At 41.1% G+C, this 122,874-nt stretch overlaps 7 protein-coding genes across 8 annotated transcripts; 3 read left to right on the top strand and 4 right to left on the bottom strand.

The window, feature by feature from the left end:
- Positions 1-4,781: 4,781 nt before the first annotated feature.
- On the bottom strand, positions 4,782-14,025 carry LOC108114674. The gene is made up of 4 exons (XM_017225756.2): positions 13,887-14,025; positions 6,337-7,002; positions 5,627-6,275; positions 4,782-5,204 (listed from the first exon to the last, which is right to left on the bottom strand). Exons 1-4 carry the CDS (start codon positions 13,926-13,928, stop codon positions 4,978-4,980), a joined length of 1,584 nt encoding a protein of 527 aa, XP_017081245.1. The 5' UTR covers positions 13,929-14,025; the 3' UTR covers positions 4,782-4,977.
- A 735-nt stretch (positions 14,026-14,760) lies between these two features.
- Positions 14,761-19,757, bottom strand: LOC108114626 (small RNA degrading nuclease 5). The gene is made up of 4 exons (XM_017225693.2): positions 19,528-19,757; positions 19,237-19,467; positions 16,370-17,183; positions 14,761-16,308 (listed from the first exon to the last, which is right to left on the bottom strand). Exons 2-4 carry the CDS (start codon positions 19,287-19,289, stop codon positions 15,016-15,018), a joined length of 2,160 nt encoding a protein of 719 aa, XP_017081182.2. The 5' UTR covers positions 19,290-19,467; positions 19,528-19,757; the 3' UTR covers positions 14,761-15,015.
- On the top strand, positions 17,446-19,121 carry LOC108114627 (innexin inx4). The gene is made up of 3 exons (XM_017225694.2): positions 17,446-17,838; positions 17,893-18,191; positions 18,261-19,121. Exons 1-3 carry the CDS (start codon positions 17,562-17,564, stop codon positions 18,786-18,788), a joined length of 1,104 nt encoding a protein of 367 aa, XP_017081183.1. The 5' UTR covers positions 17,446-17,561; the 3' UTR covers positions 18,789-19,121.
- Positions 19,758-20,093: 336 nt separating the features above from the next.
- On the top strand, positions 20,094-29,643 carry LOC108114229 (serine protease nudel). Its single transcript, XM_017225095.2, has 15 exons — positions 20,094-20,405; positions 20,964-21,107; positions 21,166-22,992; positions 23,047-24,119; positions 24,179-24,670; positions 24,730-25,063; positions 25,121-26,372; positions 26,437-26,606; positions 26,668-26,781; positions 26,844-27,828; positions 27,887-28,356; positions 28,414-28,705; positions 28,761-28,868; positions 28,933-29,076; positions 29,138-29,643. The coding sequence occupies exons 1-15, from the start codon at positions 20,387-20,389 to the stop codon at positions 29,553-29,555; spliced, it is 7,842 nt and encodes a 2,613-aa protein (XP_017080584.2). The 5' UTR covers positions 20,094-20,386; the 3' UTR covers positions 29,556-29,643.
- Positions 29,644-31,572: 1,929 nt separating this feature from the next.
- Positions 31,573-81,575, bottom strand: LOC108114231 (calcium uniporter protein, mitochondrial). Of its 2 annotated transcripts, XM_017225101.2 has the most exons (8): positions 80,350-81,575; positions 69,097-69,214; positions 36,908-37,147; positions 32,907-33,138; positions 32,742-32,847; positions 32,580-32,681; positions 32,318-32,521; positions 31,573-32,253 (listed from the first exon to the last, which is right to left on the bottom strand). In XM_017225101.2, exons 1-8 carry the CDS (start codon positions 80,464-80,466, stop codon positions 32,017-32,019), a joined length of 1,356 nt encoding a protein of 451 aa, XP_017080590.2. In that variant the 5' UTR covers positions 80,467-81,575; the 3' UTR covers positions 31,573-32,016. The 2 variants fall into 2 exon arrangements, with proteins under 2 accessions (XP_017080590.2, XP_017080591.2); XM_017225102.2 differs by lacking the exon at positions 36,908-37,147 and having other exon boundaries at positions 80,350-81,573.
- On the top strand, positions 58,166-68,090 carry LOC108114230 (protein javelin). Its single transcript, XM_041818341.1, is given in 8 exon segments — positions 58,166-58,251; positions 59,017-59,528; positions 59,730-60,069; positions 60,637-60,665; positions 60,668-60,692; positions 62,404-66,025; positions 66,418-66,664; positions 66,961-68,090. Coding segments are annotated over 8 exon segments (5,847 nt in total). The 3' UTR covers positions 67,947-68,090.
- A 1,754-nt stretch (positions 81,576-83,329) lies between the features above and the next one.
- LOC108114488 (bifunctional heparan sulfate N-deacetylase/N-sulfotransferase) lies at positions 83,330-110,067 on the bottom strand. The gene is made up of 5 exons (XM_017225507.2): positions 109,171-110,067; positions 98,390-98,599; positions 86,328-88,212; positions 85,030-85,382; positions 83,330-83,892 (listed from the first exon to the last, which is right to left on the bottom strand). The coding sequence occupies exons 1-5, from the start codon at positions 109,785-109,787 to the stop codon at positions 83,790-83,792; spliced, it is 3,168 nt and encodes a 1,055-aa protein (XP_017080996.1). The 5' UTR covers positions 109,788-110,067; the 3' UTR covers positions 83,330-83,789.
- Positions 110,068-122,874: the final 12,807 nt, after the last annotated feature.

The following is a 122,874-nucleotide window of genomic DNA, read 5'->3' as shown; positions in this document are numbered from 1 at the left end:
TTATAAATTTGAGTACTCAATAAGCTGGTTGTGTATAACAGCTTGCCTTTTTGTCCAATTTATAGACTTTATCCTATGGTAGAAGATAAATAAATTTATTTCTAAATCAAATTTCCCTTTCTTCCATATCATCCACTGCCATCTCTCTAGCCCTAACTGCCGTTCCATATTGTCGACTTATCGTGGCGTACGATTTCATCATAATCTGTAATTAGTTTATAATGCGCACAGGAAGTGCTAGAAAGGAAGCGGCGAACGGGACAGTGCCAACAGCTCCTGACTTAACCTTTCAGTTAAACGGCAAACTGCGATTAGGGGCCAAGTCGATAAACATAAACGTTAATGGTAAAATTTTTTAATTAAGAAAATCAATGAATATTTTTTCTTCCACTTCCACTTCCACTTCCACTGCCTCTTCCAGTTTTATTTTCTCTTTGCCTTGACTGCATTATGGGTATTTTGCTGTTTAGCTTCCATTGCCATTTCCTTCACTTTGGATGGCACAATTTTAACATTTATGACTTGCGATTTTCATGACTCTCGAGGATAATGGAAGGCCCGGAGGAAAAAAACCCGTCTTTGGAGAGAGATTTCCTCTTCTGTTTTTTTTCTGTATATATTTAATAAGCTTGAAAACAAACTTGGCTATCTGGCAATTATTTAATGCAAACGTCTATAAATTTTAATTGTCCTTTTTTCTATTGTTGTTGTTGTTGTTGCTATTACGCCCTGGCTATTTAATTATGAATCACAATTTATGCGGCTGCCTAAGTCAACAGAGTTAAAGCGTTTAATTAAATCGCAAAAACAGGACAGCTTAAAGCCGCAACAAAATCAAAGCCGCAAGTACAAAGATAAATAAGTGGCATTGTCGGTTTCATTTCCGGCTGCAACATTTGCATTCAAATCGCCGTGTGGCTGTGTGGGTACCTTCCGTCTGTGTCTGTGTCGGTGTTAGTGTCGGTGTCGGTGTGTAAGCGGTGTATAAGTAGACTTCCAACTGGTTTTATATTTAGGCGTTTGCCTTTGCCTTTGCCTTAAAAGCAGAGAAGGAAAGCAATAAAAAGCAGCACGCCGCGACTGTGAATTTAAGGCAAAAAGTGGGGGGGGTTAGATGGCCTTGCTGGGTGGCACTCTCCCACTTAACAGCAGCTGTCGCTTCCGTAACGCCCACCACCCCATTTGTATTGGCTGCCGCGAGTTGGCCTCGACTGTCTTTCAGCTTCTCACTTCATCAGTTACGCCAAAAAAAAGACTCTACAATAAATTTCGCTGATTGCTTCCGTTCTTTCTTATTTTTTATTCTTCTTTTTTTTTCGGCTGCCCCTTCGCATCTACGCTGGCTCATTTTTTATGCCGCTTGATAAAGTAATATCCGTTTTAGGTTCATTCGGTTGTAGGTACTGCGAACTAGACCTTACAGCACTTTGGCGGACTTTACAATACCCTCAGGGCATCAAGAAAGTGGTAGAAAGTCAGTTTAGAGGATTTTTGCGGTGGGGTTCCCTTTGGACTTGATGGTAATGTTAGGGCATATTGAAATTTTTAATAGTATTGAGTTGCTAACAATATTCGAATGTTATAAATCTAATCTAATCAGCTTGAAACTCATTAAAAACTTTAAGAGTAACCCCGAAAACCAGCCATTGCCACAAAGTCAGGCTGAATAATTAAGGGGTATTAACTACAAGGTATACAAAAAATGTCAGTTGCTGCAAGTAATGTTCCAACTTTGGGCTATAATTTGGTGGTCCTGCTTCATGCACCATGCCCCTCACCCTAACAAACTGCAGCAGTTTTGTGGGTCTAACACAGATTTGTGGCCTTGGCTGTTGGGAGAGAGTTCGGTGGCCCATGGGGGGGCGTATGCGTCATATCAGCACACGCATACGCCGTGTAGGTCAATGTTGTTAGACCAAAGCGAGAGTGAGTGTGTGTGTGTGTGAATCTAACCATGTGTGCGCGTGTACTGGTGTAGGTGTAATTGAAACTTCCGCTTTGGTCAGTTAGCGCAATTTAGCAAGCTGCAAAAAAGTTAGGCACGGCTGAAGTAACAGGCAAAGTGCAAAGTCCATTGCAGCTACTTGGCTTTCATTTCAATTTAAACTTTGGCAACCCAAAGCCAGCAAATACACATACACACACATGTGGATATGCACACACACTCTCACATTGCACACAGGACACAGGCAGTCATGGAGAGTGAAAATTATTTAAAATGATTTATTTCACAACAATTTTCATTAGGTGGCCAACTGCAATGCAGGTTGGCCCCTTACTTTTTTGGCCCCCTGCTCTGGACTAATTCACTTTTGCTGATTTCTGTGAAAAAATATGCGAAAAATGCCTTGAGAGTTTTGGTTGAATGTGAATCTACATGGCCACCCCCCCTGCACTCATGTTTCATATATGCGAAATAATTATATGTGCGGTCAGCAGAGTCGCTGCCAAAAGGCCGCCGCCGACTGGCTGCGGGCAGTGCAGCATTTTTTCCTGGCAGTTTCTATACAACAAAAAAAAATGAATAAGAAAAAATATAGAAAATTTGTGGCTCTGCTACATGTTCCATGTTCTTCCTCGTGCATAACTTTTGCGGAGATTTCCCCTTAGATGAGGGACACGCCCCGCCCCCTCACCCATTTAACAGCCCCCAGGGCCACTGTCATCGTCTGTGTGTGCAAAATTAGTGGCAACCAAGCAAAGATGCAAGTGGAGGTGGGTCGAAAGAAAAAAAAAAAAAAGAAAAACGCCAAAGGAAAATGGGACTGGCTAAAGGTTAACAAGCGTCAGACAGGGCAGCAACAAACCCTGGGAATTACCCAGCAGCATCAGCAACAGCAACGGCACCAACAAAAAGAACTTATAATTTTTTGGCCACTATACACACACACACACACACGCATACACAGAAGCCATAAAAATGGCTGAAAAAGAGTCTGGCCAAAAGAGGGAATGTTAATGAAAAGCAAGCGTGAAATAAAATCATAAATTTTCCAAGCTGGGGGAGTGAAAAATGCAAGTTTTCCACAGCGGGTTTTGTTTTGTTATTATATGGCATTTGTATGCACATGCGGACGACGAGTTGGAGGAATACTTAGAGCTAGAGCAGGGAATTGGACTCGGGTGAGTGCATTTGCGGTAAGCCCCCGAATGCATACAATGATAATGTTATACTTGGGGAAAGTGCCAGTATGTAACCAGTAGTGTGTGCGGTTTGGCAAGGATTTTCCGCCAGTGAAGTCCTGTCCAGAGTCTAGACTTGGTCAGCTAAGCCAGCGATGTTGTCATAGTAGCTAGGGCGGGGAGAATGGAGAATGCTGATGAAGTTGATGAGGGTTAGAATGAGCAAAAGTGAAAGATGGCCATGACTTGGATGGGATGAGATGTGTGTATTTAGGGAAAGTTGAATTAATAACACACAGTCCTGAAGGGTAAGAGCTGGATGTGTGTTTCCTTTATGTTAAGTCCTGTAATAGATTTGTATTTTCCCCGTTTCCATTTGTCAGTCAAAGAACTTCAAACCATAGAAAATGAAATTTATAACCGGCGTTGTAATATCTGTCAACGTCTAGCAAGGTTTCATGTGGTTTTAAGCTTTGCTAGAGTACTAACCTATTTTGACTCAAACCATTCAGAAAGCTTTTTACACGCATTCGTCACTACGGTAAATTTCCAATGTAAATAAGTTTTATCAAACCTGCAAGCCTGTAAAATATATTTAAATTTATTCCCACCATTAAAAATTGTCATTGAAATATTTTAGAAAATTGTGTACATCTTTATTATTTTTTAACTACTTTTTTGTTGAATGTATTTCTTGTTTTGTGGTTGATGCTATGCTTCATTGATATTTCGCACTGGAATTTTGTTATTTTCAGCCTAGAAAACGCATGGCAACATAGGCGAAAACGATTCGAGGCGTCTTTGTTCTAAACATTAACTAATAAAATGCATAAATCTGTTAACAATTTGTGTGTTCCATCTGCGTGTGTGTGTGTGTGTGCTTACATAAGTAATTCGCTATGATTAATGCTTATCTGATTGTTATTGTTATTTATGCGATTTAGCTATAGCACTTCGTTATAGGAGTTAAAGCCAAGAACCGAGTAACGGCAACATAGTTCTGATTTCAACGCACTTTCTCTCTATATAATATATAGTATCTACTATATCTGTGTATCGTATGAATGCTCGTGAGTGTATATATAAATTCCATTTGTCGACATTTGCACAACAGTTAAAAGTATATTAAACAATTAATAATAATAATAATAATAATAGTAATGAATTTTAGCTATGGCCGGGCCCAAATACGATTTGCACTATAATTTTTGTGTGTTTATTAACTTTGATGTACTTTGTGTGTGTGTGTGTGTATGTGTGTGAGATATCCCTAGCAGTATGCAGTAATTTCCTAAGTACTGTAATTAGTTTTTAGTTTTGTTTACTTTCTTCGGTTTTATTCTGTAATATTATGTTTGTATTTTGAGTCCAGCTACAAAACGTCGCATAAAGTTGTATAAAAGTTTTGGTATTTCCATTGTTTCCATTTGACTAGCGAGTAAATACAAAAACCCAATCGATTCGCAGGCGACAGTTCAACCTACACACATCGTATATATATACATATATATATATATCGGCGTGTATATATATATATAAATAACACTATATAGTATTGTTAGAAACGGCTGCTATAAAATCACTGCCACTGTAATGGCCATTACTTGTCCCCCATAAGACTAACGTAATCGTCGTTAACTCTATGTATAAGTAATTCATAAGCGCTAATATTCGTTTAATGCAACAAGTCTATGTGGGATCGTCATCTCATCCTCCGTCGTCTCTATGGAGATTCCTGCCACCTCCATTATTGCCGCCTTCGGATCGTTCTCCCTCATCCTCGTCCTCTTCCTCATCATCATCCTCCTCGTCTTCGTCGTCGTCCTCCTCCTCCTCCCCATCTGACTGCTCGGATCAGTCGAATATGCAGACAAAGACGCGCAGACAATTCATTCCCACCTTCTCCCAGCATCCCTCCTCCGTGGGTCGTCCTTCGTGCGCCAGTCGCATCTTCTTGGGATAGTTTTTGGGACTGCTCCTGTCGCTCAGGTGCACGGGCATTCGCGCGTACTCCGCGCGAGGCTGGCGGAACTTCTCCATTAGCTCCGCCTGCTGATCGGTGAGGTTCTTTAGCTTTTTGCCTGGAATTGAACAAATATTTATACTTAAAGCTCACAGCTAAGAGAAAGACTCTCAATCTTTGGTTGAGTGATTCATAAAGTTTGAATGTAAATGATTTCTGAAAAAAAACCTTAAAGCTTATCGCAAGTCTAACTTTTTACAACATTATGAATAAGTAATAAGAAAACAAATGACAGTAGTAAATATATTATGACTCATATTAAAGATTGAATAATCTTATTAAATCGTTAATTGTTAATTGTTACTAGAATGAAAACAAATCATATCTGTTTCTACTCTCATATAAGAATAAAGATAAGATCATAGATCGTAAACGCAATTCTCTCACGCTGTCGTGATAAACTACATCTGCTTGTACAGTTCACTGAACTCCCATAGATAGGACCAAAATACTTATCAAATAAAGATAAAGTTTACTCACCCTCGAGGGCATCGCTGATGAGTGATATCTCAGTGGGTGGCAGTAGCTCCAGGCGTTCGCAGCAGCGTCGGAATTCGCTGGCGGTCATTCGCAAATAACGAGGTGTGAGGCATAGAGGTCCCAAGACAGTACGCCGGTTCTCCGGCGTGGCATCAATATGTTTACGGGCACACTCCGCCAGACTCCACGTGGCCAGGCATTCGAACAGCGTTACCTCCGATCTCAGCTGCAAGGTGTCTCTCTTCACCAAGGTCTCCAGCTCCTCAAAACGCAGATCACTGATCTCAGCCATAGAAAGCTGCAGTTCTGCATGCATATCGATCAGCTGGAGTGTGTTGTGCAGCAGAGCCACGCCATAGTCTTCGGTGGTAAAGGGATTCGGATTTGGAATGAGGTTGACCTGGGCTCCATCGCCATCGGCTCCGTTTTCGGTAGATTGGGATGCCTTGGCAGCCGCCAACTGCTTGGCCGCCGCCTTCGCCTTGGTTGCCTTCTTTCTGGCCAGCTGCTGACCCGTCTCCTGGGTGGTGATCACTGTCTGGTGCTGGTTGGTCAGGGCAATGCCCTGGTAGAACCATAGCGCCTTGAAGATGTCCAAAGCGGTGGCACACGAGATTCTGAGATCAAGTTCGCGAATACAGTAGATGATCTGGAAATTATGATTATTAATTAATCTTTGGTTTATTATATATTAATATATATATACTCACCAGATCTGGAACGTTGAAGCGATCGGATAGCTCGAGTATCTTGAGAAGGTGCTTGTGATCGCGATAGGGGATGAAGTGCTTCTCCATGTAGCGAACGATCAGCTCGAAGTCGTTCTTGTCCACATTGAGTATCTGGAAGTGGTTATCGCTCTTACGTCCACTATTTGGACCGGCATGTATAAGCTTGGCCAGCTCCACGCTCCGTTCGAGCACCGATTTCCGTTCGCAACGGATCATGTAACGATCATCACCGTTGACCACGATGAAGTCTATGTAGGGATTCACTATGATTGGAACGCCTGTGTAGATGTTGGTTTGACCACGGGAATAGGCTGGTGGTATCATGTGGGCAGGTGGGGCACTGGGCGCCGGAGCACTCTGTATGGCATCCACGTGGTGGCCATCTGGGCCAAGTCCGAACGGTAGCACCATTCTGTTTGGCTCCCTATCGTCGTTGTTGTTTTTGGGATCTGTGATATCTTTCTCCTTCTCCCGACGCCGCAGTGCCTTGTGAACAAGGGCTCCCACTAGCGGGAACTTGGTGATACGCTTTTCCTTGACCAGATGCTCCTCCAAACGGCTTTCGATTCGTCTCTGGCGGTATTTGTTGCCGGGACGAGGCTCTAAGCTGTCCCTGTCGTTAAAGGCAGTGATTTTGTTGGAGAACTGAAAGTATTTAAAAAGAGTTTTGAGTTTAGCATATTTTTGAAATCTAAGAACTTCAAAAAGAATGAATCCAAAAATTCAATACAAACAGAATCCCAAATTTGGGATAGCTACTAGTTAATCCTACCTTCTAAATCAAATGTTTTAACTTGTTTCTTACTATTTGCTAGTTTATTACTAATTAAGACATCAGATTTAGGTACTAAGTACTACCCAACGCTTTCATTTCAAGTACCGAAGCTTAATGTGCCTTAAAATCAAAAAGAGCTTGAGGTATAGGGTGGAACTTCTAGTCTATCACTAGTTTTCCGAGGGAAATACATTTTTTATCTGCTCCAAATAGGTGGATACAATTTACGACCCTTGCGAATGGCCAGTTAGTCATGCTGGACGGTCTCCGATTTCGCCACGGTGGGAAATCTGTAGTATTGGTGTTTTAATGGTCGTTGTAAGTACTTTCCCACCTGACTGATTGATTCATTGGCCCGCTTATCAGTCAATTGGCACACTTCAAAGCATAAATCGTTTTGGTGTCTAAACAGCCTTTAATCGCTGATTTTTGTACTTGACAATAAATTAGGCTCACTATCTGAAAGTAAATGCCGACTAATTAGCCAACCAGCGGAGGCCCAAACCCTTTTTTTTGGCGACTTTTTCAGTTAGCCATATGTTCTAATCGTTTGATTGCCTCGAACTCGGCTGCAATCCATCATACTATGGCCATAAATCATGTCCCATATCGAAAACGGTTGCACTGCTACCAAATCGACAGCCAAATTTCGCGCGTGATGTTATAATTCCCCCCGAAAAATACCAACCAATGATAGGAGTAGTTACTTAGTACAAAACGTGGTGATTAAGTTATAAGTACGCGTAAGTACAGGCAGCACAGTACAGTACTTAATCAAAATTGACAAATACCTAATGGTTACTTAGGCGAATTGAAATCCGTTTATTTCATTTACTTAAGCCTTTAAAGTCAGTATATTCAAATTTGAATGGTAGTTAAGGGGGTGGAAGAAATATGTCTTTTGGGCATGAATACTAAATTAGCTTTAAAGTGTTTGTAAAGGTTTTCGGGTATTAACTTTAAATCGATTCCTTAGACTTTAAGTATTGAATATGAAATCGAAGGTATGGAACTTCATTTATATTGCCTTTTGAAGTTCATAGAAAACTTTCACGTTTATGTAGTTGTATAATGTTCCTCTAGATTAGGTCACATGAACCTTAAATAAGGAAGCAGTTAGGAGCTTGGGAGCGATAAGATTGTTACGACGATATGCCGCTGTTATGGCCAATATATAGTAGATAACATAGTTTTTCAAAGCTTTAAAGGAGGCTTTCCAGGAGTAAAAACAATAAGCATGAAATTTTAGATTAACTTTTCACATCCCTTTAGGAAGAAAGCTATTCCTGGAAATATAGTACATATTTTCCATTAGATATTATAAAAATCTTTAAGAAGCCTACCGCTTGCTTGAAAATGATATCACATAAGATTAAATAAACATTCCATTCCTTAAGTCTGTTTGCTATATTATTTCTAATTTCTTTCATTCACGAACTCCACAAAGAAATTCATTTTCTTCAAAGGTAAACACTCGTATCTAAGCGTATTTCAAGGAAAGACATTCTGAACTGAAATCTTTGTTCATTTGGAAAGTTTGATTTATAGTTCCTGTTCTTGTTATTGCCTTAAGTACAATGCAAACAAAATTAATTGTGGCACAAAAAGATTGCGGGCAAATTTGCGGAGCAGAGCTAAAATAGCATAAAAAAAACAGAGTTCGAGGGGAAATATTAATAAAAACAAAAAAAATGAAATTATATGGCGATATTTGAACAGTTGTAAGGAAGAGGGAATCGGTCTTGAAGTGTTGACGACCGACCGAGCTACAAGTATAGTTCCCTGCTTTCTAGACTTGATATTTAAATGTTTACCCAAGGAACCGCAGAGGGGGGCGGGGAACTGTGTCGACTTGTGATAGTCTGATAGTGCAATAAATAAATTATCGTATGCAAATAAATTTATGGCTGTCATGAGGCGTTTATCATCTGCAGAGCAGTCACAGCGAAAGATGGCTTTTATGTACAGCACAGGCTTCGAATTAGCACTTGGGCTTCGTAAGTTGAATGTCTTTTGTTTATCAGCCCTGCTCTATATATGATATTGTTAAGAGGGTGTAGGTGGCGGTAGGGTAGGGTAGGGTGTCTTCAAATCAAATTTGAGACCCAGACCTTGTTCGTTCTTCGTTCTTGAACTTTACAACACACATGTCATTCGATTTCACTATCGCAAATAATCATTTATATCGTGCACTTCTTACATTTTATTATTACTTTTTTTTTTGGCTTTTGCTTATCAACAGACGACCCGTTCCATCAATCAATCGAAAGCGATTTACTTTGGCTTGCCACTGTCTGCGCGATATGTCGGCAAAATGTCTGTCCAGGAACCTTTTGATTTATACTTTTTGGCTATCAAATGTTGTAATAATTTCTAATATTGTAAATCACACACACTAATTGACTGGGCCAGTTTTTCGGGGCAGTGAGTTCCGTATTTTTGCTCGATTTCGAACCGAACGCCTCGAGTTTGAAATAGCGACTGCTATTCAATCCCATTGGCAAACTGCGACGTCGACCGAGGGGCAGCGATGTAGGCAGAAAACACTGGGGTTGTTCGGCAAAATGCGTCATGATGATCGTCGAGCAGTAAGAAATGCAACAATTCGTGGCTACAACATAAGAAATGCGTCGTCTTTAAATGTTCAAGAAAGGTATGAATTTACTTTTGAAGCAACAACGCAGGTTTTAGTTTGAATGATTTTTATGTTTTTATCAATTTATTAAAAAGTTTTGATCAGGAGGAGAATTTTGATAAGGCTAAGAGAAAGTAAATTATGTTTAATCATAAGATGGTCACAGTCTTTTATTACTACGTGTAAGCATGTAAAACATTCTTGAAGTATTATTCCGATTACCAATATCAAATTTCCAAAAACAACTTTAAAAACCTCATTCTTTGTGTCTCTCAAATATGAGTAAACATTTTTTCTTAAAAGATATAAGCTTGTTTGTTTAATAAAATGTCACAAAAAAAAAACCAAGCTGATTGTTCCACAAAAAATTAGAATTCTGAATATGAATCAGCATTAAATATATATTTAAGCTGCCCCATAAAAGTTAAGCCTGCCCGCATTTCCACACTACTTTGAAGTTGCAAAAACCCGAGGGAAACTGCCCAAATGCAGGTCGAGCGGAAATGAGCTCAAGCTCTTCGCTGGACAGCCTCAGGAATCATTCATAACTCGAATTATCAACTCAATTCGGTGGACAAAATATCAAGCAAATAAATCAATTTGTGTGCCCAAAGAGGCAAACATCAGAGTTAAAGGGAGCACCAACAGCCGGAGAAGAAGATTTCACTGTTGGATGAACCAATTAGCACGGCGATTGTGAGTGGGTGGAGAGTTCGATTTATTTTGAGTGGGTGGGGAGTGGTTGTGGGAGGCGTAGGTGGTGTGGGAGTGTCATATTTGACAACTGTAATTGTCGCAGGCGCTTTGTGTACGCACGAAATTCGCCTTATTGATAAGCAATGCAAATAGCACACTGAGAATAAAAAGTACATGCCCACATCCGAGCGAGGGCGTAATAATAGCAACAAAGAGCAGTTCTCCAAGGGCTGGGAGAAAAGCAGAATAGTTATTATCAGCGGCCAAGGCCAGGACAAAGCTGCAAAGCTGCTCGAGTTTGTTGTGTGTGCACAAGTACTTATGCAGCCAGCGAGGGCTGCCACAGAAGTTGGGGAAGCCAGCTGAACAGGCACAGCACAGCGATTAGATAAAAACGCTTGTTATGGTATTTATAACTATTTTTATCGAATTTGTATTTAAGAACCTTAAGAACTTTATGAGACTTACTGCTTGTAGATAATTTATTACCAGTGCAGTTAATAGTTTAACAACTTGAAAAACTAGGTCCAACTACTTTTCAACCTCCCCCCGCATAGTCACAGGCCACTTTAATGTTTACATATGTATTCTGTATGTGTGGCTGCTGGAGCAGCAAAGACTGCTAATGAGTCCCCATGTAAAGCGGAAGCTCCAGATGAGAAAAAACAGTTAACACTCGAAGTTCGCCTCACGAACGGCCTTGACATTGCTGTTGCTTGGGCGGCTATGACACAACAGGGCCCACTGTACACGCATTTCCCCAAGATCAACATAATAATCGGATCGCTAAAAACCCGTTTATGATCGCCGACCCGAATCAAATATTTGCATTCATAAGGGGGAAATTTAATTAGCAGCATCAACAAAGTGGAGCAGAATCGATATTTACCCCAAAAAGCAGGCGGGTGGGAAAAGTGTTTAATTAGTTGAATTCGAACATAATTACTCACATTGTTGGCTGCCGGTAAACAGCACGGAATATGCGTTGTTCAAAACAAATAATCGAACAAATGAAACTGCAAATAAACAACGAAATGGATTCCATGGGAAAGAAATAGCAGCCATGGAGTGGAAATCGAACTTAACCCATCTTATTCTAATTCCATTCGCTTCCTGATCCGCTGCCAACTCTAAATTCCACCTGCAATCGCCGCAATGTTCAAAAATAAAACACTTGCCACATTCTTCGGCGGACCAGGAAAAGTTCACAGCCAGTGCGATGGCTTCTCTATTTATATGCTCCTAATGAGGTGGTTCATTAAAATTAGCCCATAAACAGAGAGCCAAAGTGTAAGTACTGCAAGATTATGAAACAATCAAAGAAGCGGAATCGAAATATATATGTAAGAAAGTACTGAGGAGTAAATATCACGCGATCAACTTCACATTATAGGTTTAATATCAGATACCTTAGGCCTTATCACAAACCTTATCTATTCCTAGAAATAATCAAGTTACCATTTATTGTAACGATTTATCTACAAGACATGAGCAATCTTAGACTGTAACAAATCCGATTTGGATCTTGAACTTCCCACTTGAAGCCCCTAAGCTGCAAGTCCAGATGCGTAATTCAATTTGCCACGGGCCTGTGGCACTTTGGCACCTCCAATCCGTGACTCCGACTGACTCATAAATAGTAGGGTCTTTGTTCTGTGGGTGGACGATGTGGTAGAGCGCTCTATACTATAAGTTAAAGAGGCTATAGACACCGCTAGACAGGACAGCATTTCGCAACGGCAAATGACATCATTTGATTTGATTGCTGGCACACCGAATACCGTGAGACAACACACAAATACAAAGGAATGTTATTTTGTGTTGGTGCGGGAAAACTGCATTACTCATCCATCCCCTGCGAAGATCCAGCAACGAAATATATGACTCGGCCAGTCAAAATGACGGCCCAAATTGTTTTCTGGCCTTTTGGCAATATGCCAAGCAAATCAATACATTTCGAAGAATAAATATTCAATGAAGGGGAAGGTGGCGAGCATCCTCCTAACAATTACCAACACATGAAATTCATTCAATAAATTCTTTAGCTCAAACTGTGTACATTCTGCATCTGATTAAGAACAAATATATTTTTTATAAAACGGGGACTCACAGCTAAAAAAGTTTTCTCTCACTTATAGAAGATACAAAATATTTACAAAATATAATTAAAACTAGGCACGTAGGTAACATAACACGTAGAATAAAAGTTGAATTCAAATTCTCTGAGCTGCCATAGGAAATCAAATTTTTGTGAACTCAAAACTGGGTTTTCCCCACTAGGCAGGAGAACCTGATGTGAACAAAAGCGACGCCTCCCGAAATGCAAACAAAACATGAAAAAGGAAAAAAGCGAAAAAGGCGAAAAACTCACCCTCGACACGCAGGAAAATCGCTGGAGGTGGGGGCTGGCAGAGGAAAAACCCTACGCAACATGTTCCATGTTCGGCGGGGAAAACAGAAAAGGGCGGGGTGGTGGGTGTTCTGAAGCTGAATGAAAGTGGAGCAGTAGCGAAGGGCAGAACGGCAAACAGTTGGAAACAAATTTGCAATTGCTGACAAAAAAGAAAGAGGAGACCTTTGCTAAATTCATGGGGTTTGGCATAGGCCAATAGCCAATATCAAGAACGCGATTCTGGGATTCGGAAAAGGTAGTGGGCGGTGATTGGGGTCGCTGGGGCAACCAGTTGGTGCCAAGGGCGAAGCTGGGAAATGGACGTGAGTGCTCGTAACAATTGACAATGCGGCGTATGCGCGATGGATGCCCAGCTGATGATACAATGAAACACTGACACAGTGAACGACTTTCCCACTCAACCACACACACACACACACACATATTTACACCCGCACATATACAGTCGGAAAAACTTTCCTTTGAACAGGCTTTCATTTGCCAGTGTCTGTGTATTTTATGGATACACAATTTATGTTGGCCAATTGCTCGCCTCTGTTTTGTATACATCATTTCTTGTCTTTTGATTAATTACACATCATGGTGCCCATAGACTTACCCTAGTTTATAAAATTTTGTAGAATGACCAACTCTTGAGTTTAGAAATTTATTTGCCAATCCTCAGTTGTTGTAAACTTCCGCCCCGCAGGTTGCAAACAAAAACTTGAATGCAATTTCTGTTTACGCCAATTTGTTTATGCCAATTTGAGGCCGCTTTTCAGCCATGAATATACAGATATTTTGGCTATATAGCACCGATTCGCGTATATCTTTCCGATCCGAACCGATCCGATCCGAGAGTTTTGCGCGCCTCGTGCCAAACGGAATTGGGAAAGGCAGCCAACAACACGACAACGTCTCCGCTCGAGAGCCGAAAAGCGTATATACAACAAATTTTGTACGAAGAGCGCCAAGCCAAAAATATGAAAAGGAACAAAAAAAAAAACAAACGAGACAGCAGGAAAACATACCAAATTTCCCGGGCTGGCGTTGCCACCGTATCGATGATCCATCTCCAAAATATGGGTTCCATATAATAGTAAAGGTTCTTTCCAGAGTTTTCCAATTTCCACTATCACTTGTGTGATTTCAGTTGGAATCCGAAATATATGACCTAAATAAAATATAATATTTTGAAGTATTTCCCAGTTGATGGCTAAGCACCAGCCGTCTGGCAACTTTCTAGGGGGAAATTCTCAGTAGCTTTTCCTCAGCCGGACATGCGCATAATGCCTGGGAGCTCGACCCACAGGTCGTATGAGCATTTGTAAAGACACAATATTTTCGAGAGTGTGATAAGACAGATACGGGACTTTCCCTTTCCGAAGTAAGAGAGAGAGAGAGGAATAGGAAAAGCCAGGGAGAGCGAGAGTGCGTGGGATTTTAGGGAGGCCCATTTTCTGGTTCGGGCCCTAGACAACGGAGCACTATATTGAGGGAGGTAGGAAATTTATAGCCGTTATCAACACTCTCGCCTGGCCAGCCCGAACAACCAGCAACAACAAATATCGGGCAATGCAAACTAAACGAAACTAGGTCAAATCCCAACCAGCCCGTTTGGAATGCTCCGACCGGAAAATGTATTGGCCGAATTGGAGAATTTGTTATAATTCCTTTCAGGCACGAAAAGTATTTAAGGTTCTATAAGCGATGCTTAGGTTTGACCATTTCAGGTGTTCGAAAATGATACATAGATTGATTGATTTGTATGAAATTAAGACTGAATTAATTTATAAACCTTATTTTAAGTCAAAGGCCGTCCTACTGATTGCCAAAATGTATAGATACAAAACGTATAAATTTGCAATAAGCATAGGAAATATCCATAGAAATCCAAACCAAATCTTTTGTGAAAAAATAAATGTACATTTTATTTGTTTTTGAAGACTTTTTTCGATTTGAAAATTTTCCATTGATACATCTTTGTATGTAGTGCATTTTCGAGGTGTGAGGTGAAACAAATGTTGGTCATGTCTTGGGGATGATACGGCAAATTTGATTCTGCTTTAAGTTTCCGACTGGCCCCCCTTGGGTTTATTACCTAGGGGCACATGGATATAGATTAAGGTGAATAACAGGAGATGTATTCTCATTTGTTTTCTAACTTCCGATAGGCACACTAATCTGTTCAGTTCCGTTAAGCCGCTTAATGGCTATCTTGGCCACACCATTAGTGCACTCCGAGGATCCGCCCATTAGCACTAGGAAAAGGCCATTGTGTGCCACCGAATTCCACAGGCGATCGATGGTTTTGTCCAGTTTGGCAACACTCCGTTCTGCACTCTCCAACACAAAGTCCTGCTCTGCAACTTGAAGATTCGCAATTGTCAGGGCATTTTCCAAGGCAATTTCATTGACCTTGCGAACGGCTTCTTTTGAGGAGGAGACCTCGTGCACCCGCACTGCCAAGCTGTGATCCTTGGGAGCTGCCTCTCCTGCCTTTTCTATGATATCCTTAAGATGGGGCTGCAGATCGCCAACCGTGACGATGGCCGTTCGCTTGTCCCTTTTGGCTGCATGGGCAAATAGGTTATTGCTGATATTGTCACCGCTGGAGGCGTTTGCCAACTCCTGCAATCGTTTTTGCTGCGTAAGAATCTCATCACCAAATTCGATGCTGTTAGCCAGCTTCATCTTGACAAGTTTTAGCGTAGCTCGCGAATCCTCTATGGAATCGTGACCTTCGTCATTTTCCTGGATAATTTCTTTCAGGAAGGTCATGGCCAGGTGCTTCAGTTTGCTCTTGCGCCGTCGCACTCCGGAAATGTTAAAGCAAACGCTGGTGTCAATCACATAGGGATGCATCATTTGCATGGCGTTAAGATCGGAGTTCAAGGACTGCCCCACTAGAATAGCATCCGGCGGCAGCAGTTCCGAAACCTCATCCTGCACATCCTTCAGTGTCTTGGTCACCTTTTTCATGATTTCTTCAGTGATGCCAGAGTACTGGGTTAGATAATCGGTGATCCGGTTTCTAGGCATCACCAGCGTTTCGTACACTGTCTGGTACCTTTCGTTGACTATCGAAATTCGGGTCAATTCGTTAACACCGGCTTCTGTTTGACACATTTCACAATCCACGCCGTACATAGGACTACGATTGGTCACCGGAGCATACGAGTCCTTGGTGAACCTGAACTTCTGGAAGCGACTGTGCAGCTCGCCTTGCAAAGGAATGGGATAGCCTTCATCGACCATTTGCAGGGCAGATAACAGGAGCTTGGTGCGGGGGAACTTATCATCCTTATGCAGGTCATCTGGCACTGTCGCTTTCCTTTCTATAGGGAAGATCGTCTTTACGAACAATGTGGGATCTTTGTTCAGCTCCACAGCTGACTCTAATGATCCGTGTTCGTCAATCAGCTTGCGAGCCTGCACATTTGTCAAAGGAATCTGTAAAATCCAAGGCTATATTAAAATTTACATATTACATTACAACTATCAAGAACCTTACCTTAGCTATCTCGTCTATGATCTGACCCTCGTTACGAGGCGGAAGAAGCATCTCCAGCTTGGTGTTGAATATTTTGTTGGTGGCCTCGAACTGGCTTTCATTAGACAGGTAATGGTATAGGGATAGGCCCTCTAGTATGACCACAACACTGTGCGACAAGTTAAGCCACTTCTCCACACTGCACCAACGATCCGGTCGGCAGGGACTTTTCTGGCCAATGAGGGCAGACATCAGCAGGTTTTGGATGTCGGTAAGGAAAAGGGGTGTGCGAGCATTTTGAGGCGTGGCGAGGGAGGCGCGTTGGCCCATCTCACGTAGTCTCAGAGCAGGAACATCCTCGATCTGGCGCTTGCGGCGCCTCAATTCCGCCGACAGCTGTTTATACTGCTGCTCGGAAAGGGAGCATATTTCCTGAGGCAGGCTATCACCACCAGCTTCGTGGTTGCGACTTTTTTTGGCCACCGGCTCATCTGTGTCGGTGTGTTCTATGGCAGACGTCTGAGGTTCTTCTACAGATTCCGCTTCTTGCTCGGGATTACTGCGGATTGTTAGGCGATTTCGGGCTTTCCGCTTGCTGCCCACTGTTATAAAACCATCATCCTCGTCCTTTGCCTTAGCCTTCGCTGGCGACTGTTCTTCAATCTCGGCCTCCATCGCATCCCGCTTTTTGGCCAACTCTGCCTCGTGCAATCGATCGCGATCGTTCAACTCCATCAGATTTGCCAACGCAGCCAGCTTCTTCTTTTTCTTCTCGTTGCGCTCGTGCTGTTTCGCTGACAGCTGTTCCTTCATCCTGGTGCGCTTACCGTTTAAGCTGCAGGCGAGAAATATTAGGATTTTGGTAAGTAATCTAAATTACTTTTCTTCCCGAATTGTCAACACGAAGATTTAACATGTGCACATAGAAAGTGTGACCGCGCAACAGTAATCAAACAATACCTATATCTCTATGCAAGCGAAATTTTGCTGGTTGCTATGAATCGTCTTTGGTACTGTAGAAATAAGCTACCAGCTACACATTTCATTTGGATGGCGCTTTAGCTACCATCGCATGCCAGTAAGAAAGGGATAGCCATAGTGTACACCAACCGTTAGGTTGCCGCGTGTTTTTGGAAAACTTGGAATTACCAAATTTTGCAAATTCAGAACGAAAATAAATATTTAAAAACTAAGTGATTATAAATAAGACAAAATGTACGCAGCAGTTAAACCGCTTTCCAAGTATCTGCAGTTCAAGTCGGTGCACATCTACGATGCCATTTTCACGCTTCACTCGAAAGTTACGGTGGCCTTGCTGTTGGCCTGCACTTTTTTGCTTTCCTCGAAACAATATTTCGGGGATCCTATACAGTGTTTAGGGAGCAAAGATATGGACTATGTGCACTCCTTTTGCTGGATTTATGGGGCCTTTGTTCATGTGAATGCAAGTACGGCGCCTTTGAAGAACGGCGCATCACAGTGCCAGCCAGGTAAGCTTTGGAGTCCTTTTAAAGGAAATCCTTTCTAAGGATTCATCATTTCAGATGCCAAGGGATCTACTTCCATGGATGAACGCCGCTATATCATTTACTATCAATGGGTAGTTCTGGTTTTGCTACTAGAGTCTTTCGTATTCTATATGCCAGCCTTTCTCTGGAAGATTTGGGAGGGCGGTCGCCTGAAGCACCTGTGTGACGACTTCCACAAGATAGCTGTTTGCAAGGACAAAAGCAGGACTCATCTTCGCGTGTTGGTCAACTATTTCTCCAGTGACTACAAGGAGACCCACTTTCGCTACTTTGCTAGCTACGTCTTCTGCGAGATTCTAAATTTGAGCATTAGTGTAAGTTAACCAACTATGACTACATTTCCTTCCTATTTTACTAACTATACTACCTCCTTAACCTCACAGATTCTGAACTTCCTCCTCTTGGACCTGTTTTTTGGCGGCTTCTGGGCTCGCTATCGGGATGCTTTGGTAGCTCTTTTTGAAAAGGATTTCTATGAGTGGAACCGCATCGCCATGCAGGTATTCCCAAAGTGCGCCAAGTGTGAAGTAAGCAGAGGCGGTCCTAGTGGTTCGCCCACCATAAGCGACCACCTTTGTCTGCTGCCTCTAAATGTATTGAACGAGAAGATCTTTGCCTTCCTCTGGGTGTGGTTTATTTTGGTGGCTGTCCTCGTATCCCTGAAGTTTGTGTACCGCCTTACCACTGTTTTTTACCCCGGAATGCGATTGCACCTGCTGCGGGCCAGAGCTCGTTTCATGCCCAAGTCGGACTTGCAGTTGGCCCTGCGAAACTGCAGCTTTGGAGATTGGTTCGTGCTAATGCGCGTGGGCAACAACATCAGCCCTGAGCTATTCCGCAAGCTGCTAGAAGAACTGTACGAAGTAAAGTCGATGGGCAAGAAAAATCCGCCAGGAGCGGATGAAATCTAAAAGCTCAACTTTGACACTTGCCTTAATCTGAACTTACTGATGTAAGTTTTCTTTTTTCTTTTCTAAATCATAACTCTGGTAAAAGACTAGGATGACACGACAAGTGTTACACATTTTTTGATTTTCATTTTCATATTACTCCTAATCGATATGTACATATTATCGAACACATTGTTAACTAAACGTGAAGCTAAGCGAAATATAGCAATCTCAGTTGATTACTACGTACTCATGTATATATCATTTCTCATAAACTCTAATGGAATTTTATGTTTTGCGAATATATATATTACTTTCATGTTATAACATTAAAGATTAACGGCTTAACAATAATCTATAATTTACATGAAGTCTAATAATTCTAGTTTTTGATTAAACTCTATGGTTGCTAACATTTTAAGGATATAAGGTATTAAGATAACCTAAGAGATGCGATTATAAGTCATACCTTTGCGATCTAGCAATGCTGCGCAGGGCAAGTCTCGTTCGGGTCCACATCATATTGGTTATCTTGTGTTGAAGGACAGTAAATATAGGACCGCCTTGCACATACCGTAGTAAGATCGGTGGCTTAGCAAACTGGTCAATCCTTTACTGTCCGTTATTTCCTCTAATGGAGGGTTAGATCGACAGGGCAAAAACGTTCTTTGCTTGCGCATCAATTTTTATTGACTGAGTTCTTTGAAAAGACATGGTTAGACTCTCGATTCCTGCTTTTTTTCTCACCGCAGCTACTTACATTATGTCTTATAGTAAAATTTTGATAAAAGATTTTTTCACAATTTTCTAATGATTATGCATGTGTTTTTTTTTGTTTTAATACCGTTTATGATTTTTTTTTAGAATAATTTTTTCGGTGATTGACGTTAATGGTCAAATCCTTTTTTTGTGGAACCTTAAAGTCTCGAAGAAAAATATTTTTATTTTGAGTGCGTTGTACGAAATTTGTATAAAACTGATTTGGAAACATCTGAGTGACAATTAAGAACTAACACTGGGCCTGCTTAGCTCTGACATTACATTTTTCAAGTAGGCTGTATGGGTGGGTGGATGGTTCGTTGCTCTGCCAAGAATTCTCCTTCAACTTGCACTTTTCGACGGTCATTTCAGCTGACCTCCGCAGTTGCCGGGCCATTTTTCATTAACCAAAAAACCTTAAAGTATGAAACGTAGCAGAAAAGTGCAGCAGTGGCTAGTGGAAGTGGGTCGTTTGCCCGCTGATCCACTTTCCAGAAGCCCTTATAAGCGGCGCATTCAATCACCGTCGGCTTCAGTTGCCGTTTGCCGGGCGGATCGCGCGGAAGTTCATCGTTATCGTCGTCGTCGTCGTAGTCGTGGTTATTACCGTTCTGGATTATCTTGGATATCAAATTCGGCTATTACAAGTGCTTTTTGTCGATTTTTGTTTTGGTGAATCGCTGTAACCCGAGTCTCCTTGTTGGCCAGCCAATTTAACAAAGTGCTAAACATATAAATAAAACCCCAAGAACGGGAGAACCTATTCTTCAAAGAGTGTAAAAGTTAATGTGTTAGCTCATTTAAAAAATGTTGAGTGCTTAAGTTATAAATCCAGAAAGAAAAGTTCATTTTTGTGCATAATGAATTACAACATGGATGGTATGTGTTCGGCAATCAAATATAGGAAAATATTAACCTTTAATAATGTTATGAAACTATCATTTTTTGTTTTTGTGAAGTTGAAATTTATTAATATAATAGATAAGCAACGTGAATATATGAACTGTAATAAATAAAAATTTAAATAATTAAATGTTAAAGGATAAAAAACAAAATAATAGTATTAATTAATTAAAAAAGTAATTTTCAACTTCATTTCCGTACTCGTTGGCATACATCATTATTTTTTTGTCTACTCAAATGTAATTTTCACCCACGTATCTTAACAATTTAAGCAAGAAAGTGAATTCCATAAAATGGTTGAAAGTTCCAATTTATTTTGGACTGTGATCAGCACTTTTATAAAAATTATTGCGAAACTGCTGAGGAGGCCAGAAAGTGCTGACCAAAATAAAAAAATATTATAAAAGTATGTAAACTAAAAACGTACATGAACTGGTATAGGACAAAAATATGTTAACAATGGGTGATGAATAATTAACTTAATAAGCAAAAAGTAATATTTATAAGAGAATAATTTAAACTGGAATTCCTTAGAGCTGGAGGCCACCAGGTTGCTGCGACATCCTCGACGTTGGTGGAGCATTGGCTTCAGCAAACGAATCTTAGCCATATCAGTTCTGGTTATCATAATATTGCTGTTTTCCCTGATATATCATGGCCTTGTAGTGGAGAGAATTGGTAAGTTTAAAAGTTAAGAAATTATTTAATGGATATAAACCTTAATTACTACTTACAGATCGGGTTCAGCAGATTGAAGCATTGAATGCCAGGCACCAAAAGCTATTCAATCAGCCCTTTGAAGAGGATCAGTCTGCTCTGATTATGAGCCCTCAAACTTTGCATTTCAAACTGCTAGATGAAGATACAAATAAGGATTTGGATGATAGTAAGACTTTAAGAAGAAAGCACCTGAAACGAATGTTGGTAAAGTTCCGATTGAACAAGAAGCATCGCACGCGTCGTGGGTTGCCCCGCTTAGATTTGTTGGATCCTGTTCGGATGGAGGCCAACCTTCAGCAAATATATTCCAATCTGAGGAGTAAACGGGCGAGAGAAGCTCTGAGCCAACTGGAACATGAGTTTGTGAGATGCAAGAAGCAAACCCCTCATGATTGCATGTCCGCTTTCTTGCGTATGTACAAAATGGCCAGGGAGGTGACTGAGAAAATGGAGAAGATGAAAGCCATCATGCGGGAGCAGCAGCCGAAATTGGAGTCAATGAGCCTAGAGTCCTATGAAGGGAGAGGAACATTTTCCCCGGCAGATCTTATCCAGGAGACAACTGAAGCGACAACTGCGCCAGCAGAAAGTGCCACTGAAAAGCCACCGAGAACCAAGATCAATCCTTCCAGGATAAGTTGGATTATTGATGGCCATGATCACGATGAGAGCCCAGTTTACACAGATCATGCTCCTAAGAATGATCAAACAAAGGGGTTGGGGAACACCACTGAATTGGTGGAGAATATAGTGACGAAAGTATCGGAAAGCACTACTGTAAGGTTAAGTACCGAGAGCACCACAGAGAAGATCAGTTGGATTCTGGATCACTTCGACCATCCTCAGGAGATTTTGCGCACAACTGAGGGACCAGGGCAGCGAGCCAGTAGAAATGCAACCACCCCATCGGAATCAACTATAAAAATGGATCCTGTGCTGGATACGAAAACCACAAATAGTGAATTCGTCGTAACCACTGAAAGTGGTGTGATTTTAAATATAACTACAGATGCTCCAATCGAAGCTAGCAACACCACCGTTCAGCGAAAACTTTCCTTTGATTGGATTATCGATGGTGAAGATGATGGGGAGCCGGAAGTTAAGATCAACAACACCACGACAACCACTGCAACAGTTGGTACTACCGAACCTGTCATATCCACTACAGATCTGCCAAAAATCACATTCGAATGGATTATTGATGGTAGAGAAGTTGTAGAACCAAAGGGTGATTTAAAGACCACCTTGCCACCGGATACCACAACAGAAGCCGCGGGAACTACAACAGGACAGCGAAAGATGCCGTTTGATTGGATTATCGACGGGGAAGAAGTAGTGGAGCCTCAGGAGAACTTCACAACAACTACCACAATTGCCACAACACTAGCCATTAGCACAACAGAATCTGACGACAGAATAAATAACTTTACTGCTCATCCCACCAAGCCTAAAGCGGTAAAGTTTGACTGGATAATCGATGGCGGGGAACCCAGCGTTGAGGTGAGCACCACCACATCAAGAGAACCCAAATTGACTACTAGGCAGGCAGACAGCAATACGGAATCCCATCCGTTGGACAATCCCAGCAGCATCGAAAACATGCTGGAGAGCTTTGAGCGACATGAAGAGGAGAAGCCTGTCCTCAGGGTGCTAGGTGGGAATGAGTCCCCGTCGGAAAATGTAACAGATGTCTACGAACGTCAGTTTTGGTTGAAGAAGTTTGAAGATCAGGCTAAGCAAAATCAAAACGAGCTGATAGATACTTTTGGAACGGCTTTGGATGCCAAGGCCCTGGACAAAATGGGACCCAAGATCAACCCGCTCAATGGCCACCTCTGGAATGGTGAGAGTAATTTCAGTTTATCGAGTACGTAATTTGTAATGATTTGTTTTCCAGCTGCCGATGCCCAGATCCTTAGCCTGTGTGAACGAGTGGCGCTGAAGATGCGCAATAAGGTTTCCCCAATAGCAGATGGTGAGACCAAGGAGAAGGGAGAAACCTTCACAGCTTCACCTAGTGTCCAGTTCACTAGCCGAGCGCCAGGCGGGTTTCCCGTTTCCGGCGAAACCATGAAAGCCTCGGCCCAGTTTATGTTTAATCCAAACTTTGGTATGCCCAGCATTCCCGTCTGTTTCTACATGACGCCTGCCAACTTCCGCATGCCCATGTGGTCGAATACGCCTACATTTATGGGCATGCAGGGAGCACACTTCGGGGGATCGTCGAATCCAGGTGGAGGAATATTTTTTGTGCCCCAGCAATTTGGACCGAGTGGAAACTTTTTCGGAGGGAGTGGCGGATCCGGGGCCGGTGGTCAGAGTGCCAATATCTTCTCAAAGAATGCCTCCCCACAAAAATCACCAAATGGTCAGCAGCAGCAGGTCTACTGTAGTTACATGCAAAATCAATCTGGTCAAGGATCAGGACAATCACAGACTTCCAGTCAACAACAGCAGGGAGGGCAGACAAGCTTCTCCAACGCCAATTTTAAGATGAGGCATGCCAATCAGTCGGGCTCTGCCCTTCAGCAAGGGCAGATTATCTATGCCAGCTATGTAGGATTGCCACAGCCATCGATCCAGGAGCGTTCCAGGTGCCCTGAGCCTGATCAGTTGTCCTGTTTGGATCAACGAAAGTGCATTCCAGCCTTGAGATGGTGCGACAATGTAGTGGATTGTTCGGATGGCAGTGATGAGTCTGCCTGCACCTGCGCTGATCGCGTGGATGAAGATCGTTTGTGCGATGGCTATGCAGATTGCCCTATGGGTGAGGATGAACTGGGCTGCTTTGGCTGCGAACCTCTGGCTTACTCCTGCTATGAAAATCTGGAGGAGTTTGGCAGACACAATCGCTCAACGATATCCATGTGCTACAATCGTCTGGAGCGATGCGATGGATTTATGAACTGCCTAAACGGACGTGATGAGGAGCAGTGCAGTATGTTGGTCACTAATGTAGCGGATCATATGGTTTGTTGACGGATATACCTTAAAGGGATATTTATAATATTCCTTAAAATCTTTTACAGTCCCATGCTGCTTCTGCTTCTGAGGGCTATCTGTACCACAACTATCGTGGAGATTGGCATCCTGTCTGCAACAATGGTGAAAAGTGGGCAGCTTCAGCATGCGGTGTAGATGGCAAGGGTGTCCGGGATTTACCAGCTTCGTTAAATATCAGCTTCCGGGCCCTGACCTTACCTGGTCCTTTTATTGAGCCCTCTCTGAATTCCGGAATCCACTTTGCTCAGGGCTGTCATGGACGCAATAGTCATGACTCCCTGGTGGATCACGTAGCCTTCGTCAAGTGTCCACCGATGCAGTGTGGTGTGCCTACGAAATCCTTGATAACGGAGCACTCGAAGAAAGTTAAAAGAGCTCTAGAAGAATCTAAGGAAATCGTTGGCGATGGACGGATTGTGGGTGGAAGTTACACGAGTCCCCTCCAGTGGCCATTTGTGGTGGCCATTTATAGGGATGGCAAGTTTCATTGTGGGGGAACCATCTATTCTGACCGTTGGGTGAGTTGAAAGATTCATATGTAAGCTAGTTATATATTACATTTATTATTATCTTATAGATTATCAGCGCTGCTCACTGTGTCATTAACTTTGCAAAGTACTTCTACGAGGTGCGTGCTGGCCTCCTGCGTCGCACCAGTTACTCACCCGCCACACAAATCCAGCCCGTTTCCCATGTAGTGAGCCATCAAGCTTACGAGCGAAGAAGTATGCGAAACGATCTCTCTCTGCTTCGCCTGATTAATCCTCTACAGTTTAATCGCTGGGTGAAACCAATTTGCTTACCCGACAAGGGGAGAACAACGATAGGGGAAGATTGGATCTGGGGACCTGAGGAACACACTTTATGCACGGTGGTTGGATGGGGAGCTATTCGTGAGAAGGGACCAAGCAGTGAGTATTAATGCAATTTAAACAGTGAAACTATTATTACAATATACGTTTCCTCAGGTGATCCCATGCGGCAGGTAGTCGTTCCTATACGCAAACGATGCACTGATCCGGAAGATCAAGCTTCAGAGGACATTTGCGCCGGAGATCCGGACGGAGGTCGCGACGCCTGCCAAGGTGATTCGGGTGGCCCACTTTTCTGTCGCAGCGTCACTCAACCGGAGGAGTTTTATCTTGCCGGAGTCGTTAGTCATGGTAATGGCTGTGCTCGTCCGCAAGAATTTGGTGTCTACACGAGGGTCACTCTCTACTTGGACTGGCTGGAAATGGCAGTTTCTTCGCGTTTGCCGAACCGTCAGCCACTTCAATTCTGTCCCGGATTCATTTGCGTCTGGGGGGGTAAACGATGTATAGCTAAACGCCAGCGTTGCGATCGTAATGTTGATTGTCTTGGTGGCGAGGATGAGGTGGGATGCACCTACAACTTTATACCAGATATGGTAGGTGGTGTTCGGCAGAATATAAGCACCACAACCGAAAGTGACTATCATCCAGTGAAGGAAAAAGAGGACAAGCTGGATAAAATGCGAGAAATTATTCCCATTGAAGATGAAGATCTGAAAGCGGAACAGAACGATGATGAAGACTGGGAGAACACTACTTCCTTTGAGGAAAATGAAAGTACTCTAGGTCAAATGGATTTACTTTTAACTGAAGAAACTGCATCAACAACTTTAAAGGAGACTACAGTTCAAGGCTCTACATGGATTGATTCAACCACAAACCCTTCAACTATAATGACATCCTTAAATGTAGAAACGCCCAAAATCGAAACATCAACACTTGCGTTTACTTCAATGAAAACTGAACCGGAATCAACTTCAACTTTACAAACCACTTTACCAACCACCACAGTTCAAACGACAACCTTTCCCACTTCAACCGAAGATTTAACCAAGCTTACGGATTTAGTTACTCAGTTTATAGAGAGGACTACTGTTGGGACAACCAAGGAGCTAGTGACGACAACTTCCTCTGTAATAACAACAGAAAGTCCCAGAACAGAAACTACGGAGGAAGTAAAGGAAACAACAACGACAGACTTCACAACCACAATTAGCACTAGTCCCAGCTTCACCACCACGCCACTTACTACAATAACAACAACTGTATTCAGCACTAATAAGGCTGAAGAAACCACCACAACGACGTTAGCACCAACTACGACTACTAAATCCCCTAAGCCTACAACGACACATAGTCATTCTCAGAAGGATCACATACAAATTCCCAATAAATTTGTGTGCAAAAAGTGAGTTGACTTGGGAATATAAATTAATTTTATTTTAATGAATGATTTTCTTTGCTTCCTCAAGAATGTCCCAAATTGTAGATGTAATGATGCGTTGTGATCGTAATGTGGATTGTGAAGATGGAACTGATGAACTGGACTGCACATGTAGGGACTATTTAAAGGGATCTTTAAGTGGACTCATTTGTGATGGCAAGGCGGATTGCGAGGACCTCACCGATGAGCAGGACTGCGGTATTGACTGGGACTATAAATTAAGATTTTTTATATTTAATACAATTTATATACTTTCCAGGAGGCTGTCATGCTCACGAGTACCGCTGCCCTCTGTCAAAAACTTGTTTACCTTTAAGCAAACGCTGTGATAACGTGGTGGATTGTAAGTTCAAGGAAGATGAGAGGGATTGCTGTAAGTACTGTAGTACTATTACTATATATTCGTGGAAATAATCCGTCAATTTTTTATTCTAGTTGCCCTGACCAATGGCCATGATATACACTTTGATGTCCATCAACAGCCCAAGTTCAGCAGCGCTGGAATATTCTCTAAAAACGCTCATGGTGTGTGGCGGGTTGTCTGTGCCCATGAGACGGGCTATCATGAACATCAAGCCAATACAGCTGATGCCGTTTGTGCCCTCCTGGGCTTTAAGGGAGCTCACTACTTTAACAGCTCAGAATTCGTGAGCCAACAGGAAATGCAATCTATCACACCGGAATTAAAGGCAGGCAGGACCCGCATGGTGGCTCAACTTCGTTACATGGTCGGTGACAATATCCAGTTGACCGATAACGAGGTCATAATCCCCGAACTAGGTCTACCATCCGCTTCAAGACCAGAGAAGGATCGTCTGTTGCCCCGCAAGTGTGTGGGCATCTACGTGGAATGTAATCTCCTTTCCAATAAAACCACGCCACTAAAGACCTTTAGTGCTGGGCTTGCCGTAAGCGAAAAGCCAATGGAACAGGTTCCAGTTCTTCTGCCCACCATTGAGACGCACAACACTCCAAATGTGCACTTCAAGCCGCAAGTTCCATCAGTTGTAGTAAATAAAAAAGATGAGATCATGGATCGTCTGGACAATCTGATCAAGAGTAAAAAGAATAAAACGATACTGGTGAATGAGCAGCTCCACGAAGCAATCGAGGAGCTACATTGGCCTTGGCTGGCAGATGTCTACTCGAACGGCGATCTCTGGTGCATCGGAGTTCTGATTAGCAAGAATTGGGTTTTGGTCCATGAGAGTTGTCTATTTGGCATTGATTTGGAGACCCACTACGTCAGCGTTTTACTGGGTGGTGGTAAGACAAAACGCTCGGCCCACAAAAGTAATCACGAACAGATCCGGCGAGTTAACTGTTTTGAGGCAGTTCCGAAGTCGGATGTACTGCTGTTGCATCTGGAGGATTCTGTGCGATTAACCCACTATGTGCTACCTACTTTCCTGCCTGAGAGGTGAGTTTTTCATTTCGGAAAATACAGTTCAAGATAATTAAATTTGTTATTGCTGCAGCTCTCATCATAATCAAAACGATGCAAGGGACTGCATCAGTGTGCTTCATGACGATGCCACCGGTCGCATCAAGACTGTGGCTATCACCCGCATGAAAAACGTGACCAACTGCGATTCCTGCTACAAGCTACAGGAAAAACAACCGCCGGCAAATCTGATGCGTATGCTGAACGTCAGTGCCGAGGACATGGCTTCTATTTCGGAAGAGGTGGAGCTCATTAATGGGGTGGCGCCCACAGAGTTGCCGGCAATTACCAAATTTACCAGCTGCAATCAGTTTGGCCTAAAAAATGTCAGCGATTCACATCACAATCCCAGCGATCAGGGTGTGCTGGTCTGTCGGGACACGCACACCGGCTGGTTCCCAACGGCCATGTTTAACTACAACAACACCGATTGCCAAAGTTTTAAACAGCCATTTGGCATTAGAACATTGGAGCTGGCATACAAGTCGCTGCAGGATATAATAGGTGATTCGATTGTAGTCTGAAAGCTCGACCAAAGCTAATTTAAATTCCCCCCAATAGACAAACCCAGCTGCAAAATGTTGCAGCCAGCCCCAGAATGCAGCACCCATCGTTGCCCGCTGGGTAAGTGTCTGCCACAGACTGCGATTTGCAACGACCGATATGATTGTCACGATGGCAGCGATGAAGATGAAACCAAATGCCGCCAACAGAAGCAGCGATGTGCCCCCGGCGAGATGAAGTGTCGGACAAGCTTCAAATGTGTGCCGAAAAGCAAGTTTTGTGACCACGTACCTGACTGCGAGGACATGACGGATGAGCCAACCATCTGCAGTTGTTTTACTTATTTGCAGTAAGTCCAAGGATGTATATGGTTTTTCATCTCATTAAATTTCTGTATTATATAGAGCTACAGATCCATCAAAGATATGTGATGGCAAGCGAAACTGTTGGGACAAAAGCGATGAGAGTTCCGTTCTGTGCAATTGCACTGCGGATCATTTCCAATGCAGTTCGTAAGTTGATTATAAAAACTTTATACTTTTATTCTTACATTTTCTTTTTTCTTATCCTGAACAGCTCCCCTGAAGATTGCATTCCTCGGGATTTTGTTTGCGACAAAGAGAAGGATTGCCCCAATGGCGAAGATGAGCGATATTGTTATGGCATAGAGCATCCTTTGCGCCTGCAGAAAAAGGATTTCTGGGCCAACAGTCAGCACACGTAAGCATATAGATCTAACCTTCAGAAAGCGATTATGTTGATTAACCTTAACTTTCAATAGACAACCAGAGACGGCTCCTCAGTACGGACAGGTCATAGAGCAGACCTATGGCATCTGGCATACGAAATGCTTCCCCAAAAGCCAACCGCCACAAATTGATGAAGTTAGGGATATATGCAAAAAGTTAGGCTACAATCCGTATAGACAGCCCAGCTACCGATTGATTGACGATGAGGAGAGCAAGCCCGTGCACACTTATGAGTTAGCAGATAGACAAGGACGAAGCTTTAGCAATGAGTCGCTGTTGGGAAAGTATCGCGATTCAACCAAGGCATTAATCATTAGCAAGTTCTCACCTCTTCAACTAAACGATCGGTTAACACTGTTCCTCAAGTCTAGTAGACCGATTGCGGAGTTGGTCAGGTGGAATGCCACCGATTCCAGCATGTGCTACAGACTGGAGATCAGATGTGCCTAATAGCTTACGATGTATTACGATGGTACTCTCGTGGTTATCCTTTTGTGCGTTTTAGTAGCAAATAAATGCGAGAGCTGTATGATTTTTATTAATAACTTGTTTTTATTTTAATTTCATATTATTTTTTTTATCAGTTTGCGCTCGCATATGGTTGCATATTATTATTTCATTTGATTTTATTTTCAAGCTTGGGACTTTGGGTAGTTTTGTAATTTTAGTTTAACAAACGAGTTTTCGGTTTTTATAAATGTAAAAAATCGCCTTGGTTGTTACATCAAAATTCAAACAATGTAATTAATTAATGCACTTAATTAGTGTTGGGTTTCCTTTAAATTCGTTAAAAAGACATAGGTAATCGTATATTAAGATTAGTTTTTCATGAAAGAAGGTACTTGAGAATTATAAGTACTTGCACCTCTTGAGAGCAGTTAAGTAACATTTTGGAAATAAGTTAATCTCTCGATCGCTTCGTTGGTAATATAATTTAAGGTATAAATTGTTAGGGTCTTAAAAATCTTTAACGTCCGTTTTTAGGGGAATGTATATAAGAGTAACTATTTAAATGTATTCATAAGTCTTTGGCGCTGATTAGGATTAAGTTTTTGTGAATACTTTTCTAGGAGGTAATTTATGTATAATTCATTAGATAAACGCAAACGTTAGTTGGGACTTGGGTTAGGCAAAATACTTTCAAAGTTATTCGGTTTTGTTTGATTAATGTCAAGACTGGCTTTGTACAATAAATAAATTTCCATTTTATAATTTGAAATTGAATCACAAATGTCATTAAAGTATTATAAGTATGCATAGGTAAATGCTTAGGCTAGAGTTAATCATTCCGACTGGTGATTAGTTAGTTAGTGTGCGATTTATATGAACGTCGTGTGCGTTTTTATACCCAGTACTCATAGACTGCATAGGTACATTTCGTACTGATTTCGGACTCTTCGGATCTTTCGGATACCCACTTTTCGGGTATGCAACTTTTCCTTTAAGCTTATGAACGAGTACTGGGTATCTAATAGTCGGAGCTCTCGACAATAGCTATTCTTGTTATCTGTGTATATAGTGAGCGCATTGAAAAGCGATGCAAGTGTGTAGTTTGTTGGTAGATAGTGGAGTCCACTGATTGGTTTCTAGGATTGGGTTTATAGCACAGGCAAACAGTTCTCAATACAACCATTGATAATTCTAAGTTTAAGAGTTTATATAGGTATTGGTAGAATTCGGAAGAAAGCGTAATAAGGGTAAATTTTTAGGAGCCCAACTGTCAATATCTAAACTAGATTGATTTAAGCTTAAATTTTGTTCGTTTCGATTCGCGCGGGGCAAACAAATGTCGTGTGATTCTTACATATCGTTTACGTTGTCATGAAACACAGCAGTTTATATATTTACATATCTAACATACCTACTAAATTACGCTTAGGATTTTGTTAACTTTACTAACTACGACGTCTCCGTGAAATGGCTTACATTCCGTTTGCTAAAATCTTAATGGAATAGTTGGTGCGTTTTTATTTACAAATTGATTCGTTCTAGTTGTTCTCATAGTGTATGGTATATTAAAGCTTATGAAGAGTTAGTAGATTTCACTGGATGAGTTCAGATTTTCTGGATAGATTGGACCACAGGCATTCAGGAAGCTGAACATCCGTGAACTGCTTATAACTGTCGTTGTAAATATGTGATGGCTAGTAGATGATTTCCGGTTTATTTATGTGATGTCGATTGTTCGTAGGTAAACTTTAAATAAACTTTAACAATTTCATAGGTAAAATCTAGTTTATCATCCATTTTTTGATTCAAAATATTTCTATAGGTGCTGCTGCCTAAAAGCATCCAAGCAGTTCTTTGAACCAAAACTAACAACTGTTCACCCATATTTTTGGCCTAAAAGTATGCTTTACGCTCTACTAATAAATGCTCAAAAAAAGCAAGCAAACCATTATTTCGGGGGAATTTTCTTCAAAGTCTACGTTCTAAAGATAAATAAATTATAAAACTCATAGGGGAATAAATAGTCAATAAATAATTCATATATTTTGCTAAAACTTGCACACAAAATAGTTGCCTTAGGCGTAAAACAAATCTCTCACTTGCAATAAATAACTAAAAATTAAACATAAAATAATGTTATCAGCTTTCAAGACTGCAGGCGTCAGATTAACCTTGTGCGTTTTTGCATATCGTCAAACTTTGGCTTAGGCTAATTAATTGTTAAATAAACAACTAAAACATTTTAGTTAACATAAAGAGAAAAACTAAAGTTGAATTTACACAACATGTGATGCGTCTAGAAAATCCTTTCAAACGTTGACTACAACATTTCGATCACCTGAACTTCTGTAGCTAAAAGGCGGCCTTTTATTTTCGTTATCTAACTTGAGGGATTGGTTGATTTAAAATTAGATTGAGTTTCCATTTTCCCCTGTCACTGGTTTCTAAGAAGTCCTTAAGTTTATTTCCGCTCCGTCTTTTCCTCGATCTGAGTTGGTGGTGTATTTTCCTGGGTTCGCACCAAATGCGATGGCAATTGCATGTTGAGCGGATCGTTAATCCTTCTGAGATTGTATTCCAGCTCCGCCGACTTTCGCTTCAGATCGTTATAGTGCTCTACGTCAAATTGGACCTTCTTGGCGTTTCTATAAAGGGTTAAAGAGTACTCGCGGTTCTTCACGTCCTCCATCATGTACTCCTAAAGGGTTACAGATATATTGTTTAAGAAGGTTTCATTCTAAGGCAATACGCGATAATCTTACCCTCTTAGTAACACAATAGTAGGCATACATTGCCATTGTCGTGCCGTAGGTAACAAAATAGGTAACAGGCTCCATGATATCCCAAGAGTATTCCCACCAAGTAAGACGCGCCAGGATTCCAAATTGCACGGACATTAGGCCCAGACCCATCCAAGTCATAAAGTTGGTACGACGAGCAGCCTTTTTGCTCAGTTCTAGTTTTTTCTAAAGTAATATTTAAATTAAAATTGATTTTATTAAGAATTATCTCTGAAAAACCAACTTCTTCCAGTGGCTCGAGTTCATAGCGCAAGGTTTCCAGTTCTTTGGCTAGTTGGTTGCTCTTCTCCAGCTGATATTCCCCCACGTTGAATGCCTCGTAGAGCTGTGTTTTATAAAGATATTATAGTTCCAGATCAAAGAACTATCTTAAGATATGTCTCACCTGAGCAATAACCTTCCGCACATCACCCACTTTGTCCACAGACTCCACTGTGATCCTCTCTCTTTTAGGTGGATTAACCTCCAATGTGCGATTATTGATTTGTATGCTGGAATTGTATGTGGATTAACTTAATGATTGTTTCAGAGATCTATAAGAGTTACCCACCTGAAGGAGTCATCCAGCAAGCTGTCGATGGTACAGGACGATGCAATACGTACACCATGTCTGTTGATCACCGCAGCTCGATCGATGCCTCGATCCTCAGCCTTGAGCATCGCTAACAGATCACCAACATTGTGGGATATGGGTTTCAGGGCGAACTGGCAGAGTTCATTGCGACTGGGAAGTCGAACAGTCATATGCGGCATACCATTTACATATTCCACATAGATGTCGTCTAAGGAGATAAAAAGAAAATCAATGGAAATTAGTTTGCAAATTAAACTTAAATACACAATTTCAAAAATTTTATAAATTGCCAGATTAAAACTTAGATTTTTGCTTCTACACAAATATTTATAAAAGCAAATGACACATTTTATTATAAAAACATGTAAACTTCTTTTAATGTTTAAAAAAGGAAATAAAAGCAATTTTATTCATGTTACTCATGTATTTATATAATGCCTGATAATTGCTGCAAAAACCTATTGTTTATTTAGAGAAAATTGCCACTGGCTTTAGATAAAAATGTGGTAAATGTTTAGTTTGTTTGATTTAATTGATAATTGATTTAAAAAATGCAATTTTAATTACTCTATGAAACTGAGAGAAACGTTTATTGAGTAAAATTTAAAAACAGAAACCATCTGATAGTACTTTTTATAGATAGAAACCCAAAACAAACTCCCTTCACTTCCCCGAAACAGTTTCTCCAATCGGATGTGTGCCACTCTGTGATGCAGTTTTCCTCGGCTGCAATTAACCAAAAGCCACTCAAGGTTGTTCGCCAGCCTGGCTCAATTCAAATGCAGTTAGGCGTTCGAATTGCTTGCTGAGGCGTGACTCCTTCAATAGTGCCCCACCACTCGGAAAAAGGTGCAACAATGCCAGGTTGCAAGCAGTGTTAAGTCTTTGGAATACATAGATGACATACTGGATTTTGACAAACATTTCAATTAGCGGCATCTAATCGCATTCCAGGTGATGCATTGCATTGCCTTGCCTTGCATCTGATAGACAAAGATGATAGTCATCTTTGAGATCTGCGGTTAACGAAAAGTTTTCACTTTGTCGCATGTGGGATTTATGCAGCCATGAAGTAGCACAAACATATATTTAATCTGTATCGCTGCCACTCATGCAAGCAGCCAACGAATGCAACCACACGCCAGTGCAACCACCAATACAGCAACAACACTAACTTCTAATGAAGATTTTCTTCTCATAAGCTGCACGGAGAGAAATAAGGGTGAATCTCAACTGATCTTATTAATATTAAAGATAGAATATCTTGTTTTACCTCATCATAGACTCTATTTATTAACAAATTTGACTTATAGTTTGCTATAATTTTCTCTCAGTGTATTAGTTTAAATCGCCTTTACCAACTGGGCTTGATGGTGAGTGTTAGCTGGGTCTGTTCAACCCATTAGCAATTGTAGTCGGCGCCAAATGTGGGTAACTAGTGTTGTTATTGTTATTGTTGTTATTGTTGTTACTGTTGCCGTTGCCGTTGCAGCTTGGCTAACCGTCGAAGCTGAAGTCGACGTCGAAGTCGAAAAAGAAGAAGCCGTCGCTCATTGCTCGCTGGCTTCTACGATGATTATTTTCATGGACTTTGATTTTTTGGGATTTTAAACATTTTATGTTTTCTTTTTCTTCTTCTCTGCTAGTTTACGCTGCTCCTCCTCGGTAGGCTTCTTCTTCTTTGGCTTTTATTGATAGTTTAAGATTTTTGTTTTAATTTTCAGTTAACTTTCAGATTTTCGCGCTAGCAGACGTGTGCGTTGTGTTGGCCTCTCTCTTTCTTTCTATATCGACGTTTGAGTGGCGGATAATTTGTGTGTACGTGGCAAACCAGAAAAGCAATCAATACAAACTATAACATAATAATCTCAATTAAGTGAGAATTTGTGAAAATATAACATCAAGTGTTGTGGATTTATTGGACTGTATTTTCGTGTGGACAGCAGTTATTGAAAACGACATACGGTTCGTGTGATATATGAAAAGGACAGATACCATCCGAAAAAGTTTAATTCACAAACTACGACAGCCCCCACAGCAAAATGTAATAAACTTTGTGTGCGGCTGTCACAGATTTTGCTGGCCCACAAAAAAGCAAACAAATGTATAAAACTACCTTTATACTATATATATTCCTATATAGTTGGATGTTCTGAGCAAAACCACCGCAGACAGCAAGCAAACGTGCTAACATTGATAATGCCATGTCAAATGCTCGCCCACGGGCTTCGCTTTGATAGGCCGCAACTTTGCTTCATCAAAACTTAATAGCCAGTTTCCGCATCCCTGCCAAAACAAGGCTAACAAGTGTCAGGCAACTCGCACAAAAAGCCCTGCCATACTATATATGTACATATATAGTGCATGAGTGAGAACACGTGGTTGGCAAACCAAATGAGGCCAGAGTTTAGACCAGAACGTGGCGACCGCTTCCGTTGGCGGAAATGCAAGCGGCAATCAGCCCACAAATTTATAACAGTCCTCTACTTTTAGCGTGTTACTTAATGTTAGAGTGTTGCAAATGCATAGGGGAAAATAAAGGATAATACTTGATCAATCAAGTCAGTGCTGGCAGGATATATCCTTAAGAGCTGCCTTTGGTTAACAGACCTTGATTGGTTCGCTGCATTTCTTTTACAATCCTGAACTTTAAAGTTTAGCCTGTAGATAGATAAAAGTTTCTTTCTCCTTTGCATCTCCAATTAATATCTTAATACGTTTAGCTACGAGTTTTTTAGAGATTTAGCGGCAATAAATTGGGTTACCGATTATAATGAGTTAATTTCCAACATAGAATTTAATGTTCATTTTTCCGTATTTTTTCCACTGTTCAACTCCCCTCTCCTTGCAATTAACTTTTATTTAAATGTTAACCCAACTTTTCCATTTGCTAAAAGAAGAAGAAAATGCAAACAAAGAAAACAGCAGGATGGAGTTTTTTTGGAAAAGCGATTCCCAGCAATTAAACACACAGCACTTAAGTTTCGTTTTCCTGATAAGGCGACTGTGCTTGCCGCCTCTTGGCTTAAATTATATTTTTCTAGTTCACAACGCAATCACGACAAATGTCCTGTGACAAATGTGTTGCATACTTGCCGGCTGCCGTGATTTCCATGTGCGAGGGGGTAAACTTGCCAACTGAATATCTTAGTGTGCGGGTGCGTGTGTCTGTGCATGAACATTGCATGATTACATGGCAAGTCCTGTGCCTTCGTCCTTTCGTCCTTTCCCTACCCAGCCTACCACATCTGCCGCCATCGTGCAATGCCAGCAAAAATTGTCCTTTGTGCATTATTAAAAATTCCGGCAACCGCCTCCGTGTTTGCATATTTTTTGTGATTTAATTTTTTCGTAAATTTTGAACAAGATTCGCGTGCCAGGTTTACTTGCCCCGCCCCATGTTTGTGTGTGTGTGTGCCTCTGCATTTAAATCAAATTAAAAAAAGCCGCACCCCAGACCCAGACCAGGCTGACAACATTAAATAACTGCATGCATAAAATATTCAGCGAGAAGCATACGCTTTAAATTGAACGATAAAAAAAGGAGAAATCAGGCCAAATTAAAAGGACACCAGGAAGCGCAGGACCAAGCGATTAGTGGGTAAGTTGGGGGCGGTATAGTAGCTGGATGGCAATGACAAAGTGAAGACTACAAGGTTTTCCGTGTTTCCAGGCTCTGTTTCCAGTTTTCTTTCTTTTTTTTTGCTGATTACACTAGTTTACACAATTTGGAAAATAATTTTAGATTTTTAGTCACCGTGGCAGTTGGTTAAGCTTTGTATTTACTTTTTATATCCTTAACTTTCCTTGAAGTTTGGATAATTTTTCACATTTAAAACCCTTTTTTGACTTATTCTTGGAAAATCTTATCAATTTTTAGCACAACAAACTGCTGTAGAAACTCGTGATGGCCTTTTACTGGCAAAACGAATGTAAACTAGTGTTTGGGGAATTGAGTTTCTCCCTGTTTTACCTACCATTTTGTTGATCAGTGTTTTCGGGGGCAGAGGTCGTGTCGGAATTATTTACGAGCTCCCCAATGAACACCTTCGACGACAAATTGGAACCTGTTGTTGTTGTTGTTGTTGCTAATGTTGTTGGTCTAGAGTTGGTAGCTGTTGTTAGCCGTTCGACTAGGGCCTGTTTTCGACCCGTTGCACTCAGTCCGAGGGCTCTTAGCCGCGTCCTCAGCTCGGTCAAAGTGAGTCGCGTGATATCTGGCATGATAATGATTGTGTAGGCAAGGGCAGAGGCGTAAAAAGGTGTAGGTGTTGAAATAAAAAAAAAAGGAGATACGGAAAAAAACAGAAATTAAACAGAATTTTCCATCAAAAGAGGGCTTGGCCTAGGTGCAAAATGACAGAAGCTTCCCTTTTGTTTTGTTTTTTATTTATTTTTTTTTACATTTTTGTGATAATGAATCAAAAGGCAAGCAACACAAAAAGGTAGCCCAAGGAGGAGCCTTTGGCTTCACACAAAAAGCGCAGTAAAAATGATGGCACGTGCAGTTAACGCCGCAAAAAATGCACATAAAAAGCGAGTTGAAAATGTGTTTAACAAAATAAAAATAAGGCAGGAAAAAGCTGGGAAATGGCAGTCGTTGTGAATGGGCAAAAATGTTGATGGAGATGGTGGGGACATATTCGGGAAGGTAAAGCACGGAGGGGGAAAAAATATAAAGAAGCCTGTGGCTTGTCACAGCGTTTTCTTTATCGGATCCGGAAATGACACGCCCACACACACAAAGAGGCTGTTGAGTAGGCGTGGCCGTAGACCATCAAACGAAATGCAGGCACATTAAACTTAATGCCATTGTCATTCTTAAAATTAACACAATGAATGGCAGACGAGGCTTCACTTTGATTGCCTCGAAAAAGATGATAAGATGGTTTTCAATGTTCACGACTCCGAGGAGAAATTTATAATTTTTTAACAATATTTTACCCAAAAAAGTAAAGGCATCATCAGAAACTCTTTGTTAAAGATGATTTAAGTTCATGAATCAGAAATCAGTGAACAAAAAACTTAAATTTCTATGAGAAAATGTAATTTTGCTCATCCGTCAAATCATTTTTGTATCAAAAAACTGTAATTTTTCATCACTTTTTATTAGAAACATAAATTGCTTTTCCCACATAATATTTATTACCACTAGAAACTAATCCAATTTCCCCCGCAACTCCTGGTCTTACTTTCGCCTGATAAATGTGGCCACAGTTGAACTTAATTCCCCGCCATTTGAGCGGATAAACGCCCTTCATACTGCTTGCCATTATTTAAATTAAGCAACAGCGAATTTTCCGAAGTGGAAAAACAAAACATGAAATAAAATGGGAAAACTTTGAAAGAAGCAAAATATGCGTAAGCCGAGGGCAAACAGATACAGAAACCCTCATGCCAAACATTCAGCCCAGCCATAAAGCATCGATGCGCCTTTAAGCTCATAAAATATTTATGAAATTGCAGGACAGCAGAAAATCTTTTGAAATTTCTGATTTTATGTGGCCCTTTATGTCGGTGGCTTGTTTATTTATTTCCAATGTCAGCCGTTAAATCCCTGATTTGTGCTTATTTTTAGCAACTATAAATAATTCTCAATTTAAATCGCGTTAAACTCAACGACAATTAAGTTTCCTTTTAGGTAGATCTATATTTTTCAGTTTTCCGAAGCCCCGCCAGGTATTCACTTAATTAATGGAAAAAGGCCGCGGAAAACGCTGAGAGTTTTGCGGAAAACTCAACAAGCTTGGGTTGGTTTTGTGGGTGGTGTTTTGTGTGAACAAAAAAAAAAAGAAAGAGAAAAAAAGAGAGAGTACCGCATAGACCGCAACCTCAACCGCTTTACGGGCATTGTGTTTTTGCATTGTGCTTAGGCCTTTTAATATTTTACTTGCGTTTGCTCTTATTTTTTATTCACCTTGATCCCATTCCGCACTCTGAGCCAAAGGCAGCTGCGGAGTTTGCACAATAATCCCAAACTGCGGGCCAAGACAAACAGCGGGCAACAAAGTGCTGGGATGCAGCAGCAACTTCAATGCAACTTGGCGCCCAGAAGTGGGCAATGCTTTTTGTTTTTCTGCTTTTTGTTTTTAGAGAGAGAGAGAGAGAGATAGAGCGAGAGATACTCGCCGAACTGAAGGACAGAATTGGTAGAAGAGGCATATAGGACATATTTATGGCCATGAACATATATGAGTATATATTATATATAGTCCAAGGCAGTGTTCTTAGAGGCTCCATTAAAAATTGAAATGATCTATAAGTGCAGCGTAGACCCAGCGAGGCCACAGAATATGGCATGTCCTCGTATGGTGGGTAATGTGTTTGTCATGTTTGGGTATAAAATGTAAAGCAACCTTGATGGTGGGTATTTTTGTAGTTAGTATAGGTTATTACTTAAGCAGAAAGTTGTGTTATTTGGCTTATCAAATAAATATTGTTTTTAAATTCAACTAAAATGTTAAATAAGTTTCCAAAGCCTTGTCTTTGGTATGCTTATACCCATCCGCAGGACTTTTCCCATCGATTTTCCTTGCACTTTATAATTTACTGCTTTTTAAAACAATGTACTGTATGAAATCTCCGCTTTGATGCGCCTTCCTTTGACCCAGAACAACACCCAGCCCCTCCTACTCTTCCCTACAAAGAGAACTTTGCTCCTCACCTTGGACTCTGGACGCACAGAGCGGAAATTGTGATTTCCCCACTACACTGATTGTACGGCAGTGTGTACGACAGTATGTAATTCCTAGGGCCGGTGGGAAAACAAGACAAGAACCCCAGAAAACGCTTCGGTGAACTCTTTAAGCACTTCACATGGCGACAACGAGGGGACATTGAGGCCGTCGAGTGGCGACATTTTGAGTGGGGCAAGTGACGTGTGGAGCCTGAAGGATGCTCCACCCCTTTCGCCCACTTAGCCACTCATTAAACAGATAACGCCTCCGCCATATGCCACTTGGGTGTGTGTCTGTGTGTGTTTATTTTTAGACGCCACGAGGAAGTTTAATTAATTGCACAAAACTTTACGCAAATTAAATGTCAAGCAGAAGTTTTATTATCTTTCACTTGCAGGCTGCCCCTGGCCACGACCACGAAATAATCAAATATTAGAGACCCCCCTTGGAGCATACCAATCGTGTCCTCCGTGTCCGGCACATTTTGCACGTCAAAATAGGCTCCGGACAGAGTCACAGCCTCTGCTATGGCGGCACGATGGGCAACGGATATTTTCGAACGTCACAAACGTCGACATCGTCACGCCAGCGGGAAAAGCGGTAAGTGCCAATGTGGTTAGCCAATAATTACACTTCTAAAAAGTTTAATAAAGTGAAGATGTAAGGTATGTAATTTTCAAATCTAAACATTTTCAAGATTGATATACAACAAATCATAATTTAACTCTGATTTACCCTCAAAATATTTACGATTTATGCTAATGTTGACATCAAATTCAATCTTGTCCTGACATTTGACCCTTTGTCCTCAAGACAAATGATGGGAAAAGACAAAACAAGACCCTTTTTTGTTTTCCGAGTGTAACAAGGATGCTGTTCTGGGTCAGGAACCCCGGGGGAGGGGCAGCTAATAAAATATCCACGCAGACGGAGAAGGGTTTCCTGGTAAGCCATAAAAATTGCTGGCATGTGAGTGACCACCGACCCAGTTCCACCCCCCCAAACCCCTCACTTTTCTCTAATCAGCCTCAACTGGACATCGATATTTATGTCCTGCGGTCACAAGGGGGGTGCTGGTGGTGGGAAATACATTTTGTGGATGTGGTGTGACAAATGGCTGGCTAAGACAGAAGGGTTTAAAAGTCAGCCATTTAAGTTTGGCCTGACTTGGCAATTTCATCATAAAGTTTACGGTTTAATGAAGTGAAGATTTGCCCAAGAAAAGCTCAAACCACAAAGGAGATGGATAAATTTCTAGCATCAAAAGTGTTGACTTAACTCGAAATAATGTTACCAACTTTTCAACAGCGTTAAAACAAAGATACTAAAATTAAATCAGAATCGTCTTTAAAGAAGAGAGAACAGTAAAACATAAACTTTCTAGTGTTTTGGCCAAAAGTCGCGGGGAAAAAGATTCATCAAAAGTTTTTGCTAACCCGAAAAAAAGGTCAGGAAAATCATGAGAAAACTTTCTGGCTAACAAAAAAGGTGGTGGGCAAGAAAATGAATTCCAGGAGATTTTTGCAAACATAATTAGTGACCTTTGCTTTGGCGATGACTTTTAAATCGATTTGATTTGCAAACTTAATTGGCGGCACAGCAACAAACAAATAGCTTCTGGATGTCCGAGAGGGAAATGGAAAATTTTACCAATTAATTAAATGGCAGCAAAGCCAAATTGAGGCCGCAAGCGAGGACATGGCGAAAAAGGACGGCAATTAAAATGACCAACTAGGCGCCTACGTTGAGAAGGATAAATGCTGGGAATAGATGGACTGGGCGTGGTCTGACTAAATGCATTCATTCACTGTGAATCCTTTTGGTGGAGGACGTAAGAGCTGCTCCCTGCTGACAGCTGTTGGCGCTCTGCTCGAATTCCAATCGGCCGCCATCGAAGCGGCAAATGCATAAGCCCGAAACCTGACGAGGGTTTCCAGAAAGCAATTAAAAGCGATTTTTATTTTTCTGCTGCTTGAATTTTGTTTCAGTGCATAAGTATCAGCATTCTTGGAGAAGTATTTTCAATTAGTTCGCCGCAGCTGGAATGTTTAATGCTGATGTCTAAACTAGGAAATCAAAGGGAATTAAAACTTTCTGATAGATAATAGCATGTTCAGTGTGTTTGGATTATTATTGAGACATTAAGATTTTCTAGCCACTAGAGTTTCTAGAAGTGCCTCCTGAGAACAGAGCATTTTCAAGAAACCAAAACTTAAAACTCCGCAAAACCAATTTAAAGTCTCTGCTGGCTTAAAGCTCATTCCGTGAGCAAAATTTCGTATGGATTATTGGCAGCTAACGGAAAACATTCACCGACTTTCGAATGAAACCCACCAAAAACCCAACTTCCAACCCACTTGGCCAAAAATTGAATTGTTCCCGCTTGCAGCCGAAAAGTCTTGTTTTCTTCTCCCATATTTTCCAATGAAAATTCCGACGGTGTGTTGTTTTATTTTTCGCCTCCATCGGAAAACGCACACTCCGGACTCTGGCTGGCAGACTTGCCGACAGGCAGTAGCTTCATTTGCATATAGAATGCGTGTTCCGAGGGGCGATAATGTATCGATGGGCTTTTGGCAGCCCAGGATTGGATGATGGATGGTGGGCGTGCTGGGTAAAATGGGCGGAAGTGTCTACATAGAGATGTTAAAGATACAATATAGCGATTCGATGACAATTTCTTTTCTTTTCTTTTTTTTTGGCCACTGGGACAGTGTAAACAAATCGATTTATGTATGAATGGGACATGTTTAGGGTATGGGAGGGACATGGGTTAAGATTAACCGTTGTCAGCCTTCTACTGAACATTTCAAACATTTAGTCACGTATCATTGGAGCTCAACATTTTTATGGAAAATGCTAAAGGAAAAAATGTCTTTGTGTTTGGGCACTGAAAGAAAAGTTTGAAGATTAAAAATTATGTTTAAAATAATTTTTTAGAATTTTTAAAATTGTTTAATATTAAAAATTTAGTAACTTTTTAAAAATATCATCAAAAAATCAACTCAAATTCAATTCAAAAATGTTATTAAGAACTTTTTCTTTCAGTGCCTCTGTGTGACGGATTCTTATTGGAATATTGTCCAAGTATGCATGTGTTGTATGTGTGTTTGTGTTTGTGTTGGTGTCAGCACTACGTGTAAGGCATACTTCTCGTGTATTTTTCGGGCCTGCTAGGTCTTATCTTATGCTGTCAACTCACCTGTAAATAGAAGAGCAAAGAGAAGGAGAAAAGAGATCGTTAGAAAGGTTGTTAAGGCTCAATAAATTCCTAAGCAAAAATGAACAAATTGGATTGACTTTCAATGTGTTAGTGTGTTCCGAAAATCCTATTGCATACTTCCGGGACATCAACTTTTTTTTATGGACGTTCGATGTTCATTAAAAAAGTTTCAAGCATGCAGAAACCCAACCAGAAAAGCGAAACAACAACAAGGACGACGATTCGAAGCTAAAACTTTCACAAAATTTAATTTCAAGGCATAAAAATAGTTGGAAAGAGAGAGAGAGAGAGGAGAGAACGACGTTAGTGTTGTGGAAAAGAGACAGCACAAGGATAGCCCGCATAGCCTCAAACAATTTACCAATTAGAATGTGGAAAAAGTTTGTACGTCTGCCGTCAATGTAAAGTACTAAATAATTGCATTTTTTTTCCCCTGCCATCCGCAACGCCTGCGGTTTATGACGACGACTGTCTGACTGTATAATAAATATTTCACACTAAATTGCACAATGAGAAAGGAGCAGCGAGAGCCAAAGACGCTTAAATGAAGCGAAATGGGCCTAAAGAATACTCGTACGGAATGAATGAGGGCCCGCAAACTGCCGCTGAATGTGTGCAAATGATGGCAGAAGGAAAACGGTGGAAAAACCCTGGGAAATAAAGCAAGAGTTGAGACAATTTCCGCAAAACGAGCTGGGACTGGAGCAGAAGGAAAAACGGAGACGCCCAGAAGCAGGCTACACAAAATTGCCAGCCTACTTGCAACGCGCGCGCGGTGTATGGCTTTGTATACGTATTAGTGCACAGGCAAAAGGCGTAACGAGCGAATATCGCTTTCTCCTGCTTCTCTTTCATCCCCTCCCCCGTGCACCACCGACATTTAGATTGTCAATGTCTGGCGGAGCGTGTAACATTTTCCCAGACTCGTGTCTGCTGTCTGATAAATTCTGCATCCCAGCCCAGCCCAGGCTCCATCATCTGTCCGATTATCTCCTCCAGATTTCGCCTTGCACATGCAATTGATTAATGCCATGCACAAATTGACAAGCGAACAGAAACAGCTACATCCCATCAGGCCCAAACTAATGCAATTTACAGGAGTACCCGAGGCCCTTGAAGGAATGCCAGTAGTGGCTGAATAGGGGGGTTTCTTAGCATTAAACTATAGTCTATCCCGATCTGATATTGCATTTTGCATTTTGCTTTTATATAGTAAGGTTTTCCCGAAAACCTCTTTCTCTTTCCCCCTCACATGTAAACTCGTCAAGATCCGCTCCTGAACCCATTTTACCCATCCATCCGTGGGTACATCCCTCGCCTGACTGCCAGATGAATCAGTAAGCACGCCTTTGTGCACCTTTAGCATATATGCTGACTATATAGACACACTGCTTTCTATTAGTCTGGACTTGTTTGCATTTTCCTGACTTTGAAAATAAATATTTACCATATTTTCATATGCTTGTAGCTGCCGAACAATAGTTGGCTTTGCATAATGCAGCACAGAAAGAAATTATATAACTGAAACTATAAAAATGTAATCAAAACAACTCTTTTGCTTAAAGTGTCAGTCCATAACTTAGCCAAAAATAGTCGGTTATAAAATTTTATACCTCGTTAAGCTTGTTATTCAATTCCCACAAGAACAGCATTCCGACTTTTTCGTGAAGTTAGATGATCTTTTCACGAAAACCTGAAAATTGGGTCTCAAATGTTCTCCTTAAAATGACAGAAATTTGTCCATAACTTAGCCAATATTGGTCCGAATACGGAATCCCATATCTCATTGGGCTCGTCTTTAAATTCCTAATCGTACTGTTTTCATAGTTTAGAAGGTCAAATTTTTGCCATTTTTCCCAAAAAAAGATAATGTTACCCCTATCAAAAATGCGAAAATTCGTTATCTCAAATTTTCTATTCAAAGTGACAGTATTATGTCCATAACTTGGCCAATAATGTTGCGAATACGGAATGTCATACGTCAATAAGCTGGTTTTCAAATTCCTCATCGAACTGTATTCACAATTTAAAATGCCAAATTTTTGCCAATTTTGACAAAAAAAAAGATGATGTTACCCTTATTGAAAACCCGAAAATGGGTTACCTCAGATTTCCCCCCCAAAATGACCGAATTCTGTCCATAACTTAAGCAATAATTGTCCGAATTTGGAATGCCATACCTCGTTGATTTTGTTTTCTAGTTCCTAGTCGAACTGCATTCATAGTTTAAAATGTGAAATTTTTACCATTTTTTGCAAATTTTGATCATGTTTCCCCTTATCGAAAATGTTAGAGTTTATTATTCCCTCAACATGGCCGTATTATGTCCCTAACTTAACCAATAATGGTCCCAATATAGAAAGTGATACCTCTATGAACTCGTAATGTAATTTCCAACCAAATTGCATTCAAATCTGAAAGATTACATTTTTGACCATTTTTGGGAAATTTGGATGTGTAGCCCCTCTCTCTCTCTGCATAATATGTGAAGTTAGGCCCAAAATGAATTTATTCAAAATCATTCGGAAAACTAAGCGGATGGTTTCTTTTGGTTTTCTTGAAAAGCTCAAAAAAGCCTTTCCTTTAGCTGTGCCTTTGGTTTTTGGGTAATTTTATAGTTTACAGACCTTAAAAATCAAGTAAAATATTAATTATTAATATTGCAATAGCCTTCAAGCTTTTTCCCCTAAAAAAAGTCTATACTTTGACTACAAAACCGAAAATCAACCAGTGATTTTTCCAAGTGCTCTCCATACACTTGTCAACCAATATTTGCCCTGACTTTGGAGCAACCATCTGGGGTCCGGAATAGCCTAACAAGATGTCATAGTGTTTCCACAGGCAGAAGGCGAGAATAATTCGGAATAAAAAAGTTCCCAGCATCCGCCCTGAATGAATGTATGCATGCTTGTTTATGCGTCAAAACACCGTAAACAAGTTTGCAATTTTCTCAAAAGAACCGAGAGAGGGGGAGGAAGATGGCTTAAACAGGATGAGGAAACAAAACAAAAACAAGGTACTAAGTTGGCTTTTATGCACTGCGCGCTGTAGTTCGCGTATATGGAAAATGGTAAGGAGAAAAATAGGGGCGGAAGGCATATGTTTTATTTATTGTTTGGCTGCACTTTAGCAGTTCTTTTCAGCGTTTGTTTTGGCCGCTTTATTGCACTTTTTCGCAACTTTGGCAACTTTAAAGGAGCAGCAAAAATATACAAAACTTAGGAAATGCAACTCAACTCTTATTTGGAGTGAAAGCTCTTGGGTGAAAGTCACTAAAAGACAGACAGCGATTACTACTCAAGGGGAAATGGGGAAAATGGGTGGTTTTTAGGTCCCGCCAACTTGTGACAAGGAGTCCATGAATCGCTAAGCATTCAAGATTTCCACGCTAGGGTAATAAAAAATGCGGAAATGATGCCGGAAGAAGGAGAAGATTCCAACATTTGGAACAATTTGGAAAATTCTCATTTCTATTCCGTTGCATTTTCAATATGCACTTTGATGGATTTGCTTTGCTCTGTTTCCTTTTACTGGTCTTGACATTGCTCTCATTTAAGAAGAGTTTACAAAAAAAAAATATAAAGTGAAAATCGATGAGTCGTTGGGGAAAACAAATCAAAGTTGCTATTGAAAATATGCAGCAGGAAACAGTGGAACGGCGGGTGGCTCTGGTTCTGTCTGTCCATCACGTTGCAAGTGCATTAAAGGCTTCTTATTCCTCGAACCACTGCCAACTGCAAATTGGCCCAAAATGCATTGTTGCCATTGCTGTTTCTCTGCGCTGGCAAGACACGCAGTTCGCATTGGCCTGCAACTCGAAACACGTCTTCATATAAAACATTCCGCTGGAGGATTTAATTTGATAGTGCCAGGGGATAGGAGGGGGGGATGGAAACTGAAGGGGGTCTGACATAGCTCAAGTATGAAGCTTCTTTCTGGGTTCAAAGGATCATCTGGGGTGCACAAGTGTAATTCGTATCAATTTATGCAGGACGTGATGTTGCCTCTGATGCTGGATAAATTGGCAGAAACGTTCCTTTTTTTTCAGGGGAAGAGCTAAAGCAAGGCACTATATAGTAGGGTTAGAAAGCAAATGTGGTTAAAAGAACTTGTTATTCCAGTGTGTAATTTATTTTTAGCCAAACTAATTCCATTAAATAGAGCCTTTCCTTAGCCTTTTATTATATTTTAAGAGAGGGAAAGGCGAATTAAGTTTGTTAAATATGAAAAAGCAGTTTTAGGTTTAAAAACAAACACTTTTTCTTTGAATATTTCTCATAACTTTACCTTTTTTCTTATAATTTAACAACAATTAAATAACCAACAGCTATTAAGACTTGCCCAACTGATGTAATTAAGCCCCCTTACAAGCTGCCAAGGCTAAGAGCTGGTTAGTTTGGCCTTAAGCCTTAACGTGATGAAAACTTCTCTGGAAAACCCTAAAGCACACTCCCCCAATATTATATCACACTTTGGCCATTAAAACTACTATTACTCCATCTATGCCAGGCCATTCAGCTTTTAGAACTTTTATTTACCAGTCTGAGTTCCGCTCAAAGGCCATTCAAAATATTTCCGAAAAACCATCTCCCGTCACACTTGACTTATTTCATTACACATACGCCAAAAAAAAAAGAACCAGAAAAATCGTATATTTTTATAAATAAAAATTCTTTTGTGGCTGCCCTGGCAGTGCAGCATTGAAAAGGCTGGAAAAGAGCAAAAATTATTTCATTGGACACGCTGGCTGAGCAGAAAGCGGGATAAGAGGGGGAGTGGTTAGTCAAAACAAAAGGCGACAAAACAGGAAGCTCATTCCAGGCAGAAAATAAAACCCAATCAAAAGTCCGAACCATGCGTGCATGGCAACCAAATCGAGCGCAGGTTGGAAAATGCCAAATGGGAAACAGGGAGGAAAAGTCTGTGGGCGACACATGCGTTCGCTCATAGCGGCCACATGTCACAACATTAAAAAGTCATTTTGAGCTGGCTTTTGGCCAGTGGAAAGAGTTGGCTAGCTAACATAGAGAGAGTAAGAGCGGGATTCGGACTGGATTTTGGGAGCAGTTTCTTCTGCCAGTGTCCACGGCATTTGCATCAATTTGACGGCTGCTCTGCGCTTCACTGCCTCAGTGCCTCATTTACTCACTTGCTCACTTGCTCACTTCCTCACTTCCTCACTCTTTCACTGATTCAATGGCTAAAAGCAACAAACAAAACACTGAGAATAAATATTATTTTTATTTTGAAAAAGTTTAAAGTAACACACATTTTTAAGATTTTTTAACAAGTTAAACATCTAATCAGAAACTTCTAAGAAATTCCGCATTAGAAACACTAACCTAATGCCACTTCCTAACTAAATTTATCTCAGTGCAGCGAATGGTGCAACATTTTGTTGGTGCTGCTTTATGATGACGACGCAACACGGTGGCATCCGCTCGAGTTACTTGATTAAAAGTGAGCAACGCATTTCCGCCGGCTTTGTTGTTGTGCGACCAGCAAAGAGAGCTGCCAGCAGCGAGCAGCGAGCGGTTGGCAGATTCCAAACCCACCGAATTGCGATTTTTTAAGCTAGGTGACGCCGCTCTCCCCGAATGACGAAATCCGAAATACCTGCCACAGTCAAAAGTTCAACAGCAACAGCAACAACGAGTTAGTTAGGAGGGGAAGAGGGTTGAGTACTTGTGGCTCTATGGCTCTATAGTTCACTTGAGTTCATTGCTGGGGCTCGAAAGGCAGAGCCAAAGCCAGAGCCGGGCCCATCAGCCGACCCCTTGCCATTGGGAACTTTTTGTTTTGCATTATTCACGAACATTGCCACATGGTAGCGCCACACACAGTGGGCCCAGAGTGAGGAGAGGAGAGAAAACTTTTCTCGAACATTTTAGGAAAACCAACTTTTGTTAAACAATTATTCTTGCGGTATGTTTTGGGAAATTATTGAGGGGAAAAATTAAATTATGAAAATTAAAGTTCAAGTTCAAGTTCAAGTTAAAGAAGTTAAGGGAAAAAGCTGAAATAAATCATATTAAATGCTAAATCTATAACAGTTTGAACTTTAAGATAAGGAAATGAATTTAAAAGTAAAACAAGTTCTTAATGAATTTACAAAAAATACCTTAACCACTGTACTACAACCTTAACAGCTTATCCCACCGAGTTAAGCAAAACAACAGAAGCCGACCTAGCTCATTTGTCATTCAAAAGGCATCATCTCCAGAGAGAGCTGGCGAAAGGGTTTGGGAGTTTGGGAGAAAGAAAAAGGGGTTTCCACGACCTTTCACCTTCTAAGACCCTCAACCCCACCCCCCACCACATTATCCCCTCGTGCGGATTACAAATTCGTATTTGATGGTGCGGCAATTGCCATTTGCAGAGTCAACATCTCGACTCGATAATGAGTGCACAGTTTGCTACTGGTTTTCGGTTTAATTGGGCGCCAAATTACTTTTCACTTTGCCATTGCGATTAAACGAAAGAAAATTTCATTAACTGTACAAGGCCCACCCCGGCTGGTCATAAAAGCCAGCGACTAAGCGACTGAAACTTTGAAACTTGAGACTTGAAATTGCACCATTGTTGCTGCAGGCGGGGCAGCGTGCCACTGAAAAAGGTTAACAAAATAATAACAAACAAATAAGCTGGATTTTTTTTTTTTATGGACGTCAGCAGAGCCGTGGCTGCGCAGTCGCCACCTTGCCACCACGAAAGGCAGCGGCGCATGCGCTCAATAATTTTCAACATTTCAGTCGACGATGCGATGTAAAAGCGGCAACAACCGAGAGAAAAACAGAGAAAAGTGGCAACAAAATATCGCGCGCGTTTTTTCCTCTGCTATTTATGGCTTTTTGGCCATTTCATGGACAATAAACTCATTTTGCATTAACCACAAAAATCAACAAAGTGTGCAAAGGCGGGCGCCGTCAATAGAAAGCATTCAAGTGGGCCAAAACCTGGGAATATGGCCAATGGCGAACAAGATGAATGTTTGTTTTCGCAGTGAAGATGTGACCCACAAAGGGCCAAAAGCAAAATATTTGTGATAAATGAAAGACAACCTCAATCATTAGCTTTCGTACAAAGCCTCCAGGAATCAATGGCCCATTAATCTTAAAGCATTAATGATTTAAGGAATTCATTTGTCATTTTGGGTAAGATATGGTTAGGGTAAGAGTGGGAAAATTAACAATTAATTGGGGTAAAACTGGGAGATTAAATCAGCTTTATGCTGGGAATTTGTCACTTAACTTAAGTTAAGTAATTGAAGTTGAGCTGGCGTTGAGGTTAAAGATTTAATCAGCAGCTTGAAGTTAAATTAACTTCTTTAAGATGATAACTTCATAACCATTTAAGAAAGGTGTAAGTTAAGTTTATAATGGAGTAAGTTCTGACAACATTTTGTAGACTTTTTTTTTTTTTTTTTTTTTTTTTTTGATATAACAATATTAATATTTATTAAACGTCAATCAGCCAACTTAATGGCTATAATACGTTGAGTACTACATAGAACAAAATAACATAAATACCTAACAGGAAGGAAATTAACAAATTTTTATAACTAGATAACTAGAGATCAATGCTAAATGCTAATGCTAAATTTACTGCTTTAGGACTCGAGAAATTTGGCGTCCTCTTGTCCAGAGATCGGCTGGATGCCTTCGCTTTAAACGTCTTCTTATAGTAGTGTGAGCTAGCGAGGAGGCTAGGTGGTTTGTGTGAGCTGTGAGACGATCGTTATACCGACTCGAGTGCCTGTTTATCTGTTCCCTAATAGAGGGAATGTGGAGGTCATCTTCTAGAGCTTTGTTTCTGACGTACCAAGGCGCATTTGCAATCATGCGTAACGCCCGGTTTTGAACCCTTTGAATTTTCATGACGTTAGAATCCGAAGCCAAGCCCCATAGTTGGATGCAGTACATCATCGAGGGCACCACAATTGATTTGTACAGTAGCACTTTGTTAGCTAGGCTTAGCTTGCTCGTTGGCTTAAGCAACCAGTAGAGTTTCCTAAGCTTGGAACGACAAGTAGCTGCTATTTTCGAAGTATGCTGCCTCCACGTGAGGCGCTTATCTAAAATGAGGCCCAGGTACTGCGCCTGTGATGATTGCGGAATGATGTCGTCGTGAAGTTTGACCTCCGGAAGGGACTGCACTCTCAAGCGAAACAGCAGTGTTGTGATTTCCTTCCATTAATCGCTATGTTCCACCTGTTGGTCCACTTGCCGTATGTGTCCAGAAATTCCTGGGTGATTCTTGATGCCTCGATACGGCAAGAGGAGTTGACTAGGAACGCCGTGTCATCGGCGTAGGTGGCCAGAAGTGTGTTTGGTTCATTCGGACAAGGCAGGTCAGAAGTGAACAGAGTATACAGCACGGGACCCAGGACACTCCCCTGTGGAACCCCAGCACGAGCAGATCTTATGCTTGACCTCACTCCTCTTACTTCAACCATAAAACTTCGACCAAGTAAATATGATTTAAGTAAGAGGAATTGGGCAGTCGGGAGAAGAGATTTCAGCTTATACAGCAGGCCATCATGCCACACGCGATCAAAGGCTTCCTTAACGTCGAGGAAGATAGCAGAGCTGTATTGTTTGTTTTCAAAGGCATTCAGAATATGGTGCACAACTCGATGGACTTGCTCAGGAGTCCCATGTTGCTTCCTAAAACCAAACTGGTGGTCGGGAATGGCGTCCTGTATGGTTCTTACTCCCATAATTCTACTAAGGAATATTCTCTCGAATATTTTAGAGAACGTAGGTAGTAAGCTTATCGGCCTGTATGATCCAACAAGGTTCTCCGGTTTTCCTGGCTTTGGAATCATCGTTATCACGGCACACTTCCATTGGGACGGGAAGTGGTGGATACGTAACATCGAGTTGAAAATGAGAACAAGAAACAGGACTCCCTTTTTAGGGAGAGCCTTAGCAACCCTGCTATCAATGCCATCAAATCCTGGCGCCTTGCTGGAGCGTAGCTTTTGAATATGGAGGCAAACCTCTTTTGGACTTATGTGCTTTATGGGGAGTGCATCCGGAGCAGGAGAGTTGAGAAAGGCCCGAGTGTCAGCGACATCCTCCGAGCTCGCAAGGTTGAATGGCTGAAAGCGTTGCTCTAGTTCTTCGGCAAAAGCTAATGAGATCTCTGAGTCTGATTTGCACCATGTACCGTCTGTTTTCTTAATTGGGATCTTCCTAAGAGGCTGCCTTTTTAATTTCCTTGTAGCTTTCCAGAGATTGAAGCCGTAAGGTTTGCTGGGGTCCGCATTGAGAAGCATTTCCTCAAAGAACTCACGCTTGGTTATACGCAGGAGTTTTTTAAGCTCGTCTTCAGTACGTCGATATGCTCTTTTGTCGACTGGATCTTGGGACCTCATAAATCTACGGCGCAATGATCTTTTCAGCCTTACCAAGTCCATAATCTCAGGTTTTAAAAGTGCCTGAGATGGATTGGAAGGTTTGGAGACTTGCCCGTAGGTTGACGATTCCGCAGCGATATGAATGTTCCGAGCAAAAGTTTCAACTGCATCGTCGATATCTTCAGGGGAGTTGAGCACCATATTGAGATTAACAAGTCTGTTAATTACCGCCTGAAACCGCGGAACACTTGCATTACGAGGAAGAATTTGAGGCCGCCGACTAATTTTTAACGCAGCGACTCTTAATGAAATTATTAGTGGAATGTGATCAGAGCTCAGTTCGAAATATTCTGTAATAGAAAGACTCTCCGGGCGTATCCCTCTGTAGACTGCAAAGTCAATGGCTGTTGGCGAATTCTGGCTGTATGGATAATGTGTGGGTCCTCCAGTTGCAAGGACCTGGAAATTTGATCCTTGAACAAGTTCCGCGAGCGCTCTTCCGCGGGAGGTTGAATTTCGAGACCCCCAGAGTCGATGGTGGGCATTCCAATCACCAGCGATTATGAAGTTTGTTCCCAGATCGTCAAAGAGTTTTTCAAAGTCTTCGGCAGAGCATTGAAAGTTAGGCGGACAATAAATAGACGCAATAGATATTTCACCAAGGACGGTTTTGACTTTAACTGAGACACATTGAATATTTGGACTTTGTAAACTATAAGACTGGTAACATTGAAGGCAGGATTTTATAATTATGGCAGAGCCACCGCGTTTCCGATCGGCAGGATGGTTCGCTTGATGGGTATCGTAACCATGCAAGTTGTAATATGACCTTGAACAAAAGTGTGTTTCACTAACTAGCATAATATCAATATCATGGCTTTTGAACAAAGAGCTCTAGCTCAAGGGCTTTGCTAGTGAGACCGTCAGCGTTCCACACACCAATGTTAAGGCCGATTTGACTCATGGTTGCGTTACATGAACCGGGAGAGATCCAGCGAAGGCTTCAGCTCCTCCTAGAGGGTGTTGTGGTAGCAATTTAGAAACAAGACCCATCATCGACACCATCATTTGGAACATCTTGTCAAACTGAGCTACAAGGACCGACAGTCTTTCGTTCGATTGCAAGAACATTTGCTCTTGACGTTGCCATTGAATATCATTGACTGACTGCTGCGTGGTGCGCCGCTGTTGTTGGAGTAGAGATTGCTGTGGGTGTACTTGTTGCTGCTGTAGTTGGGGCACCGGCCGCTCCTGTCGAGGTGGTGCATTGTGATGAAGAGTCGGACTTTGTTTCCTGTTATTGCTGCCCAGCGGAGGAAACTGTTGTTGGCTCTGAGTGGGTGTGGGATAACTAGTTTGTCCACGGACAGCGTTAGCGTAGGAGCTCGGAAATACAGGATTTGTCCGAGGAATGGAGGTAGGTTGCTGTTGGAGAGTGGTGGTACGCCTTGATGTACTAATTTTCCGCCGACTTGCAATCTGCTGATAGACAATACAACCTTTATAGCTAGCTGTATGGTTGCCGCCACAGTTCACACACTTGACCGGATGAACATCCTTTAAGCACGCCTCCAGGCCGTGCTGTAAGCCACATCTGACGCAGTTGTGGAGTTTTTGGCAGTGATTCTTGGTGTGCCCAAATGCTTGACACCGGTGGCATTGCACGACATCATCCTTCTTATAAGGGAGCTCAACTTGAACCCGTTGCCGACAAAGAGTCTTGACCTCATGAATTTCTTTGTTGTTAGCCGCCGGTTCTAGCTCGACAAAAACCAAGTTGACAAACTGTGTTTTGTCAAATCGGCTCCTAGGTCTGTTGACAAACCGAACCGTGTGTCCAGCTGAGGTAAGGCTTTCCTTAATGTTGTCATCGGGTACAGAATGATGGATACCACGGATAACTACACGGTAGGATCTCTCTTCTTTTAGTTGCCACGAATGGAACGGCACTTTTTTGGCTGTTAAAGATTTAGTAATAGCTCTGTACGCATCAGAGTCTACTGCTAGGATAGATACAGAGTTATTTGGATGGCATTTTAATGAGTACTTGCATGGGTCAACAATTTTGTCTATTGATCTTATGAGACCATTTAGGTTTTCACAATGATTAACCACAATAGGGGGTGGCTTGTGGGAGGCTGGTTGTTCCTGGCATCCAGAAGGATTTTTGCTGTTGTTGTTGTTAGTTGATGAAGAAGAAGAAGTTTTGTTGGCAGCCTGCCTTAATCCGGCAGACGTACTAGGGTTTTCAATAGGTCTGGTCGGTCGATGAGAACCTGCCACCTCAATGTCAGTGTCGATGTCCGATAATTCAGAAAAACGGTTAGCTGGAAGAATGGTTTTAGGGCTATTCGAGTTTCTTTGAACTTTGCTGACTTTATTCGGTGATCTTGATTCGAGGCGACGTTTGTTGTTAGTCGATCTTGGGGTCCACCAGTCTTCGTCGTCGCCGTTAATGGCTGATAATTCCGGTTCACGTTCGTCGAATGATGGTAATGGCTTGGCGCTTGAGGTAGAAGCATATATTCGGCTGAAGTTATTTAACGCTTCTTTCATTGTTTGCTGATGACGTGCTACAGTCTTTCTTATGTTTAGCTCATCCTCGGAGTCTGAAAGGCGAGACATTGTACGATTTTAGGCACTTCCGTGCACTGCTTTACCGACTGGATTGTTAGATGGTCGCTTATCCCAACAGCGACAAGCACTGATCGTAGCCTAGGGGGGCAAGCGCAAGCCCCTCAGCCGGGACGTACTTGGCTCAGACCCGCCGAGGGGTGAATTAAATTTTTATTTTATTAATCTCTTTTTTTTAATTTGTATCGATCGATCGTGATTTTGTTTTCGTTTTCGTCTTCTTATTGTTCCACTTGTTCTGACTAACTGTTCAACTTGTTTTCGCGACGAGCACAACTAACGGGTCGTGGGAGCACTGACAGCGACTTTTTGAAACAATTTACCGGGGGATTTATTTTGCCACAGATGTGGACTTGTCCATTGACTTTTTACCAAGAATTCGTAGAAATTCACAAAAGAATTACGCTTTGCCACAAACGTGGACTTGTCCATAGACTCTACACAATGAAATCCGCAGCAATGCAAAAACGCGTCTGCACTACACGAAAGCATGATCGAGGATTTTGTAGACTAAATAGCCAACTTTGCTCAGCCAATTTAACATAATTACTTGAAGCAAGAAAACCGAAAGATATAATCAGCCCCCCAATTTCTGAATTTATTAAGTTGTTAGTGGAAACTATTAATTCAGGCAGAGTAGAAGTTTGACTGTAGGCTACCCCTAACCACTTTCAGATGATTGAGTGTCCTGCGGCAAATGGCCAAACTTATTTGTCCACTCATTGACAGAGTTGGCAGCGGCAAGTTTTGGCTTAATTTATGTCCCGCAGCCGCATTGAAAAAGCAGCCAGAGCCCGGCAAAGGCTGAAATGCAATTTGCGGGCCACCGCAGTTACAGCAGCAGAAAATTGATTTAGCATTTAGCATTCGCAACTCCTCTTCGCCTGACCTACAGCAGCAGCAATGTTGCGGCAAGTTAGCAATTTTGGAAAATGTCATTCGAAATGTCGCCGCTGGGCTGGCCTACCTGGCTAGCCCCATCATCATTCCGCTTGCAACAGTTTCGACAGGTTTCGTTCGTTACAATCGCAATGGATGAGATGTGATTGAGATCGAGTCTTGAACAATACGCTCTGATTATTTCAGTTCTTTTATTTGATATTAATTCTATTTTTGCACAATTGAAAATCTATTGTCTGGCCGTGTGGGAATGCCGATTGCAAATGATTTAAAGTTTTTATTTTTTTACTTTTTGTTAGTTAGTTTGCTAGTTTATGCTGTGGCGCTTGGCTGGTTTTCATGTAAATCGGCATTCGGCGGTTTGCAGGTTTGCCGGTTTGCTTATTTTTGCACCCAATAGATATCTGTGTTAATTAATTTGGGGCTGTCATGCGAGTTTCTGCCATTTCCATTTTTGCCACGAACATGTTTATTTAACAGCATTTTCTTTTTTTTGCTGTTGTTGGTTTATAATTTAATTAGCTGGCTCTTAATATTTAAGGCCTCAACTTCTTTGTTTCGCTGCCAGTCAGCTGCAATAATGTTTCTCTGAGCTGTGCTAAATAATTTGTACTTTTAATTAGGTTTTTTGTTTTTTTCTCATTATTTATTTACAGCCGTTAGTGGCTGGCTGTTTGTTTTCATTTTAGCCAATAGCGCGTTGAAAATCGCTGGCTAATCGCACGCAAATCGCGTTTGAGTTTTTTTTTCTCATACCTGCCCTTGGCCAGATGTGCCACAAAAGTGAGAAATTTAATTCGGCGCGTGTCACAGTAAAATCGAGTTTGAAACGAAACAAAAAGGCCAACACGTGACTGGAAAATGAATTCGAAATTTTGTATTTTTTTGTTGGATTTTTTTGTATTTTTATTTGTGCCAAAGCAGCAGCGAAACAGAATGTTCTTAAAAGCCCTGCTGTCAGTCATAAAATGGCATTAAAGGCAGTTAAAAAGTTGTTTTATATTCGTCGTCGAACGAACTTATTGCCCGGGGTGATTAAAATCTTAAGGCAAAGCAATTGCAAGGAAATAAAAGTGCAAAAACAACATTCAGCGGGAGTCTAAAGTTAGGGAACAAAAGAAGTAAGAAACAACAACTTTCCTCAGCAACCAAACACGCATCTAAACAGTTTAGAGGCATGCCACACAGTGTTGACATTCGGCTAATTAACTTTTAAGTGAAATACAAACTCAATGTGCCACAAAATACCTGAAACCCTAGTGAAAAAAGAGCAAAAACCCATTAACCTTTTCCTCCTCCTGGACATGTGAGTGTATGTTATTAGAGAGCCCCCTAAAAGTAGGCTAGCCAAAAACAACCTAATGGAGGCCAGCCCAGGCCAATGCAAAGCAGTTGGCAGGACTACTGTGTTCAGCACTTTCTGGCTCTCTATTCTTTATTTTTATGTCAGCTTCTTGGTCCATAAAGTCAGGCGCCGCTTGGCAATGTCAGCAGAAGGAATGGTAGCCGGATTAAGGACAAACGGCAGGAGATCTAAAATGCAGGCGCCAGAATGGCGCGGCCTGAAAACGCCGCACAGTTAAACATTAGTTGGCAACATTTGCAATTGTAATGACTCGCCTCTAAAATGCAACCATCCGTTAAAATGTATTCAACGCTGGCACATCCTTCTCCACCATCAGGACTCAAGAGCAGGAGCAATGAGACAGGTGCAATTAACACGGAAACTATGGCAGGCGGGGTGGGGTCATGGGAGTATGCCTCCCTCTGAACTTTGAGCATTTGAAAGCATTTTGTTGGATGCAAATTAGTCGGAGATTAGAGTAAAAGTTATCCAAGGCTAGGCTAGGCTAGTCATTATAACATTTTTACTTCAGTTTCGAACTTTTCTGAAATAGTAAAAGTAGTAAAATTATTATTGAGTCTGCCAGTGCTTTTATAAAGTTTGCCAACTTTTCAAGGTATTTTTTGGTTTTATAGAATTCTGAAAAATTCCTGAAACGGACATAAAGTAGCATTTAAATTTGAGTTACATAAAAGTTTTGAGGGAAATGGAAATAAGATGTTACTTTAAGATGAAAGTTCATTGATTTTAAGTTTGTTTTCGCTTTCAAAAAGTTTCAGAATTTTCTAGTTTATTACTGGAGAGACTTAAAATCAACTTTGATAACTGCCAAATATAAAAGTTACCCTAAGAAGTACCTCATTCCTCATTCAACTCTTTAGTGACGATAGAAAACAAGATTGAAAAGGTTAGGACAGCCCATCAAACACAAAGTATTTCAATTTTCACGATCCATGACCAGTCAAGTATCTCCCTGAACTGCTCTACCAATAACTCAAATACTACGCAGAATTCCCCATATCGACCAAAGAACGAGAGCAATTTTCACAATCAATCTGCCAATCCGTGGCAGACGTTTTCGTTTTCCATTTACAAATGGCAAATAGCTTTTCTGGCTTTTCCGGCTTTGCAACCGGCGAAACACCAGAGTCGCGCTCCTCACGCTTCATTTGGCAGCTCAGGTGGGTAAAAAAGCTGCTGGCTAAGCAATTTTTCCCCAATCAGTCAAGGATGCACGTTTAGCCAGCCAGCCAGCCAGCCACCCACTCACACACACATCCATCCATCGATTGCGGTGGCGAAAGGCGGTAAGCAAATAGTAAGTCCTTTGGCTTAAACGCTTTGCAGAACAAACTTTCCTGTTCTCGCTGCCTCGTAAAATTTGTTTGACTTTTATAGTCTGCAGAGTCTGTGAGTCGTCTACCTTCGCGTTTGGCTCGAATGAATGATTGCAATGCCAGTCGACACAGCGGGCAAAACTAATGTTTACGACACTGCAGAATCACCATTGGAGCTTCATTTAACCGGCGGACAGGTGGCAATGGCTCATAAAATCGAGGCAATACCTTATGCACTTCATGGCCATCTATTTTCTCCCCAAATGGGAAGGTAATTCATTGCCTTTAACAAGGGGAAATTGGTCTAGAAAGCAGAAAGAAAACTAAATAATGTTGTGATAAAGTAGGAGAACCTTTAGGTTTAGGTTTGTTAGTAAACATCCTAAATTTATAGCACTTATCACGGCCTAAAATCATGTTTACGGTCACAGACTTAATCCTATACTAATTTATAGGCCAAGAAATCAAGCAATTAAACTTGGCTAAAAACATAAATAGCATTACAAAACATATTCATACAGGCATTTCAAATAATTTATGGCTTTTTGAATTTACAACCAACTCTATAACGACCTCGAAATTTACCCCCTTGGCATTATCCTTTTGCAGGGGCAAGGACAGCTATAGTTACCAGCACAACTACGTGGATCGGGTGCGTTTAGAGGACACCACTGGTGGACACCATCACAGCAACCACCTTCAGCAAACCACCCATGATCCGAGGTGTCCACAGCTGAGAGCCGCTGGCTGGAGGCATACCCACAAATCCGTTTCCCATCTCGACTTGGCCACCAGCTGTCATGAAGCAGCTGGCTCTGGCTTAGGTCGCCACTCCCAGCAGCTCCTCCATCATCATCACAACCAAGCGAATCCGCAACAGCAGCAGCAGCAGCAGAACCACCACCATCTGCATCACTCACACCACTCTCATCATCCACACGCCCAGCCCCACTGGACCCAGTGCCGGGTGGGCGTGGCCGGAAGCGGAAACGGGCAGCTGAGAAACGCTCGATCACTGGACTATACCCAGCTCGAAAGGGAGGAGAACGCCTTGGATATTGCCGAGTTCTATTGGCGTTTCGATGCGGAAGCTCCGCTAGACCAAGTCGATAGCTACGCGGGTGAGTGACGGCCTTCGGGTGGATAGGATCCACTCGGCCATGTCGTGTATTGGTATTATTGGACTTGGAATAGAGATCATAGAGATATCTGCTTGATTGTCAGATAAAGATATCAATTTTCTTGCTAATTAACTTGGCAAGCATTAATTACTTATATAAATGTTAATAAATCCTTTCCTTTAACTTTAATCCCCCTTTCAGTACTTCCAATCAACGATAACTTTGAGCCCTCTTCACTGACATCAACGGCTGTTGGCTCCTCAAAGGAGGCGGCGGCAACCACAACCAACACATCCGCAAGCTCTGGCAAGGCAAATGTTGGTGCAACAACCACAGCAGCAACCACAGCCGCTGCAAACGCCTTGCTGGACATTTTGGGCAGCGAATCGTGCAGTTTGAGAAGATCGCGAAGTTTGGCCGTAATACGTGAGGAGACATTTAGCGACCTGCAAATTGGATCGGCAAACAGCAGTCGTCGTCGATCGCAGCTAATACCGCGTGCCCGGCTCGTTAATCGCGGATTTTTCCGTGAATCGCCCAGGTAAGTGAGTCAGAGGCATTGCTTGGCATAAATTCAACTATTTTTTGGGGTATTAAAGAAAAGCTAAGTTTTGAGGCAACACTTTCTAGGCCTTGAGGAAAGTAACAATTGAAAATCGTGTAGGAAAATCCATTATAGGAAAAATTAAGTGATAGATGTTGATGTTAACTTTTCGGGGCTTTTTATTGGGCATTTTTTCGTAATTTTACAAAGTTTACTTTTAATGATTTCAAAACCTTAGAGATCTCACCGCCCAACTTGTTTTCTATAACCATTTTCCAAGGCATTTAACTAAATATTCCATTGATTTTCCAAGTAATATTCCCATTTAAAGTCAAACTGTACAAAACTATACCCTAAAGAGTATTTAAGTAATCGCTTTTCTCCACCCTAAACTCACAACTTTAAGATATGTTTGAGCACAACTGGCGACAGTCTAAAGAGAACTTTGTTTTGCCAACACGCATACGCCGCGTAAACACCGGTCGATTCAAGCTGAATTTGGTCGTGTCAGGCAGCAGGCATCAACCATCAGTCGTTGAGCGAAGCTCGCCGCAAACTCAACAGGTCTCGGCACAATTTCCAGTTTAAACAATTCACAGGCCGCCGGCCAAATTGTTGCGGTCGGTTTGTTGTCGCTGTTTCATTTTCCGTTTGTGCTCGTGTAGTGCTGGTTTCGGTGGTTTCTGTGTGAGAGAGCTTTTTTTTTTGTTTCTGACTTTGACAACCGGTCAGGGTCATTATCCCGAGGTCATTGTTGCATTAAAAGCGCCTGCAAATAACCTGCGCTCGTCGATTAAACCTAAGCCTGATTGGTGACAACTGCAAAATCGAATGTTACATAAGAATCATTTCATTTTTACGAGCACTTAATTTTTAGTGCGGGGTATGTAGTTTATCCCCCTTTTTTCTCTTTCTTTTTTAACTTAATTAAAATTGCAAAAGTTTGTTGTTAGTCAATTGTTTGCCCAGCTGCATGTATGAGTTGCATGAGTTATCCAGGGAAACTGTGACAGTAAGCTGGAAAAAGCTTTTAGCTACGCGCTACTCATTCTGCCATTAACACACACACGTTATCCTTCGCATCCTGACAATGACAGCTGCCGTCGACGTTGCCATGGCACTCGGAATCGCATCCTTCCTGGTCTAGTGCACTCTGTCCCCTCCGCTACTTTTTTTTTTATTTAATTTCCCGCAAATCATCGCTTCAAGTGGCCGGGTAAACTATCAACCTTCTCCCCACTCGATCTCGAGTGCAATGTGCAACTGAAACGGATGCGGACCAAAGTGCCATCTAGCTGAAGTTAGGTGCGGGATAATAGAGGCGGCTTAGACTTGGAGTTCTCTATAAGAGGGTCTTCAGAACGAAGTACTGATAGAAAGGAAAACTTTATGAAATCTACACGGTTAATTTTTGATATTTTAGGAACAATTTAAAAAATATTTAAGTGGTTTTTCTTCTTAAGAACTTTCACAGCAAAGCCATTAGCAGATGTGCAGTTTTTATTCCACACAAAACAAGTTTTTAAGCCTTAAGCCTTGTTCATTGAAAATTTGAATTTAGAAGGGAAAACTATTATTTTTGTGCTAAGCAAACACAGGAAGTTAACATTAAATATTATTGAAATAAAATCAATATTGATTGCAGCTATAGTTTGATTATTTTTGTATTTTTTGTATATTTTTCAACGAGCAATAAAAATTGGTAAACCACAAAAGGCAAATAAACGATGAAATTTGAGTGCTCAGCAAAATTACTTTTACGTCTAAAGAAATATGCAAAAATGTCCATTTAGGTTAGATATTTCTTTGATATTAAATTGAAATTTTCTTTAGTTTAACTTCTGTTTATTAGTTTTCTTTTAAAGAACTCTTCCCTAAGCTCTTTTCTAAACAATATCCAAAAAAGCAAGAGGAAACGTTTTCCACTTTAGTGCAGCAACATTCTCTCCAAGCCCATGCCTTCGTCAACGATTTGACACATTTAATTTCATGTTTGCCCCAACAACTCTATCAATCACCTGTCGTAGTTCTCGTTTTTTGCTGCAGTTGGCTGGCCATTTGAATGACAAACAAGAACCCACTTTTGACTGCCTGACACTCTCAGTTTGGTTTGTTCTGTTTGTTCATCTGATTTGTGCGAATTGATTGATTGAGACATCACATGACTGAAACGTTTGCAATCGAGGCCCTTCAAACGAGGCCAAGTGGGAGATCTAAAGGCTGGAGTCATCATTTCCATTAGATGTAATTTAGTTATGATAGGCCAAAGGCACAAACAATGGCACACTCATTAACGAGCCCATCCTCCCGTTTCGATTCTCCCACCCACAGATTGAACGGCAAACCGAATCAGGCGACCTTGGTGGGTGAGCAGACAGCAGATCAGCTGGCGGATGACACCCACAGCCAGAGAAGCAACTCGGGCACTTGCGATTCGCATCAGCAGCAGCAGCAGCAACAGCAGCAGCAGCTACAACAGCAGCAGCAACAGCAACATCAACAGCAGCAACGGCAATCGCGTGACTTTGATGTCTATTATGATAATCTGAAACGCTTGGACGCCTTGGCTTTGGGTCTGAGTGAGCAACTGCATCCTTGGCACAACGACAAGAGCGACTTGGAGAGCTTGAACTCGGACTACTTCAAGAACTCCCTGCATCAGAACCATCTAGATCAACAGCAACCTTCTTCCCTGGAATTTGAAGCCCTCGAACAAGTCGCTGTTAGTTTACTGAAGGAAAGACCTAGGATCTATCAATCCAGACGACAGCAGCAGCAAAGGAATCATCACCACTCCAACTGCCTACAACGTCACTTGGATACAGGTGGAGAATCCTGTCCAGAACACAGTCAAAGTAGCGTTTTTCCAGAGACCACCACCAGTAATTCGGATGATCAAACAGATAGTCCTTCGCTTTCGGAACAGGAATACGATTTAACCCACATCGAGGAGATCTACCAACAGGGCAATCACGTGGAGGAGAGCTACGAACTGATTAGTCTAACCACCACTACAAGGACACGATTCGAGAGCAGCGAGGAGGGTGAAGAAGAGGAGACCGGTGAGGAGGCTGTGGAAAGTCTGAAAACGCCCACGGAACCACAAACCAGCGACACGGACAGCACTTTAAGGCAAAACAACAACAAAGATCAGTTGGACAAGCTGATAGCCTATGATTCGGTGTATCTCTCCTCGGAAGACAGTTCAGATTGCACTTTGATTGGCGAGAGTTGCGAGTCCTTTGAGCAGCGAACTTTCACTAGTTGTGGCGAAAGTGGCGAGTTGGAAACCCGCAGTTTACTACACATTTCCATAGAGGATACGGTCTACGAGCCACAAGCTAAGCAGCACAAGAAGAGCGTTTATCAGGAAGATCAACCTGCACCCCTGCTAACCTCCACAGCCAAAGTTGAGGCTCAGATCTTCACCCAGGTACTGAAAGTAGAACATACACCCAAACCCAAGATCCTGGCAGTGGTGGAGAAACGTAAACTCAAGCAAGAGGAAGTCAAGCAGCAACCGCCGGAACTGAAACGTCAGGCAACGGATTCCTTTGTGTTAACCCCCAATAAATCCAATCTCACAGAGAATCAATACCATAGCCTGCCGGATGTCAATATAGGAGTGAGTCTGAAGGTTTGCGAGAATATAGACAAGGAGCTGAGATCGTCCTACAACCAGCAGAGGCAGCAGCAACGCAAAGAAGCCAAAAAGGAGCAGCAGGTGACCCGGGCGGAGACCTACGATTCCATTAGACGTTTCGGACGGGCCCATCAGAAGGCCAGGCAAAGGGAGTACCAGGAAAGGGAAAGGGAACGCGAAAGGGAAGCTTCAGTAGCTCAACAGGAAAAGGATAAGGAAAGGGATAAGGAAAAGCCAAAGATAAACAAGGACTTCTCCGCACAGGAGCGGCAAATTGATGTGAAAGAAACGTCAAAGACACGAGAGTTAATCAAGGGAAAAGAGGAAGTTCCAAAGGCTAAAGAAGAGGAGGAGGAGGAAGAGGAACCACTGCCACCGCCGCCGCCACCTTTCGCCGAGGAATCTCAAGCAGAGGATACACCAACGGATGTAGAAGAAGAGGAGGACAATCTATCTGTATCCATTGCCCAACCGGAACAACCCAAAGAGGCGCCCGCCATTGAGGTGGCCAATTTCAGCAGGCTAATCGAGCGTCGTGCCCAGGAAATCCGCGAGCGACAGGAGCAAATTAAGGATACGCCATCCTTTCAAATCATCGTCACCGACGCCCAGAACAATATCATCCAAAAGGAGGCCATCCAAGAGAACAAACATCACGAAACCACACCGCGGACTAACACCAACCCGACGACGAAACCAAATTCAAACTCAAATTCAACTTGTAATCCCATTCAACGCCCTCTTCGCCGCTCGGTGAGCTCTTCGAGTGGCAAACCGCTGGAACATCGCATTCTTAGCACCGGTGCTCCAATTTACAAGGCTCGACCTGTCAAGGTTCTGCCCTCCTCCAGCAGCGATTCAAGCTTTTCCCGGGGCAAAATGTCACGACCCCAGATACTGCATGTTGTCGATGGCAGGGGTGGGTTGGCAGGTGGCACCCTGCGACGTCGGAGCAGTGCTCGGAGCTTAGCCAGCACAATTAGCTCGACAGGAGGCGAGGTGGCTAATGAATATCTGCAGAAAGTAGATGCAGTCAGATGCTATTGGAACAAGCTGGCGGGCAATGAACCAGAAACACTAAAAACAGAACAGCCGCCAAAGGAAACCCAGCCAGGCATTCACTTCCAGTTGGGTGGAGAAACCACAACACAATGTACGGATAAATCCCTCCCGGCTGGCAATGATTTCTGCAGCATGATGCCACATCCATCCATAGAGATTGTGGAGTTGGGTGAGGGTGCTCAAAAGGCCACCATTGTTAAGGCTGCTCCGGAGCAGGATGAGGATCCAGATGAGGATCAGGACCAGTTCGATCATATAAGGTATAAGGTTCTGAAGTCTCAGCAACTGATACGCAACAACTTCCTTTCCACGCGAAACAAAAAGGAGGCTCAGTTCGATGGCCTCATTCAGTACCTGCAGGAATATAGCTTCCAGGAGTTGCTGAGTAATAACAATGTGGTTATAGTGGAGCCTGTGAGGACCAAAATAGAACGACCTTTACAGGTTGGCATTAATAATGTTACCACGACTACAACTATTCCACCACCAAAACCTCCAAGGGTAGTGAATGCCTCTGGCTCCCAGCCACGCAAAACCCGGCAAAGACAAATTGGAGGAGCTGCGGCCAAAAGGCATTTCTTCTACCAACCCGTTAGGGTAAACAGAGAGCTCTACGAAGATGAACTACCAGATCCTGATACAGTACGCAATGTTCGTCGCTTCTTCGAGCAGAATGTCCTGCCCACGCCTGGCCAGGGATTGCTAGTGCAATCCCAGCAAAAGTTTGGTGGTTCTGCCTGTCAACTGAGTCCCAAATCAAGACGAGCCAGGGGCTATCGATACCTAACCATCGATACGAGTTACGGGGGAGCTGGTGAAGAACAGCCCAAGGGTATGGAACTACTGGAGGAGCACAAGGCCAAGCACTGGGACAATGCGAGTTTATCGAGTGGAATTTCCAGTGGTGATTTGAGTTCTCCCTGCGGGGAGTATCAGCATCAGGAATCACCGGTCATGGCCTGCAAAGATGTTCATGTCCAGGACGTTGTTCGACGACACAATAGCAATGCTGCCAATGCCAAAGCTCGTGCAAAATTCGCCAGTCGACGCACCTGGTGTATGGGTTCAGGTTCTGGTGGAGGAACAGGAGCAAATGAGTCCCTTTATCGGCAAATTTATGAAAATAATTTAGGAAATTCCGAGCAGCAGGAGAATGGCGAGCATCTGGAGGAGGAGGACGATGAACAGGATGACCAGTACGAGGATGATGTGGAGCAGGATATGTGTGAGAACTATTACGTCAGCAATGTGAGTACACAGAAAGAAAGCCAAAAGCATTCTTATCACATGAGATTTGAATCCTAGAAAGTTGTACTTAAAATAATGGCTTGATAGTTACAGTTTTTCAATGACTTAAAGTTCTCCAAAAGTAGGCTTAATAACATGGTTAAAACTATATAAAACTAAGGTCTTAAACCCTTAATTATGCTTTCATTAGAAGTAAAAACTTAATTAATTCATAGCTAATGAAGATATTCCATTCCCAACTTCAAGCTTCTATAACTTCTGACTTACGTAAGCCAAATATTTTTTTTGGTAACTGTATAGCCTTTAGGGTGCGGCCCTTTTGCGTGTGGCTTTATGGACCATTAGCCTTTGATGACAGTCCGTTGGCTAATCTTTTCCTTTTTCCTTTGCAGGACGTGCTGGCCAAGATAAGGGAGTGCGGCTCAACTGTCACCTACTACGGAGGACGGGTGCTGGATAAGACCGCAGCCAGCAGCACAGTTCCGCCCACAAAGCCCACTCAGCCGATGACAGGGAGTGGCACCCGCTCCCGAATACGTCAAATAGAGGCCTGCAATGTATGCCTGCCGAGCGAGAGATGCGAACATCGATTGCAAACCAAACAAGCCTTGGAAGAACAACAGCAGGACTCATATCAAGGTGGGCAGAAAGATTCATTCTGGTCCTGAGACCATTCTCATAATTGGGTTATGCAGAGAGAGAAATAATATCCTTAAATGCTAACAATTTGTCTTAATAAACAGTAACTGAGAGATAGTTATAAACTTGATCACTAAATCCTTAAACCACCCACTAAAAACTTAACAAACAACTTTTATTCCCAACATAAACCTCTTCATAACTTCATCCTAGACCGAGATGAGCATAAAATCCTCCTCTGACAAAATGACAGTAAAAAACCGATATGATTCTTCTTTTTCTTTCACTGTGCGCAGGCATCAAATTTAAGCTGGTCAAGTCCAACAGCTGCAGCAGTCGCCTGGAGCTGGCCGGAACTGGAGAAGATGAGGTCAGCGCCGATAGCGAAGTGGTTCGAAAAATGGTTCATCACTTCGAGGCGAATCGAACGACGACGGCCGGCAATGATGTCCAGCTGACCATCAACAGTCAGAGTCAGATAACGTTGTCCAAGGAGAAGGAGTTGGAGATGGAGAGGGAGCTGAAGGAGCGGAAGGATGAGGTCCCGCGACGCCAAGTGACAGTAAATAATCACATCAATGTGCTGGGGGACATGCCCCAGGAGCTCGAGAGGGCTGAAAACTTTAATGGTCACCCGGAGAATGGTTACAACGGCTTTACTATGGACACAACATTCCCCACATACGAAAGTCAGGCCATGAACATACGCCTTGATGTGACTGAGAATAAGAACAGCCAGCAAACTGGTGCTGCCACTGCTGCTGCTGCTGCTGCTGCTGCCAACAAAGTTTGTCGCAATAAAAACGTTGACTTGGCCTACACTCTGGTCAAGACAACGACAAATCCTCCCAAGGGCAAGCCCATCGAAGCTCCGCGTCAGAAAATTGGAATTCGAAAGCAGCAACAGCGCGAAGTGGAGGAAAATTCGAGCGAAACGATTGCCGTGACAAAAACCATCAAACTGACCAAGGTCTCGCCACAAATCATAGTTCCCGTGGATATTCACAGTCAAACCTCGATAGCTGCACCAGCAGCTCCCATTCCCGAGCGTCGTCTGAGCAATGCCAGCAGCAGTAACTCTGTGGTGGACAAGACCGTAGTTCGTCATTATGTGGCCAATGATAAGAGCATCTATGAGCGTCGCAAATACGATGAGATTGAGTTCGAGGAGTTTGAGGTCTACGATCCCAGCAAGGAGCCACCACCTGCACCGGTGGAGGAAACCCCCGAGAAAATCCCCACAGATGCAGAGCTCTATGACAGTCTCGATGATAAAATGTAAACGAAAACTAAATGCTCAAAAAAAAAAGGAAAGGAAAATCAGCAACGATTGAGGTTTCGGGTTAAACTAGCTTTAACCATATTGGTAGCCTTAAATTAGCTTTACAGGTAAAGCCAAAAAGTTTAAACCATAAACCATATCCAAAGTATGATATATATATATATATATATATTATTATTTAAATGTAATTTGCAAAACAAACCTTTGTTCACCTGTACATTATAAATTTATACTTAAATAAATATGCAATTTATTTAACGAGCTCCGACAGCTGTCGTCTAATTATTTATTATGCATTTAATTTACAGAAGCCAATGGGCTGCACGCTCTTTTTCATTACAAAAACAACTGTCTAATGCCTTTCAAAGTGCAGATAAATGAGAGACCACAACAGCCACTAATTGGTCAAACTAATCTTTAATTAATCGATAATTTATAGACTTGAAGCAAAGACTCATCTGGAGGTAATAATGAGATTAGAAAGGGGAGACACATTTCGTTGTTTAATCAATTACAAATCATGATATTCGATTTGGTATTTGCTAATAAAATTTGTCAATTAAGATGTTAGATGTTGGTAATTCCAAAATTCAATTACTTCCTTAGTGTGAAAAACAAAATTTTGTGTGCGAAAAGTTAAAAATATTTTCATGGCTTACCCTTAGAAGTTTTCTTTTTAGTTTTCTTTCTATTCATTAACAGTCTCTTCTTTTTTTTTCTATTTATGATTCTTTTCTTGATTAAATTTTCTTTACCTTATAAGAGTTAAATGCTTTAATTTTGATTTTCTCAAACCTACAAAACTTACACAATCCTTTGGTTTCTATAAATTTTCTAATTCTGGTTATCAAATCAACAGGAACAGCTTCTTGATTCATCGCACTCTCCTTCAAACCTTTCTCTCTACAAGAAGAACTACTCTCCCCGCCAAACTCTTGATTCAATTTTGATTCCTTTTCTTTTTGATTTCCCTTAACTTCTGCTTGCTCTTCCACATGTCGACTTGAGCTGTGACCTGTGATGGAAATGATTGATAAGCTCGCATTTCCACCCACCCCACAATGTTGTCAAATCCAATCAGTTATCCGCATTAAAAGCAAAATATTTACAGAATATCTCCAACGAGATCCCAATCCCCAACCACACTCACCTCCCGTCGTCGGTTTTTTATGCTTGTCCGACTTTTTGCCACCGCTCGCTTCATCATCCTCCGCCGTAGATGCAAAGCTTCTGTGCTGCTGCTGTAGCTCATGGCCTGGCCGTAAGTGCTGGAGGAAAGGGAGGAGAAAATATTTGCAAATTAACATTAATGACTCCATTTCGCAATATTGATTGTGGCTTAAATTGCCCATAGATCTTGCTACTGCTGCTCAGTGGCATGATAATGCATGCGTATAAAGGTAAATTATATGCCCCTATCATCATGAAAAGTAACGATAACATCACAGTGCGTATGGGAGTGATTTCAAGGGAGTGCACCTTAGGGTGGACCTTCTCTAAATTTAAGTATTAGATATAAGAGCTACCTAAAACCGAGAAATTTATGATTTTCGGAAAGAAAAACTTATTTTTCTTTAATATTTCACCCAAAAAAAAGTTGATTTCTGCAGCTTTAAAGTCCACCCTAGCTTACTTTGTACATTCTTCTAAACATATTCAGTGACTCCCACTTCTGTCCACATTTTAGAACTGGCATTCTTTGCATGTTTCGGCTCTACCTAATTAAGTTAAAATGCTCCCTGGTGAAATCACGTGCTCCCCATAACGAAAGACGAAAACGACAACGAACTGGCACTCAAAACAAAAGAAGACGAAAAGCGGAAAAGGAAAGGGAAATGGGAGAAGGGAGAAGGGAAAATGGGATGCGTAAATACAGTTATTGTTAGTGAGTTTGTGTGGCCTTAGCCCACAACCCGGTCTCCGTCTGTCACTTTTCTTTTACAACTTTTTTTCCTTCTACCAGCAACGTTGCGTATGAGTAATCACACACGCAGACAAAAACACACACAGACAAACACTCGAGGGAGGACACAAACGGGCAAAGGAAATCGAAACCGTAACCGTTTACCTTGTCATTTTGACAACAATAACAAGTTGGGACGCTGGAAAGGATTTCAAAGTTGCAAAATTCTCAAGTTTAGAGTTTTAACAGGAAAAGATTTAATATTAAATATAAATATTTAATTTTAATTTTAATTTTACAACAGTATCCAAGTTTATAGCCTATGAATTTGAAATTACTTAATGTTTAAAACTGTAAAACCACTTAAAATGTTAAACTCTCCCAAAGGCACGTTGAAAGTCTGTTGAAAGTGCTTAATAAATTCAACAACAAATCCCATAAATTAAACTTGGCAATAGTGAAAACCATTCCGACATCTCCATTTCCTTTAGTTATTCAAACTCACAGAGCTGAAATATATACAAACCACCCTCGCAGTTTGAACTTGTGCTTGAAAATATAAAATAACATTGCATAATTTTAGGTGCAGCTGTCAAAGTGTGTGGATGTACAGCCGTATATATGCAGCCGTTTTAGACCCGAATGGGGAATTACGGGTTTTCTCATATGGTATGCACGTGTTGTGCGCCGTTTTCAACTTTTACTGATTGGATTTCACGCTTGACTCCAATCAGGCCCTTCAATAATTTAGGCCCTTTCGAATGCGCTTGAAAAAATGTAGGAAAATCAAATGTTTCCCACGAGTAATTGAAATTTAAATGGCAAATAAATTCCCCAAACACGCGCCCACGCAGTCCATATATCAAATTTTGTTAGCTCGCCGCAGAAACTTTTGGTGATTTGTTGCCGCGCATTATTGATGGACTTTGCCTTCAAATGACAATGCTGCAGAACATTTCTGACAGTTGGTCAGAGTTTTCCTTTTCCGTAGACTGCGAGGCAAAGCCGGAGGGTAAAGGCAAAAGTTATGACCCCCGACGAGCTGTTAGCCAGCATCAAATGTTAAAAAGTTGCCCCACAGGCATTGCCAAGGAAGCAAATGAAACATTAGGCGGCACATAAATTTAACAAGCTCCGACAGACAGCCAAAGAAATCCAAGTTTCAGCCGGCAAGTATGCCACATTTTTTTTTGTTTTTGCTGGCAAAAGTTTTTACGATCGTCCAAATAAATTGAAATCGCAGCTCAAGCTTAGTTTGGCTTATTCCCCGAGATGAAAATGAAAACGTAATTTCATAAATTACACCTGCTGTTTTTCTCGGTAGAAGATAAGCTGAAAGTTGTCACCGCAACTTGAGTCAAAGCATTTCCAAGTTAATTTCTGCTTTGGGGCAGCTTTAAAAGTGAGGAATCAGCCGTATGCAAGCTTCAAAACATCCTTGGCCTCTGTCTGCGACATGTTGCAGCAATTGTCCTTTAATGAGCCCGACAATATTATGACCACGTGCGGCGTTCTAGTCTCCGCTCAAGGCAGCTGTTGGGAAAACAAGCCAGCACACAGGACCAGCCAGGATAAAAACACCAAAACGAGGACAAAGAAGGCTCTCAGCATAGAGGAAAATAAGTAGAGGACCTGGGCCCATAACAATAAGCAAAAGGAGAGCTCTCTGTCTCGGGATGCCTCAAATCTTTTTCGTCTGGAAAACAACGAAAATGCCAAACAAAAAAGTCTTCCAACATTAGAGATAAAAATAAAATTACAGTGGTTCGTGTAATTTGCATAACATTTTCATTTCTCTCGTTCATTTGGGGGCTCCTCTCTTCAAATTGCTTTTCATATTTTAAAGCAAGAAAGCCAGCCTAAAGACAGACTTTAAGTTGATTGAAATTAAAATTTAAAACCTCGATGATTACAAGAAAGTAAAACAAAAAACTAAAAAGAAAATCACAAAAGTTTAGTACATAAAATAAATCATGACATTAACATATTTCTTGCCCCTCTTTTGAGTGATTTAAATTGTTTTTTATGTATTTTATTATTGCCCCATTTTCTAGACAACAAAAACTTTGAGAAACTTCCCAGCGAATTTCTAAATTAATTGAAATTAAATTTTAAGGACCCCTTGCAAAGAATTCAGCATGGAAAGTTGCCGTTCCAGGAAGTCATGCATGCCAGAAAGTTGTGGGACAGGCGAAACCCTAGGCAAGCCCACTCGTCTTACAGCCCTTTGTTCTTGGCCAACAAAGTCGCGTGTCAAGTGGTGCATTCCTGGGCTGCTAGCCAAGAATAACACGCCGTCGTCGAGCATATTGTTCCTTACGCGTTTGATTGTCTCTGAATGAGCTCGTTAAGACCGGGCCAAATGGAATAATGAATACCCATCAAGGCAATTTGTCCGTTCCACCGTTGAAATGCAAGTTGAAGTTCTTCGCACAGATATATGTATTTATTTAATAGCTCGTAAAACGAAGAAGTCTCTTGCTAAGCAATTTATTATTTAGAAATTGAGGCTGCTGCTGGCAATGAATCATAAAAGTAAAACGAGTGAGCAAATCACCAAGGAAATGAGATTAGTGGAACGACGACATCGAAGACAGGATAAGGCTTAAGGAGCAATCCCCCGGTAACATTTCCACAACATTTCAAGCCAAGTCAATAAATTTCTATAAATATATTAAAAGGAAAAACCAAAAGAGAGAAAGCTAATAAATTAGACACATGTTCACAGCAGGCAGTCAGAATTTCTTGTAGATTTTCTTCTTGGTTTCTTCATTGGCAAAGAGTGAATAGATTTTGCCAGAAACGATTTTCTGCAAGTAAATATTTAGCTGAGAAAAAAAACAGAGATAAACAAGTCGAGAAGCACCAACACAAGGGCAGACTATCAAAAATCATCAGATACAGAGAGAGAAAAATTAAAGAGACACGCCATTAGGCCAGACGGACTAAAATTAGTATGAGCGCCACATACACAAAGTGATAAATATACACACAGACATCCTATAGATACGAAGATACACACCGTCGAAATGGAAATAGATATTTTTTTTATTTCTCGAGAAAAGAGTGCAAAACGCTGCCAGAAATTTGTCGCTGCCCTCATAATTCATAGATAGCCAGGAAAATGTGGTTAAAAGCAGACATATTTTCTAACTCTCTAACAATCTAATATGACTTGAATGTGGCAGTAAAAACACAAAGGAAATGTAACTGACAAAAGGAAAGTTTTTCCCCCCAAAAAAATATCTTAACTGCCTGCTTGCTTAGGCCATTTCATCCTGAAGTTTACTCGCCTCTTCTCCCTTAAGACTTGGCCAAAAGTGAGTTTTATATGCCCATTTGTAAGCGTTTTACTTCAGTTTAAATGCATGCTGTGGGATCTGCCCAGGGCTGTCTGGTAAAATTCATTTTAATTGCGTATACGTAATATTACGAGTGGCCTTTGGGTTTGTTTGTTTATTCAGCCAATTTGGTTAATGGAAATTCGCCAGAAGAACAAACTAAATGAATTGCATTTTCGTTCATTGATACAATTAAAAGGTGTATTAGGTAAACGCTGTAACCAGAAGAAGGGAAATGCATGTCAGTCACAGGCTGGTTTTAATTAATAATGCCAAGGCTAATACGAAATTCGAGTTAATTAAGCTTTAATTGTAATTGGAAAAGGTAATAAGGGTTGAGTGGAAAAGGAAAAATCCCACAAGGATTACACAGTCACAGACATTTACACCCTCTGCGTGTGTTACCTTTATTCAGCTTATTCAACCTCTCTTCCCCTCCTGGCCAAGCGAATTTCAATTACACATATTCCATATTCATAGAGTCTGTGGCCTGGCCTCGGGTGATGGACTGCCATCAGTAAATAATGCAAAAAAGTACATACATGCTCGAAAGTGGTAAAAAGCTGCAACAAATTGAGCTAGTAAAAGCTCAATCCAGTCAATACAAAGCTCAACGAAACAGGAAACCATAAACTTGTGGGTTCTAGCACATAACCGTAACCAGGAATCAGGAGTCAGAAGCCCAAGGAGTCTGGGGCAGAAACATAAAAACCAACTCAGTAATTGCATTACTCACTCAAAATAATGACCCATTAACCCGCAGGCCATTGCTCGAGAAACAGAAGCCGCGCTCGCCTTTAATTAGTTACTACAATATCTTAGTTAACCACACGTAGGACTTCACTGGCATTGCGGGCTGTCAAACAAAATTGCACAAAGCAAACGTGTTCGTCTGACGCAAAAAATAATATTTTCTTGCAGGGAAATTTTCCGTTCTCCCTTCTGAGAAGGAAAATTCCACTCCAAAAGTTGTTCCTTCAAAGGAAACCAAAAACGGGTGTGAGAGTATCATGGCCATGTGCTTGAGCTATGGCCTTGCAGGCGGTTAATTTTCATTTTAATTTTAATACAATTAACACTCACAAAAGGCGATAAAAATAGGTCTCAGTGAAAGAAAGGCCAGGCGAGAAGCGGGCCACGCCCCAATGCTTATCAGCAAGGACCCGAGGCCACATCCCATTCTAATTAGTAGGCGACAAAAAAGCGCCAACAAAAACCCGAACCGCATGTTGAGTGCTCCATTTAGTGAAAACCGCATGAGAACAACATTATGCAGTCCCCTTTTTTATGGCTAAAATAAACTAGAATGGCGACAACAAAAAACAAGAATTTTACAAGGACTAAGCTGTGTTTTTTAATGGACAGCCAATGAGATATTTTGTGATGGAAAATGTGTATTAAAAAAATAATTTATTCAACTTTTTACCATTAATGAAATGTTAAACATAGTAGAAATGACTTTGCAAGCCTTTTTAATTTTAATAATAAAATACATAATTTATTCCCCCATCAACATATTTTATTCCCTTTTAAATCCATCATGAAATTGCTTATATTTTTAAATATTTAAATGAAATTTAAGTAAGTTTATACCTTAAACAAGAACTACAGATTTAAGAACCTGAGTAACCTACTCATATTTGTCTTTTGTCTTTGCCAAAGCCCTACTTACCACCCGTGTGACAAACTTAAGTGGATATTATGGAAACCAGGAACCTAGCCAGGAGAGTAGGACACCCAAAATTTATGTAGCTCATTTTTGAGGCAAGCTTTCGCCTTCGCCTGTGGAGCGCAACGAAATTTGCATATAATAGGAGAATTTTGCGCCTTCAAAAATTCCAAAGAAGCGACAACAACAACAACAAGCTCAGCTGACACTCGACTCCAGTGGAGGAACTTGAAGGAAACCTGGGACCCAAACTCAACCGCAGAGCCTGCGATGTGGCCTGAATTAATAACGAACCTTTTATGCGGGTTTCACTCTGTGCTTTTCTCGCCTTTTGTTTGGCCTTTAAATTGTCTAGAATTTATTCAAAGATTTCGGGGCCAACGATAGAGTTCTGTAAGTGGCCAACGCAAACGCCACAAATATTTGCTAAATAAATTAGGAGCCAGCTAGCCCACAATCTTGCACACTCTTGCCCACTCTTCCCCACTCTGTTTGTCCAACGCATTTTGGTAGTCAATAGAATTGAATTAAAATCAGAACACAAACACAAATAACTCGAGTGGCTTTCCACAGAATTATGCTGACAACATTGAAATATTTTATGGCGCAGGTCAATCGCAATCGTGAGATCTCCCCTCTCGAATGCTTTAAATCGAATTGAGTTGATTTTATAAATTGAACAAATAATTTATTTAAGCTGATTCGGGGTCGCGTGGCCTCAAGTGAATTATGTATAAAGCATTCCTCTATATATGCCCACACTCTCATTCAGACTGTGAGTGCTGATAAGTTCTATCTGAAAAAAAAGCGACACAAATTGATAAGGGAAATTGGGTAAATGCTCAATGGATTCTTTTTCTCCCTTGGCGCTTACAGTTTAACCTGCACTGTAAATAGTTTCGCAGATTGGATTACAAGTGCTCGACGAAAAAGGGCGAAAAGGGAGTAAAGATACATAAAAGGCTTTTGGCCACTTGTATCTATTAGATACACATGCAGCCACAGCTCCGTTCAGAGTCATTAGATAAACATCAAAGGGAACATTGAAACCGACAAGTTGCGGGGGATTCGAGTGGCAGAAAAGGGTTGGGGGTTTAAGCAGGGTTGGAGGTTTCACATGTGGGGTTGTTCGGCAGTTGGCGCCCTTGTCAACAGCAGAAGTCAAGTGCAGGAGCAATGGCCATGCACAGGCAAAGGCTAAGTTGGCAGAAGTTATATTACCATGGCTACCAGGCGGGCACAAAGGGGAAAGGGCAAAGATAAACATAAATATGAATACACTGGGATTAAGGATAGATTTTCTATAAGATAGAATCAAACTTTGTTTTTAGTTCAGAGAAATATCTTTCCTCTTATATTTCAAACCACTTTGACTTAGCGTTTCCTTCAGTTCAATTGCATATCTTCTTTAAGATAAACTCTTCAATCATATTTACCTTTTCCATCTAAAAATCCCCTTAAGAACCTTTTCTTTCAGTGCAGCTTAATGTATGGCGAGAAGATATTCACTCTGTTAGCTATTTGTCGGTTGAATAATATTACGACCAAGTTATGCTGGCAATTTCGGAGGCATAACTTTAAGTTCTGCTGATGAAGCGACAGCGAGAGCCCTAATGAGGTCTTGCTAGTTTGTGACATAAGCGAAGGAGCCCTCTCAAAACCCTTCCACTTCCCACCAGTTTACGATGGCTTTAATTACGCGTATAATCCTTGCCTCCTTGTTCCCTATTACCCCGAATATCCTCTCAACTTGTGGCAACATGCATACTATATATATGCATGCAAATATTTTTGCAACGTCTGGTGGGGAAATTTGCTTTTCGGTTTTCCCTGATAGCTAAGCAAAGATTTTGCAGCGCTGATAAATGTGCGAAAACGTGCACAAGTTTGCAAGGAAAAGCCCTAGGGAGAAGGGGCGGCTAAGGGTGTGTTGTGGCAAATGCTAGTTCTATATTATGCAGATTTTCTGCGGCTCAAATGTTTGTGTGCGGGTTAAGTCGAATGTTTTTAAGGGGACTTTAAGGTGAGAGCCGCACAAACTTGCTGATCAAACAATAGTTGATAGTATTTAAGAAGGAGATTAGCGAAAGTCAAAAAGTAACTGCTGATAAGTTAAGTATTTTACTGAGCTCTAACAGCCTACAAAAAAAGTTACTAGAACTTTGACTTTGCTGGGAATTAGCAGGCAAAAACTTGTGAACGAGGTTGAGTAAGTCTAAAAAAGATTATAAAAATCTTTTAGAACAGAAAAAGCTCTTAACTTGAGATATTATTTTTAAGATGGGTGTAAAAAAGCAGTGAAAAATATAATCAGTAAGAAAATATGTAAAAAACTGGTAAGATGTTAAATGAGAGTATTGAACTTGCACTTTCAGTCTATAATAAAATGTGGATCAAGAATATTAAGCCGATATGGCAATCGTGACGTGATTTACAATCAAGGTTGTTTACTTAACCTTTTAAAAAGTTCAAATTCCAACTTGATATAGCCTCACAGATTTTCATTCTCAAAGTAAAGCAGTACTAATAATGTGGTTTCTTTTAGTGCAGCTCCCAGCAAAAGCTAAGCTCAGCTAAAAGCCATGAAAAGTGTGCAGGAAAAGTGGTAAAAACTTGCATAGCTGAAAAATGAATTTTAAGTATCACTAACTAAGCCTGATTTAATGAGCAGATTTGGTAAAAAGTCGCCATACACCACGACTCTAAGCCCTGGCTTTAAGCCCGGCTGACCTTTGGGCTGCATTATGTGCAACCTGTGCAGGTTTACTTTGGATATGATGAATTCCATTTGCATAAATACCGCGTTGTTTTCGTTTGCCATGGAAGTCTGTGTTTCTGTTTGCCCACTGGCCCACTCAGAGATGCACAAATAAAGCCGCTTCCAAAGCCTGAATCATGGCACTCGTGTATTTAATCAAATATCAATTGATCCCCCATAGCACACTCTCCCCGCCCTATTGCATATGTTGGGAAAATTATTGTGCACCGGTAGAGAAAATTCCCGTAAACATACAATTGTGGTCAGAATAATAGGTTTTGCTGGTATCAAAAATAGATTGACCACAATGGCTATCATGTAGACGGCAATAAAATCGTTTATAGCCATTAATATTTGATTTACGACTATTAGGCTGGAGGTATTTATAGTAACACTTAAGTTTTATACGTCATTTTATTAGTCAGACAAAAGGTTAATTATACCTAAACAGAAATCAATATGTTTTTGATATTCATACTAACAAACTGTATATCTTTTCACTTTATGTAATGTTTAATAAAAGAGGAATCAGAACTTAAAATATTACTAACTAGTTATGAAATTTCAACAGCTTACTATAAAAATTATTCTAAAACTTTTCTTGTTATTAAAAACTTTGTAATGAAAAAATTTGTGTAAAAACTTTTGAAAAGCGAAAAATAATTGTATAATTGGCTAGTACTATATGCTAGCAATTTTTCAGGAACAATAGTTGGGGTTAGCTATTATTCCAACTGTCACTGTCTGTGTGTGTGCCACGCCCCAGGAAACAGGAATATAGTAAAACAAATGGCAACACACAATGCAAAAATGCCGAAATTCGAGGGCAAGCCAAAAATCCCATTGAAAAGGAAATGCTGGAAAGAGACAGCTATAGCTGAAGGGATAGTGAGGGGAGTTGTAACAACACACGTTCTAGGTCTGTATGTGTGCATGAGTATTGTGGGGCAGACCAAATGGCGCCAATAAAAGTTTTTCTGCTCTACGAAAACAAAGAAAAAAAAAATCCTACAAATCCCCAGGACTTTATTTATTTTTTTTCGCGTACGCCCAGAGATTTAAAGTGAAAAGAAAAACTAGAGCATGCTATGGAGAGACTATGACACGTTAGAATGCCAAAAACGGAAATCCGGGTCAAGAAGTTTCCTAAAATCGTGAGCTTGACAATCTATGTTGTCGGTTTCTTTGTTGCTGCCTTTTCTATTTGCTTTAATCAGCTAAGAGAGAGAGCTCAGAGAAAAACAAAAATAAAATGCAAATTGAGACAGACACTCGTACGTTGGAAAAGTTGAGCAAATAACCTGCTAAAAAGTAAATAATCCCGGTGGATATATCTCCCTGGGCTTCCCAGACCTACTGCCATCAACACTCGCTCTCTGTTTGTTCCGCTCTCTTTGCAAATAAAAAAGCTCAAAAGCCGCCCGCCTTTGCCGACACTTGAGCTGAGCAAATAACGGCGTATTTAATCATTTCGTATGCAAATCGAGTTTGTCATAAAAGAAATAATACTAGCAGAGTACCAGCCGGTTGAATGGGCCTGTTTTTGGTTACAGAGGAACATCAAAAAGGATACATTTTTTAAGGATTTCTTTAATTTAAGCTATTATTTCATTTATTTTATTTTTTATAAATAGAAAATATCTGCATATTTTTCAAATTTTGAACACAAAAAGTTCTTTATAGAAAAGTTTCACTGTACCTCAGATTGTACTCTCATTTCAAATGCTTTCGCTGATTCACTTAGCTAAGCTCGCAATGTGCACTGATAAGCAGTAGCATTTGTAATTGTTAGACAATGAAAATCGGTCGCTCAGCATCAATAAAATGACTCACCCTAATTAATTAAATCAATGACCTACAGTTTTATAGCCACTGAGATGCCATAGCGAGTGCTAATTGCTCCGAACTTCTCTCCCTTACAAAAAAATTTACCGCAATCACTCATCTATCTACGCTCCCTTGCCATCTCCTAACTCCTCCCACCTATCATGTCATGTGATGATAAACATTTCTGACAGCTGTTTTTGTTGTTCTTTCTTTGGCCTTTTTTCGCGCAGGTGCAATAACAACAACAAGAAGGAACTGAGAGTGGGAGAGAGAGTTTGGCAAAGGAAAAGATGGAGAGAGTTAAACTCCAAATGAAGTTTGCCCGGCCAAAAAGGGAGTGCAAAAGAGACAAGGGGGAAATGGAGAGAAAGAGAACAAGCTTGAATGAGAGCCATATGTTGGCATGTCACGTAGATATAGATATGTAAGCTTATAAATTGTATTTTAAGACTGGTTCTTTGCATAAATTTTAATAATTTGAAACACAAAATGTGCCCAACCCAAATAAGAATTTGGACAAGGAACGAACGTTTCTGTATAAGTAACAAAGTTCAGAACTACATCTGTCTTCCCACAGTTGCGGTTAACTTTATAGCAGTTTTAAATTTTAAAAAGCAAAAACAAATCATTTTAAATTTTATCATAAACAGTTATTTTTGTTCTCAATTTTTAAACTCAGAATAATGAATCACGACTAACTTCCTGGCACTATTTACTTTTTTATTTCATCTTAAAAATATCTTGATACTACGATATCACCCGCTACTGTAGCCATGGGCTTACTCACATTCGTAAAACAAGTGCGTGTATTTTTATAGATCAGATACGGCGGCAACAGCTGCTCCCCCGGACAGTATTCCCCAGTATTTCAACACTATATAGGTGTGTGTGTGTGTAGTACTCACCAGGGCAAAGGTCGTGACGGGGGCCAAGCGGAGGGCGAGACTACGATGGGTTGTGGTGGTCGAGGGTCGCAGGAACAGCCGGAAGGCGCTGACTATGGCGGCCCTATTTCTGGACATGATTCTCCGCGTTTAACTGGAACTGGTTCTACACCTGGACACTACACTTCACTGAAAACTTTTCCTCACGCTTTATGAATCACAAGAACACCGGTTATTTTGGGTGGTAGGACGGTTAAATAATGAGTAATATCGGAATTCTTTGGTATTCGGTATTGGTATTTTGGTTGTTGTTGAAAAATATTTACAAAAATGAAAGATCACTAAGAGGCTTGGCACTATCTCTCATTTAAAATCCAATATTGAAATGATATGAACGAGACGATTATTTTTTTTTCGAATCGGAAATTTTATCGGTGCCCCTTTCATCATTCGGGAATTCCAGAGGCACCGTTAGAACCTTCCGAAGTATATTAAGCCGAATTGGTAGCTCTCACGATAAATGAACCAATACAATTTTTCTTTTCACTTAACATTTTAAAATAATTTAACGTTTATTTTTGATTACTAAAACAAAAGCGTGTAAGATGTGGAAAGGGAAAATGCAACAAGCCGCTTTTAACAATAACAAAAAGCAACTCAGAACGGGCGCCAAAAAGGAGAATGGGAGAATATTCGGAGAGAAGGGGCAGAGAGAATTACCGGTTTTACCCAGCGAATCTTCTTTAACTTTTCATACGCGGCACATAGGGCAAAAACCCCAACGATTAGCACTCGGAATAGGATTATATATAGAAAGATATATGCTCCAGCAACTTAATAATTAACAAGGCGGCGTTTTTTTGGCACTCTCTCTTATTTTCTCTTCGCACTCTCTTCGCCCACAACTATTTTTATTTTAAGCCGGCAAATATATGTATGAGCACGCGATTTTATTAATATTCTTATTTTGTGTTTTTTTTTGCAACTGTCGTTAATTGCCGAGTACCTGTTAGCACGTGCTATTATCGTTATATGGCTTATCTAGTTAGATTTTAAATATATCTTAAGCAGCTTCTTGTTTCGCGCCAATCGTATGTACCGTTATATTTTTGAATAAATATATATTTTTCTAAATATATATCTTAAATAACGCGTTTCGAATTTTAATATTTAAAGTTGTCAATAAAATTAAAAAACATTGACACCCACAACCGACACGAACGAACTACAGAAATGAACTAACTAAAGCTGCCCAAGGAAAGCTGTGTTTACACGATATTATCGGGGTTTTTAGCTGCAACTATCGATTAGTTCACTGCTTTCACTGTTTTCACTAGCAAGATAGGCGCCAAATCATGAATTTAAAAATATTTTATTTTTTTTTTTTGAAGTTTTTATATATACTGACCTTAAAAAATTATTTTTATAAATCAATTGTTATTTATCCATATATACTTTTATATCATTATTCCATTTGAGACAAACGCATGAGTGAAAAACTACTAACTGGCATATTATTATTTCGAAGCTAAATATTTTTATCTAAGTATACAATAAATATGCTATTCCACAGTCTTCTTAAGTTTAGTGTTCCAGATTTTTAAATAAAATTTCATTGCAAAATAGAGATGGCTTAAAATATTTGTTCTAACAATACTATCGATATGTCTAGAACTGTGGATTGTGCACTTGCTAACTAAGAAGGAACAGTCGCTTGGTGAGGATGATGTTCTCGCTAGCTGTGGTGGATTCTTTTGCCAGGTGTATTTCCTTGCTTTTAGTACACTGTAAAGAAAAGTGTCTTAGCTTTTAGAACGCTGCTGTTAAGTGAGTAATGTTAAAAAAAAAGTCTCCGCTATCCCACTAAGCTGTTAACAAAATTGAATGATTTCCTTAAATCATTTATAACTAATTACTATTTTATTTAGATAAAGTATCAAATTAAAAAAAGCTAATGATATTCAACCAACAGCTTTGTAGAAATCTGAGGTTTGGCTTCTCCCTTAGAGCCAAGTAACCAACATTGAAAACACCAAATCCTTTTTACACTTGCAATAATTTTCGTTTTTATTATTGTCGCATTACGAATCTAAACTTGAACTAGTCCTCATACAGTTACGCATATATCCAACTATACAATAGAGCTTTGCTTAGTGCTGCGTTTAAAAGTACAACTAGAGTTTTACAGTTTTACATGGAGGCCTGTGACAAGCGCATTTTAGATCTACTCACTAGGCTTAGGCTAAAAACGTCGTCTATATAATACACTTAGGGGATAGAGGCAGCCTTATGCTTAACATACTAGTTTCGATATATGTTTTAGTGTGTGTTTTTCTGTATGTAGCACTCGTTAACTGCTGGAACAAAAAACTTACAGTTTTGGCATGGATTTAAAAAATGCTTAAAGTTACACAGCAGTTTCTGCCAGCTGCCGTGTGAAGTAGTAGTTAATACATATACGAGTAAGTATGTGTTTTAGAGCTGTCAAAAATGTTAAGAAGATCGAGTCTTTAGGATGCGGAGAGCTGAATTGGTGTCTGAGGTAATAACGAAAGTGCTGGATTATGCGTTAAACTTAATTAGGCGCTTAATTCGCCATTACCAACTAATAAACATTAAACAACTAACAAAGCGCATTTATGCATTTATTCATGATGCCTCATGATATTATTTATGATAATTTATAATGCCCAAGCATACTCATACATTCATACACTCGACTATTTACACAATGTTCGCAGATAAACACACTCACATAGATACACACTCACACCACTGTACAACTTTAGCTGACAACTGCAGTGACATTAATTAGCTGCAATAGCAACAAACAAAAAAGATTTATGCATGTTAAAAGCGACTAATTATGTTATTTTTTCCTTCTTAATTTTAACTTTTTTCTACAGCAGCTGCTTTTAAGCTGTTTATAAGCCAGGCGGCCCTTGTTCTGTTGTTGTTTTTCTCACTTTCGACAAGAGTTTGCAAAACTGCACTGAAAAAACGTAATTTTGAAATATTTTTACATCAACTTAAAGTTTTTAAAACAATATGGCCTTAAGTAGTTTACATTTATCAGTTTAGATATAAAATTTGAAATTACTTTAACTTTCAAACTCAAACTTGTCAAAAAAGTCTTTAAACTTCTATAAACTTTAACCTTAAACGATTTAATTTATGTCAAATTTTGCATTTGCAAAAGCCTGCCGAGAGTGAAAAACAAAACACGTTTGATGGGTTTTCCATTGAATTTCCGCCAAATTTTCATTCTGTCAGTTGTGACGTCGTCGTCGCTGAGCGTTTTCCACATTTTCGGCCGCCAAATGCAGCCAATGCAACTGTTTCCTGAGTTTTGCCCGCAATTTGCGATACTTAATGCCTCCTATGCCGCCGCTGCTGCTGCTGCTGCTGCTGCCACCTCCTCCTCCTCCTCGTCCTCCTCCCCCGCCAACAAACAGCTGCTATCACGTTCCCGTGGACAGGTCGTCTTTGAGCCATTGCGGTATTGGCCGCGAGCCGAGCTTTTTGAGCAACTTCACCAGCGCCGTATTGTGATTCAGATAGTATCTGCCAAAGAGAGAGAAAAAAAGCATAGAAATTTCCCATCAGAAATGCAGGAAGAAGGCAGTGGAAGTGCTGGGCGCACAATTAGAATTTCAAATCGGGCGCGTTTGCCCGCCTCAAAGACAGAACAAATATGCAGATCGTCAGGGACTTATCTTGGCAGCAGCACCTACCTCTTTGTTAGCCAAGTTTTTGAATATTTTATTTCAGCTTCCTTTCCGCCTCCACCACTTGATTGTTTTTTATGAACCATTTGGATTTGCCCAACAGATTTGTACAACTTTGATGATAGAACTAGAAAAGCTCAACTCCTAAGCTGGTCAGCTAATACCCAAGTACTCCTTACCTTTACCAGAAGAAGATTACTTCACTTTCGAAATCCTATTTTCATATAATAAACTTTCCACTTTACAACTCCCATTCAAATAGAAAGGTTTTACCCATATGTTCGTACAACCTTTTCCCACCATCATCAGGAAAATCTCTCGCTAGGAAACAAATTTCGCCAGCTTACGAGGCACTTTTATATGGCCAACTTCAACTCCGAACTCCCCTGATATATTTCCCATTTACTCCAGTTGAATGCCTCACAAAGTAGTCCATCTGTCCATCTCCATTTCCGTTTATTTTCCGTGTGCGGTGGTTGTTGGCCTAGAAAATTTCCCCCCTGCCCCGGCCCCGGCAAATCGTTTTCCTTGTCAACTGACAACAGCTGGCACATACCATATATGCCACCGCCGACGACGACGAGGAAATCGCAGTACAGCAAAGTGCACTTTTAGCGGCCGCAAAGTGGCACATACCCTTCACACGAAATGAACAGAAAGAGAAAAAAACATGGGGAAAACCCTAGGAAATAACCAAAACCAAAGAAAAGCGACGAGTTTTGTCCCCCAAACACACAGCCCATGCCCACATATGTTCATTAATCCTTCACTCAAAGCAGCTGCCTCCGTGCTGCTGCTGCTGCTGCTGCTCCTTCGTCCTGCCGACTGTCTGTCTGTCCCAAATCACTCAACGAGAGCCACCCGGCCCACACGACTGATGGCTCGAACTTTTCATGATTTTTCCCACCTTTTCGGAATTTTTTTTTGGGATTTTGCGGGCGGAGGAGAGGTGGCAAATTTCGATTTTACTCACCGCTGCAACAGCTTGGCACTGCGCTCATCCATCGTCGGATACTGACGTCCCTTGGACTTTCCGAGGCATTTATTGCGCTTCTCGCTGATGGCCTGGCAGTAGAAACCCTTCTTCACATCGTATCGCAGGTGATTTGAATAATCGAGCAACGGCTGGATTTTCAGGAAGCGCTGCAGCTCGTTCATCACATCGATGGGATTCAGTCGCAACTGTTCGCCATCGATGATGTGCAACTGCTGGGCGGGATAGTAGGCCAGCCAGTGTTCCAAGTGTTGGGCGTACTTGCCTGGATTTAGGCAGCGGTTCCGCAGATCCTTCAGTGCCCTCGGTGCTGAATCGCTTGCCGTTATGACCTGTTCAAGTGGTGAAAGTGGAAGAGAATACAAGTGGAATGCCAGGGAATCAGTGTTATATCAAAACATGAACTTAAAGTTTACTCAAATGCAGTTAAAGAAAAGGGTTTGGGTTCTTAAAATAACTAAGAACTAAGCTCTTCTTCCTTTTTTTTCAGTAATTTCTCCAAAAGAATAAATCTTTAAACTCTTTTAAAAGCCAGTCATTCCGACTGCAACCTTTTACCATTTCATTTCCTTTAATTTATTTACAAAATAAATTGTTTTAATTCCCTTCAGAGTTCTTTATTCCCACACAACCCACTTTTTATTCAAAGTGTAACCCAAGGGGTGGCAATTTCAAGGAGTGGGCGTACGAGTTTTGAGTGCCTTGGCCTGGACCTGGACACATGTCAGAGCAAGCTGGCGGAGTAATCTGAGGCATTCGTACATGTGTTAGTTGTGGGACAACCTCGGGTGCAAATAGAAAATTTTCCAGCATGGAATTCAAATGAAATGTGCCAAAGTATCAACGAAAGAGGTTGCAAGGATGTGAGGTAGTGGCTCCACAATGGAGCAGCGGCAGCACAAGTCCCACACACAAATGTTGTTTGAATTAAAACAGGATTTTCCTACATTTATTTTGTGTTTTGTTTTTCTCGATTTTCTTTTGAGGTGAACCCAAATGAATTTTCCTGTTTGCTTAAATGTTTCTTTTCATTTTCCCCCTCTCAAACTGCGAGATAAGAAATTGCAATTTGGGGAATTTGTATTCGCTTCGGTTGATATCGTATCGAATGGATATCAATCAAGGGGGGCAGAGTTTGTTCTTAAAAGCAAGCAATGAGGCGAGTTAATTATAGTTTTCTATGGAGTTTACTTGAGGATTTGAAGGAAATTCACCAGAAAATAAGCAGAGAGAGAGAGAGAGAGCTATAAATAATGCCTAGATGAGTCCCAACTTACCTGATAGAAACTATAGTTATTGGCTATAACATCGCCGTGGGAACGTTGATGCTGGTACCAGGAGTAGGCCCTCTTAGCCGGTGATATCAGGATCGTAACGATCTTGGCATGCGGCAGCAGAGCATGAGTTCTCTTCGGCACAGCCTCGCCATCGAAATAGGTAGCACTCTTCTCGAACATATACCTGGGCGATCCCAGCTGCGTGGGCATCGGAGAACTTGTATTGGGCAGCGTTTCCGAGGGGAAGAAGTCCATGTACCAATCCAACCCTCGATAGTAGTTATTCCCATTGAAGAACTGCACCTCCTCGAAGGTCTCCGGACTGGCTATGTTACTCGCTATGCTGCCGTGCATGGATAGGAATGTGTACAGAGCAGTGGTGCCCGTTTTCTGTGGACCAATCACCAAGAACTTGGGCAGTGAATCGCAGTTTTTGGTCTTCGACCAGATCTTCTTGTGCCGCACATCATCACAGGGATTACCCCAGACGGGATCCACCTCCTCTGGATGCAAACGGAAGTACATCTCGGCCAGCTGAACTGGCGGAGCTGAGGCCAACTTGAGATTGGTCCAGCACTGCAGGAACTTGATCACCGATTGGAATGTGTACAGAGCCAGACGATCTGATCCATAGTTGGACATGTGGGTCATGAAGATATTAATGGGATTATACACTATGGTCTGGAAGAGTTCTCCTCCCTGTATAGATTCATCTAGTTTATCCCTTCCCCCGGGATACCGATCAATATACATGGTATGGGTGAAGAGACCGCATGTCTGCCTGGGCAACACCATGATATTGCGGTGGATGAATCCTCTCCTTAACCTAGCTGGCCTCAGATGAGGATACTCCTCCGTGGATGTAACCTTCACATTCCACACCTTCTTCCAGGCTAAGTATAGTAATTCATGGGCTGGATAAACGCCCGAGTGATGCGGTGATATGGAGTAACCCGAATCCGTGGGTATATTATGATCCACGGCAAAGGCGTAGTTTAAGTGCATTTCTGCCATCAGGAGGGTTAGGTTATCATACAGATGGGGCTGCTGGTGCTTCCACATGTGCGAGAACCAGTTAAACTCTTGGACATTCTGCAGCAGGAAATCATCTCCGAGGTTTTCCTCCCTCGTTCCATGATGATAGTACTTCCCCGAGAAGCCCAAATTGAACCGGAAACCAGGTACCATGGCAGCTATATTCTTTTGCGTGGCTATCAGAGCTCTCACATCATCTGGCCTCAGCCTAGTGCCCTTCTCTCCCACGAATATATCATCGATATCCACCAGAATCATACGCTCTAGATTCAGACTAAGTTGGCCATGACTTAGATAGCTCAGGGCATCCAGGAAGACCAAACGATGCAGCCAAAAGCGCAAACTGCTCCCGAAGAGCACTCTCTGTATCCCATCCAAGTGGCCCCGATCTTGAAGAACAGTGGACAGAGGCAGCTGCACTTGACCCACACTATCCGCTGGATACTCCTGGGTGTTTCTCTGGGCCCACTCCACTGGCTCGTAGGTACTGTGATTATGCTGGAAAACCGCCCAATCATCTCCGGGCAAGGCTCCCCATGCGGTTTCCCCTGCTCGTGTTAATCGCAGCACCGATGAAGCTGGATTCAAGCTGGCATCTCTTAACCTCAGATTTGTGTTTACAAACAATGGGAAGTCCCGAAGCTGGGCACCCACTAGTGTCTCCTCACTGGGACTCACGAAGCCCACAATACCCACGGAGTACTCCCGACAATATTTGTCCAACAGCTCCCGATTCCACTTGTCCATGTTGAGGTACTTGTCCAGATTCTCAAACACAATGACGCCATAACGGCCCTTGTCCAGATTGGTGAGAACGGGAAGACTCTTGCCGGCCACTTCGATTTTGTATCTGCATGGGGGAGGAGAATAAGATATTTTTTAGTATTATATAAGTAAATAATTATATATATTAAGATGTTAAATAAGCTTCTTAAATGACACGTCATTTAGTATATGTTTTTATCATCTTGCTGCTTAGAAAAACCTTTCAATTAACCCTCTTTTAATTTCTAACTTTTATTAACAATCAAATTTAAAATGCCATCGTTTAGAAGAACAATAAACTGAAGAATGTTTTCAACACTAACAACACCAACACACAGCAACCACTGGCATATCACAAACAGAACAACATTTGTGTGCCATAACTGTCAAACCAGAAACAACATGGCAAGCAAAGATGGCGTTGCAAGGAGCCAACACAGTTAGATAGATAGACAGATAGATAGAGAAAGAAAGAAAGAAAGCATGGAAGAAAGTGCTTGTCAAATGTGACATTCATTGAGGGTATGGGGGCGAAATGAGACAAACGAAATCCTTCTTGGATTGCACAAATGCAGCGAGAGAGCTGCATTTGACAGGCCGATGTCAAAAGCGGTTGGCTATGACAAGCCATATAGAATGGTTGACACTGCACTCGCAAAATGCAATTGCAATTGCAATTGCAATACCAAAAAAATACCAAACGTGAGTTGCATTTGATTTTAGATTGTTCTAACGAGTAAAGACACAAAAAATCATAGCATAAATCTCGGCGCACTCAGCTTTAAATGCTTAATTTAATCCACATTTACCTATGCCATGCGTTATTCATTTCCATTTTCATAACCAGAAGTGAAAAAAAACAACAACAACAACCAAACCAATGGCATAATTACATTGAACACGGTTGCATAAATATTCAACGTCCTTATGAATAAAATCAATTTCAATATTATTATTATTTTCGCTGGGTAAACCTGCTAAACGTTGCCATCCCTACAGCTACTTCTGCTACTGCTACTACTACTACTATTGCCACTTCTTCTGCTCTCCCTTTGCATGTGCGTAAATATTTTGCATAAATATTAAAATATTTTCACTGATATGGAATTTCCAATTGATTGAATTTCATGTCTGTCTCTGTGCATTTCTCTTTTGGGGCCGAACGAATGCATATGCATACTGCGGACCAAATGTCGGTTTTGGTTTTGCGTATATCCTGCATCGAGCAGTCAAAATCCAGCAGCCAGCAGCCAGCAGCCAGCAGCCAGCATCCTGGATCCTGCATCTACCACATCCTGTTATTGCCATGACCGGCCATTTAGTGGATTTTAAAGCTAAACAAACCAAAGCCCCGCATGACCGTGGCCAAAAACCCAAAACAGAGATCCGATCCTTCGGCAAAATGTTGTCCACTTTATTCAATATGCCAAGCGGTGTTTCCAACATTTAAGGGGGCAGCCAGCACACGTAAAAACCCCGAAACGTAAAGTTAAAAAAAAAGAACCCAATGGAGCAGCCATTGTAAGCATTTTTATTTCGTTTTTTTTAACCTACCACACATTCGCCGAAGCATATTAAAAATATTTGCAACTGCCCCCGCAACCGCTCGGCTGCATATAAAAGTCATAAAGCAAAACAGTTTATATATGTCTGAATGTGGTGCTCCGCTGAGCCGAAACGGCTCGCTGTATATATCTCTCAAATATATATATATACATTTGGATGGGTTGCTTTCTGGTGGGCGTGGCATATTATTGATAGTTTTGTGCGATGGGCCTGACAAAAAACGAAATGACTTTTGGCCTGGTCCGCTCGCGACCTGCTGAGTTATTGGAGTTGGAAAATAAAATCAGGTGGAGCAAGCAGGCGAGGTGGCTCTTTTGGGTGGTTGGATGGTTAAAACGCTGACACACTGCATGCATTGCATATTTTATGGCGCGTCAACACGAGACCATGTGTCACACGGCATGGGGTCCCTTCTCTCTCTCTCTTCATTTGAGGAGTGAAGGGCGGGATTCTGCAGCAAGCCCATCAAAGTGGTCATTTATGTTCCGCCCGGATATTGAAAAATCGCACGCCCAGCGACAGCTCGTGGACGAAATATGTAAAAAGAAAGGTCGCATAAAGAGGTAAATTAAGTTTGAGAATCGTGCTCGAAGGGGAGATGACCTGGAGAAAAGGGGAAAGAATGTTTGCAAACTATTAAAGCTGAAAGCCTTAAATTATAATAAATACAAGCTTAGTCAACGTACTCTTAAGCCTAATCAATATTTTCCTGTGCTGTTTCTTGTTTAAAAAAATCCAAACTCTAATTTAATGTTCTACCCAAAAATTCCTTTGATTCAGAAGCATGTAGATTATGGTTTTTGTTAGTCCAAAAATATATTCCCACTGCCATAGATAGCATAGCAAAGCCACCGAGTGGCCCGAAACGACCCACATCAAAATGGCCCCAAAACGAGCCACACAGGCACGAAAAGAATTTTCATTGCATACTTTTCAGGTGTTTGGGTAAATTTAATGCGAACTTCTGCTAGGTTATTCGAGTCCTGTAAGAGCATTAATTAAAGCGTTTTATCTGCACAAAATATTTGTTTAATTAACTATATAATGACACTTTCCCTTGGTGTGTGAGTAAATATATATATATATGTGTGTGTGTGTGTGTTTGTGTGTTGATATTTGAAATTTAATTGCCAGACGGAAAGAGAGAAGTTCATTTACAGGCCCGCAGCGGATTTGTTTTAAAAACCCATTACCGGGTATTACTTGCAAGTAAATAAATGTTGTTTTTTCTGCTCTTCTTTGTATTTTTTTTTGTAACTGGTTTACACAAACGTATGTAAAAGTGAGCGGGGGGTTAGAGGGGGCAGAAGGGAGAGACTTGCCTTGCCTTGCCGCTCATTTGTTTGCATTTGTATGGAGTGTTAAATTATCCTCGGGATAAACGTAAAAGTGCAAATGCCGGCGTGTGCGCGTGAACCTGTTTTTCTTCTTCTGCTCCTTCTTGTCTCCATTTCCGGTTCCTAGGTGTTTCCCTGTTTGTTTGTCTGTCTGTCTGTGTTTGGTATACTGTATGTATGTGTGTGTGTGTTTGTCTCTGCCTGTAGGTGTTTGCCCATGTTTGTCGGCCCGCTCACGCTTGTCGCTTATGCAACGCATTAAATGAGCTTAGTTTTAGTTGACTTCCCACTGCCACTTTGGCTTACAGGGGTGAGCAGTTGCCACATTCCGCTTTATACCACCAATGATCCCTCTTCCCCTTATCACACCACCGCTCCTCCTGCAGCCCTAACCAAACTGCGTTGTAATTTCATTAGAGCGCTTTGGGGCCGCCGGCTGGCTTCATCTTAGCGGCGCATCGCATCTCACTTGGCCTTGTTGATATTTGCGTCAGGAAATTAAGCTGTAGGGCAAATCGCAAATAGAGATTCCGGCACTGGAGCCACTGGAAATCCTTGCGAAAACAAGGAAACATTCTTGAAATTGAAATGGAATTTTTTTTCTGTTTAAATTTGGTCAAGTTGTGTTTCTCTTAAGTTATCTTGCTGCTAACACAAAGTCACTTTTCATTTAAAAATCCTTAAAAATAAATAATCTTTCATCCTTTTTTTCTCTATGTACCTAAGCCCACCCATAACCTTAAGATCAACGCAGATAGTCCTCCTCCTTTAATCGAAGAAGAAAATCCACAAGCATTTATTTTGCCCAAGGCCAGAGCCCATTTAAAGCCATTTTGCGGCTAGCCAGGTGATTTGATCCCTGCCATAAGAGCACATCAGGTCCGACCACCGACAGATGGCCGCCAAAAAGTAGGCAATGGCAAAAGTTGCGCCTTGAGGCAAAGTTTCAGCTTATTAGCTGTGAGTAATGATGCAATTACGCAACGGCGAAGGCCATGGACTGTCTGATTACTTGATTAGATGTGCTGTGGGGGCGACACGTGTGCCAATTAGTTGCCAGGTGAGTGAGTGTGAGGCGATTGATTTGTATCTATCTGAGGGCTACGGCAAGTTGTTAACCCACTGAGGGATGTTTATATTCAAATATATCTAAAAAAGGAACTTAATACCAGTAACTACGTTTCAAATATTTAATTAGAGCTCAATTATATCCCCTTAATAAAACAAACCACAAGGCTTTCTGTTCATCTTTTACAGGGTTAAAGTTTCTCCCCCTCGAATTTCCAATTTAATTCCACGCGTATTAAGACATTTTCCCCGGTAGCCTATAATTTTCAAACGTAATTAACCCCGCTGCTACACCCTCCTACACTTGAAATGGGAAGTATTTAACCCGAGAGAAAGCACTTTGGCCGTTACTTTAGCAACTCGCTGAGTAATCTATATATCATAAATAAAAACCCAAGAGAGGAGGTAGCAGCACTCTCTGTGCTAAGAAGCGGAAGTTACTTCTGGCTCGGGACACTAAACAATGTGAAAATTATACAACAAATGGCCATTATATGGCATCGGTTGGGAGGAGTTGAAATCGTTAGGCCACGCCCATTCAGCCCGCAATCCATTCTTTCATCCTTTCGACTACGACACCGACGACGACTAGGGCAATAAATGAGTTTAAACTAGAAAATTTATTATACGCGGCGAAACTACTTAAGTCACATACACACCACACCAGTGGCAAGAAGGAGGGGAAGCACAGAGAGAGACACGCAAAGGCAATGTCCTTAAAGTCGCGACTTGTGAGCTCCACCCACTTACCCCTGTCTGCTTCCCTTTGCTACTCCTGTTTAGGCCAATATAATCACGCAAGCCAGACGAGAAAGTCAGAGGCATGAAGGGAGAAGGAGAGGGAGGGCTACCTCCTGCTGCTTGAGTAATTCAATAAAATAACCAATTTGTTGAAAAAAATAGAAAAGAATGAGAATGAGAAGAAAAGTAGTATAACAACAAGCGACAACAACAAGAGAGACCCAGCAAAAAGCCAACTTGTCACACAAAACATGAGCGTAGGATGGTATGGGGGGTTTCACAGGGGGGGTTAAAGGTTGCGGGAACAATCTCTGTGCTCAGCAGCCAGCAACAACAGCAACTCGAACTGCCGCGTCACGTGCCAAGCGCTAGAGCAAAAATATTTTTTTCCTATTTTTTTCTTTTTTTTTTACCCCAGCACAAACACAAACACAAGGGAACAAAAATATAAAGACCAGACACATATTGCTCGTCGTATATATATATATGGGGACTATATTGTATGGCCATTGTCGTGGCCTAAACAGTGGAAAACATTTCTATGAAATCTTAATGCAACGATTCTTATAAATTGAATTCAGATTTGTGGAATTTTTAATTGCTAACCAAATGGAATTTTCAATATTTTAAAACGAACAAACAAAAACATTTTTATTCATGGGGACTCAGCCATTTTGTGGGCTTAGAAAAATACAAATTGGATTTGTGGAATTTTTAATTAGAAAGGAAATGGAATTTCAAGTCTCAACTTGTCAGGTTATTTAATTTATTAAAAAGGAAGTGGCATTCAGGATTGATAGCTGAGGGGGGATAAAACGCTTGACTTTTCTAAGAAGAAGCTTCTGTGAGGTTTTTTTATTAAGAATAAAGACAAGTTAAAGGGATTTTATAAAAGAGCATAAAACCAATTTTTGTTTTATTAAGTTTAAAATTTAAACAAATCAATCTCACTTTTCATTTTCTCTAGAAATCTAAACCACTTTCTCTTTAACTCTATTATTGAATATTTATAAATGATAAAACGGCAATCTCCTGAGACGGATTATACAATTTCACAACCCATTGGCTTCCACTGTGGCACCACCACAGATAGTCGGTAGTCAGCCTTTGGTGGCTGGTTAAACTCCATTGACTTGTGAAAAATTGAAAATAAAAATTTTCCGCGACATTATTAAAGTAAACATTGGCGAAAAGGGTGTGATTATGACGAGCTCAGCGAAGGCAAGAGCTGCTAGCAGGAGCAGATCCCAAGCTAGGAATCCCTGGGAAAAAGGGGAGCCAAGTCCTCTAGCCAAGTCCTTTTTCCCTACCATGGCAAGCTTCCAATTGTGGTGCCTGTTTATGGCGCTTGCCATGTGTCTGCGCGAATTGACGTCAGTTGGCCTGGTATGGGCTAAGGATGAGGTAGGAGTAGGTTTTTGGGTCTGGTGTTCTCGTTATTCGCCTTTTGCCATTTCGCGTTTTAAAAAGTTCGGGCTCCCAGTGGCGCAATCAGCGCCCCGGAATAACCGAAAGGATGAGCGCTGAGTTTTTGGGGCTGAGCCACCACAAAAGCATGCTACATTATTCACACACACACACGCCCTAGCACAGCATGGGGGAACCCTTGGTTCAAATGATAACAAGGCTGCTGATGACTTCCGTGTGCTGACTGCTGACTTGACTTTCAGTCAGCCTGAACCGCCTGACTTGACTTCCTTAACCTCCACTAACCCCTCCCTCAATCAAAAATTGAAAATAAGGTTAAGTAGCTATTACGCGCATACACACGCCCACCAACTGAACGTTGCCTTGTGCACATTATAAATGGCAATTTAATAAACGATGGTGGCATGGCATACACCACCATTGAGGCGATGTCTTTTGGGCCGCGTAATTACCTTAGAAAATTTCATTAGAATTTCACGGCGCATTAGAGGCACAAAACTTGCTTCTAACACTCACTATTCTCCGCCTTACCCCTCCCCTTTTGCTTTTTTTGGAGGCTGGCCAGCTTACAAATGGCAGCAATCCGGGCGTAAAAACTTTTCCCAAAAACTTTGCATACTTGCTGGCGCGCGCGGCTTTTGGCCAGAAATTTGTATGTACAACGTTGGGCCATTTGTTTGGGTAGAAAAATGAGAAGAAGAAGAAGAAAAAAGGAAATGAGGGAAAGAACAGGGAGCACCCGAAAAGCTGGCAATCAATCAATTGGCCAGGCTAATTGGAGCGGCTAAAAGGGCAGCGGCAGCACAGCGATAACAAAGCGAAAAGCGTTGTAGCCAAGGTCCATTAGTAAGATGGCAAATCTCAGATTTTTCTACCTACTTAAAATGCAGCCAGAGTCCAGAAGGCAAATATTGAATAAATTTAACGACAGTCTGTGTGTGTGTGTGTGTGTGTGTGTTAGTTCTATTCTATGCTTTGGTGTAGCAGCAGCACATTACGCATACGTCAAGTGCAACACTTGGAAAGTCACGGAGTGAATTTTTCATGACTAATTGAGTGGCAACTTGGGAGCAATGAGCAGCGTCGCTTCGGTTCATAAATAATTGATAATGGGGAAAAGCTGCGAACTCTAGGATTGCCGTGGCAAAGAGACAGATACACCCATACCCATAGAGATATAGAACCGTTGAGAATGCACCTGCGTCCCGTCCACGCACTTCAATTCCATGGGACGCATTTCAATAATGGCTGCCATGGCGCCAGCGACAACTTTGATTGCCTGAGCCTGGGCCTTGTGTGTGTGTGGCAGCGGTGGGGTTGTACAGCTTCAGGCAGTTGCAACAAACTTAAACTACTTCATATGCCACAGGGCGATCTTTCTGCCGCTTTAATGCACAGGGAAAAAGTGGAAGTGGGCTTTTAATACAAGCAATTTAAAGTTGTGTTTTAATGGGTTAAGCATAAGCAAGAAAAGATAACTTAAAGTTGTGCCTAAGCTAGCTCTACAATTTACCATTCATTAATCTTTAATAATCATAAATAAGTTTACAAATAAAAGGCAAGTTCATGCCTTAGGTCAATGCCATTTTAAGTTTCCATAACATGATTTTTGATTTTGACTTTACATTAAACTAAACCCCGTACAAGATCTTACCATCAAACTAGATAGTTTTCCTCCTGTGTACTCATCTGTTATGTTCTCTTTTCGGTTCTGTGATATGCATACACTTCAACTCCCTCACAAAAGTCATCAGCAATAATGAGATGGTAATGTTAATGAAATTTGTTGCCCCCTTCCTTGGCTTTGGGGCAAAGTTTGTAGTACCCGAAACCCCAAGGAAGCAGCAGCAGCACAAGCAGACTAGTCACTGAAGAGTACACTAATGAAGTCATTGATAAGCAGCGGGAGTAATGGCAGGCATCAAGGATCCACCCGGATACTCCCGACTCCCGACTCCCGTCTCCCCTGCTCATATGGCCAAGTTGATTAGGTCATGAGAGTCATTCGCCTGCATATTTGGTTACAGAGACGCGGCAGAGACAATGGTTGGCATTACTCAACTGGTTAGAGGGAGGGGGTGGGGAGGGGATTTTCAGTTAGGGAAGTGAAATGAAATGAAGGGGACTGATTCTCCGGCTGACTGAATGCCAGTGCTGTTCTGTTGCTATTTGTACTTGAAATCTCATTAAAGTTCAAGCACTTGTCTGCTGCTGAAGGAGTAAGGAGAGTAAGTCTTAGACCAAATGCTAAGTAGAAGCAGAGAGGAGAGAGAAGAGAAGAGAAGAGAAGAGAAGGAGGAGGAGCAGCATCTAGTTTTCCTTGTGCCATAACGACAAAATTTAATTATACAACACAAAAGCCAAAGGAGTCCAAACAACATCAACAAAAGCTGCGGCAAATTGAAATTTTTGCCCTTTGACTTTTGGCGAGGCACAGAGCACAGAATTTTCGCCTCGGGCTTCTTACATCCTCCACCTCCTCCACATAAACCATTTTCTTCTTGCCCTTTTTTACTAAACCTCCGCAATTTTACACAATTACAACAAACATGCATGCATCGTCTGCATTTCAAAAGAGTGTGAAGAAGAAAAAAAACGAAACGAAAGAAAATGCTTGTATAAAAATGGTATTGAAAAGTTAGCCACGCCCCAAAAGTGCCAAAGTGCAGCTGGTATAATAATTGCGGTTATTCGCAGGAGGCTGCATCCTGCGGTCACTGCGGTTAACCAATTGGGCGGACTCGACAGGCTCACACCTACTGGGAGAACACTCAGATCAACACCCACCACCCACACAGACAACACACACACACACACACACACAGAAGCAAACCAGCACAAGGCAGTGGTCGACAGGCGAATTACAAAGGCATAAACCAAGGAAAGAATAACTCTTTGTGCGCCAGAAGGTAGGCAACGAAAAAGGGGCCACGAAAATAGGAAACTTGAAATACCCTAAGGGTTTATCCGGTCTTAAATGTTGAATAATAATTGAAAATTGGAAACAACTTATGTTTTTTTAGCTACTTAAGACTTTAAAGAAAGATTATTGATCTGAAAAATCGGATTAGTAAGTCAAACTTCTACAAGTTTAGAGAAAGTGTCTAAGGTTTTGGTTTCATAACCAAATTAAGTTTAAATTTTGCTTGCCACACAGCACTTATAAAATCTCCAATACTTAAGTTCCAACTAAACCTAAATTAATTGTGAACATATAAGATACTAAAATGCTCTCGAATTATGCAACATTGCCGGCAGACTCTGTGTGTTTATGGCTTACAGTCATCCCTAAGGGACTCCAACGGCTCCTTGAAGTTCAGCACTTTGTTGGCCGACTTCAGGCTACTCTGGCATGGGGAAAAACTGCTGACTTGGCTAGAGGAGCAAGAGAAGCAAGAGAAGCAAGAGAAGCAAGGGGAACCATACGAGCCATGAGATGTCTGTAGGTAAGTAGGTAGCAGGCGGGGGCGGCAGGTGAGACATTGGCCAGAGAAAACGAGACTTCCGCCTGAGCTCTCCAAGTCCAGATGGATGTGCTGGATGGATATGGATGGTATGCCCCGGCAAGGATGCTCGGGATGCGGCACCGTTTGGCAGGCCAGCCACTCGACCACAAAAGCATAAGTTGCCAATTAAACTGGAATGCTTTGCTGGTTGCCCGCAGCGGCAAAGAGGAGCAGCTCCCCAGCTGGTCAGAGACACAGAGCACAGAGGCGAGTGGATAGGAGAAGAAAGAGGAGGAGGAGGAGGAGCTGCAGAGCTGCATAGCTTGGCATTAATTTCATAACCTGCCTTTTTATGGCCAACTACCCAAATTGGGTCAACATTGACAATGGCCGGGGCTGCACAGCAAAAGGAACAGGCGGAACAGAGGAAAATAGAGCATTCCGGAGTCCAGAGTCCGGAGGACCTCACTTGGCACTCGCCATTCATTTTCTCTGTCTGTGTCTGTCTATGTGTGTGTGTCTGGCGTCTGGGTTGGTGTTGGTTACGCTGCCACTTCCGTTTCCCAGTTACTTTGAGTGTAATAATTATCGCCGCATCGCTGCCTTTGCAATTATGCAAATTTGCCAGAGCTAATTGTCTATGATTTCTCTTTTGCCCTGCCATGTTAAAACTTACTTGATCCGATTGTAGACTAGCAGCTCGGCTATGTCCCTGCCCAAGCCGGAATATGTGGTTTCCACAAAAACGAGAACCTTGGGATCGATGCGTAATCGAGCCTCTGAACGATGGTCGGGCGCTGGTGAGGCATCTCGGACGTGCTTGCCACCCGCATTGATCATGCGGCAGTTGATGATGGGAGCGGGATGAGTGTCGCGTTGGATGAGTCTGAAAGAGAAGACGGAGAGAGAATTAATAATCCAATTTAGTTTCTTTTCTTTCTTGTAGAATTCCCTTTCACAAGTCTCCCTCCTAAGCCACCGTCAACTAAGTTTAAGTTTAATCCAAATGTTTTCCTTTGTTTGGTTACCTTTTCTAGAACAGCCCTCCCCCCCGGGAAACCCCCTCAAAGCTCAAATATTTAAACATTTACCAAAGCAATTAAATGATATAAAGCAAGAGCAGAGAGACGTTGACTCTTCAAGCTGTCAGAGGAAAAACTCATGCATAAAAAAATATGCTGAAAATAATAAAATGGCAAACTGCACACAAAGTCCCGAAATGCAACATTTTGTTGCGCGGGGAGGGGGGCAGATAAGCAAGAGGCGGCAAACTTGCCAGTGGAGAGCTGTTCTTCTTCCGCTCCAGAACAAGACGATGAGGCGCTGCCGGCGTTCATTTATTGTATTTGCTTTGTCGACCGAATGCTTGCAGGGGATATTTCGGTGGAAGCTGGATGGGGGGTTGGGGCAGGAACAGCCAGAAATAGGGAGATGCCAGTGACACAACACCGCATGTTGCAGGCCAAAAAGTATGAAGTAGTAGCAGGGGAAGAGTGGGAGGAAGGTAGGGGAAAATGTGGCAACGGCAGCCAAATTGAGATACGCGACAACGTTGCGTATGCGTAATATGCAAACATCGTTGGCGGTTGTCGTTAGCGTTGGCTTGATGTTTCGTTTTTGCCGTTGCCATTGCCATTGCCTGTTGGCTGCCACAAGATAAAAGCCAACAGCCAGCTGTCTCCCAATACCGTTCTTGTTATGCCTTACACGGAGAATAATTAAATGAGAAATTTTATGAACTTTTAACTTAAGGTTGCCTAAGTTTATGTTAAAAACTACAATAAGGAAGTCATGTAGTATCTTAAAATCATAAAGAATAAAACCCTTTTTAGATTTAACAAGTGTAAAAAGCACTTCTCAGTGTAAGGAAAGAAAGATTATCTTTAGTTTATTAACTTGACTGGCAGCTCTGATAAAGCGATCATTAAGCCCAGCCAACATTATCCTTTATCAATTTTCAAGGTACTCCTGTACAAGGAAGTTATAAACCTTGCCTAAGTAAAAGCAACACATAACATATTTTAACATTCCAATCATCAAAATAACTTGTATCTTTCCCACAGTGCTCTTAGTCAGCGGGTCATATCCCCAGGCCTGTCTCACATATCTTCATTTGCATGGTGTTCCTGGGTCCTTGGGCTCCTCAACTTGGTCCTCTTTAAAAGGCAACAATGCGGCTCATTAACAAACCAACCAACGAGCTGAAAACTGAGCTATCTAATGTAAGTTTGTGAGCAGCAGTCTCAACTCTACTCTTTTGGCCCTCTGTCAGTAGTCTCATTCTCTATCTCTATGTATGGGTGGTGTTTGGGTCAGAAGTTTTCTCATAGGAGTGGAAAAGTTTTTGGCCCTAAAACTACCTGAGAATCACCTTTGACCTGGGCAACTTTTCTATTTAGATTTTATCAGGCAGACCTTCTCTCTCTCTCTCTACTACTACTACCTCTGTGCTTTATCCTTCTGAAGGATATATAAGGAGTCGAGCGTTTTATTATAAAGCTTAGCAATTTCCACATATCCTTGTAGTTTTCGCCTAACCTTTAGCACGGCAGGCCAGCCAGTCCATTGCAACAGGAAGAAAATAATAATAAGGAAAAACAAGAAGTAGTAGTGAAAGCGCTTAGGTGAAAGCGGCAACATGTGTAAAATCCCTTTGCTGAGCGCCTTTCATGTGAAATCCCTAAAATTAACAAAAACCTATTAGCCCAAGCCCCACCAAACCCAGCAATCTGCAGAAAGAGAATCCTGCAGGCAGGTCCTAACTGTAGCTGCCTTGCAAATTGTAAATACTTTTTGCATTACAAAAATTTGGGGGGTGTGGGTGGTTGAGAAAGGACATGGGCATGTATCCTAGATCCCTGGCAGGCTGGCAAAACTTTTGCACTGCCAAAACAAAATATTTAGATAGGAAACGAACACAGAAACAAACTCACACACGACCAGTTAGGTAGGTAGGTCCACCAAAAATATCAGAAAAGAAAGTTTTTCCTTTTTCCTTTTTATTTTGTTAGCCCAAATGCCCTATAAACAGGCAGGGCATATAATGCGAGGGCAGGCACTCGGTAAATCAAAACATTAGCCATAAATATAAAACATAGAAGTTTCCCTATTTTAGTTTTCCAAGTGCATGTCAAATTTATGCGAATTTTGTGTGAGTTAACGAAATATTTTTGGTAGAACATTCAAAACGTGGCCAGCACAAAACGGAAAATAAAATGTTATTTAAACTCAACTTTGTACGTGGTTCTCCGATTTCAAATTTTACTTTTCTGATGTTTCTGTTTTAATTTGCTTTTTGGAAAACCTAAAAAAGGTAACATAATCCTTTTCAGTCTGTGAATTTCTCTTCTATTATTTATTAATTAACAGTGGTAATCAGATATCTTCATTAACAAAGAGGCCGTGTCTTAAATCCATAATTTATTCCCTTTTAATCACACTTTAATTGAAGTTTTGCTTTTCTCTTTCATTTTGTCTCTTGTGTTAATAAGCAATAAATTCTGGATGAACTGACAGCAACTTGTAGGAAAAGTTTTTCAATAAAATTCTTGTTATTCATAAGTCTATTAATAGGTAGAAGGCTGTGAAATATAAGCTCGAAGAAGGTTATCCTTTAAATAATTTATAGAAAAGTTGTAATAAACAAAAGCTAATAATTACATAACACCTATTTATGGCTGAAAATATAGTTTAAAGTTGGTCTTAAGACCCTTGTCCCTATATTGATTATCATTTTCCTTTACTCACATCTACTTTCCTTCTTTATTCATCAATTTCAACCCCCCCACCCCAAACAAAGTAACTATTTTCCACTTTTCGCTACTTTTACAGGACGTTTTCATAGTTGATCAGCGTTGGGGAAAAACTTTTTGCGTTTCCTGATCCTTGCCCAAGACCTGCGGCATCATGATGAAGAAATTTTTGCTGCCTGCTCAGCCCTCTCTCTCGTTTGCATTTCGTGCAACCTGTTCTGTTTTGGCCTCGGCCTCTCAGTTCGCTGATTTATTTGTGCACAGCACAAAATTTCCGTTTCCGTTGGCCAAGGAGGCGAAGGAGTAGCCAGGAGGCGGGCTCACAGGGTCGTACTTTCGTCTTTTGTGCTGCATAAATTAGGCAACAAAAAGTCAGTTTATGCATTTGCGACGTGTTATTTATGCGGGCGTGCAACAAACTTGGCAAGCAGCCTGCTCCTCGCTCTCTCACTTGCAAATGTTGCACTGTCAACGAAGCTGCCGGAAAAGTGTGGCGAGGGGGGCGGAAAACAGCAGAGGAAAAAGGCTTACGGCCATGAGCGTGGCCAAGGCTTATTAGTCAAGTTGAAAGACATGACGCGGGGACGGTTTTATTGAATCCGTGAGCTCAGCATGTATATATACATTACGTATACGTAGTCCCCCCCACTGGAACTTTAAAGCTTTTCCTCTTGCAACAATGGGATGGCCCCAGAATATGACTACGAGCTGCTGGGCAGGCAGTGCTGCTCAGACAATAAATCGTATGTAAAAATTTGTAATAAATTTGCAAAGTAGCAAATGCAGCAGCCGCAAAACGGAGAAAAGCGCGGCCAACGGGTCGCATACGTAATGCAGATTTTCACCGAACGAAAAAAAAAAAACAGGGCAACCACAGCCGCCGCAGCAAATGCATAATAAAATGCGAATCTAGCACAAGGATATGTGTATAAGCTATATAAAAGGGATATCTAAGGACAGAAAGTAACCCAAAAAAATATTTAGTTCCCCTTTTTCGAAAAACTCTCTCTCTCTCTCTCCCTTTCTCTCTCTCTCTCTTTCTCTTTCTATATATATATATATATATACTATATAGAAAAAGGAAAATGAATAAGGCAAACAAAAAAAAGAAAGAGTGCTGGGCAAATGCAAAAAGCAAACCAAACTTCGGGGGAAAGAAGACAAAGCGGCCACTTAAACAAAAATGGTAAAAGCAAAGAGAGAAGAGCAGAGCAGAGCGGAGCGTGCCAGCGAAATGAGCTAGCCTGGCTGGCTGAATGGTTGGGTAAACTAAGCGCAGCTTTTGGCCAGCAAAATATCGCTGGCGATTTGTGGTCGAAAGCCTGTCAATGTCAGTATAAAGTAAATTAAACTGGAGTGCAGGGAAAACGTTTACTTTTCCAGCCAAGACTGCTGTAATAGCGGATCCAACATTATTGCTCTGTCATTGTGGCTTGAACACACCCCCCACCCACCCTGGAAAGGGATGTCCTGGCAATAAACTGTTTCGCTTTTATCTGCTTTATATGGTGAAGGGGACAAGTTAGGATTGTGCAGTTTAGTAACTTTAAAAAGTACTTTAATGTTTGACAAAAGTTAAAGTTTTATATGAAAGGAAGAAGTATTTTTATTCAAGAATGTGATATGATTACTTTGAATGCTTTGATAACTAATATTAAACTCTTATCCTGATCTCAAATATAGTTTAAATTCCTGTAAATATCTTTCATTATGCAGATTGTCTCATAATGGAAACCAACACTCGCATTACCGGACATTTCCCCGCCCCCCTGCGAGAAGGTTTACTTTGGGATAAAGCTATAATGGCAAATTGAATAATATTGCAAGCGGCCATTGTGCTTCGAGTACGAGTATTTTCCCTTTTTGTTAAGCTCGCAGCATATTTTCGAATTCGAGCATTAAGAATTTTCCCCGGCTGGCGGCCACTTAAGAACAATGAGGATGGAAAACTACATGGAATGGGAACCGATGAAAACACTTGAAATAAAGCCTCGACATCGACGACTCAACGATTGCGGTTGGGCTCGTCGTCGTTGCTGAGGGAAATGTTCATGCAAAAAAAAAACAAAAGAAAAAGAAAAAAAGAAATGGCGAAAAAAAAGTTAATTAAATAAATCAAGCAAGGCAAGGCAAGTTCAATTGAATTGCAGACGGGAAATGAGTGGGAAAATGTCAGGGCAGGACGAGGCAGGCACAGACAGGTACATGGCAGAAAAGGACTACCCGCTGGGAGATGCTGGACGCTGGACACAGCTCTGGCCAAATGAACTGTGAACCCGAAGAGGTGGAGACAGTGAAAAAGTCGAGGCAAGTCACGCGGTGCGGGTGCCGGAAAATTGGCAGACGGCGAGGGATATGCAAAAGGCGTCGCCGAGCTGCTGTCTGCCTGTCCTTTTGTTTGTTTGTTTGTAATTGCATTTAAAGCAAATAAATGTAATTATTTATTGCATTTCGCAGGAGTCGACGACGACACGCAGACAACGGGGCCATCCAACTGGTATTTCCTTTCTTTTTTCCCCCTTTTTTTTGCCGCATGGATTTGTGCAAATACGCAGATGTAATCGTATTTTAACAACGTCCATGGCCCAATCGATGTGCATATATGACCGTCGGCCATTTGTCGCTTATAATCGCATTTTCAATTAAAATATTTAGTCAATTAATGCACGCAAATGTGAATCACATCACGTATACGTCATGTACAACGCAAATAGAAAACAGTCACTCGCCCTCTCTCTGTGTTTACGCTCAAATTACTCGACTCGGGCCCAGTAATTTATGTGTTGATTATCGAAGCCATTTGGCGTTTTTAGTGCAGTTTTAGTTTCCAGCTTGTGGCAGCTTTCGTCCTGCGGAAAAAACAAAACACAACACAACACAACCCAACACACACTTCTAACATCAAATTGCATTTATCGCACTTAACACGCAAAGCAAATAATGTTCCTAACTAAACGCATACGTTGGTCTCTATATATAGGTATATATGTTATATCTGGAGAGTATGTGTAGAGCATAGTGTGTTTATATATACGTGTTTATTTGGTGACAGCCGTTGTGATTGCACGTGACAGGCGACCAGATAGTCGGAAGAGCAGTTCCAGGATAACGGCTAAATAAATGCATTTGTCAGCGAAATTAGCCAAGTAAATCAGAGGGAAATTTTCAAATTTCAACTAATGGTAAAGAGAGTTAAATGAAAGTGGTTTTTAGCTGTGTGTTTTTACTAATATTTCTATATTTTATTTTAGCACTTTCATCATCATCACTTAATCATAGCAAAATTCTAGCAACAGCAACATTCCCACCCTTACCATCTGCTTTCTCTTAAATACTCGTAACAATCATTGTAAAATCTAATATTAGCATTTATGTAAATTGATCGCTGCCTAGGAATACCCAAAACATCTAAAATATTTACTATTTAAAAGTTTGTAATCCAATTTTCGTTGATAAAAACAGAATTCTCTTACTGGCTGGCACTGCATTTAAATGCGGAATTAGAAATTAAATGTTTTTAGAAATGCATGTAAATTGCATTGCATTCTCGTAGAGAGCAGTGAGTTTTGTCAGGTTTTGCATTACAAATCAATTATTGCCGGCGTGTCAGGATGGTGTTTCCAGCTGTCCATTCCTCTGACACTAGGACTTGCCCCTGCTCTTCCCTTACCACCCCCTTTCCTGTGCCAACTCTCTCTGTCAGTCACTCAGTTTCATGCAAATCACGTACGTTTGCATTTTGTCAAAATGCGTTTTGCACCTACAAAGGCAGCCCAAGCAGCAACAACAACAACAACAACTGCAGCCACACCAAAAACAAATGCATTTATGCATATGTATGTGTGTATAGGTGATCCTAGTACTGGCTTTGTGTGGGTGTGCGAGTGCAAATAATGACAGACAGCATAAACAAACACGCACATCAGACTTTGGACTGGCGTCTATGGCCACAGGGGCAACCTCAGATGCGGAGCAGTGAAAGCCAGGATGCAGGACACGCCCACAAACCGCCCTTATACACCCCCCTACATATACACACACCCTCCCAGTTGCAGATGTAGAGGGGGAGAGGAGCTGGCTTTAAACTTGGCACGTCACTTGTTTCCGCATTTTGCACGTAACAGACGAATAACCATAAGAAATACGACCAGGCACTTAAAAAAATTAAATATTTTTGTTACATTTTGGATGATTTATAAAAAATTGATTTTAACTTTTGGAGGAAAAATGAGAGCTAACCATATTTAGCATTGTTTTCATAAGGGCTAACAACATCATTTTTTGCAAAGAATTGTCAAAATTTTACTAATTTAGATTTGAATGCAGCTTTGTCAGAAATTCAATAACGAGCTCAACGAGGTATAACTTTCCATATTCAAACCATTATTGGCTACGTAATGGACATAATTCTGTCATTTTGAGGGGAAAAACTGAGATAACAAATTTTTGCATTTTCAATAAGTGGTAACATCATTGAAATTTAAAAAAAAAAAATGGTCAAAAATGTACTCTTTCAAATTTGAATGCAATTTTGCTGGAAATTAATTTACGAGTTCATAGAGGTATAACTTTCTATATTGGGACCATTATTGGCTAAGTTATGGACATAATACGGCCATGTTGAGGGGAAAATCTGGGATAATCTAACTCTAACATTTTCAATAAGGGGAAACATCATCAAAATTGTAAAAATTTAACATTTTAAACTGTGAATGCAGTTCGGCTAGGAATTAGAAAACAAAATCAACGGACAATTATTGGTTAAGTTATGGACAGAATTCAGTCATTTTGGGGGAAAATCTGAGGTAACCCATTTTCGGGTTTTCAATAAGGGGTAACATCATCTTTTTTTTTTATCAAAATTGGCAAAAATTTTAATTTTAAATTGTGAACACAGCTCGATCAGCAATTTGAAAACAAGCTTATCAACGTATGGCATTCGGTATTCGGAACATTATTGGCCAAGTTATGGACATAATACTGTCTCTTTGAGGAGGAAATTTGAGATAACGAATTTTTGCATTTTTGATAGGGGTAACATTATCTTTTTTTGGGAAATGGCAAAAATGTGGCCTTCTAAACTATGAATACAGTTCGTTTAGGAATTTGAAGACGAGCTCAACGAGATATGGGATTCCGTATTCGGACCAATATTGGCTGAGTTATGGACAAATTTCTGTCATTTTAAGGAGAAAATTTGAGATAACAAATTTTCGGATTTTCTATAAGGGGTAAGATAATCTAATTTTGCTAAAAATGTCCCAATATAGGCTTTTTTGGGGTGCAGTTTTACTGGGAATTGAATTAATACGAGTTATGACATTTTATAACAACAAAAATTTTTGAAAAAAAAAAAATGGTCCATACATTTTCAAGTTTGAAAGGACGTTTCATAGTAGTCATAGTTCATGCAATTTAAATAGAAATAAAAAATAATAGAAATGCCATTCCAAATTTAAACCAAATTTGACAATTTTCTCGAGAAATATTCACACATTTCTTAGCAAAATGTGAATTTTCCACTAAGCACTCCTTTCTCTCAGTGTAACTACTCGGCAGCACATGCACACTCGCCCACTTTAGCCATACGCATGCAACAATCATGTAGTTGGGCCATCTGAATTCATTAAAATTTATCAAACGGACACACACACACGCACACACACCCTCATGTCGTCTACAATTACTCGGACTCGGACTTGGGCTATTCAATATAGACGGCAGGACCTTTTTGGCCCTGATTGATGGTAACCCACTTAGCCAACTAATGAACTTTGCCACAGTCCTGGGCCGTAAATTAAATTTCAAGTGCCCGACCAGGGTAAATATTTAATAATCAACTGGCATTTGGAAAATGTAAATAACATTTTACCTACCGAAAGGATAAGAACAGGACTCTCTCTCTGTTGTTGTTGTTTTTTTGGTTTATAGCTGGCGTGTTGAAAAGTAAGAAAGGAGAAACTAAAAACAAGAACTCAACCCACGCAACCAACTGCAAGTCCTGCAGCAATCTTGCCTTGGCAACGCTTGATGAAAGTAATCAAAAACTTCGCTGCTTGTTTGTGCAACTACTGCGGGCTAAATGAAATGGGCGGGGGGAGGGAGGGGGGTGGTTTTTTCGGTGGAACTCTGTTTGTAAACCATAATTGCGCGCAAAAGTAGCTAACAGCTAACAGCAGCTAACAGGCAGGTGAGCAAAAATAACTGTGCTGCCAAAGCTAAAAATTTCATGAGAAAAATTTAATATACACCCCTCCTCTCCCTCTCCCCTTCTAGGAAGAAAGCCATTCCAAAACTCAGAACTCAACTCTCGCACAATAATCACCAAAAAAGAACACATTGCTGTTGGGGGGGGGAAACTAGTGCGAACAGCCAACGGAAAGCTTCTTTAGTTACGCCGCTCACAATTATGAGCAATATTTTTCACGCTTTTCCAACCATTTTTTCCCCCGCTCCATTCAAGTACCACTTCGGAGTTCAACCTATGCGAGAAGCTGGCACCAAATGAGTTTTATTCTCGAGTATGTCATGGAGTAGCGACGGCAAGCCGAAAAAGAAACCCCAGGTGCTCAGCTCCTGCTCCTGCTCCTGCTGGCTGGGTTTTTCTTTGAGCTGAGCATGAAGCCAACCAAAAAGGTGTTGAACTGAACTCAAGCAAAAGTGGAACTTGTCGATAGCAATGGCTAGAATGAAACTTTCCCTTCCTTTCCTTTCTTTTATTTGTCGCTGCAGAGTAACACAAAAAAGAAAAAGAAAACCCATCGCTTGATGATTTGCGAAAAGGTTGTTAGGGCGACCAGGTGAAACTTTGGGGCACTAAAAAAATTGAATGGGACTTAAAAGTTTGAGCAGCACATAGAAGATATTAAAATTTAACTACTAGTTTTTCGCGTCAGCTAACCGAAATTTGGGATTGAAAATTGCTTTTAAATCTCCGCCACGCAACATGACTTTTCGTTTAAGAGGAAAATAAAAAGGGTTTTTCCCCTTGCCATAAACATTTTTTCAATTTACACATAGCTTTTTTCGCTATATTCTCCCTTTTTTTGGCCAGCCACACACCTGTTTTAATTTAATTTGCAGCATATTGAAAACAATTCACCCCCCTGGCTGCCACCCACCACCCACCACCCTCGTAAACCACTTGAAAATGAACAAAAAAAACAACAAAAATCCAATCAAACACGGCGCTGAACAAAACGCTTTCCCACATTCATGGCCCACAAAAAAGTGAGCAGAGCAGAGAAGCGCGCAGACATGAAGTGCATTTCCGCCATCGACGCCACTTGAGAAGAATAAAAACCCGCTGAAATGGCCCGAAAAAATAGGGTTAAGGGACATGATTGGAAAAGCGTTTTGATCTGAACCAATAACACCTGATCCGAGACCTCTTCCTGCTTTGAAAATTTATACACAAGGCTTTAAAATGGTTTCTTTTGGTATTCTAGAAGTCTACGTTTCCACTAAGCCCTAAGGGTTATCTATTCCTAAAACATTTTTGAATATTTTCTGAATTTTAAACCTATCTTTGACATACCAAAATGCAATTTCAAAACCCCCTAAATCCCTGTCAGACAAACTCAATCTCCTTTCACCCTCTAAAAACCAATCAGGCCGCAATTTGAATCGCATTGCATCCCGGAGGTCAAAGGTGGTCACAGGTCAAACTCTTTGATTCATTCCATCCGCTGGTAGTAGTACTCACCCATTAAACACGCCCGTATCGACATAATGCGTGTAGTAGAAAATGCTAACCACCGTAATGGCCAAAAGCGCCAGGACACAACGTCGAACGTTGAAGCCAAAGCAGCGACGTGCAATTAAATTACAACAATGGCACATCCAACCGCCTGGCTCCGAGTGGCCGCCACCGAGTCCGCTGCCTTTCAGGTGAGTTGTTGTTCCACTGCCGCCAATTGACGTTGATGAGGTAGGACTGCTGCTGCTGCTGCTGTTGAAATCCAGGCTGATACTCCCATGCCCATGCCCATGACCATTTCCATTTCCATTCGATTTACCCTTGTACGTGACAATGCCGGCGGTATTGGTGGTGACATCGTCCTCCAATGGCGAAAGCAGCATTGTGCGATCTGTGATGATGGCATGATGGCCATTGCCGAAATGCTTATTGAAATTGTTAAAGTCCTGGACAAAGGCGGCATCATCGGTAGCATCATTCGCATCAGCATCTCGGCCAGAATTCACATCCGTTTGGGTTCCGGTCACGGACGTTCCAAATTGCATCTGCTGCGGCTGCTTAATGAGTTTTTCATATTTGCGATTTGCATTGTTATTATGTTGATTGCCGCCCGATATTGTCATATTGTCGATGCTATCTCTGTGGCTTCCTCCTCGGTGGTACTATCTCTACTATCTCTGCTATTTCTCTCTCTCTCTCTTTCTATATATATATTAATATATATATATATATCTATTTAATTGGCGATATGTCGTATGTTTTTATATATTGACTAAACAGATCGAACATACACTAGCGTTTCACTATGGCACTTCGATTCCCCGTTGCTTGAATGTTTATGTTTTCCAATTGTCCAGTTTATTCTATATATTCTCTATATATATATATATCTTTATGTTATTTCGCATAAATCTCGTTTTTATAATATTCAGTTCGCTTTGTTTACTTTTCATTTCGCCACTTGATATGTTTCCAAATTTTCAAATATTCATTTTGTTTGGCCATTGTGGCCAGCACTGTTGCTGCTGCAATTGTGGTTTTGGCCAGCCCAGACAGCCATTATCAGTCATATAGAGAGGGGCGAGAGACCCAGTTTCCCGCTGTCCAGCTCTTGCAATCAGACATTGACTGTCGTCGTCCCAGTAGTGGGTCGTCTTCTTATCTGCAAACCAAACAAAATACAAAAATATAATAAATAAATAGTTGTCATCGGTCGAGGAGTTTGTTTGCTGAGCTAACAAACAGTGGCTTTCATTTTATTAAAGAGGCATCGAGCTGTTATCAGCTAAGGAAATCTTATAACTTTGTTCAAGCTTTTTAATCTAATCAGGTCAAGAAGTTGTTAACTTTCTTAAGATTAACGTAAACATAAAATATGATTAAACTAAGGTAAAGATAAAGATATTGAAGTGCAGCATTAAAGAAGTAAAGTTTGTAAGTTTTCAGATTACCATAAATACTTTATGATAAGATATTTGAATATTTGTATTTATTAATAAATATAATAGGAATTAGGTTGAGGTGCGACTTTACAACAGGTTGGCAGCTTTTCATTTTCCTTTCGACATCTTCTACTTCCCAGTGCATAGCATTCTCAACGGGCTCTTCGCTACACCTCTCTATTCGATATTAGTAGGGCTGCCAACTGATTTGCATAACGCCACCTCACATCAGTGGTGCCAAATTGTCCTTTTTCCGGACAGATCTGTCCTGTTTTTAACGCTTCATCCGGAAAAAATTTAAAATCCTGAGGCTCACATATGTACGTATGAATATATAAATGAAAGTAACACAGAAATATGAGCTTGTTAGCTTTCCCCTTCTACTTACTTACTACTCCCATTTCAATTTGATTTGTGGCTTTCTTGCTTGCCAGCCCTTTTCAATTATATGTGTCAAATTTTATCGATAATCGTTATCACTGCTAATTGATGGTGGCATTTCGGTGGCACTGCCCTGCCCTGCCACTGGCGCCAAACACACCGCCGCTGCCTTAGTATTACAGTTACACAAAAATGTTGGTTCTTGGCTGTTCACCGTTGGAAACTTGTCAATTTGCTGGCGCGTTCTCCTCAAATGGAATGTAAACAAAATGCTAAGGAAGCCGCAAATAAAGCGACAAATTGCCAAAGCCACAAATACAGTACGGAACATAGATATATCCCTAGATCTACCCTGAATTTGTCCTTGCCAGTGTGTGTGTGTGTGCTTAGCCATTAAGTGCATATGCCTGCCGCAGTTTACAAAGGTCTTAATGGCCCTACAAGAACATATATATATATATATATATATATATACTCGTATAAGGCACTCCCCTAAACTTATTTTGGGGTACAGTTTGCCGTTTAATTGGAAATGGCTGCCGGCTGTCAACCGAAAAATAAAGACAACATTCTTCTGGAAGCCGCTTTATGGCCCCGGCGAAATGAGTCGATAATGAGTTTTAGATGGCCAACAATGTTTGTCATGATGTTATGGCCTCGATAAACATACTCGAACATGTGTTCGCCGATAATACAGCAAATAAATGCTTATTAATGGGAGTTTTAGAGGGTGGCTAAAAAGGAAACTCAGGGAGATTGGAAAAAAGTTAAGAAAAAGCATGACTTGTATGTTTTAGCTATTATTAATTAACTTTAACCTATACTAATCCTTATAAAAATAATAACATTTCTATCACTTTCACATCCCTAAACAAATCCCAACTATTTGTCAAGAATTTAAGCGTGTGAAGTAGTTTTCCCGCCAAGGGAAAGTCAAAACCCTTTCACTTGAAAATACTTTTCAATTTCTACGCTCAACTTCGAACTTCATTTCACTTCATAAGCAAACCGCTTGCCCTCTTCTTACTTGGGCGAGGGCAACACTTAGAGCAATTTATAAACTGGATTCGCTTTGGAAAAAGGGGAAAGGATGCCGCAACAGGAATTACAGCGAAAAGCGAGGGTTTTCCAGCCCAACATTCATCGTTGGCATTCTTTGCCCTTGTTTTTCTCTGCATGTTACAAATTTATCATTAAAATGTCAAAACTTAAATTGATTCAAAAAGTTTAGGAGGAGCAGCAGCAGCAGTGACAATGCTGCCACGCCCCCATTGCCCCCGCTTTTCATTGCTGCTGCTGCTGCTGCTGCAGTAGCAGTAGCAGAAAACTCAAGCAGGAGCCGAAAGAAAAAGTTAAGGCTGTTGTTGGAAAAGCTTTTGCTCTGGGTTTTTCCTTTATTTTTTTTTTTTGATCTGCCTCCCCCTCTGAAGATGCTGCATACTTTAAGGCGCTCTGGCAAAAAACTTTCTGCGCGTTCTTCGTTAGGCAAACTTGTTTAATTTCCTCTTCAATTGCCCGGGAAACCAAGCGAGACAAACCAAAAGTTGTCCTGCCCCCGAAAGTCTATCTCTGCCTTTCATTTCGCTTTTCTTTTCTGGGGTTTTTCTAAAGTTTTTCATTCAATTGTTATTTGTTTGCTGGTGATTTGCTCGCCTCAGCTAGTCTTGAGAAATCTATCTTAGAGATAATCAGAAGGGAAGGAAAAGTATCGGAACTTAGGCAATGTTAAGTAAGATCTTCCCTTAGTTTCTTCTAAGATTTCTTCCTTTTAATCATTTCTGAATAATTCCCATCATAACTCAAACTAATTTCCATCTCGAAGTTGCTGTCACTACCTTAAACCTGACTAATCGCAGATGTTTCTTACAGTTTATCCGAATTAGCCGTGTGAGTTCTGGAAAGTGTTTTATGTTTACTTTGAATTCATTAGAGGAGGGCCTTTGGGGGGGGGGGAAAAAACGATTTAAAGTTTTCACACTTCTTCGTTTTCCCCTCACCCTAGGAAAATGGTTTTAAAAACTATTTATTTTACGATACATTTTGTTTAGATTCCTCGAGGTGAGGCAACGATGCGAGGCTCCCTCCGCATATTTTTCCCTAAATTGCATTGAGGCGTGTGGCAAACAGCAGCAGCAGCAGCAGCAGCAGTGGCATCAACATTGAGTGTAGCACAATGAAGGGCACCCCCGAGATATCCCGACCCCCATTGTTTTGCCCTTTTGCCTGCCTGCCTGCCTTTTGTACTGGCCATTTATCAGTCAGCGAATGTTTGTTGTGGCTTTGTTTTCCCTTTTCCAACTTTTGTAGTATTTTCCTTACAATGTTTTTCTTTTTCCTCTTGTTAGTTTTTCGCGCATTCACCCGCCGCCTGTCAATGCCCAAACATATTGATAATCGTTTTCAATTTGTGCCTGGCAATAACAACAAAAACAAAATCAATTGTCTTTATTAAATTGAATGGGGGTTTTCCACCCAGTCTGAACGAAAATGCTTTTTGGCTTTAAACAAAACAAAAAAAAACTGACAAGACAAGGCTCCATTTTCGGGTTTCTGTTTCTGTCTGGTTAATATTTTGACTGATGAATGTGACTTTTGGGTTTCCATTACACGACGCCATGCCCCATTGCCTTTCCCATAAAGATTTCCCCCCCTTTTTTTTTTTCTTCAACTGCCAAGCCAGATGCGTGGGCTTGGAGTTTCCAACTCCCCCGCACTAACAAAAATAACAAATAAAAATCAGAAGAAAAAGGGGAGAATGGATATCTACACCTAGCTATAAACAAATTTGTATCTTAATGAGTTTTTCACAGTTTAGCGCCTTCGGCTTGGCATTTCCATTGCCTAATGTTCTTTCTATGCTCTGTGTGTGTGTGTGTGTGTGCGTCTCTTCATTATTAATGTTGCTATAAATCAGTTAGGCAAGACAATTAAATTGACACATTCTGTTTATTTGAGGTTTGTTCTTGGATTTCTTGTTTTTGTGCTTTTGTCTAGGCCAACAGATTAATAGTCAGTCTGACTCGGAGTGATTTCGGGGCTTATGAAGTGTCTTTTGTGAGTTAGTGAGCAAGTTCTAATGAAAATTCCATTCACTTGAAGTTCGAAATTAAATGCAGTTATGAGGAAAATTAGAAATTTCAAGGATAAAGATATTTATCATAGAAATTTGACTTTTTTTAGGCAAAAGTTAACTTTCCTTTCGTGGAGTTTTTCCCACACAGCTGGCAGATTAATTTGTTTCTTTGTTTATAACTCAATTTCCCTGATTCCCACAGTTCTCTCTTTCTCTCACTCGGCGAATGTCAAGTGTCAGCGAAGTGTCTCCTAAGTGTTTCTGTTCTTTCCGCCAACCAACCAACTTTTCCCTTCCCCAACTTTTCCCCTTAATTGTACAGCTTTCTGGTTTTCCTTTTATTCTGTCAATTATCCATGTACATTTGCCTAATGGTTTTTATATTTGTTTTTCTTTCACTTTTGGCCTCAAGCTTGCTGCTCCTCCTCTACTGCTCACTCTCTCTCTCTCTCTCCTTAGCTGCAGGCTGACAATTTCCATTTGCCAACGGAAAACTCTCAAGTGGGCATAGAAAATCATAAAACATTCACATTGCTTCCACTTTCATATATGTATTTTCCATATTGGCTAATTAGCAAAACATTTAAATGCACTTTAAACTGGGCAGAAGCAGGGAAACTTCTCTCTTAAGTGACAATTTATTGGATTTTTCCAACAGCCTCAAATCGAAGTTTAGTTTGCCAAAAGGCAAGAAGAGCACAACGAGCCAAGTTCTTCAAGGAGACACTTGCAATATGTTCATTTGTAGATTTTCCTAACTGATTTGGGGGCCTGAAAGTGGGCCAAAACCAGGTGGCCTGTCAGACAGACAGACAGGCAGTCTGACAGACTGACTACTGACCTAGTTTTTCTCTCTAAAAATACTCAGGCACCAATAAAATGCCAGTCTAAAGTGTATTTTACATCACTTTGATTTTTTTATTCGCTAAACGCAGAGGGGGAGTTGCAGAAGGAGAGGGAGGGGGGGCTGATTCCAATCCGAGGATTTTTCAAGTGCTCAACACTTGAGGCTGTGGCTCTGGTGAGCAATTTTCACAATTGAAAAACTGTCTGCCCTGCTCTCGAGTCTTCTACTAATGAGGGCTGTGAGTGGAAAATCGCAGGGGGAATGCGAGATTTTTCTATTTCGGGCCCTGCCCTGCTGCAGTCTCGATATGTGTATTGCATATAAATTATTCCCACAACATTACGAAGAAATAACTCGAGATAGTATATATATATATATATATATTCCTTGGCATCTGAAGAACTAATTAAAAGGAAGTTTAAAATAGCTGTCTGCTTGATTGCTTAACATTTTGAGGAAGTTCTTCCTAATTTTATAAGAATTTTCAAATAATAAAGTTCTCTTTCGGTTTAAGGTGCAAATTTAACAAAAATTTAAGAGAAAACTTTAAGAAAAACATGAAATTTAAAGAAGATTTAAAGACCTTTTAAGTTCAATTTGCAGATAGCTTCAGGGTTCTTGTAAATTTACAAAGTCAATTGCCTTAACAGCTTTCGAAATTTAAGAAACATCTTAAAGGAATATCTTTATCTCATCAACCCTTTTAGCCCCAACTCAACCCTGCCATTTCTCATATATCCTAATAACCGCTTATGGGGGTCAGATATGAAGCCCAGCCCCAGTTGAATCTTTTAAGAAATTTCAGCAAAAGGCAGTTACATTGGTAACCGGGACCAATAACAAGTCAAAACCAGTTACACGCCCGGTCAATTACACAAAGAACCGAAACCGAAACGAAAAGCTGAGGGAAAACAGCGAAACAACAAGGAAAGCCAACACCAACGCAGCCTCATCGCTTATGACTTGCACTACCAATTTTTTTGGTTTGTTGTTTGCTTCCCCCTCACCTCCTTTTCCGGCCAGGCCCATGAAAACAGGCTGACTTGTCTGCAATTTGAGGCTTTACTGTCACTCAGTGCGGCTCAGGCCGTACTGGCAGAATGCGTGGGCCACCTCAACTTCGAATACGAAACCCACGCCGAAATCTTAGCCAAATTGTTGGTTGCACTTGCAACATTTCGGGCCATGGAAGGGTGAGGTGTTCTACAGGCCACAGAATGGATTTCTGGCTTTGCGGTTGAAAATGTGGCAGAGTCTGTTGTGAGAGAGAGAGAAAGGCCTGGTTCAAGAGCACAAAAATCACTTGCAGGCATTGACAATAACCCTGCGACTCAATGGGAAATGAAAGGAAGAGGAGGAGGAGGCGAACCCCTCAATTGTGGGCAGAAAAACCGGAGTCCAGCCACGTGGGCGTCCATTAAAAAGAAAACGAATTGCTGGCCCAATTTGTGCGCCCCTGGAGATTTGAGTCAACAAAGTCAAGCTCAATTCGGTTCTCTGCAAGCCTTCTATGAACCAAAAATATTTTGAGATTAAAAAAGTGAAAGAAAAAGAGGTTTTTTATAATAAACTTTTTGATAAATCAGAGAAACAAAAAATGTTTACAAAATATTAGATTGTCAAAAAAGTCTTGCGGTATTTTCGCTAGTTGGCGCTGAAAGCGCGTAGTTCTTATTTTATTCGTCGCACCAGGTCATATTATACCTTTTTGGAAAGCTCATTTCACGCGCTCACACGTGTTTGATTGATTGTCTTTTCTTTTAAGTCACTCGTTAGTTATAGCGTCGCAATCATGGGGCAAAATAAAGAGAAAATACGGCATATTTTACAGTACTACTACGATAAAGGCAAAAATGCATCTCAAGCCGCCAGTTTCCATTTTCACCGCACAACGATAGTATCAACGTTTTCGTTCTGGTGTAGAGGTGGTTGAAGATGCGCCACGCTCCGAGTTTTTAGCCAATAGGGAAGCGAGCTTCTATGAGAGGGGCATTATGAAGTTGGCATCGCGTTGGGAACGCGTCATCGAACAAAACGGCGCATATTTGACTTGAATTATAACCAATTCTATACCGCAAGACTTTTTTGACAAACTAATATTTAAAAAAAAAAACTTAAAAAAAATGTTTCAATATTTTCTGTTTACTTTTTATTTAATTAGTGATTTATTAATGCACTTTGCTAGATACAAAAATCGATTTGCTATTAAAAAAGATATATTAAAATGTAACAGCACAAAGTTACCTGTTAAAAAAAAAGGTTATAGTTATAAAAAAGTTTTTATCTTAATCAAATATTTTATTTTAATTAAATCCATTTCCTCTTACAGTGCCAATTCCCATCTACATTTGATTTTCATAATTACTAACATATTTATAGCCGAAGTGTGCAATCAATTGGAACGCGATAAGCGGCGGATGGAGGCGAATGAAGCATTAGAAGTGAGATTCCCAATGCCATTGGAATGTACATGATGGGGCGTATGGCTCTGGCCGGAGGGGCGGGGAAAAGACCTTGAGCCATGTCGACAGCACCAAAGTAATTCAATTAATCGTCCAATGAGACAGAGACAGAGACAGAGACACAGAGAGAAAAAAAGGAGTCTTTCTTAATAAAAAGCAATTACCTTTATGAATTCTCAATCACTTAATGACTTTGTTTAACCATTAAAAATAATTGCAGTATCAATTAACTGAAGGAGGAGGAGTGTTGAAAAAACCTAATCAGGTTCTCTTTAATCAAGTCATTAAATTCCAGGAAATTGCTGGCTCATCATCATTCAGGTTCCTAATAGTTTTCGGCTCTTAAAGCTGGACATTATATTCCCAAACCGCCTCCCTTTTGGGAGGCAACCAACATTGTCCTGGGCCTAAACAAACTCATGCAAATATAAGCCCAATTTCGCTCATTATGGTAACACACACACCATTGCAAATTTCCCTCTTTCTACCCCTCGCCCCCTTGGCCAGTTTTCTCATCAATTTATTATGCTATTTGTGTGCGCTAAAATTAGTTAATGAACCCGGACTCAATGTAATAATGGAAAGCCGTACTCGCCGCCCTCAAACTGAAACTGAAACTGAAACTGGCGCTGTGATTGAATGGGGGAATCCTCCTCTTCCCCCCCGCTTGCCACATAGTCTCATCTTTGTTGTTGTTGCCTCTGTTGCCGCCACTGTTGTTGGTTGTATAAATTAATTCCCCAGGTTAACTGCAGAGTAACGTTTTATAATTAAGCCAGCTGCATAATTATGAGAAGCAAACACACACACACACCCAGGTATGCCCCAAACCCACAACCATGTGCATATGCAGGCAGGCCGTGTGGCCACATATAAAATATATATATATGTAGGTATGGGCATATATGCACTTTGGAAAAATCATAGGAAAAACCTTAATGGGAAGGATAAATCCTGGGAGAAGTTGGATATTAGCTTGGTGATAGGTCCTTCTCAGGATAAAGTTGACTTTCCTTGATAAGTACAAAGCCAAGATAGATCTAACTTAGAGTTTAGAACTCTTTCCTTTATATAAACTTCTTTTCAAGTGCATAAATACATGTGATTTATATTTATAGAAAACCCATATCGGTTAAGGACTGAGATACACGCAATTGGCGACATTTAAGCACGCAACGTTAACCCCTCGATGACCGAGACCCACACAGAACACACACTTATTATCATAATGAACATCAATGAAGGTGAAAGAGAGAAAGAGAGAGAGAGAGAGAGGAGGGAGCAGGACATGAACGAAGGAGACACAGGATTGAGCGGTGTATCCAGGACACGGTTAAGTGGTTTGCCGCATAATCGACGTAGAGGCCTGCCCTGCCCTGCTCTGGTCCTGGTCTGGAGGCGAAACGCATCGAGGCAGCCCAGGCGTCTCTGGCGGAGAGAAATGTTCATTAATATACAAAAGCTCGGGTCATCCGCAAAGTGTCCGTCACACGATGGCCAATGGGGATATGCCGCCGCGTCGGAGAATGTTCTGTGAGGAGTACGTCCTGGTCATGCTGTCAGCCATTCCCACTCCTCCTCCACTTCATTCTCATTCCCCTTTTCGGGGTGGCCCATCAAAAAGCTTTATCACTCGTAACCACCCACTCTCCCTCTCCCTCTCTCCCTCTCTCACTTCTTGCCACTTTTTCCATCCATTCGCTATGTCAGCGAGTTATTGCCACGGCCTTTTTGGCCCTGCCTCATGTAAAAGCAATAAATAATGGCCCAGTTTACGGGGCATGTCTCGTCTATGGCATGGAGCGTCATAAAAATATTTTATCCATTAGACATTGCCACTCATTGAGGTCCCTGAATTGTTGCTTCAGTTTGCTGCTTAATGGCCATTAATAATTGTTGAATTAATATCAATTCTGGAATTGGATCGCCCAGTTGCATATATTGGCTGGGCCATGCGGCGTATACTTGATACGCATTGTAAGGCCTCCTTAATTGGCCTAAAATATCGATGCAATGTTAGCCTTAAGGCCTTATCTAAATATCTACAGAATCAGAAATTTGCTTTAAAATCAATGTTTATAGATTCGCAATTTATCTTCTCGCTCTTCTCAATCTAAACAACTCTCTGGGGTATACAAACTCAGGCTGTGTCCTAGTTTCGCTTTACTTTGCTGCTGGCAAATCGAAAATCAACTAGGCAAATACACAGCTTGGGTAAGAATTGAATCAAATAAATATTATTCATAGGCATGAAAACCCCCCACCCACCCGTACAGCCTCGTGAATTTCGGCATTTGCCTGTGTAATTTTTCATTTCTAGCTTGACACCAGAGAACAGGCCAGAGAGAAAACCAGGGCGAGTGCAGTTCAATGACATAATTTGTCGCAGCGCATCAATAGAGTGGACAGGGAGATCTCTATGGATGGCGGTGGAAACCAAGAAGGAGGGCCAGCAGTGGATTGCAAAACAATGGGGCACCGGAGCAACGTCAACATTGTCCAAACGTCAACGTTGTTGTCGTCATCGCGGAGTCATCATCGTCATAATCATAATCATCGTCATCGTCGTCGTCGTCGTCGTCATCGTCATTGTTTCGCTTGAACTTTATTGTTTTGATTTATGCGCGTGCACAACGAGAGCAGGCGAAAGGGAGACAGAACTAAGCACTGAGAGAAAATTATAGTTCAAAACATAAATAATTAAGACTACTTCTTATATGATTTAAAAGCCACAAAAGCTGAAACTTTGAAGCATCTTTTCTACATTTTAATCTAATCTTTTCACAACCTAACCATTGGGTTAGAATTTTTCGCTTGAGTGTCAAAGAGGTCAAAGCGAAAAGGGAGCACAGTGCTTGGTAAGCGAAAACTTTGCGGGTTTCAAACTGTCGTACACTGTCGTTTGCTGGAACCCCATTACCCCCCCAGCTCTGCCACTCCCCTCGTTCCTGCGTTCATTTCGCCTGCACTGGACACGTCGCGTTGTTTATTCCGCCAACGCCAAACAATCGCGAACCCAGTCGTCCGGCTGTTGGTTCTCTCTCTCTCTCTCTGTTGTTTTTGTTGCTGCTGCTGCCTCAGGGTGGAAAACGATGGGGTGGGGGCGTTGGGAAAATTGTCGGTGCAAATGAAAATGATGTTGTTCAGCTGCCACTGCCACTGGCATCAAGGCATCCAGGCATCCAGCCATCAGTAGTAGAAACATCACCATTCCTGGGCCCGTCGTTGCCCGATTATGTTAATGTGCCCAGAGATTTCTGCCATTATGATGTTGTTCACTAGACGACCACTCTGCATATTTGACAGGGACCGCAGCAGTGACTCAGAGTACCCGCGAGGGTACCAACCATCAGCAGTGCAACATTTTACCGCTTTTCAGTCTTGCTCTCTGCTAGCCTCTCTTCTTCCCTGCTATAGTCTTCTCCTTCACACAGTCACTAAACAATTTCAAGTCTTTGTTGTTATTTTAGCCATCGGCTGTAGTTTTGCTAGAAACTAAACTAGGATGAAGAATATGCCAGGCAAAAGTACTCAGGCAAATATTTGAGAAGCGCGGCGAAAGGCTATGTGGGTCTCAAAATTAAGTCTCAAAAGGGAGAGAGTTTATCTTAAATTTAGGTTTCTTTTTACAAGAAGGTTTAACCCTTTAAATGACAGATAAAAACATCATTTAGCAACCTAACTAAATCAAATATTAAATCAAAATTTGTTGCATTTTCTGTTCATTTTTATCTTTGAAAATAAATTAAACTGCATTATGTTTGATTTACTGCTTGTCGCGACCCGCAACCTGCAACCCGATGGCTTCATTAAAGTGCAACGATTATAATGCAACGCAATAAAACAGAAAATTAATTTACAATGATAGTTTGCCTTTGTTGCGGGGCATTTTTCATCCTGAATAGTAATAATAAATAATATCATCTAATGCCTGAAATCGGCCCCCATAATGAGGCAGCCTGCATGCAAAATTTTGCAAAAGCAACAAACAAAATTGTGGCAACAACAGCAACAGCAGCAGCATTATATATTTTATAAACCGAACAGAATATTACCCTATATATATTTTCTCCCTTTTTTTTCCCCCTAGAGAAAACGCAAATGCAATATTGAAACGCATTTTTCTCGCTGTTCGCTTTTCCCTTCTTTTTTTTGTCATCAAAATCGTGAAAAATTGTTACAAACTTTGACAGGGCAAAAATTATGATAGCTGAAGGAGTGGGTGGTGGGGTGGGGTTTCTGCCTGGCTGGTAATAATTTTATGTCATAAATAAATCGTTGAAAGTGGTTCCTGTCGTTGTTGCTGGCAACAAAATATAAAAAATCGTTCCCCCATTTGTTATTGAATTTAAGCTTTAGACTGTGAAATGTTTTCGAAATGATAAGCAAACTAGGAGAGAGGCCAAAGAGCAGCAGCATTTCTTCCCACAGAAACAGCAATTTTTCACACACACACACAAAAAAAACGAAACGAAAATCCCTTACACTGCACTTTTTACGAAACAATAATGATGATGCCTCTCGCCAACGAGACTTCAACAAATTAGCAAAATGATTAAAATTGAAAACATTTTTAAACATTTTTTAAACATTTTTAAACATTTTTACTACCCGCAAGTTGTACAAATTATAAATGACAAGCGGGGGCAGAGATTTAATGCGATTTCAAATAAACATACCAATGGAATGTTTTTATTTTCTTTTTAAACTTTACGAGCTGTCGAATGAGCTGACAACACTCAGGTTGCAAGGAGAGAGGGAGGAGAAGAGGAAAATTATAGCTGCAGCTGACAGATTTTTATGACTTAATAAAGCAGAAGCGCGAACGAAACGAGAAGTTCAAGTTTGTGTGTTAAACTGGGTTATATGGAAACTGCTGTTATATAAAAATATATACAAAAAAGTAAGGAGAAGGCTTAGATAAGAGCCAGTAACTTACTGGCCAGACAGTTTAGCCGACACCTAGCCGACAAACAAACTTGAAATTTTCAGCTTCACGAAAAGGAATCGGAATCGAAACTTTTCCCTTAACTCCCTTTCGGTCTTTGGGCAAAAGTTAATCGAAGCCGGGAGAACTTCCAACAAATTGACCGGAAAATGTTTGCGAATTGCCAACGGAACTGAGTCCCCGAACTCGACTCAGATTTTGGCCAAAAGGGCTATCGATAGCTTACACACACACAAGATGGTCAGCAAATTAAACAGGCAGCCAAAGTTAAGTAAACAAAAAAAATTTAATTTTATAACAAAAGTTTTCATGCCCCAAAACTAAGAGATATGGAAACAAAATTATTTTTATTCCTTGGAAAAATATTAAAGGAAAGGAGCGACGTGACTGGAATTTGGAAAAGTCACAAAGTGAATTTGCCAGGAAATATTCTTACTTTATGTCTCAGCTTTGGGAATAAAAATAAAATAAATATTATATATATAAAATAAACTAAAAAAAAAAAAAAAAAACTTAATATATCAGAAGACCTGCTTGACTGTATAAAAAGAGCATTC

This window comes from Drosophila eugracilis, unplaced genomic scaffold, assembly GCF_018153835.1.
Source record: "Drosophila eugracilis isolate 14026-0451.02 unplaced genomic scaffold, ASM1815383v1 contig_2154, whole genome shotgun sequence".
Lineage (NCBI taxonomy): Eukaryota > Metazoa > Arthropoda > Insecta > Diptera > Drosophilidae > Drosophila > Drosophila eugracilis.
Note: the sequence above shows the minus strand (reverse complement) of the source record. Positions and strands in the feature narration are given on the sequence as shown.

Coding starts and splice junctions, on each gene's coding strand:
- LOC108114488 (XM_017225507.2), bottom strand. CDS start 109,787: ATGACAATATCGGGCGGCAATCAACATAATAACAATGCAAATCGCAAA. Junction 88,213..98,389: donor CTAGTCTACAATCGGATCAA/GTAAGTTTTAAC, acceptor TCCCCCATGCAG/ATACAAAATCGAAGTGGCCG. Junction 85,383..86,327: donor ATAACTATAGTTTCTATCAG/GTAAGTTGGGAC, acceptor CCACTTGAACAG/GTCATAACGGCAAGCGATTC.
- LOC108114674 (XM_017225756.2), bottom strand. CDS start 13,928: ATGGATCATCGATACGGTGGCAACGCCAGCCCGGGAAATTTG. Junction 7,003..13,886: donor ACGCCAGCCCGGGAAATTTG/GTATGTTTTCCT, acceptor AAATACTTTCAG/TTCTCCAACAAAATCACTGC. Junction 6,276..6,336: donor GCTTCAACGTTCCAGATCTG/GTGAGTATATAT, acceptor CATAATTTCCAG/ATCATCTACTGTATTCGCGA.
- LOC108114627 (XM_017225694.2), top strand. CDS start 17,562: ATGTACGCAGCAGTTAAACCGCTTTCCAAGTATCTGCAGTTCAAGTCG. Junction 17,839..17,892: donor CGCATCACAGTGCCAGCCAG/GTAAGCTTTGGA, acceptor TCATCATTTCAG/ATGCCAAGGGATCTACTTCC. Junction 18,192..18,260: donor TTCTAAATTTGAGCATTAGT/GTAAGTTAACCA, acceptor TTAACCTCACAG/ATTCTGAACTTCCTCCTCTT.
- LOC108114229 (XM_017225095.2), top strand. Junction 22,993..23,046: donor CAATGGCCACCTCTGGAATG/GTGAGAGTAATT, acceptor TTTGTTTTCCAG/CTGCCGATGCCCAGATCCTT. Junction 25,064..25,120: donor TCGTGAGAAGGGACCAAGCA/GTGAGTATTAAT, acceptor ACGTTTCCTCAG/GTGATCCCATGCGGCAGGTA.
- LOC108114626 (XM_017225693.2), bottom strand. CDS start 19,289: ATGATGTGGACCCGAACGAGACTTGCCCTGCGCAGCATTGCTAGATCG. Junction 17,184..19,236: donor AGCATTGCTAGATCGCAAAG/GTATGACTTATA, acceptor TCTCGCCTGCAG/CTTAAACGGTAAGCGCACCA. Junction 16,309..16,369: donor TCATAGACGAGATAGCTAAG/GTAAGGTTCTTG, acceptor TGGATTTTACAG/ATTCCTTTGACAAATGTGCA.
- LOC108114231 (XM_017225101.2), bottom strand. CDS start 80,466: ATGTCCAGAAATAGGGCCGCCATAGTCAGCGCCTTCCGGCTGTTCCTG. Junction 69,215..80,349: donor CCGTCACGACCTTTGCCCTG/GTGAGTACTACA, acceptor CCTTTCCTCCAG/CACTTACGGCCAGGCCATGA. Junction 33,139..36,907: donor AAACACTGATCAACAAAATG/GTAGGTAAAACA, acceptor TTATCTCCTTAG/ACGACATCTATGTGGAATAT.